The following is a 143,523-nucleotide window of genomic DNA, read 5'->3' on the forward strand; positions in this document are numbered from 1 at the left end:
AATAAAAAAAGCATTAAATATCCTGGTTCAAGTTTTGAATGAAGATGCCCGCCCATTCTTGTGTGAACTAAGTCTAGTCTTTAATATTTTGGAGAAAAATGCACCCTGTGGAAACAATAGTTTCTGGGCACCTTGATGCATTTCAAAATCATTTTCTGGAATCTTAATTTTGTGGCAGACGGGTCTTCTATCATTTTGGATTTCCAGGGCAAACATCCATTAATATCAGTGGCAGCAGAATTTAGCTCCAAAGCTGTGATTTAATAATAGGACACAACAGTGCCGGACTTTTCTTTTGTTTTTGTTTTGTTCTCCTGGGGTCCGAGCGTGTGTGCATCCCATCAGTTCTGTCCTCTCTGCTCCCAAGATGTCGCGCATGAATGACTTTATTTATTTTATTTTTTGTAAGAAAATATATTTTACTAGGCAGCTTTATGAGACCTGACAAAATGCCTCATAAATAACCCAGCAGGAAATATGGGGTAAATAAAATTTTTACAACTTTATGATAAACCTGAGAAGTCTTTGGTTCCTTTGCGAAAGAAATGAGCAGGGTATTGCATTAAGGAAAAGGACATGCTTGCTAAAGCCCACAGTTACAGACACGATGCCTTTTTAACCTGTAATTCAGTCAAACAGGTTTGGTGGCAGTGGAAAATGTAAAGGGTCCTGTTTTGACTTCTTGGGTCATGCTCCCCACTGATCTCTTTGTGCTGTAGATATTTTACGCAGCGAGACTGATGCATTGATGCTTCTCACATATCTGCCCCCAAAACATCCAGAAACTACTAGGTCCAGATGAATCTCCTCAGATGCACTAAGAACAAAACCAGTTCTTTACCCAAAACCTGACATGAACCCTTTTGCAGGTTCAAAAATTTTGATCCTTACAAAAAAAATCATTCATTTTGCCCAACTCTGCGCTCCCTGGTTTAGAAAAAATTGAAAGTGCCAAAATAACACGACAAAAGTTTTCCTTGGAGTATAGCTGGTCAATCAGGAAGTCCCAGAGTTCTCATGAGAAAGCCTGTTGTCTCCAGAGTTCTGTCCTAGTGCTGCAGACCCAAGAGGTTTAGATTAGCCTCCAGACTATTAGGTATTCAAATATTAATAAAAATTGCATAGCCCTGCTTCTGTACAGTGTTTGGCCAATAAGGTCTTGTAATGCAGATGAGGATTTCCCTTTTTCTCCCTTTTTCTCCATTTTTCTCCATTTGAGAGACCAGGACTAGACATAATAAACAGTGACCACATCAGGTGGAATCCTACTGCAAAGGAACCATCTCTGGTAGTAGGAAGTACGTAGGCACTGCTTCAGCTCATGGAGAATAGGTGGCAAATATTGTCTCTCAGCAGAGTGTCTACACCAACACTCCTGCATGACAAAGCACTAGAGAAAAATTGTGCAGGGAAGAAATCTGCACTTTTAGTGAAAGATTGTCAGGATAACTTAGGCCTGGGCTACACTGGGTGGGGTGGGGAGGGTTTGAACTAAGATACACAACTTCAGCTATGCTATTCGTGAAGCTGAAGTCGAAGTATCTTAGTTCGACTTACCTGGCCATCCTCTCTGTGATGAATCAACCGCCGCGGCTGCCTCGTCGACTCCGCTTACTCCTCTTGCTGAGGTGGAGTACAGGCGTCGATTCGGGGAGCGATTTATCGCGACGAGGTGCGCTAAATCGATCCCCGATACATCGAACACTACCCGCCGATCCGGCAGGTAGTATAGACGTACCCTTAGCCTTTTCTATCTCTGTAATTTCGGTGGTTCTCTGATCCACCAAATTATTTCTGTAGTTTTGTTGAAAACTGGTGAGAGAGAGAGAGAGAGGTGGGAAAAGGAGACTGCTGTTGAGTGGAAGGCTGTGTTTAGCAAGAGAATTGGAAAAATTAGTACTTGTTTGTTGTCATCAGGGTGTTCAGAGCTCCACGCACCTTAGGGTGGGGACTCTCATGCTCTTTATAGAGAGATTGGACTGTGGGTCACTTCTTCTCCCATTCACTCTTGCCTGGACCCCATCAGTTCTCCCATTCCTGATCAGGTGGCATCTCTGTGACAACTGCAGCAACTTCTTTAATGGAAAAGTAATATTAGGAAGTGTTTGTAGCTGTCGTTAATGTGATTTATTTAAGCCAGGTAGGAAGGATACACCATGGGTCTGGTCCAAAGTCCATCGAAGTCAGTGGGTCTACATGACTCACCAGTTCTCCGTAGACCACCAGCAATTTCTCTTCGGGCCATGGTTTGAGAACCTCTGACATAAAGTAATACATAATCCTGTACCAACGAGCTTGCAATCTAATGGCCTGATCCTGAAAGACCCTGAATGCTCTTAGCTCTCATTGAAGCAGGGTTCAGCAAGACATCACTGGGAGCATTGCCTGAATAAGGGTTTCAGGCTCTGGCCTGTGGTCCATAAAGCCTTTGGTATTAAAGGCACTGTATAAAAGGAAGATGCAGTAATTATCCTCTTTCAGAAGGAAACTCCTTGTTCACACAAAGCATTACACTGTGATAACAATGATCTGCAGTCCTGCAGGAGCAGGCTGGGTTGTGTTAGGCTTTCCACACGCAGTCCCTGAAAGTGACTGACAGCATATCAGGGGAAATTGGCATTTTGGTGGTAAATGCTGCTTTAATGAAAGCCCATATGTTGCTGAGTTATCTGTTCTGAATCCCATGGTATTATCCCTGTGACTCTCTCACTAGCCCCCTTGATGCAGAGGTTAAATAAAATACCATTTTCTTCTGATTTAGCTTTTGTCTTTGGCAATCTAAATGCCCTTCAGGGGCCCAGTGCATTCAACCTTCCAGGTCAGAGCAGGACATGGGAAACCTCTTCCCAGGCATTTCACTGTAGATAATGTCCCGGCTGATTCATGAGATTATTCAAAGCACTGCCTTCTGCTGCTGCTGCTTCTGTTGCTGATGGTTCTTGACTTGGGTGCTTTCTCCTTTTTCCCAACACCTCTTCTTCTTCTCAAATTTCCAAACAGACTCTTGTCTGAGCAGTTTGGAAATTATAAGGACAATGCTCAAAATGTGCAGAGAAGAAGAGAGGAGCACTGCATGCTGCAGCATGAGCCTGATCTGTGGGGTGGCACTCACAACGTGAGATGGGAAAGCAGGGGAACTCTTTTAATGCTACAGGTTGGGTTGAGCCAGGGAGATAGGAAATAAGGGGAGCTCCTGCAATGCTATAGCACAAGTTTGAGCCACAAGAGAGGGAAAGCAGAGGTGCTCCTGTAATACACCAGAGCCAGAAAACAGAGCATAACAAGAGACAGTAAAATAGATACATCCCCCTAGAAGTGATCTCCACTCATCACCATTAGCAATGTGTGCTGAACATAGATTCCCACTGACTAAGGGGACTGAAAATTCATCTTGTATTCTTATAGACCCTGTGACATCCTGCCTCACCCAACCTGGAGACTCCAAAGTCAATGTGACATCCCAACGCTCATCCTACTGGGAACATCAGCACTCCCTACTGGAGCAGGCTTAGGATGGACCAGGTACATCTCCTATTACCATCAGCACACAGTTATGCAACCTTTCCTTTCATTTGTGATTTCATGCCCTTTCGTGTCCAAAAAGAAGGTGAAAAAGTTAACTCAACAGAGTTGTGGGATCATATGTTGACGGTAGTGACCACATAACGTGTTTATTTGGACATATGATGTGAAACTCATATAATTTGATGGGGTGTATTAACCAGCTTACTTATTTTTAAGTTTTCTGATATACATAGGATCTGTGCTGAAATAAAAGCTGCTGTGTCCGCGTTCAGATATCCAGAGCTTGCACACACAGCCTCAGTACAATAAGTGCATGCATTCAGATGACTACATTTCCACATGCTCTTACCCATCTGCACATACAATCACAGTATTTGGATATACAGATACCTGTTTGTACATATAACTGTGATAATAGTATGCATATATGACCACACAAATCTATACGAGGTTTTACACATGCAAGTAACCCTCATCTGAGGTTTGCCATTTTATCTTGATAAAGTTATTAAAATCCAAGTTCTGACTGCAGATTGGATCTTGGTGAAAGATCATGCTATGTGGGAAGACAGGGTTTTTAATTATTTAATGGAAAGATGAAAATATTGGAGTACTAGTTCTGAGAATGGGATCTCTTAGAATGGTACAGTTAGCATGAGAAGTGCTGACTGGCTGCAACATCATTCCTCTGGATACTACCTTCCAGAAGAGGGTTTTGTGTGGGTGACCCACTCACATCCTGGTTGTTCATCCTAGCCATGGGGAGATGCAGGGAGGTCTTTGGACAGGGATGCTGGCACCAGCTGGTTCTGGTTTTGACTGCAAACACAATCCTTGACCTCTCCAGTGAAATTTAACTATTTTACAGTCTGAAGAAAATAAAACTTTCAAAGCCAAGCTGAAGAGGAGTATAAGGAGATATCTGAGAATTGCAGGGCGAAAGAGGAGGCGGCAGGAATGAAAGGAAAGCATCTCAAAGCTGAGAGGGAGGACAAAAGGCCAACACCCCAGCAGTGATCACAGCCCCTCATTGCCACATTAGCAACATTATTCCGTTTAGTAAACAGAGCCAGACGTGTTGGCACCTTCTCTCCTGAGACAATACAGCCTGTGCTTTGTTTTAGGTTGTGAGTCCCAAGCACACAGGGGGTGGCCTGAGGGTGTGTCTGTTCATACAAAAACGTAGTATAGAGAACACACCCACTGAATCCAGACAGGATGCTGATGTCTTTTTCTCCTGTGAAAGGTTGGGTTTAAAATAGCTTCCATGCCCTGACAACTATGTTTAATTTTTGCCTTTTTTTTCCTTTTTGCTAAAAGAATAATTGATGATATTGCTATAGCACTGTCAAGCAAATCGGCCTGTATCAAAACCCTTAATTTGGAGCCAAACTTTATCTCTGTAATGGGCAAAAACGAAAGCCCAGATCCAAATGCACTTGGCCTGAAGATTTATAATCCAAATTCAAACTTTCCTAAAGTTTGTGGAGTTTGAATCTTGGCCCACTATACAGCAAAATGCAGCCTGTGGGTGGTTCTGATTCACTCCCATCTCTGCTGTTAGCTGTGGACCTCAAAGTGTGTTATCAAGGTTTATTATTATTATCCTCATTTTACAAATGGGGACACTGAGGTGGAGAAGAAAATCAAGTTGGCCAAGTGACAGTGAGGCCTGGATCCACTTAAAAGTTAGATTTATATAGCTAAATTGATCAGAGGTGTGAAAAATACACACACCCTGAGCATGTAGCTATGCCAACCTAACCCCCAGTGTAGATGCAGGTATGCTGGCAGAAGAATGCTTCCATTGACATAGCTACCATGAGTCGCAGAGGTGGTGTTTCTACACTGACGGAAAAACCTGTTCCATTGGTGTAGGCTGTGTCACTGCAGGGTTATGCCAGAATATTTACAACGACCTAGCTATGCCAGTGTAGTGTCCATGGTGTAAACGTACCTTGAGTCAGTGACACAGATAAGAACCCAGATCCTCTGTCGCCCGTTGCTGTGCTTTAACCACTAGACAATTCTTCCAAGACCCATTCCAAGCAGGACACATGCAAGGTGTCTGATGGGAATTACTCACCCCAGAGGACCCTTCCCTTCACCTAACCCTTCTAGAGGTGAACGGACACTGCAATTTCTTCTAAAGCAACTTCCATTATTTTCCTTAATAACGTAACACTGGTCCAGAGTCCACTGAGGTCAATTAAAAGACTCCTATTGACTTCTATGGGCTATGGATGCAGCCCTACACAGGGAGATTTGCCCAGTGCTTGGGACATGTGTCCATAGCTTGGCTTGATACTGTCACTTCATGTTTAAGAACATAAGAACGGCCATAGTGGGTCAGACCAAAGGTCCATCTAGCCCAATATCCTGTCTTCCGACAGTGGCCAGTGCCAGGTGCCCCAGAGAGAATGAACAGAACAGGTAATGATCAAGTGAGCCATCCTCTGTCGCCCATTCCCAGCCTCAGGCAAACAGAGGCTAGGGACACCATTCCTGCCCATCCTGGCTAATAGCCATTGATGGACCTATCCTCCATGAACTTACCTAGTTGTTTTTTTAATTCTGTTATAGTCTTGGCCTTCAAGACAAGAAGTTCCTCTGGCAAGAAGTTCCACAGGTTGACTGTGCATTGTATGAAAAAATATTTTTGTTTGTTTTCAACCTGCTGCCTATTAATTTAATTTAGCAAAGCATAAGGCTAGGTAGCTTTGTGGATTGGTACTGGGGTACAAAGCCTTGCACCACTAGGTCAGTGGATTGAAAACAGTCTGGATTGGTGGTGACGAAAATCACAATAGTCTAACAACTATTTGTTGGCTTGTGTGAAATGCTTTGGGGGGTCTCAGACCAGTTTCTAATGGGAAGATGTCTATACTACAATTGGCCTTACTTGTTTCGTTATTTTCATCCCTTCCTCTGACCTATTAACAGGCCCACCTTCTACCTAGTGCTTCTGTTTCCCCTGATATATTTGTAAAAGCCTCTCATTTTCCTTAATCCCTTTGGCTATAATTAACTCATTCTGCATTTTTGCTGCCCTTATCTTTTCCCTGCAAGCTTTAACTGACTGAATATTCTTGTTTGGTTGCCTCCCCTGTTCTCCATTTCCACTGAAGGTTTTCTTTTTAATCCTTAGATCTCTTAGCAGCCCTTGTGCTTTCTTATTTCTTGCGTTCTTCTTCTTTTTTTCCCCTATCCTGCATAAATTATTGTGCCGTTTAGGATTGCCAGCCTCCTCCTACATTGGTGGATTTCAGTACTTCCTCTCATTGCACTTTACTCATGAGATTTTTAATTCCTCATCATTTACTTTCCCTTATTCTGCTGCATTGTGGTTTTTATTCTTTGCTATGCTGAATTCATGTAGTTCATGGTCTCTGGTTCCAAGCTTCTGTTTTATTCTCACATCCTCAATCGGTTCTTCTCTTTCACTAAAGTTCTTCGATTTTATATAAAATATCCAAGGTAAAAATTATGCTTTTTTTCATGAATCAGCTAGAAAAGAGGAGTGAATCTGAATCCAGTCATGTTGCAGGAAGGACAAATTTGAATCCCTAGCTCCAAACCTGCCACGAGTGCAAGAGACTGGACTAGAGGACCTCTCGAGATCCCTTCCAGTCCTACGATTCGACCATTCTGGTAGTTCCCAGGAATTCCTTGTCCATCCAGGAACTCCCACAAGCCCTTTTCTGTGCTCTTCAGCACAACCAAACTTTTCTGCACCTTTTGAAAAAAGGCCACTTGGTTTAATTTGCATTCAGGGCAAAGGTTCCATTCAGTTCTTCTTTTATCCCAGAGTGTTTTGTCCTTCACTTTAATAGCAGCATGGCCTAGTGGTTTGAGCTCTTGGGGTCAGGGACTCCTCAGTGCTAAGCCCTGGAGCTCTGCTAGTGACTGGGTGGGCAGGAGCCAGTCACTTGACCGCTCTGGAAAATGGCCGTGTTATACTTAGTCACTTATCTCACAGGAGGGTTGTGTGGTTTAACTACCTAATGTGCATGTTATGCTTTGAAAATGTAGGCTAGGCTCCTCTGAGCCACCCAGGGGACTTGGATACCCATTTCCCATTCCCTGGGCTATAATGCGATAAGAGCTATATCACAGTCACATTGGGCCCTGATGTGTAACTCCCAACAAAGGCACTGAGGGTGCACTGCACAGGGTACAGGGCAGGACTAAGCCAGCCCTTAGGATGGGGCTTGATGTTAATGAACACTGAAACGGCTGGAGGTGTAAACAAATGAGATTTTCCATCAGTGCCCACCAGGGCTCTCTCGCCTTTTCCTCCTTTTCGCCTTCTTCCCACCCCTGGAATCACCCCTAGCTCTTCCTTGGCTGCCTGAGTAGGCTCCAAGGAGAGCAGGGCAGCAGCATGGGCCCTGCAGGTACACAAGGTAATTTGGTGGGTGGAGATAGTGATAAATAGCCCATTCTTTTGTCCCCATTATTTTGGTAACAGATGCTAAAAAGACTCCATTAAAGGTGAATTGCAGGTGAATGTGTCAGCCTGTTGGCAGCCAGAACCCTCCCTTAATTTTCCTCAAACAAGCCTTCTCCTTGTCAGGGTTGTAGGGCTCAGGAGCCTCTTGGGTTGCCAATCCCTCCCTCCCACCCACAAAGGAGCAGGCCTACCCTGCACTTCATTCTGCTCTCCCGGGCCCCATGTGAAAGGAGAACAGGCTTGTTCTCTGGTTTGAAGAGCAGAGAAAGGGAACTGAGTTTGCCATCTATTTTTTCCCCTTAATGTAATTATTCCAGTCTGCGCTGAGCACTCAGCCCACTTATAAATATAAATGGAGGAAGAGAGAGTAGACAACTCCAGTCAGCCTTTGGAGCTGAGGCACTAGGCGTTCAGGGGCTGAGCTGCTTAGACAGCAAGACTCTGAGTGAAAGAAATTATATTTATGACTGAGTTGGTGCGTGGTGCTGCTTCCATCCCCTTCATTAAATTATATTCTCTCATGATCTCTTTCTCTCAGCCATCCACAATCACTTTGCTCCCATGTGATGATAATACTTAGCCCTTTTAATCTTCAAAGTATCTTACAAACATTAGCCAGTCCTCACTAGCCCCTTGGGAATCAGGCTGGTACCATTATTCCCATTTAACAGATGGAGAAACAGAGGCACGCAGAGGTTCATGACTTGCCCAGGTCCATGCTAGGGCCAGAATTAGAAAGAATTCATGAGCTCCCGGCTCCCTATTCTTCGTTCAAATCGCTAGCCCACGCTCTGAGCCTAAAACTCACTTTAGTTCCACCATTTACACAAAGAAGAGGGTGGGAGAAGAGATTAACCCTTTATGTGATCGGGCAGGAGTGAAGTTGCTCTGACACTGAGTTGTCTGAGGTTATGTCTACAGTACACTTAAAATCCTACAGTGGTACAGCAGCACTATGCTGCCAGCTGTAGCGCTTCAGTGTAGACACCACCTACACCAATTGGTGGGGTTCTCCCTTTGGTGTACGTAATCCACCTCCTCAAGAGGGGGGAAGTAGGTCAATGGAAGAATTCTTCTGTCGACTTAGTGCTGTCTACATGGAGACTTAGGTCAGCTTGACAATGCTGCTCAGGGGTGTGGCTCATTCACACCCCTAACTGATGTAGTTAAACTGAGCTCATTTTCTAGTGTAGACCAGGCCTCAGCTTGGCAGTTTTTCATGACTAGAAGGATTATTTTATTTGCCACCCCTTGCAATAATTGCCCCTTTCAACCTAGGGCCATTTTTGCCTCTTTATAGACCCCCACTTCAGACGTTGTTGTCTGGCTCCTGCACTGTGGTTCATCAGTGGCAGACTGGGGGAGGGAGGAAGGACGAGGGGAGTCGCTTTACAAAAGAACATGAAGATGCAGTCATCTGGGGCCTGAGCATGTTGGCGGCTTCACGGCTTCTTGCCGCCTGATCCACCTTTCCAGACACGCATGAGGAGACTTCTGAGACACTGCCCTGAGCTGGCCCTCAGCCCTTTAACATAACCTCAGACCCACATTCTCACATTTTCTCCCCACCCCAAACACCAGAAGCCCTGCCCCACTATCACACTTTCACAAAAGAGATTTCTTTCCTTAGCTGTGGGGGAGGAGGTGAGTTAGGGAGCATAACGCTGCAAATTCCTCAGCTAAATATCTTACCTCGCAGGAAGTTCCCTTTCGCCGCTTGTGTCCCAGCCTGCCAACCCTGCTCTCATTACCAGGGCTCCAAGCTGAAACGTGAACAGAAAGGACTAGGTCACCAGGAGCACCCACAACAGCACTTGGAACACCTTGAGAAGGGGTCACACCACTTTTCCATTCGTTCTACAGGCGCTGACTTTGGGTTTTGCTGGTGGGTGCTTTTGGGGCGGGAAGAGGCAGAGCAAGAGCGGGGCCTTGGGCCAAGAGGCGAAGCAGGGGTGAGAAGAGGCGCAGTGTGGGCAGGGCCATGGGAGGGCCTTGGGGTGGAGCACAGGCAGGGCCATGGTCCAGGTGCCGGTGGCCCCCCACTTCTTGGGAGCTTCCGGCAGCAGCGCTCCAAAGGCAGCAGGCCAGTGTGCCTCCAAAGGGTGCTGTGCTGCATCCAGCATTTCTTGTTCCTTTTGGGGACGCTTAGCCTCTCCAAGACTCTTATACCTGCTGCCCTTGCTGTGGTTTATAATCTGTTGGAATTAGAGCAGCCTCTGGGCTGCTCTAATTCTTGATGGCTGATAACTGCTCCCAAGGAGCCACTTCACTGCCAGGATCAGTGGAGCATATTGTGCTCTGGCTCTACCACTGCTGCCCTGAAACGATCCATCTCCTTGCCTCCAGCCATCTCTGGAATGCCTCCTATGCCAATGAGGGTGTGGGGGGACCAGCTTTACACTAGTCCTATGCTAGTGGAATCCTCAGATGCTGCCTTAAGGCAGGTTTACGTCCCCTTTGTGCAGCTGGAGCAGTGCAAAAGGGACTCCAGAGAAGCTGGCCCATAATTCTGTTGTGCGTTGCAGACTGTATTTGGTACTTAGAGGCCAATTCATATAGAATTAATGAATTGCGCAGTGTAGGTAGTGTGAGTATTATTCTTCCCACTGAAGAAATTAAAGAAGCAGTTAAAATAGAGTCAGTCTCTGAAAAGCGACCCTCCCAAACTAGTATTGTGGGGTTCCATGGTTATTTTCCATCAGTGACTCCAGATTATATGTGCTTAGTTTGCAAGTAATTTGATGGTGCTTCTAACCAGTTCTTACCACTCCTGCTAACTCAGCCTAGGATTTCAAAGTCGAGCTGGATTTCTTGACGATGTAGGTGCCAGAAGAGACTCCAGCTCAGTCTCCCATTTCTGTGCATGGGACTGCAGGGATAGGGAGGCAGCACAAAGCTACCTTAGTAAAGCAAGAAAAACATGACTGAATGAAAAATAGACTTTGTGCTAATCCAGGTGGGGGAGGGGCCTGTGTACTAGAGTTCAGGACCTCGTGGCTGGAGCCCAAAACCTTTGGAGAGGATGTTTGCTTTTACAGAACATTTCCCAAGGCGTCCAAGGACTCACTGAAACCCACAAAGCCTCCTCTGAAACCACGACTTCTGACAAAAGAGGAAGAAAGAGTCCACAGCAGAGCTCGGAGAATATTAAATCTTGCAAAATATATTTCTCTATATATAGTCAGTTTTCTTCAAGGGCTTGTTTGGAGTCGGGCCTAAGAGTGAAAGTGGCCTCAGCATGGGCAGTGTGGAAGCAGTGAGTTGAGACAGGAGTGGCCGCGGCTGGGCCACATGATGCTTAGGAGCAGAATGCAAAGAGGGGCTTGCAAAGAAAATGATTCAGAGGAAGGATAGTTTAGTGGTTTGACTATTGGCCTGCTAAACCCAGCGTTGTGAGTTCTAATCCTTGAGGGGGCCATTTAGGGATCTGGGGCAAAAATCTGTCTGGGGATTAGTCCTGCTTTGAGTGGACTAGATGACCTCCTCAGGTCCCTTCCAACCATAATATTCTGTGATTCTCACTAGGCCACATTCAGGTAAACATACTTAGGAGCAAGGGAGAGCAACACCACTGAGCCAAATTCAACAGTGATATGACCAGAGGTTTAAAACACAGGGACTACATTGGCCAGAAAATGGGTGCAAATGAGAGAGCAGCATGATTTGCATCCATTTTATATTCAAGGAGTGAACAAGGGAACTAAGAGGGTAGCAGGAAAAGGAACTAAATGGAGAGAGCAAAGTAAAGCATGCTTCCTGACCCATTTGCTTGTGCCAGCACCATCACCAGCCCTCCTGGGATGAAATTCAGCCCAGCACAACCAGGTACAACTGCTGTTGACTTCAGTAGGTGTGTTAGGGTGACCAGACAGCAAATGTGAAAAATCGGGACAGAGGTGGAGGGTAATAGGAGCCTATATAAGAAAAAGACCCAAAAATCGGGACTGTCCCTATAAAATCAGGACATCTGGTCACCCTAAGGTGTGTTCATTTATATGGGGGCTGGATCTGAGGCCTGACTCTGCGAGTTGCAGAGTGCCCAGCCTTTCCTTTGCTTAATTGGGAACTTGGAGTGCTCAGCACCTGAAAGGAGGCACACTAAGCATCACCCAGTCAGGCCCTTGGTCCCTAAAAAATGCCAGATCAGTGCACAACTGTACCACGTAACCACCTGTTATGAGATGGATTGTGTCTGGCCCTCCATAGACTTGCAAAGAGACAAGAGAGTGCAAGAAGTTTCTGCCCTAACAGTTCCTGTAGGAGTAAGTGCCTTGTTTGAAACAATCTGCTGGCCAGCAGGGTTGGAACAGACTTTAGTAACATGCATGTAGCACAGTGTGCAAGCTCAGCTACCTATTATGGCTGCTACAGTTACACAGCTTCAAGCTGAAATCCTTGGGACTTTACATTTTCAAAGCACTGCACTAACTTGAACTAAGTAATTGGTACAACTCCCTGGAGGGAGAGGGGGTGGATGAGTATTGATTGTTCCCATTTTACAGAGGGGAAAAGCAGAGACGCTAGGTGGCTTGTCCAAGAAGCAAGACACTGGCAGAGCTAAGCTCTAGATCACAGTACAATCCCCTTTAGAATTGCTTTCGAATCTCTGAGACAATTAAATGAGCTGTTGATCTCTGCCATCATCCCATTGCTAGTGAGCTAGGTGTCAACAACACAGAAAACCCCCAACCCCAGAGATGGCCTCAAACTCAGCAGAGACAGACAGCTGATTGGGCCATGGAGACTGAACTCTCCTCTAGTTCTTAGTGAAGATCCCTCAAACAATGGGTTGAGGCATGTTGGCAAGAGATAGTGTTTATGGGGACACTTGCCCTGCTGTTGCCCGTGCTAGACCTGCTCTGGGGATAAACAGAGGACACTGATCTTCAGGTTTGCTAGTTCCTCACCTTTCACCAACATAAAATTCACCTTGAAACCATTAAAATAAAACTGTTACGGAGGAGAGGGCAACTAGAAAAAGCAATACATAATGTAGAGATGGGGTCACATCTTTATGTCATGCATAACTAGCAGGACTCAGCTCGACTAGCATTCTCATTGCTGCAGGACCAGCGGCAGTTTCTGGCAATGCTATCAGCAGCCCTCACTCTTCAGGCTCCTTTGCCTTTCATTACGCCTCTGGAGAACAGGACCCTGGTTAAAACCCTGGATCTGCCACTGATAACCAGCTCAGGGCCGCCCGGGGGGGGGCAAGTGGGGCAATTTACCCCGGGCCCAGCAGGGGCCCCCACGAGTTTTTTGGGGCCCCTGGAGCGGGGTCCTTCACGCGCTCCGGGGGCCCTGGAAAACTCTCGGGGGGCCCGGGCCCCCGGAGCTTCTTCGCTCCTGGTCTTCGCTGGCGGGGGGGTCCTTCCTCTCTGGGATAGAAGGACCCCCCGCTGCCGAATTACCACTGAAGCGGGACCCGCCGCCGGAGTGCAGCCGGGTCTTCGGCGGTAATTCGGCGGCCGGGGGGGGACCTTCCGTTACGGGACCCGCCGCCGAAGTGCCCCAAAGACCCACGGTGGGGGCTGCACTTCGGCGGCGAGTCCCACTTCGGCGGTAATTCGGCGGAGGGGGTCCCAGCCGTGGGTCTTTGGGGCACTTTGGCGGCGGGTCCCGGAAGGGAAGGACCCCCCCACCGCCGACTTGCTGCCGAAGACCCCGGGCCCCCGGAATCCTCTGGGCGGCCCTGAACCAGCTCTACTATTCGCTACCCAGTGAATCGAGACAAACATACTACCCCACAGGCTTGGGATGCCCTTCTGATGTATTACCAGTGAGGGTATCTGTCATGAGATCAGTGCCTGCCCTTTTCCACATCCCAGTGGGACAACACCTGCCCACTAGAGAACAAAGGGGAAACCTGATGTGAGAGGAAAAAAACAGAATTCTCCCCAGAGAGGCAGGGAATCCCCTTCTGATTGGAGAGCCTCTTCCTCTGCCCAGCTAGTTTGCCAGCCAGCAGTAAATTTATTGACTGTTAGTTTAAAACCAAACAAAAAACCATGTCAGTGCAAATGACAAAATCACTCAGAAACACGTGTATTGGGTCTGATTCTGCTCTCCCATATCCCCATGCAAACTAGGAGGACTTCTGTTGAAATTGGCAAAGATACAGTGGTGAAAAAACAGCGTAAGCGAGAGGAGAATCTGCCTTTTATTTTTTACAGTTGTGTACTATTGTTTTAATAGTTGTGTACTACTATTATTATTATTTATTATTTATATTACCGTAGCATCTAAGAGGCCTAGTCAAGGACCAGAACCCCATGTGCTAGGTGCTGCACAAACACAGAATAAAAAGATGGTTTCTGTCTCAAAGGCCTTACAATCTCGGTATAAGACAAGAGACAACAGATGGATACAGACAAACAGGGGCGTTACAAGGAAACAATGAGACAACACTGGGCAGCATGATAAACTGTGATCTCGGCACACCAGCCACCCAACTATTGTCAAGTTTTTTTGTAGGCATCATGGCAGAGAGGAGTTTTAAGGAGGGATTTAGAACATGATGTAACTTCTGGCGAGTAATTCAAATATGAGTGCAAGAGGGCACCTGCAAAAACTTGCTAAAAAAAACCCATGTGCTACCCTCATCCCCCAATGCACACGGCCATTTCCTGCACATTTTTCTCAGGCATCAATGTTTGAAAATGTGGCATTCTGTGCAGAGATCCTGCATGCATTTTATCTTGGCATTTAGACACTCATCGCTCTGGGATTAGGGGACTTTATTCTGTGAATTAATATTTCCATTCCCTATATTTAACACTTTTCTTCTAAGGATTGGGAGGGTGGGGGCAGTCTTCACATTCCTGACTGAACTGTAAGGACTCCAAATCCCCCATATTATATCTGTCTTCCCTTGAGGCCTCATGATAAAGTTTCCTCCAGTCCAGCTGAGGATTCAAGATGGATACCCTCCAGAGTCCCTCTATACCACCTCTTGCTAATCCAGAGTAGTCACTTCTAGGAGATTTTCCTTTCTCTCCCCTGCCCACCAGCAGATGAGTGTTCTTGCCTGTGTAGAACCCTCAACCACAACCCAGGGACAAGTAACCAGGACTGACCACTCAAACCCAGCATTCCTGCATGGTATTGCTAAGCTTTAGGTCACATCATGCCTTCCTTTTCTCTCTCCCTTTTTCAATCTTGATTTTGTGTGGCCCAGGCCGCTGATGGTTCTCCAACGCAGTGGTGATTAGGACAGAGTGAAATCCCCATCTGAGTATGGGTATAGACTGCAGTGAGCAAGTAAAGGAGGTGTCCATCTCCCAGCTGCCACGCCTGGTGTGTGTTTCCATTAACCTTGTCGGCAGTGTGCATTGCAGGGCTATGTCTGAAGGAGGGATAACATGCACTCAGCTTTCTTCAGTCCTGGAGAAGAAAAGCAGATGGGGTGGAGGGGTGTCTGTGTCCCAATTTCTTTTGTGTTTTTGTGATGCTGAGGGAATTGCAAATCTAGAATCTGAGCAAACTTATACTCAATGGAGTCTAGCCGGTGTCCAGAAACTACATCTTTAGTTTCAGTTAGAGGTATTCTTCTTCATATTCCCCTCCTAAAAAACATTGCTGTGCAGTGTTCAAACAGCTGCCATGTTCCACCCCAGAGAGGGCTGTATTTCAATGGTGGGTAATGTGATCCCTATATGTATAGTCTGTAAATCACTTCTGAATCCTTCCTGAAAAGAAAAAGCTGCTACAAAAAAAAAAAACCAAACATTTTTTAAAAATTATATCTGCCTAGGAAATGAAATAGCCTCCTTTCTCACTGATTGGGCTTGAGTTCAAAACCCTTCCCACCCCTATAGCCTGGAAACATCCCAATGCAATCCCTGATACTGCTTTGCTTTATCACCTCCATAGGAAGCAATACACAGTCACTTCAATCCCAGTCACCTTTTTCTCCTCCTCCCCCTCTTCCTGGGTTCTCCTCCCCCCCGTCCACTGAAGCCCAACATCTGCCCATCTATTGTTCGTCACAGACATTAACCTCATCCCCTTTCTTGAAACAGTCTCAACTTAACCACAAGAGAAGCATAAAAGAGGCCCTTCCCCGAGCCACTCCCTCATCTGAAACCCCAAGTGTCCGTTTCAATAGATCACACACTTTGTCTGGTGTTGCTCCGGGCAGGCCTGAAAGGCACTGGGCCTTGGGTCTTGGCCTCCATCAGCTGAACTATTTCCTGTTGAAGGTTACTCACTTCCTGTTTTCTGTATTTAGACAATCTGAGTCTATAGGGAGGTTTTGATTTGTTGTAAACTTCAGCTGGTTTAAACGTTAAATTGGTGGGGGAGGGCGAGGCTGGAGACAAATTAGTGCTATTTAATACTGATGCTGTTTTCGCCCAGGGTTTTATAGTGACCACCAGCGCATGTGAAAGGAAGGTCAAGGGATGACAGCATGGGACATGGAGACAGGGCTGCTTCACAATGGGCTTGGGCTGAAATCTTTGACCGTGCGTGTATGGAGCAGTTGGGGGTGGGGTACGTGGGGCGGAGGGGGGGGGGAGGGTTGATACACTCCAATGACTAATCGCTCTGATGTGTCACTTTTGCCACAGACAGCTGTACAGAAAGGCTAACGGCAGTGCAACAGTTATGCAGGGAAGCATGGGAGGAGCCTGACTAGTCTAAGAATATTAATACTGTGCCCTTTTTTAGTGCCTGACAGATGAACACCTCACAGCATCCCATGGACTTTTATTTATTATTTGTTTTCACTTGCCCAGAAGTCTGCTTAGACACTCAGGCATATAAAAAGTCACACATATACCCTGTGAGGTAGGTCATTATTAGTATCCCTGTTTTACAAATGGGGAAACTGAAGCACAGAGGAATGCAGTAACTGCCCAAGCTCATACAGCAAGCCAGTGCTGGAGTTGGATAGAATCCAGGAGTTCTGACTCTGTCACCTGGACTAACCAGATAGCACTCTCTCTCCTAACATACATTAGTCATGAAAAGAGTTCTGCAATGAAAGCATTTATTCTGGCCCGAGGAAAACTGCACAAAGCTGCTCAGCTCAAGATGGACCCACTGCATGCTGGGACATGTAGTTTCCCTGGACTGCACTCTAGGATGTCTTCAGTCTGCTCTATTTTATTCAATTTCACTGTAGCCCTTTTGGCTACTAGCCACTGTGGCCCTTAAAATGTGGATGCATTTATCGTAGAACTATACAAGGTCATGAAAGGGAAAGAATAAATTAGGGTCAATAATATATTATGGAGGTAGTAAATGATTCAAAATGTTAGTGTGAAACCACGCTAGGGATGAGCCTTGAAACATTCCAGCAAAATAGGAATAGAGAACAAAATGCCAGAGTGACCTGGTGGATGAGATGGCTAAAGATAAAGATCTGATCGACAACCAGAACAGATAATCTAATCCCCATTCTTCAACTCTCTATACCCCAGGGAAAGAAATCTGCCATAGCAGAGTCTCAGCCTTCTCCTCCGCAACCAGTATGCAAAGCAGAGTCAAACTCCAAAGCAGCCTCGGGCGTCACTAAAGGAGCTGAAGAAGACTCACGGTGAGGAGCAGAAATGTTTAGAAGAAACAAGAGCCTCAGTTCATCCTGGGCATAAATGGGCCCAGCTCCTGTAGATTTAAATTGCCTTATGCCAGAGCTAACGGTTGTTCAAGAAGTACACTGCAGTGAAAAAAACCAAACCATGCAGAGAAAACATGTGCAGAATATATTAAGGTCACTGTCTTCTCATTTGTGTTGTTATACTGGGGTTAATTTCATACTCTTCTAATTTTTCTCTTTTGTTTAGAAGCCCTAGTGGTACCAATCTTTGGTGGAATACTGGTTCCCGCTGTGGATCAGCTGTTCTGCAGCATGCAGGAGGCGCTGGGGGAGAGGGGGATGGAGCAAGGTCAGGGTGCACTTTGGGGAGGGGCGGAACGAGGTCGGAAGAGGCAGGGTAGGGGTGGGAAGAGATGGGGTGGGGCCTTGAGGGAAGACGTGGAGTGGGGCTGGGGCCTGGGACGGAGCCAGAGGGGAGCACCCCCCAGCACATTAGAAAGTCGGTGCCTGTGCCACCCAGGTAGATAGTGCTATGTCGGGGGGGGGGGGGGGACAGCGTCTCCCGCCAACATAGCTACCGCCTCTCAGGAAGATGGATTAACTACGCTGATGGAAGAGCTCTCTCCCATCAACTTAGAGCATCTTCATTAAAACTCTACAGCAGCACAGCTGCACGATTGCAGTGTTTTAAGAGTAGACTTGCCCTCACTTTTACTGCACTAATTCACTGAAGTCTAGGGCAAAACTACATTTCATGTCAATAGGACCAAGATTTGGTCAGCTGATGTTGATTTACCAACATGCGACTTACACCATAATTTAGGACAAATCTCAGTTAGCTCTTTGTTTTGCACGTGCAATAATTGCATATACTGCCTGCACAGAAATGCAGGCAAAATTTAGGTGCACAAGTGCATAACTGAACTTCTGGAGGGGAAAAAGTAGGTTTTTTTCATTTCAGTACTTCCAGGATTATACTCATTTTTATTGCCCTTCCCTGAATTCCCTCTTATGTATTGATGTCTTTCTACCTCTTAGAAAGCAGGCCCACCGACTGCACCTAGAATACTGCATAGAGTTCTGGGAATCTCACTTACACCAAATTAAATCAGGAGTAACTCCAGTGATGTGAATGAAGTTACACCAGTGCAAAACTGGTGAGAATGAGATGAGAATCCAGCTCAAAGCTATTCAAAGCCAATGAAGTTCCTAAATAGGCACGAAACAGAAATCCTGATGCTGAGGTCAGAGCCATTAGATCCAACACAACCTTGTTTCCAGTAGATATCAATGTACTTAAAGAACAATCATTTAATGTCACTTAGGGCAGGTCTACGCTACAGGGGAAAATCGATATAAGATACGCAACTTCAGCTACATGAATAACGTAGCTGAAGTCGAAGTATCTTATATCGAATTACCTACCGTCCTCACGGCGCAGGATCGATGTCCGCGGCTCCCCATGTCGACTCCGCTACCGCCGTTCGGGTTGCTGGAGTTACGGAGTCGACAGGAGCGCGTTCGGGGATCGATATATCACGTCTAGATGAGACGCGATATATCGATCCCCGATAAATCGATTGCTACCCACCGATACGGCGGGTAGTGAAGACGTACCCTTAGAAATGTTTATTTGCAGGCACCAGATGGCTCAGGGAGTTGGTATAACAAAGCATTTAACTTCTAGGTCATGCATTCTAATCCAGTCCAGGCTGGTAATAGATTAACCTGATCACTTGATGGCTGTTTTGTATCCTGTGTGGTGGTTCTCAGCCCAGTTCCTAGTGAAAAGGATCTAGGGGTTACAGTGGACGAGAAGCTGGATATGAGTCGATAGTGTGCCCTTGTTGCCAAGAAGACTAATGGCATTTTGGGCTGTATAAGTAGGGGCATTGCCAGCAGATTGAGGGATGTGATCATTCCCCTCTATTCAACATTGGTGAGGCCTCATCTGGAATACTGTATCCAGTTTTGGGCCCCACACTACAAGAAGGGTGTGGAAAAATTAGAAAGAGTCCAGTGGAAGGCAACAAAAATGATTAGGGGGCTGGAGCACATGACTTATGAGGAGAGACTGAGGGAACTGGGATTGTTTAGTCTGCAGAAGAGAAGAATGAGGGGGGATTTGATAGCTGCTTTCAACTACCTAAAAGGGGGTTCCAAAGAGGATGGATCTAGACTGTTCTCAGTGGTGGCAGATGACAGAACAAGGAGTAATGGTCTCAAGTTGCAGTGGGGGCGGTTTAGGTTGGATATTAGGAAAAACTTTTTCACTAGGAGAGTGGTGAAGCACTGGAATGGGTTACCTAGGGAGGGGAGTGGAATCTCCTTCCTTAGAGGTTTTTAAGATCACGTTTGACAAAGCCTTGGCTGGGATGATTTAGTTGGGGATTGGGTCCTGCTTCGAGCAGGGGGTTAGACTAGATGACCTCCTGAGGTCCCTTCCAACCCTGATATTCTATGATTCTATTAATAGGAATTCACCACAAAATCAATGCACACGGGCTGGCACTGATTGGCCCCCTTTTTGACAATGCCAGCAGAGGTCTGAATGGACCCTGGAGACCAAATTCCTTTCCCACCCTCCAGGTCAAGGTCACAGTGTGGGGGAAGTTTGTCCTGTCACTGGCCATGTGGAACCTGCTCCGTGGGCAGAGAGGATTTCATTATTCAGGTCTGTCAGTCTGACACCTTTCACCAACATAAAATCCATTTTTAAAAATAAATAGAGAAATGTTTAATTGTGATTGATATATACATGCTGTACGGTAGGAACTTTCCATACAATCACAGATAAGATTGTCAGAATTAATATCTGTTTCCTAGTTATAGGCAATAAATGTTTGACAAGCCAGTAAATAATAAAATTCTCCTGTGGCCATGTACAGGTCACCATGATGCTTAAGAAGTTTGCATAATTTATACCATATTTGCCATTAAAGAATGAATATTAACCCTTTTGTGCTGCTATAGGAAAACAGTGAAGTCATTTGGGGAAAGGAAAGATTAAGTCAAAGAAACGCTATCATTAAAAAAGCAATCTTTAAAAATAGAAAATGTTTGAGGCAAAAGCGTGAGCAGAAATATCAGCAAGTAGGCTACCTTTTCCAGCTTCCATTCTATTTATTTTGCATTTTGACATCAAACACTCCCTGTAACCTAATCTCCTTGGCTTTTGATGTGGCCGTAGAGACATGACAATTAAGCACGGCTTAAAACAATAATCCCAACAATGGGAACCAAAGGCAAGTAATGTCAGGGCTCCCCATCAATGAGAAGCTGTCCCCCAGTGTTCGGTTGAAATGAAATTAGTTAAATCCAGATTTGTTGCCTTGATATCTGCTCTGTGCTTACACTTAGTATCTAACTTTACATATTTACTCAGTTTTCATTCCCTGCTATTTTGTTTTCTTCCACTGTGTAAAATATCTCAAGATATCAAGGTACAGAAAGACATTTTGATCTTTCACAGATTAGTGCCACTTTATGGAAACAGGATTATTTATTATTTGTGTCACAGTCACAATCAAAGGCCCCAGTCAGGAGACGGAGCCTCTTGTGCTATGCACTTTACAAAATAGGAAGCATGGTTCCTCTCCTGAAGAGTTTACAGTCTAGGCCTGGGTTCTGCAAGCTGATCTATGGGGGCACACACAGGGATTGGTTTGTGCAGAGTCAGTTACTGAACCAGACCCTAGTCTAAGGGCTGACCTACACTGAGGGAGGGGAGAGAGGGATTGATCTAAGTTATGCAACTTCAGCTACACGAATAACATAGCTGAAGTCAACGTACTTAGATCTACTTACCACGGTGTCTTCACTGCGGTGTGTCGATGGGAGATGCTCTCCCGTCTATTCCCCTTGCGCTTCTCGTTGAGGTGGAGTACTGGAGTCGATGCTAGAGCGATCAGCGGTTGATTTATTGTGTCTATACTAGCAGCAAAGAATCCTGACACAATAAATCGACCCCCTCTGGATCAATCGCTGCCCATCGATCTGGCCGGTAGTGTAGACAAGCCCTAAGAAACAATGAGGGTGTGTTACAAACAATAGAAGCTAATAGCTCAGTGCTTCTAAATCGTAAAGTGTTGTTTTAAATAATATGAGCTCTCCCCATTCTCCCCTCAGCCTAACTATCATCAGGTGGCTGAATTCTTGCAGACATCAGAGCAAGATGGGTGTGTTATGGTTTCAAAGGGCAAAGCTTCTAGATATAACCCAATTTTAGACCTGTTTTATGGTTGGCTTGTTTCTTTTTAAATAGAAGTTGCAAAGTAAACTTGAATTGTATCTGTGCCCATAAACCACTTTTTATTGGTGTTTGCATTAACCCTTGCTAAGCAAGTTAGAAAGGTGACTAGCGCACTTGAAATGAGGCAGGAAAGCCTTGTATCTGTTACTTGCACTTGTCTAATTTGCCTGAGTGTCTTTGTATCATCTGTCATCTTTTATTTACTAACACGGCCCCCCTGGGGAGCCAGAGGGGAGATTGCAGGGTAAAAGAAGCAGTGATGGGGAGTTATATGTATTTTCAAAAGGTTACTTTTCTTAAACTGTAAACAATTATACCCAAGCCTGTTTCCACTGAAATGAGGGCCAGAAACTCCCACAGCCTCAGCAGGAGCAGGGCCACATCTTTCATTTGGTTTTAACATTCTGCTTTACCTGGAGGGGTGCTGACCCCCTTGCCTCACCTATGGAAGTGAAGGGGGGGGGTTGCAGATGCTCAGCATGTCTTGCTGTAAGGCCCCAGATGAGGGCCTTAGATATGTCAGGATCAACCAACTGGATTAAAACAGCCCTCAAAATTGTACTCTTGTGACAGCTGGTTGGTGGCCTGGGTGAAATGTGTTGTCTCCTTAGTCCTAGTGCACAGGTGTCAGTCACACAAACCCAACCCTGCCTCCCAACACATCATCGCAGTTGACACTAACTGTGCCCCTGGTTAGCAGTCTCCATAGACTGAACAGTCCAGTGGCTGAACTCCCCTGCCATCCCTAGTGGGGTCCTGCAGCCCTGGGGCAGGGGTGAGCCACCACAGTAGAGCAGTATCTCGGGGAAGCATTCCCTCCTGTTGCCTGTTCTAGGGACACAGCTCTAGATACTGAAGTTCTCTATCAGACTTAGCAGGGCCGGCTCCAGACCCCAGCGCGCCAAGCAGGCGCGTGGGGCGGCATTTTGCCAGCAGGGCAGCATTTGGCTCCGGCGGACCTCCCGCAGTCATGACTGCGGTGGGTGCGCTGGTCCCACGGCTCGGACGGAACTCCCGCAGGCGTGCCTGCGGATGCTCCACCGGAACCGCGGGACGGTCCGCAGGCACTTCTGCCCCGGCCGCGGGACCGGGGAAGGGCGGCGCGAGCGGCGCGGCGCCCTGCTTGGGGCGGCGGAATTTCTAGAGCCGCCCCTGAGACTTAGGCCCTGCTTTTGCTCCCATTTAAGCCAATAGCAAAAGAAGAGAACAAAACCAAACCAAACCATTGGCTATCCTTGAAGCAAAATGCTGCCCTTGTTCAGCATCAATTTCACTTTTTAAAGGATTTATTATTTTGAACTTTAAAAATCAGTTTCTTGTTAGACACACCGGAGTTGTGCTAAACTGATTTAGAGTCTTTAGTCCATTGAACTCCTTATGATAACATACGATCCTGAGAATGCTCCTTGGTATGTGAACATTCAACAGGTTGTTTTTATTTCTCTAAACCCATTAGCTTTTAAAAAATATTGATAATCTAGCCTCATGAATTTTAAACTAACCATTCCACTGGTCAGAATCAGCCTTGTAATATTTTAGCCCCTTAACACACACACACACACATGCACACGACTTCATTGCATGAAACAGGGCACAACGGCTTTCACAAAAAAGGTATTTTATTATTCTTAGCAGTATTCACCTTGAAGGAATATGAGGAAAGCATAATACACTTTTTACAGACAATATATAAACATGTTGTACATAATTAACAATAACTTAGTTCACTAATCCAAAAATAAGCAAAATAAAAAATTAAGACTAAAAACAGAAAATACTGCAGAATTTTTATGCTGATACAAGTACAAAATAATTTAAATCTTGACTGCCGTTGTCTACGCTGCAGTGACTGACAATATATTGCACTTTGTCAACTGTATCAGTTACCCACTCCTCTTCCCCCCACCCATCACCTCCCAAATCCTGCAGAAATTTGAGCTGGGCACAAATAATGTACAACTGTACCATAGTAACAGGTAAAAAGACCAAATTTTGACTCAGTAAATTAAAAATTCTTACAGCATTTCTCAACCAATTTTTCCCCCCATTCATTTATTTCCACTTTTTTACAAAGTGCACCTTACACAGACCAGAAAAAGGAGGAAAGCAGGATTTCCATGGCTGCTTGGTCCTTACTTCATTATCAAATATCTGAATTACTTATTTAGGGAAAAAAATGTACATCCATTTTTATTTGGGTTTGTTTTTTAAGCAGAACTTTTGCAGTAAGATACAATTGGCTTGATCAAAAAAAAAAAGAGAAAGAAAAAGAAAGAAAAAGAAAAAGCTTGTCACAGAATTAAGCTTACGCAGTTTACATTATCAAACCCCTCTGCTCACTGGGGCATTTTCATCAGAAGTATAGCTAAATATGTACATCATATGTTATACTGGAGCTTGTGTTCATGAGAGTCATCAGGTCATAACAATCAATAGAATACACTTCACATTGGCAATAGCTTTGTTTTCAGTTGTTTACGTACAATATGGTTTAATAATGGGAGACTTTTTATTTTTAAATATAAAATGTGCTATGGGAAATAGTTGTCCCCCTTAGAACACCTTCCCTCAACTCATCAGCTGCTGCTGCCTCTGGGATTTGAAGGATATGTGAAGCTGAAACTGATTGTCTCTCTCTCTTTCTCTTGTCCAGTGATCTTAATCCACTTTCTGCCCTTCCTCACTCCCAAGTGTGAAATGTGCCGTAGCCTGGATGCCCACAGACAGCACACGCTCTGGCTTTGCATGGATGTGGTAGCCAAACTACGGTGAGTTTACCAAAGCAGCTAGTCTGTGTCTTAAGCAACAGCTGCCAACAAGGCAGAACAAAATGCTTAAACCTCCAAAGTGTTTGAATTGGATTTTTTTATGCCTTGCGCTGGTTTTTGCTGTTGCTGATAAGACTACTAGAAGTTAGATGGGACAGATGAATAAGACCTCCTCTAGCTACTCCCACCTGGCACAGGATTGTTCCCTACAGTGTATTTTTTAGTGATTTGTCCTATTTCGCCGTTTGTGGAATAACATTTTTTTTAAATAAAATCTTTCATGTTAAGGAAAAGAATGCAGGCATTACATCAAAACAATCCACATCTTGGGCCCATTACAATCCCATATTCCAGATACATTTCTGCTTTGTTTTCCCCTCTCTCTCATCCCTTCCCTAACAGATATTTTTGTATGTAACATTGATGAAGAGAATCAAGGGGTGGCTGGTTAGCACAATTTTTTTTTCCCTGTTATGAAGCTGTGTTTCTTCTAGCAGGGTTGACTCCCCACCCCTGCCCCACCCCCCAAAAAAGGCACAAAATCATGCAAGTCAGAAGGTTTGAGGCTCTTTGTAGAAAAAAAGAGCAAAATAAATAATGACTTTCTGTGTCTGATTTCCTTTTAAAAATTAAGTTTTTATAAAGTTGTCCTTGTTTCCCACCCCTTCTCCCCCAGACAAAGTCCACCATAGAAATCCAGTATGGGTGGCTACCAGCCAGCCTGCTCTGCCTTTGGAGGCTGCTATCTCTTTACAATATTCACAGTAATAACAGAGAGAGAAAGGAGAGCCAGTTCCAGCATCCGTCTTCTGCTGCTTCTGCCACCTTTGCTTTCTGCTGGGCCAGCAGGCATCAAACAAGTGAGTTCTTCGGTTTCCTTATACCTGAGGGGCAAAGTGCATAACAGGCACCATTAAGCATTTCTGCAGCAGACTCATCATTGCAGGGTTTTAGTCCAACCCTAAGAGTTCAACCACATTGGTGCAAGGTCCCCTTTTTCCTTCCCTATGTTCTCCTCTTGGCAGAATCTTTCCTTACTCGGTTTCATCTTAGAGCCCCGTGTTCTTAATCTCTGTGTGGGTCTCTTGGTACTCAGGTTCTATCCCATGGCAGTAACCATGCTGGATGGATGTGGATGTCCAAATGAGATGCTGGAAGATGGGTGAATGGGAGTAGGAGTTGGTAGGATGTGTCCAGAGTGGCTAAAAGGTGGCAAATGCCCCATTGGTGCCATGTGACTGGCGAGGGCAGCGGCACTGAATGGAGAGGATTTCTCCTGCATGCACTTGGACAGTTCCTCAAAACACTCAGAGCCTTTCTTGCTTTTCTTTGATTTGTTGGACATTTTCCTATTCCTGGTCTGAATTCCTTCCTTCTTCATGGTCAGTGGCCTGTTCACCTGCAAGGAATGAGAAAATCAGGCTCATGCAGACAAAATGACCTTATTGTGCAAAAAGGAAAATATTTGGACAGCCCCCGTGTGTTTTCCTGGATAGAGAACTTTTTCTGGCCAAACAAAATGGTGTTTCTCTCTGCAGATCTTGTTTATATTGATTTGTTTAACGAAGCCACACACAAAAACCCCAGACATGAAAAACAGTTTGACTGAATTTGGCAGCTGATGGCCATCCTTCCCTTATGCTTACCCTTCGCCCCCCATTCATTTCCTAATAGAAGAGATCAAACAAGGCAGCACACATTGACCCAAATTCACTTCTTAACGGGAGTGGTCTCTTCCTAGGAAAGCTTCAACCTCAGCTACTTACATTTTAAATAACATTCAAATGTGTCGAAAGTTTTGAGTAGGAATCGGGTTTTTTTTTTTAAAAAACAACCTTTACTATTAAAAACAAACAAAAAAAAACAACTTTACAATTCCGCACAGAGGAACCACCCCCCTGGGATTAACCTTTGCGCAGAATCCATTTCAAATGGCCTCTGCGTGGCTGGAGAGAGAAAGCGCATACAACATGCTTAGTTAAAACTAGTGTTGTAACGCTATTTTGCCTGATTTGCCCAAGCTTTAGAAGCCAAGCGAATACATTGTAATGTCAGTGAACTTAGCATCACTATGCCAACAAAGAATGGCTCTGAGTCCCCAGGGGAACCTGGGAGGGAGGGAAAAAAACCTGAAACCAATAAAAGGCCCGTGCACACTCTGCAGTTAAAGCATCAATCCCAGCTAAGCAAGCAGAGACACACAAGACAAGCCAATACTCACATTGTGCAATTTATAGTAAAGTCCACAGGCATTACAAACCGGGTCTCCGTTAGCATTACGTCGCCATAAGGTGGTGGTGGTTGTCTGGCAGTTGGCACAACAGGTCCCAGCTCTCCTAGCCGCTGACTAACCAAAAGATGGGGGAAATTATTTAGCATACTTGGAACATGCCCGTTTAAAAGGTCAGTTTAGGTCCAATATGTAGGATTTGTAACTAATCCCAAATCTGTTTACAAAGCAGAAAGGACAGAGGAATGTTGCTTTGATTTTTTTTTCAGGTTTTGCTTGTTTGTATTTAAATGGTCCCCCACCGTAACAGCCACCCAAATATTGGGACATTTGGCTACTGCATGAAAAACAGACAGTGAAGCTGAGTAGTCTATTTTCCTTGTGCAAGACAAAAGTAATGCAAAACCTACACAGCACTAATGAGCAGGGGGTGGGGGGGGATTTGTTTTTTAAAAGCTTTCTCTTGTAATGCTCCACATAAATTAAAGATCAATAGACTTGGATTTTTAAAATATGCTTATTACCAATTTGTTAAGCACCAGCAGTGTTTGCACTGCAATACAAGAAAGGAGGACTTTTAGAATATGATTTTTAAACTGATAGTGTCCCTTTAAAGGTGACCAGCGAGGAAAACCAGCTGCATTACTTAGATGGGTGCAGTATTTATCATAGCCATCAGTAAAATTTCAGTTTCCATTTATAAGTGAAAGAGAAAACAGAACCCGCTCCAACTTTTGTTAAATATTTAGCAAACTTAATCTCATGCCTTGCAGCAATGATTCTGCTGCCCCTGCTACTGCCTCTATCCCCATTCATTTTCTAGGTTGATAAGCCCCAAAAATATCCTCTCTTAAAATTTGATGCTTTTAATCACATTGCTCTGCTGAACCTTGGGGGGAGGGGGGCAGAGGGAACCTTTCAGCTCCCCAGAGGAGAACAGCAAGATAGGAAAAATGTAAATGCATGCAGAAGTCCGATTGATTTCAGTATAGGCACTTGAGCGAGAGACTCTACAATAACACATCCTGGGACAAGGGTGGCATTTCAGAAAATGTTAGGAATAGACAAAATGCACCCCGTATTTTGGGGAGGCATCCTTATTAGGGAGGTTCAAAAATGCTCTAGGAAATGTTTAGAATAAATTCCATTTTGTACAACCCAGCGAATTCTGAGAACAAAATAATTATGTTCACAAGTATTTATAAAACACCTACATTGTGCTAATTTCCTGAGGGCCCTGCTCCCTAAGGATTTTTACAGTTGCCTACAAAAATCCTAGGGACAAGTTGCTGCCCATCCCTTCCTGCACCCCAGCAAGGCTCCTCTCAAGGCATCGAGCTTCTGGGAGAATCTACAACATAACATCCTACAACCCTGGGTTTTCTCTGCGATCAGGGCTTTATGCAACTTATAATGCATTTTCCTCTGCTGGAGAGTTGGCTAAATATCAAACCATAGATTGGTCCTGCTCTGAAAGTTACGGCCCTGATCTTGCTCTCACTTATAGTACACGCTAGTGTAAATCAGAAGTAACTCCACTGAAGGGGGGCAGAGGAGTATTCAGTAAAGTGAGACTAAATCAGTCCTGGGAGATTTATTTATTTTGGTCCCCCTGCTAGCCTGCAAGAACAAAGCCAAAAGCCAGAGCTGAGGCAGCCCGTACTCCCTAGTGCATGCACATGTAAGCAAACCAAAACACAACTAACTTTAGGCCTTCAAGCCTTGACAAGGTCATTTTCACATGCAATAATATTAATAAATCCGTAAATGAAGACAGGCTTCTTCCAATCCCAACAAATGAGTGAACCATGGGGGGGGCAGGGAGATATATATATAACATTTAACACAAACACAACTGAAAAAATCTAGCTACCCAAACCTCCTTTCAGTGAGCTAAGTAGGGCAATTTCCCAGCACACTAGAAGGTGGAGAGCTATGTTTGCATATTTGAAATGGCTTATTGATACTAAACTATGCTGCTTAACTCTGTGGCCTGTCCCATTCAGCCTGGCAAGCACTTCAGATACTGTTACACTGTTGTCTTAACATTTTTCTTTATGTGTCAGTCACTTTAGAAGGAAAGCAAGTCATTAAGAAGCTTGCATAGTTGAAATTCTGGCTCACTACAGAAATCCTCTTTATCCCATCCCAGCATTATATCATTAAAACCAACTCTCCTTCCCTCCTCCCAGGCCAGTGAAATGTCCCCAAAATGGCCAAGAGATTTAGGGGACTATAAATCACATGGCTCCAAAAATATATATATATATTTATTATTCTTAGCAGTTTTACACATTTTGTGGAGTAGAGTGTATTAGAAATTTCAAAACAGCAAGCGTGACTGGCATGCCTTGCCTATAGAAACTCTCTAAAGCTTTTAGAATCAGGAAACAGATTCACAAAGTTTCCTTATCTTTAACGTACAGATATCCGGATAGGAAACTACCACCAGGAGCTTAGAAAGGACATTTTTTTTTAATCACTCAAATGAAAATATAAAGTATAGGTGACTCCATGGAAAAATAATAGGTTTAAAAAAAAACACATTAGGGGATTGTTTGAGGAGGGAACCAATATTAATATTGTCATGTAATAGAAGAGTGAAAATGACTTCATGGCCTTTATACAAATAATTATTAAGTAGAGAGCAGTGGGTTTGACTCATTGGATTTTTTTTTGTTTTGTTTTTTAAGTAAATGTAGGACTGCAATCAAGCGTGTAACCCTTTCAATACTGGTATACTTCTGAACTGCCTCAAGAGGCCAAATAAATGAGAAATCAAATGAAAGCTTTCAGAGTAGCAGCCGTGTTAGTCTGTATCCGCAAAAAGAACAGGAGTACTTGTGGCACCTTAAAGACTAACAAATTTTATCAAATGAAAGCTGTCATCTAAGGATCAACGTGTGTGTTCATAAGGAGAAAGACAGCTACTCATTGTGCCCCATATCTTCCAACAGGAACAGAGTGTAGGTATATAATCGAGATTGCTAGCCTATTCTATACCTTGGCATGTAACTGCAATGGGTGGAGTCCCTGCAATCTGTCCTTAGGCTATGCCGTGACCTCTGAGTGACATGAGTCTCATGTACAATACAACATCTAGCATCCATACGGGGTCTGAAGCACAGGAGATGACACACACCATGGGTGGGTCTGCGTGTGGTCCCTTTGCATAATTTATCCCCAAACCCAGCAGAGACAGACACCTACCAGTCTTCGTTTAGGTTTAATGAGTGGTCGATTTTGACCGTTCATTTTGTGGTAGAGCCCGCAGGCGTTACACAGGTAATGCCCAGTGCCGTCTCTTCTCCAGAGAGGGGTGGCAGTAGCTCCACAGTTCACACACTCTCTGCCTTCTAAATGGAAACACGAAGAAACCGGATTTCTTTCTTTAAAAACAAATTCACAAAAGCTTTTTGCATTGTCCTTTAGGCATTTTCCAGAAGTCAAAACAGTGCATTATTCAAGCATAATTAGACAGCATTGATTATTTACAGTACATGTGGCAAGGCTCTCCTTAGTGTCTCTAATACAAACTAGCACTCTGTGTTGTGATCAAAAAAATAGTTGCGCTCTCTGCAAGGTGAGAAAGAGGGACACCCTTGTTGTGTCAAATGGAACTAGTATCATTTCAGTAACAACAAGAGCTCCCTTACCATGTCATGTGCACCATTCCCCTGCCATATCTATTGCACCTCTATAGCTAGATCACATATATCCTGCCACACACACACACACACAGCAAAAATTTGGAAGGAAAAGGGTTATCTGGAACCGAATCTGGGCCAAAAGACACTTTGCTGCAAGTGCTGCAATATCCTAAAATAAAGCAGGGCAGCTTGGAAGTGGAGACAGCATAAAATGGTTCAATTATTATTTTTATTTTAATTTAGCAAAACTGGTTGAACTGCAGCACTTGAAAAAGTTGTATTTAAGCAGGCACTCTGGAACTTATAAACACAGCTTTTTTCTGTACTTTACTTGTTAACCGGCCAATTTTGATTTGGTGGGGAGGTTTATCTTACTCCTACTGTTTCCTCATTTGTTTTAGTAAGTTAATTTTTGGTGAGGGCAACACTAAAAAAAACCCAAAACCCAATTAAAGATATTAGCTCACCCACCTTGTGTCTCCAACTAGAAAACTACTTAGATATCTGCTGCCCCCCCCCTTTTTTTTGAGGGGGTGTGTTATGTGTGTTTGTTTGGCCTCTGAAATCTATTTGCTGAAAGTTCACTGCCTCTGATGGTTTGAGGGCTGGTCTGCTTAATATAGGAAATTCTCTTAATATAGTTTATGCAAATTGTACAGTATTTAACTGCAGAGGAAATTATTTTTGCTAGTAATTGGAGCAGGCCTTGTCGAGTTCAGCAGGGCTCCTGTCTCCTTCCATCTAGGGAGTGGGTGGCTTTTAAACAACACAGTCTGCAGTGGAAAACGAGGGGAGCTCTGCGTTCCTAGCTTTTTGTCCCTCCTAGGGAAGGAAGCCGCAGGAGTCATCGTGTCGTGAGTCTTAGTTTTCCTACAAAAACAGTGAGTGGTCACGAACTTTCCCTACTTCCATGCGCGGGGGCTCCCATCAAAACAACCCTCAAGATCACTCACTCCCCCCCGCCCCCCCATCTAATAAAACCCTCCACAAAAGGGACCAAAAAAAGGCCATTAAGGATCCATTTCTCTGCAGTGACTCTTGCGGCTGTTTCTAAAAGCGGAGGGGGGTGGGGAGCGGCAACTGTATTTTAATTTTCTTTTCACGGTTTAAAAAAAAAAAGAAAGAAAGGAAAAAACAGCAGCCGCATTTCAAACACTGGGGGGAAAAATCCCTTAAAAGAGCGATTTGAAATAGAGCTGATATTGTAAAATGTCTGATCTTTTTGTTGCAAAATTCCTAAGAGAGATCATGTTTCTTAATTCATGGCCGCTTTTAAAATAGAAAATAGAGGTGTGTGTACACACATATTTAAAATAGAGGTGTGTGTACACGCACATTTAGTTGTGTTAGAAGGTAGCTTTACAACGCTATCTCAAATATAGGCTTTTTTATTTTCTTCCACCGTTGGGAATACAAACGGGGAAGATGACTTAAGTGAATGGAACAACATCCAGTTTTCTTAATTTCTCTAGATATTCAGCTGGGGACACTTCAAAGTGAGATCAAACCCTGAGCCATCACTGAATTAGCTGCTTTCAGAAGACACTTTTCGGGAAAACTGGAGTGAAGAGAGGAATGCTCTGCGCTTCGTTGTGAGCAAACAGGGATGGATCTGAGGCAGAGAACAATCATGTCCGATCGCATTTTCTAGTTTTCACTGAGCTGGTTTAAGTTAGCGTTTAGTAGGTACCTTCGGTCCTCAGCACTGGTGTGTAAACTATTGAACTTTTGTTCCTTGTGTGATCGGAAAGAAATCAAGCCCCTCTTCAGTTTTAAGCAACTGGCTTGGTGAGTTTCAATTGTGAATGTGCGCTCAATGCTAAAAGCCCACGAGTGGCCTTTTCTCTGATTAATGAAGGTGCAATTTATTGCAGGGGAAACAGAATTAAATTCCCGGCATGGAGTCAGTGGGAGTTGCACTGAAGTAAAGAGTGCAGGATCTGGCCCAGAATTGCCAGCGATTAGAACCAGCCACTGTCTTTCTTTTTCTGTGTGAGAGATTTTGCCGTATAAACCCGTCTTTGCATAATTTAGATCTGCCAATTTTTTTTCTTTTAGGGATTACTGGGTCCCTTAGGCCCTGGCATGAGACTGCTGCAGAGCAGAGAGCCGGTGACTAGACCTTGCCCTACCTGCAGTTAATAACACAAAAGCTCGGTCCATTTCTCAGAGCTGCCCCAACAACAGCATGTTAAAAAAAAATCCAGGTGAATGAGGTTAAGATGTATCTCGATGACAACAAATTAAATCCACCCTCCCCTCCTCTTCGGAGTGCGTATAAAAAGCTGTGCTGGGGGTGGGGGATGTTTCCAAGCTAGAATCATGTAACACACATTCCAACCTTCCTCAAAAACACACATACACAAACCTGACCTACACTTCCCCCCCCCCATTGCACAGGCGCTGCAGAGATCAAGGCGTTGTAGGCTTACCTGAGCAGGATCGAGCTTTGCTCCGCTGCTTGGGGGTGAAGCTGGAGGCTGGGCCGCCTAGGAAACTGCCCGGGTGGAAGAGGCTGCTGCTATACTCGTGAGCAGCCGGCACATAGGAGGGGTAGGTGGGGATGGGGTGGTGGGTGGAGGGCTGGGCCCCCATGGAGGTTAAGCTGGTCCGCAGCGGGCTGGCACTCTCCAGCTTCATCCCGTCCGACAAAGACACTTGGTACTTGATGGTCTCCTTCTCCTCCTGCCTGGCCCCGGCCGAGGAGGAGGGCGAGGCTGCGCTGGTGGCGCTGGGGTCCGGGGACACCTCCTTGGGAGGGGTGGGTGGGAAGCCGAAGAGGTGGGAGCCGGAGTGCGAGGCCGGGGTGAGCGAGGAGACCGAGGCCGTGCTGGAGGTGCTGCTGCCCGGGTACACGGAGATGGCCCCGGGGGCTCCAGCGGCGGAAGGGTGCAGGGGCCCTTTGGTGAAGGGATTCACCGTCCAAGGGTTGTGGTGATGGGCTGCCGAGAGCGCCGCTTTGCCGCTGTCCAGCCAGGGGATCCCGGGGCTGTGGATCAGGTGAGGCCGGCACATTTGACTCCCAGTCAGACGGGCTGTGGGGAGAGGGGAGTTTTCACTATCACACCCACCAGCCCGGCGAGGGAGACGGGCCCTGCAGAGCGCTGGGGGACGCGGGCAGAACCGCTGCCGGCGCAGAGAGGGACCGGGGAAGTGTCCAGCTGCGTCTCGCCGTTCAGCTCTCAGGGGGACGCGCACAGAGCCAGACCCGTATTGCTGGGGAGATCCAGCGCCCGCACAAGGACACCCGCCATCCCCTGCCCGCCTCGCCTCTCCCTACCCAGGCGCCAGGAACACCCTGCAAGTCCCGAAAGTCTCCCAACCCACTCGCCCCTTTGATTTAGCTGCAAAGAAAACAGCAGCGACAGCATAATACTAGAGGGGGGCGTCAGGGGGTAGCAGCCCCCCCAAAAAAAGGAAAAGCCCGACTGGCTCTGCAGGCTTGGGGAGCACTTTCTCAGCTGCCACCAATACCCGGGTCCCCCCAAAATAAAATCTACCCGGGATCTGAATTAGTTTGTATTTCATATCCGGGAAGTGGCCGTGTCTCGGGACTAGGAAGTTTCTTTGGTCTGTATGCGCGCACCCACCCACCCACTCAGTCTATTTCCCCTTCCTCCCTCTCTCCCCACCCCTCATCGGTTATTTCTAGGGTTAAAGTCCACCCGGGCTTCCCTTTCGATCCCCTTTTCTCGGGTCTCCCTTTCCAGTGATACTGAAGCAGCCCCCAGACAACCCTGGGCTCTACTCACTGCCCGCCTGGCACAAGCCCACAGAGGACCCGGGGAGAAAGAAAACTGAGGGGGGCGGTGCAGATTTACCGTGAGCTTGGCTGTAGGACACCCTGGCCCTGGCATGGGCCGAGTTGGCATAGTAGGGGTTGCCCTGGGAGTCCAGGTGATTGAAGAAGACATCGACTTCATCCGGAGGTAGGAGCTGCGCCGGTTCCATGTAGTTATGAGCCAGTCCCGGGTGGTGCGTCTCCGGGTGCTGCCCGTTCAGCACGGCGTGGTGAGCCATCCAGCGAGGCTGGTCGGTGGCGACTTCCATGCCGGCGCTGAATCCCCAGCCCACCGGCCAACCGGCCCGGATCGGTGACGGGGAGGTTCTAAACCCACTGCAGGTAGCTCGTGTGTGTCTCGGGGGGTGGGGGAAGTCAGCGTGTCCCTCTCTTAGCAGGAAAGTTGTGGCGAGAGGCTCCCTGCGACACGCCCGGGACACCACCTGTAAGAGGAAAGGAGTGGTTAGTACTTCACATGGCTATTCAAGGGAGACGCGTCACCCTCCGCATTTTCCACCTGGTTTGAGCTAATTCCGCCATTCCCAACATGCAGATGAATGGGGGTGGGGGAAGTCCCTCTTTGTGCCCCCCTCCAAGTCTCACTTTGTGCTCCGTCGCCCCCACAAGTTCTTATCCTGGGTTCCCCTCTCTCCCCCCACAAAATAAACAGCATCTGTTTTCAAGAGCTTTTTAAAAAAAAAGTTTCCCCTTTTCTACAAACGTCAATAAGAGTTTTTCCAGCTGCCTTTAGGGGTGAGGGAGTAAAAACAGCAGGTCTAATGTCACCTACTTATACCAGCTCGAACTGACACAAGAGCAGAAGAGGAAAAGGAAAAGTGAAAGGAATGTTCCGAGAGAAAAAAGGCAGCAGCTCAGAAGCAATTTCCCTGAAGAATAAACCCGGCTCTTCTCTCCCCCCCACCCCCAACATACTTACACAAAGTCCCTCCAAGTGGAGTGAATCTAATTCCAAATGTTTGCAGAGTTTCTTTCTGGGGTTGTAAGTTTAGGGTCTGGGAGGGGGTGGTGATGGATGGTTGTTTGGAGGATGTGAATGCAGAAGAGAGTGAGTGAGAGAGGGAAGGCAGAGGAGGATTGGATGGAGGTTCTCACTCAGATGGCAAGCTCCACTTATTCTGGCCTTTTTTGTAACATCCCCAAAGCATCCTATGTCAGCCCTGGCGCCAGCTGGACTCAGTTCAGTAGACATGAACTAGGGGCGACGCGCAGGGCTAAGAACCTCCGCCCAGCCAATCAGCGTCCTAGCGCCCAGCCTCGCGCTGCCATTGGCCCCAGAAATCCACATTCCCCCTCATTTACTCCAAACATCTTAAAAGAGCGGAACCCGCCAAAGACAGAAAAGACCCCCCCGCTCAGCCCACCTCCCACTATCCCCCTTCCACTCTCCCCTCCCCGCAGCAGCATCCAGGTCCGCCTGTCTTGCAGAGCGGGTGTTTGTTTGCGGCTAATGTTAAAGACCCCCCCAACGCTCCAGAATAAGGTTATGAACAAAGTATTCCAATTCCAGCCAGTTTGGGGGATCAAAATACATGCAACCAAGGAGTGAAAGGCGGGGAGGGGAACCTAAGCAGGTCAGGAGGGTCTCCCACGATGGATGCAGCCTGTTAGAAGACGCACACAAACCCGGTTTTACTGAGTGGCTCATTGCCTCACAAATGTGTCTGTGAAAAAAAAATTAAGGCAAAATTATGTGTATCCGTTTATTTGATTGGCGTGTGAACTTCAATCGGGAGTACGCTGTAAAGACAGAATCGGATCGGCCAGGCTCTCCTTAGACAAAAATCTCCCACTAAAGTGAACGGGATTTCTGTGTGAGTAAGGACGGCGGAACCTGCTCCTAAATAGAAAAGGGATTTGATAAGAACACGCGTGTTTTCTTGCCTAAACATTTAAGCGTGATACGTTTGCCCCAGTGAACTCTGGCTGTTTGCTCGGAACGAATGCAGGTTATTTTAGCCAGGTGCGTTAACACGGGAACCACTTCTCATTTCACCAGGACTCTAGTTTTGCCGAAGCAGAACTTTAATTGTCAGAAAACCCCGGATTCGGGCCGTTAGCAGATGTCAGATTTGAACTGGATTGTTACCGTCATGTTAGTTCGAAATAACTGAATCAGCAAAATAAAATAAGATTAAACTGAAAATAAACCCGCACAAATCTGTTTGGAACCTACCTGGGGGGAGGGAGGGCGTGTAAACGAGAGGGCTTAGGACCCCAAACATCTGTTTGAGTATTTTTTTTTTATAGCTAATCGTTGGTTGTATATTTTCGGACCCGATCCTGCCAGTCTCCCAGCCACCCTGCCGACTACCTGCGCTTGTCTGTCGCGCAGAGCCCCAGTGGGCTTCCCTGGGACTCTTCCCTGAAATCTCTGAGTAACGCAGGCTCTGGGCTCGCTGACTTGCCTGTGAGTTTGGGCTGCGCGCCGAAAGCATGGTCAGGCCCAAAGCGCCACGATAGCGTTACAAGACTAGGAAACCCCCGAATAATGAGAAAAAACACTCCCCGTTTAAGTATGTGTATGTTTGTACTAGACAATAAACAGCCTGGAGCGCAGTGGGCCAGTCCTGGCCCTCGGAGCCCGGCTGTGCTATTTCATAAGGAACCTTTTAAAAACTCATTTTTATAAACCCTCTCTTTGTTTTGGGCTGGTTTTTGACCTATTTCTCTCCGTTTGAAGCAGTTGAGGCTTTCAACCCGCCTGTTATAGGGCGGATGAGAAGTGCAGTCCGAATCAACAGGCTTTTTATGCAGCGAGCTAATTAATTTATCACAGTTTGAAGGTCCCACTTTTAACAGTCCGTGTTCTGCGAAAAGCGACTCCAGGGGAGGGGGAAAGAAAGGAGAGGAGGCAACGAACAACAGGATGACAGGAAAATACAATTAGGACTAACATGGTGTGGGCCAGGTCCCTACCTACCCCTAAAAATGTTGATATTTAAAAAGAACTAATTGACTGGTAGCTTTTGGTTGGTTTTTTAAAAGCTCCTTTCATTTGATTGTAAATCCTCTTATCTCCTAGATGCAGAAAAATAATTGTTTAAATGAATCGGTTTCAATGGTGGAATCAAAGCAAGAAAACCGGCCTCTCTCTCCCATCCCCCTCAGGAATGAAGACTATGCTGGGGAAGAAAGGTGGGTTAGGGGGACCCTGTGGAGATGTTTTTGAGGTTGGCCCCCAAGTCTTGTCATGTTCCTTACTTTATGTGTAAGTTCCATACTTATTAGTCTTTCTACCAATTCATTTCCAGGTCACAATGGAAGAGGGGGAGCTGGTTGGTTTGGAGGGGAGGGGTGCGTGTGTGTGATCTGGTTGTATCCTTCTGGGTGGTGTACATCTCCCTGTAGGGCGAGATTTGGGTGCTTTGTGGGACAGGGGAGAGTTATGATCCGGTTATATCATGGGCTGGGGAGTCCCCTCCCATTGTACCAGGCCAGAGGGGTGTGTTGGGGGGAGAGGGGAGATGTTGTGAGCAGGGTGTAATGTGCTTGACAGGGATCCTCCCCACTGTAAATCAAGACTGATGTATGTGTGCTGGGGTGGGGAGTTGTGATCAGGTTGTATCGCCCTGGGAGTATACCCCCCCCCCCTCAGGATTGTATGTTTGATTACATCGAATTATATAATCCCACCGCAGAGAGGGGGGAGGGTGTCGTGTGTTGGGGGTGTTCAGACTATAGAATCACACACACAAGGTAAGGCAGGAGTGTGGTTTGGGGGTGCTCAGGTTATATAATCACCCACACAATAGGCAGTGGTGGTGTGTGATGGCGAACAGGTTATATAACCCCCCCACACCACACACACACACACACACACACACACCCCAGGCGGGCGGGTAGGTATAACCCCCCCCCCAACCAGAGCGCAGGGCAGGGCCGGGTGTGCAGGGGAAGGTCTCCCTGCCGAGGGGAGGGGGCCGGCTCGCAGGATTGACAGTCAGTAATTGGGTAATAGGAGGCTGCTTCTCCCGAGCCAGGCGGCCCCAGTCACTGAGACGCCGGGGCTCTGACGTCACCCGCCGCTGCCAAATTCGCCAGGAAATGAACTTTTTAATAATAATAATAATACAAGACAACCCCCCTCTCCCGGAATTGGGGCGGGTTCTCCCTGGGAACTAGGGGTCCCGGACACCCCCAATTCCCGCCCTGCCCCCCCCAGCTCCTGCCTCCATCCCTGCCACCCTCCCAGCCAGACAAAACAAGTCCAGATTGCCAAGGCAAGGGGGGGGACAGACACACAACAGCCTCCCCGCCCCCCGCCCTCTCGTTCTTGGCCTCTTCCTGCCCGCTGGCTGCAGGCTGGGCCGCGCTGCGGGGCAGGGGGCTGCGGGGACGGGCTGGGGGTGGTGCGGGGCTAGGATTTTCCCTGCTCCCCCCGCGGGCTTCTGCCAGGCTCCCCCCGGCCCCAGCTTGTGCGGGCGGAGACCTGGGGGGGGCGCGGCCCCGGGGATCGGTGGGCCGCGTGGGGGCGGCAGCGGGCTGGAGGGGAGCTCAGCACGCTCCAGTCCCGGGCTCGGCTCGGGGTCTTTAGGGCCGGGGGAGCCGGGCTGAGGATGTGCCCCAGCGGGAGAGGGGAAGCCCTGCGCTCCCCAGCCCCCCGGCGGGGTGGGAGGCCGGCGCTGGCGGGGGGGCGGGCAGCCGCAGAAAGGAGCCGCGATGCAGTTGCAGCCGGCTGGGCTGGGCTGGCCCGGCCGCGGGAGGGGTGGGGGGTTGGAGACAGGCGGTCTGGCTGCGCCGGCCGGGACAGGGCTTGCTCGGAGCTAGCCGGGGCAACACAGCGCAACCCTCTGCCCCGCGGGCTCAGCCAGCCCAGCTCGGCTGGGGGTGGGGCGGAGGGGGGGTGGTTGCTGATGCCTGTGCCCCGGCTCTGAGCCAGGGCCGGCCGGGAGCTCGCCCCAAGCCCGCATCCTGTGCGACAAGCCTGGCACAGAATCCTGAACCTAGCCCCGTCTTCCCCCCACCGCCGCCCCAGGTCCTCGGATTCTCCCCCCTGCCCGGCTTCCCCTGCCTACCCGCGGTTCCCAGGCTTGGGACCACCCCCCCGAACCCCTCTCGCCCAGCCCCCCTCCCCCCACTCACACACTTCCCGTTTGTTTTGAGCCAGTGAAAGCGATTAAAACAGGGGAGACGGGATGGTACAAGTAAGTCTGTCAGCGCCTCCCCTCCCCACACACTCTCCGGTGAAATCGGGGCGCTGGGGAGACCTACCCTGGCATAGATACAGACTGAGCTAGAAGCTGCCACCGCAGACCCCTATGCCGGAATTAGTACATTATAGAACCAAAGATAAACTCGGCAGCATTGGAAATTCCTGGATGTTTTATTCGGATTCTGGTGTAGCGTTTTAGCAAATATGATCTTCCAATATCAGGCTGTATAGACCGCAGGCTCTGTTCCAGGCCTGGGATGCGATGGAGGGAGAGAGGTGACCACCTTTTTTAAAAAAACCTCATTAAAAATGATCTGTATTTTTTTCACACACCCAAATCGATCTTTTAAATGAAAATAAGGAGATTTCAAGATCAGGAATTTTTACTCCCAAGTATCGAGTTACAAACAACAGACGGGAACAACAAATCCCACCGTGTTTGTTTACTAGAAATAAACGCTCTCCTGCCCCTGTTTGCAAAATTAACCTGGAGGGGGGCTGCTGGGAGAACGTTTTAATAGATCCGAACAAACGTTTCACGCTGAAAAAAAATCACAGATCCCCGCAGAACGTGATTGCAAAAGCTCCTGCGAAAGCGTTGGGGGAGAACCCAAGTTCGTTGCAGTGGCTTGGCTGTTAATGCGATCGTATTAATACCGGTGTTAATGCGCTCCTAATGCATTCTTATTAATTAATACCAACCTTTTTAATTATTTCACCGCTGCAATGAGCAAGGCGGCGTTGGGGGGCTGTTTGTTTTAGGCAGGTGATAAAATCGCAGTTAACGAGCTGATAATTCGTTCGTGTTTGTTTTAAAAGACAAATTGTAAAGATTAATCAGGCTGCTTGATTTATGGAGCGACAAAGACCCCAAAACTGCCCAGGAAACTCTGAAGCCCCCGTGTCAGATTACCCTGCAGCCGGCTCTTGCTTCCCTGCAGCCAGGGAGCTCGCTGCTTCCACTGCAGATCTTGCCTACAACATCCACATGATGGCAAGGAGCGGGATGGGGGGAAAACCCCACCCGTCCGCGAGGCATTGGGGAGATACTGGGGGGGGGGGATAAACGGTGCAGCTTCCGCCTCAAAAATGAAAATACAAAATCCAAACGAATTCCCTGTCTGTCCGTCCTCGCCGCCGCCTCTCTCTGGGACTGGATTGTGTCGCTAAAAGAAATTCTCACTGGCTTCCTTTGCCACCAGTGTTTTCGGGGTATTCCTGACACTATTACTGTCCTTCTGGGCAACTTCTTCCTAGCCTCTTATTTTCCTGAAAAGTCAGTGTCTCCCATCGGGCGGTTCTTATTATTAATGAGTGTCTCTGTGTATTCTTAATGATTATTATGTCTGCCTAGCAGCTTTAGGGCCACTGCTCCTATGCACTGCTTTCCCTGCCTTGGGATGACCACTAAATCGCTCCTTGCAGCTCTTCTCTTTAAACTCCTGACAATAAACAGCAAATAAAATAATTCTCCCTTTTTTTAAAAAAACCAAAACCCTTCCACATTCAGAGGCGGTTTAATTCTTTCAGTTTAAATCGCTAGACACACTCCTGTCTGTATTACAGATCCACATCCACTGATACTTACTAGAGCGCAGGGGTGTGTGTGTGTGTGTGTGTAGAAACGGTGCTTAATAGATCATTGTGAATTCTTCTCCAAACGTGTTTTGAGAACTCCAGGTTCAATGATCCCCGCGCCTCTGATTTACAAACTGCTTGTTCAGCGCGTGGCAGTTCAGCGCTTCGGTCTTGTTTGTTAGGGCGGGTTTGTTATTAAATGCCCCACTGCTGCAAACACCGTGGGGCAAAGCGGTGTGCTTGGGACCTTTATTTAATTAATGCACTCATCGGAACATAACCTAACCCGCACAAGGACCTTCGGCGCAGAAGCTTAACTAATTTTCTGGAGCTGAGATTCAGCCTGTTTCACACGGCTGGTTAAACAACTATTGTGTCAATTTTATTAAAGTCCTCTCTGGAGAGACTCTGCCTGAACGGGCGGTGAGCTGCAGGATTGCAGCCAGCCGGCTCCAGCCCCTGAAGCCACTCCGTGGGCCCTGCATTCCCCCACCGTTCCATCTCTCTTCCATAGCTTCTGCCAATAGATTGCTAGATGGATTGGCTGTTATATGCAAACACAAGGTACGCCAAATGCCTTACAAATCGCCCTCCTTTGCACACAGTCCGCAGGGCATGACAATTGAGAAAAGAAAGGGAAGAATTGTATCAGGATGAACTCCAAACATCAAACCCCGCATTTTATTTCCAAGTGTCTCTCTGTATATTTTCCAGGCAAGCCGATAAATCAGCTATCTGTGTTTTCTGAGATACAGAGAGATTCGATAGATAGTCATGCAGATCTATATGGATTTATCTAGTGAGAGGGAAAACTGGTAAAACAGAAAAGCGTATTATGAGTTATACAATTTTCTCCGCAGACTGGCTGTCTAGCTCTCTGTCTTTTTTTTTTTAAATCTCTTTTTATACAACAGTTTTACTAACCTTAATTTTTTGTTGTAATTTTTAAAGGGAGCTCTTCCAGATCTGGAAGCACAGCTGGTTATTTTAATTTGATTGACAAGTGATGTCATCTCGTTAAGGGGGGGAGGGAGCATGTTTTAGCAACAGTTAGTGGGGCCATTTGATGTAGCAAGACACCTGTGTCTGTGATCAGTGCGCGTGTATATTGGAAGGCAGAAAACCTGTGTGCCCAGACCTACACGCAGACTGTTTATTTACATGCCCTCGGTGTTTGCCCCTGTTTTATTTGACGAAATCTCAATTTTAGAGACTTTATGCCAGAGTCTAAAAACAACAAGCGGTGGGCAAAGGTTCAGTGGCGAAATAACCAAATCCCCATGCTCCGCTGTAACAGAATCTGAACGTTGAGCTCCTCCCTGGCCTGTCCAGGCGGATGGGGAGCGGTTCGGTCCCAGGGAACGTTCTGCCAGCCGGTTGTGACAGTTTTTCTTTTGGGCAGTTTTGGACTTTTCCTATCATGTTAATTAGGGGAGGAGGGAGCTGGCCGCCTCCTACCTCCTTTTACGTCTTTGATACAGATATTACAACGGGTAATAATTATTGCAATCTATAAACTCTCCACGGGAAAGGTTTCCCACCAGACCACGCCGCCGCAAAGTCAATACAAGAAATCTCTCTCCCCAACTCCACCCCAGCCATCAGAGCTGCAATCTCTTTGACCCGATCCTGCTTCAAAGTGCTAGGTACAGTGGCAGACAATAATCTGTCTCATAACACGGAATATGTTTTAGCATAAATTCCGATCCTCGCTTTGTCGCTCTATCATTCAGATGCATTGTTCGAATGGCAACCGCAGCTACTTTCCTCTTTGTTTAAACTTCACTCATCCTGACTGCAAACCCCAGGGGCAGCATAAGTTTTTCCTCTCTTTGTAACCCTATTCTTCTCGTCTTTTCCTATGTGCAACTAATTGGTGCAGCCATCAAAAACGGAGGAAAGAGGAAAGAGCGAGCGCGAGAGGGGCGCACTTAATTAACCCCTACAGGGTCCGAGATAAGAGGGGCTGCACACGGCACGAGCCATGTTGGAGGGCACGCAGGCTTCGGGGTCGCCTTTGCGTCTCCGTGCAGACCTTGGCGGAGCTGTGGGAGCGCGATGCAAGGTACTCACTGCTCAGAGGGCTGCTGGTGGTCTCCCGCGACGCCCGTCCCCTGCAGCAGCAGGAGCCAGATCCTCAGTGCCAGCAGCATGGGGTGCAGGGTGGGCTGTGCCTGTGGGTGGGTGGGTGTGGGTGGGGGATCGGGCAGAGGAAGCCGGCTGCGCTGGAGGGGGGGGTCAGGCCTGTGGATGTAACGCACAACCACCTCGCTGTTCGCCCGGGCTGTTGCAACCCCCCGTCTTCCAGCAATCTGGCTAAGTCAGGTACAGAAATAGAAACACGTATGACTGGCGTCAGAAAGGCACACACACACTCACACACACTCTTCCGGGTTAGCCCTCGAGCCAGCCACCCCGCAGCCTGCTGCGGCGGCGGCAGGTACAGAGCCCGCCAGAGCCTTTCTCCCAGCGGCTCGGGAAAGTGGGGGACCCTGCCCGCGCGCACACGCAGCCCGAGCGGACCCGGTCCCGTGTGATCGGCTCTGCACCCCGGGGAGGGGGACCGGAGAGTCTGCCAGGCAGGGCAAGGCACAGCCGCGGTTGTTGCTGTCATGATTATGTCCTCTGCTGTTAGCTAAAATACTAATCATTGTTCAGAGACTAGCCGCTACAGGGAGTCTTTGGTTAGAAATACGAGCAGTCACTTTCCAGCCCTTCTGGCCAGACTTTTCCCAATGTTCCCCTTTCTTTAGGTTTCTTCCTTGCTCGCTTTCCTGCTTTCCTCCTTGCTTGCTTGCTTAAAATACAACCTGCATGACTAGTACATTTTTAATGCTGGCTAATAAGGTTAGAAAATGACACAGTTGCCTCTTAACCGCAACCCCCCATTTAAGCTGCATAAGAACAGAACGATTTAGGGAATAAATCACCGGCCACGTACTCTTTTTAACTACCGTAAAAGCCTTGCCTAGACCTGCCCCCCACTTCCCCAGCCAGGTGATTCAGATCGGGTATTTTGCCCATTGCTCCAGGAGAGTTTTCGCTCTCCACTGGGTGACCCCTCGTGGCTCGTGTTTGCCCTCCTGACTTTTGGGGTTGTTTGGATCCTGTCCTCGCGACGCGCCTGACAACTTGTGAATAACGTTTTATTCCCCTGCAATTTGTTTGCAATTTGTCCTCCACGGTGAAGTTCCCCAGCTCTGGATCCCTTGTCTGGCTTCCCTGGTAAATAGATCGTCCAGCCCAGAGTCTGTTACCCCAGACCTGGTACTGCCGGGCAGCCGCAAACCCAGGCACCACCACACGGCTTTGGAAATCGGCAAACCTGCTTCTGCTCAAACGCAGCAACGGCAGCGATGAGGAGGATAGTACTACTACCGATTAATACGTGCAATTAATAAATGCTCCCCCTATTGTAATCGTCACGGTTGGTTTCGGAGTATGCCACAAAAAAAGGCGCTTTGGTAGACTGTCTAGGGGACTTTCATACCAAAGATTTCGTTGCAGGGCTCGATTTTCTTGACGCATATTTCGATGTCAATTCGCGTCTCAGATATTTGGGGCCCGATCCTGCAGTTCTTGCTCAGGCAACAACACTTCCATGGAGAAATCGCCTGAGTTAAGGCTGCAAGATCGGGCCCTGGAAGAGAAAGATCCGATGGCAGTTTCAGACACAGATATTTAGTTTTTGGTACAAAGCTGTCTGCGACAACTGATAATATATATATATACACACACACACACATATATATACATACACATACACAATAACTAATCATTGGAATGATACTATTTATGTAGGCAGCTGCTTTACTTGCCAGTTTCTTTGGACATGGCCAAATTTGAGTTAAAAACATTAATAAAGATGTTACTCTTGTTTCAGCTTCTCTCTCTGCAACCAAACAAGCCAACCCTGGCTCCAAATCCTGCACCCGAACTATTCTTATTGAAATCGCCTCAAAGCCATTCAGTCTCCAGTGTGGATTTTTCTCCCAGTCTCTGCACCCCACAGCAAAAGGAGAATAAAGGGGGTGGGATGGGGGTGGAAGAGCTGCCTTGGAAAAAAACAACGCAGGGGAGTCGGTTGAAGCCTATAGCTGGGTAATTTTAAAACATGCAAAGCTGTGTAAATCTGCTGCACGGGACTGGGACTGCAGAGGCTCCCTGGCTAGGCAGGTGCAAACGTAGCAGAACCCAGGGCCGGCGGAGATGCGGGGCTTTCCAGGGGAGAACAAACCCTCGCATCTTTTTAGTAACAAATCTGACAACAATGAGAGAGGGGGGATAGGACGGGGCCAGGCGCGCGAGGGGGGGGGAATTTAACATTGCAACATTGAAAAGAAATGAACGTTCCGAAGTGGAGCTGTTTTTTTTTTAAATATATATAAGCCATAAAGACACACACTTAATCCTGGGAGATTCACTGCTATTAATTCACGGTGGTTTGGTTTAGTTTGTTGATTGTCCCATCGCAATAATCCGTGTTCTTCCCTCTTTGCGAAAGGAATAGTTTGGCAGGATGATGTGGCGTTTAAAACGCGATCATTCTTTAGCTGTAATAGGGCCAGCCTATTAGAAGAGAAAGTATCTGAGAATTCTAAAGTGACTGCGAGTTTAAGAATGAAGAAACACTGTTCATTAGAAATCGGTTTCAGACCTAGATCCAGCTAATATATAAATATACCAGCAAAGCAGTTTGAACCTTTGATCGCTTCTTTCATACCTGAGTTGCAAGATATTTTGGGGACACCAGGTTTACATTATAAACTGAAAACTACCATCTCTTTCCCAATTTCCAACCCTCTTGGTTTATTTTAATCTCTGAGCATGCTAGTCGCTAGGGGTGAAATGTTTTTCAAAACATAAAAAAACACCCATTTCCAGTGTGAAAGAGAACAAGAGTATTTCATAGGAGCTTACTCTTCCGCGCTGTCTGTCTCTAGATTTTCTTTGAAGCATCGCTTCATTTGTCAGTAAATTTGATCTGTAAATTATTACATTTTGCTAAGGATGGATTTACCTGTTTGCATCTAGTTCAAATAAGAAACCAGCCTTGTTAAAGCAACCATGCAACGCGAACAATTTTTTCCCCACCGGATATGGAGTAGATCTGCACATTTTTAGAAATAACAAATTCTGTGATTTGTTCTGGAAGAGGAAAAACTACCCCAAGAAATGCCCTAAATCATCTGCAAAGACAAGACTGGTTTATTTAAAACACCGAGCAATAGTTCTTTATTTGACACGCCAAGCTGTTCTCTGTCACTGGGCATTAGCCACTCTTTAGATAGAAGGGTCCCTTATGGAGTGGCTAGGGAACAGCACCCAAAATATTCTGCATTTCCATCCAAGCAGCCAGTGACAATAGCACAGGGGCGGTTTAGGGGAGAATCTGTAATAAACAATACTTCATCTCCCCTTGCTAAAAACCCCAGGCTGTACGCAATCTCTCCCCTTCCAAGTGCATTGTCTCCATGGGAGCACCGCTGTTTACACTTTCTCCAGTTCAACACAGCCCCGGTGAGGAAGAGTTGCACTGGCCTCCCCACCGCCACAGCCAAAGCTCTCTGTTTCAATTGGGGTTCCCCCGCTCTGCCGAAATGAAAGGCTTTTAATCTACAGCCCGAGGAAGCAGAGCCCCATATTTCATCCCAGCCCCGTTCCCCGGGGCACTTTGTCACGAGTTGATTATTTTAAGACCCTTACCTTGTCCCTACAGTGACTTTTCTTCCCTTGCTTCCTGAGCGCCTTCCACTGGGTTCTTTGCTGGGGGGCTGATGGTCTTTTTCTCTCTTGCTGGGCTCATTTACAGCGGCGCAAGCACATCTGGATTCGCCTCTGCCTAGCTCGCCTTCATGTATTTGAATAAAGAGGAACGAAAGTCTCTAAATGGCTGGTGAATGCATAAGCAGGCCAGCAGAGGGGTTGCCAGGGGTAGGCTGTTTAAAACTGGCAGCAATTTTCGAGCTGGTCTCCCCCCCCCTTTCCCTCCCCTTCTCCCTCTCACTCTCCTGCATTCACGGATGGCACAGCGAGCCAGTGTGTATTTATGTACATAATAAGGCAGCTCGTCCCCTCAACTACATTTGCATCATTACAATATCTGTACAAGCACATCACATTGTCTGCTGCTTGCACCTTTTGTTGCCTTTGCTGTCACAGTCTACGCGACTTGACTTTCATATTTTTTAAATGAATTGATATTACACCAACAACACACACACACACACACACACACACACACACACACACACAAAGACACTACAGTCTCCGAAGACATATGGGATTCCGATTTAAGGTCTATTTAGCTGCAGTCTCTCTTTATTTCCTATTGCTTTCCAGAAAGGAGACCAGTTTGTATTCTTTCCCCTCTCCAGTGAGGGGAGTAAATCTTGCATTTAACATGCTGCCCTTTTATAACCGTTCTGATTTTTCTGTCCCTAATTTTAATCTGCTGGACGATGCACCTGCACGTAATATCAGCTCTGTGTGTGGGGAGGGGGCCGGGGGACGGAATGAAAACGCAGATACCTACCAGCCAGTCGTTGTGCGCAAAGAAAGAAAATGTTAAAATGCATCTATCCCAGCCCATTAGGCAAGTCAGCCAGAACTAATGTGTTTGAAAATGTTTGCAAGCAACTAGACTCAGCGCAAGGCTGGAAATCTTCACCTGTTCTTATTGGTTTATAGGGAGTTTCACCTTGTCCCCCCTTATTCCCCCACCCTCCATATTACAGCCAGCAAAATAACTTCTTTTTTTTTTACATAACACAGCAAGGGCTGTGTCTAAACTGTGTATCCCCTCTTCAGGCAAAGGGCAGAGTGTGAGAGAGAATTATTGCCCTTCGATTAGGAAAGGACGGGATACAACACCAAAACTTCAAATATTTTAAATTCCTTTTGGGGAGCAAGGGGAACCCCACTTTCCCAGTTCAAATGATCATACTAATGTAAAATAATCTGGCGGGGTGGGGGAAGAGAAATGCGTTTCATGAAGGAAGCAGAAAAGTTTCATAGGAGAAGAGTTATCATAACGGAGGTAAAAATATGTGAGCAACAAAAACAACAACTAAAAATCCCATTTTGCTGGCATTTTCTGTCTGTCTTTGTGATATGATTCAGGGGTGGAGGGGGGGTCCTTGATATGCTACAGAAAATTCTTATCAGCCCCCAGCAGCCTATTTCCAAAGTAACTGTTTTAATTACTCGCCTGTATCACCCTTCGTCCTAAGAGATGAGATACAGAACCAGATTTATGCAGGGTAAAAAAAAAAGGCTGTTATTTAAAAAAATGCTCATATTTTAAGGCAAAAGCAAGGCGCTATTGCAAATCCAGATATTCGAATAAAAACAAGTCCCCTAAACTGAAAGGTCCTGTGTAATTCAAAGGGTTAGTAGCCATGGGGTTCTCACGCACGCATTTTAATATAGATGGGGATTTGAACCCAGAGACGTTGTGCGTGTGTGTGCTGTGTTTTTGTTTTAATTTTGTAGAAAGGTCAGAGTTTCGGATAAATTTCTATTCTTTGACAACTGCATTGCTATTTGCCAGCTAGTCAGATGTCTGTAGCGAGTAACCCCCAAACTCCACAATGACTCAATAGTCTTTAAAAATGTATTTTGCTGAATGCTTATTATAGACTAATGCTATTTTATTCTGCCTGCACCATTTAGATTTCATACTAAAGATGTCATTTTAAAGTCTGAGGGTAAGGGAAAAAAACCCTCACAGTTTTCTTTCACTGTAACAACCATATTCTGCATATTGAAAAATATGATAGACAGTGAGTAGGTTTAACAAATAACCCAACCTTTTCAATATTGATTTAACAAAAAAGAGAGGGAGAGAATTTAAAAGCAGTAGTAGTAGCAGCAGAGAGAATATAGGCTCAGCAACTCCAGAGGTTCTCCTCCTTATTATTACTATCCAGGGGTAATTTTTCATCTCTGCTAGCTAATCTTTGTTCCTTGTGAAGATAATGAATAGCCCAATCCTTATCTCCTGGGCTCCTGGAGGCTGCTGGAGAATGGGGTTGAACAGGGTTGAAAATTGGTTCCAAAGTGCTGCTGAATAAATGGTGTTCCTTATCTCTCGCTTCCAGATTATCAGGACCCTTTCAAAACTCACACAACAAATACAGCCACCGCATCTAATGCATCATTTACCAGAGCAGATCTCCGCGTTTGATCGGCAGATAGGCAAAATCTATGTATTCCTTGCTTTGCTTAGCATGCATGCATGCTGGTGTGTGTGCCCTGCATGTGTGTGCCCAGCCAGCGATTGTGCAGAAATGTACACACGAGTGTGTGTGTGCGATGCATGGGCTATCCGGGAGGCTGGGTATTTTTAACAGCTCATATTTTGTTAGCACTCGCCATTTACTCACTGTTATATTCGTTGTGTAATAAAGTGCGCTCCTCTCTGACACTAGCGAGAAAAATGGCACCAGAGTATGGGGGTGGTGGTGGTAGAGACACACGTTGTAAGACTCCTTTAGATTTGGTTGGACCACTTAGGAGATGGCTAACTTGCCTGAAGAAATATATATCTAATGGCACACACAGACCTCCCCATACCCCCCAAGGGGTGATCACAGGGAGAGAGATCGTTACGTTTATATCTATACACAGGTGGGTGTGGGAGAGCTTGGTTTTCGGTAGGGAACCAAATGAAGACAAACCATTGTGATCTGGTCCCCCTTTTTGTGACTGGGTGGTACCCAGCCTCTGCGCAGGGGCTGCCTCCAGTCCGGACATGCTGGGGGTCCCCTGCCTGGGAGAAATAAGCAGCGTTGCTCGCTTGCCTTCAGACCAGCTCCGAAAGCGAAGTCTGGTTCGGGGCGGCTGTTGTGCCCTGGCCTGGGGTCGCTGGCGCCAGGCAGCTGGAGGGCTGTTGATTTAGGACTGTTCAGGCACCAACTTGCCCCTGCTAGGATCAGGCACTCATTGGTTCGCCCCTTTTCTTCCCCAAACCCTCCAGCCGCGGGAAGCCACCTCGCTTTCCGAGGCGCTGCCAGACAGGGCGCCCCGCGCTGGCCCGAGGCAGCGAAGGGGTTAACTCCCCGGGCGAGCCCAGCACACCGGCTCCGGGTTAGGGCGCTAAGTGGCTGAGGAGCAGGTTGCGGCCGCCCGGCCATTTATCGGCTAGTGCTGGGTCAATAATCCCCAGCCAGCCCCTCTGCTGCGCTCAGCGGCTGCCGCGCGGGGCTGGCTTGTCCCGTTCCCAAGCGATTAGCTCCCGCGTTTGTCGCCTTTAGACTGATTCGGATTCGTTCCGGAGCGCCCCGAGCCCTGGGTTCTGCGGGGGGACACGCGGGCTGCTGGGGCAGAGCCGGAGGCACCCGGCTGACCCCGGGGCAGGTAGGCGTGGGGAGCCCGGCTTCATTCCCTCCTCTCCCCGCGGCTGGCGCGGCCCGGGACACGTGTGAACGGGGGCAGGTTCCCGTCCGAGCAGGAGGCCAGCGGGCGCCGGGACTGATTGCGGGAGCGGATCGTGTCCCCGCTGCCCCCGGCCTGGTTCCAGTGTCCCGGGCAGTGTTCGCCCCGGACAGCCCGCTCCGGAGGGGAGCCCAGAGCAGGGCTGGATTGTCAGCACCGTTACCAGGAGCTGGGGTCTTGCCCCGGGCACAGCGCCTTGTGTGACCGCGCTTCCTCCCAGCCCGGGACACGGGCACCACCAGCCCGAGCTTTGGCAAGCATCTGCCTAAGGAAAGTGCCTCCTGCACAGTGAACTGACTCCCCAGAGAGGGGCCTGCCACGTGCCCACGGAAGGGCCGCCCGGCCCTGCCCCGCCCCGCCCCGCCCCGCCCCAGCACCCTGGCCCCAAAGCCCCTGCAGAGCGGGCAGAGTTTGCTCGGGTCTGCTCCCATTTCCAGGGGGATGCGGGGGAGAGGGAAACTATCCCCTTCACCGGGAGAGACATGTTCGCTTTGCTTTGCTGTTCTCAGCCATCGGTCCTTGCAGCTCCTTTTCCTTCTTTGCAGAGTATTACTTTGATTTGCTGCCTGGGTTTTTTAAAAGTGTAAAAGGGGAACATTTCTAGCCGATAAATATCTCTACAGCCCTTTTCCCCCTTGGGTTTTAACCCAGCCCAAAGACGTGGCCAAGGTGCAATATGATTCACCTTGGCAGCCTTGTGCGCACAACCTTCTAGTCACGCTTGGCTTCCCTGCCAGTACAAGACAAAGAGGAGGGGAGGTGCGCCCTATTTTCAGTTTGAAGAGGTGGGCTTCGTTCCTGTATCGCCTGGCTTTCCCTCAAGGGAGGAATGAAAACTTTGGTGGAAACTTGAGGGAAATAATCGCTCAGAAAAACCAGCCCAACACTTCTGCCCCTATTAAAGAGTTTTGCAAATGTCCAACTTGTACTAATTTTTTTTACAGCTACATTCACTGTTGTTCCCTGCAAAAAATGGACCCGTGTTAGTTTATTAATAACCTAAACATTAGGTATTAAAGACCTATGAGTGACACAGGATGACAAAAAGCTGTATTTTTCCAATATACACAAGCACACATTTAATAACCTTCTATTGCATCTCAGCTAGGCCTTCTCTCTGATGGTTCCCATGGCAACTGAGATAAAAAAGCAGCCATTTTCCATATCTCTATGAAAGTCTATTATATTGCAGGATTAGTTCATCTTCTGCTAAGGTCAAACACAAAGTCATACAACCTGAAATATTTAGAATCCATGTACATTCATTTTTTTTGATATGCCCTTTCATTTTCCACGAAAGAGTGGGCTCCTCTGAGGTTTTATTCCCCAGAAAATGCAAAGCAAAGCAATAAAAAAATCATGATTAGCCATTGATGAAAAGTTCTTTTTTTCTTCCTTTTTTAAAACTATTGTTACAGAGATAGTGTATTACCCATTTATCTCTATCAACAGCAATGATTTCTAGTGATATTGAACATCTAATTGGGCTCTGTGAGATTTGCAGGCGGAGGCCGCCACCTTCCGGCCAGCATTGGAGAAGCATTCGCGTTTCCTAAGCAAATGCTTTTGGTTTGTTTATGGTGCAGTAGGACCTCAGAAGTTGAGCATGGGAAGAAGAGCCCATTTCATGGCCAACTAGGCTAGAAAGCTGCACTTAACATTGTTCTGCTACAGCATCATGTTCCAGGGAGATATGAAGTGTTCCTGCTGTGTCAGAAAGCCAAGAGACCAGCTCCGTGGATTGGAAAGGTAAGGCCCATTTCCTGTGGCTAGGATTATTTAGCCGTCTCACTTTCAATATGACCCATGCTCGGGTTCAGTCAGGCTAGCCCGTGGCTGTAATATTATTATTTATTGCACTAGCTAGTGGATTCAATCAGTGTAAAATAAAGATTCTTCTTTATCTTGCATAAAAAGTAGATGTGTCCGGTCCCTTCTTTTTCGGTTGATCCACTTCATGATAAGTGTGGATTCAAGGAAAGGCCGTGAGCAACAGACCTGTCTAGCACTTCACTCGCTCTGTTGGGGAAAAGCAAAAGCTGGGCTTAATTATTAACTAAAGTAGGAAGAGATTAGATCAATCCTGTTAGGGGATAAATCCTCACCATACTGCTGCCTTTAACAGTCATAGCAATAGACACACACAGTTTCGCAGGAGATGAGACCTGAAGCACTAAGAACGGCCATATTGGGTCAGACCAAGGATCCAGCTCACCCAGTATGGTGCCAGCTATGTCAGAGGAAGAGAACGGAACAGGGCACTTTGAGTCCTCTATCCCCTGTTGTCCATTCCCAGCATCTAGCAGTCACAGGTTTAGGGACACCAAGAGCATTGGGTTTCATCCCTGACCATCTTGGCTAATAGCCATCGATGGACCTATCTGCCATGAACTTATCTGATTCTTTTTTTAACCCAGTTATACTTTTGGCCTTTACAACATCCCCCGGCAACGAGTTCCACAGACTGATGGCATTGTGAGAAGAAGTACTTCCTTGTGTTTGTTTTAAACCTGCTGCCTGTCAATGTCCTTGGGTGACCCCTGGTTCATGTGCTATGTGAAAGGGTAACTAACACTTCCTGATTCACTTTATCCACACCATTATTGATTTTATAGACCTCTATCAAATCTCCCCTCAGTCGTCTCTTTTCCAAGCTGAACAGTCCCTATTGTTTTAATATCTCCTCCTACGGAAGCTCTTCTATACTCTTAATCATTTTTGTTGCCCTTATCTGTACTTTTCCCAATTCTAATGGATCTTTTTTGAAATGGGGCAACCAGAACTGCATGCAGAACTCAAGGTGTGGGTGTACAATGGATTTATGGCGTGGCATTATGATGTTTTCTGTTTTATCACCTATCCCTTTCCTAATAGTTCCAAACATTGTTAGCTTTTTCAACAGCCTTCTCTATAGTGTTCTATATAACCTTAAGAACTATGGCACCACTTCATAAGTCCATCTGTATTCAGCAAAACCCTTTAACACATGCTTAACTTTAAGCGTGTGCTGAAATCCCATTGAAGTCAACCAGATTTAAATATACAGCTAGAGTTAATCATGGGTTTAAGTCCTGGGGTGTATTGAAGCCTGATTATGTCAGTGAACTCTCTCTATAACTTCCTATTGACTAGGACATATTTGTAGAGGGTCTCTGGTCACCAAACAGAGCAGACCCACGCACAGTAATGGCACAGATTAAATAAATGTTTCTTTTGGATTTCACAAGGGTGATCTCTCTACAGCTTCTCATAATATGCTAAAGAGCAACTTCACATTTCCAGTGCTTATGGCTCACTACGCGTTTACCTTCGTGACAATTGGTATCCACGTTCTATTAATTTATTTACGCGGTGGTTTTGTCATGAAGGCTGCAGGTTTCTGCTAACACATTTAAAAAAAAAAAGCCTTGTGTTCTATAAACACCACCATTTTCCAAGCTGACAGATTTGAATCGCTGCAACTAATCCACCCGGCCCAGCCTGGCATAAAGAAGTAAAACAAAGTCACTTGTTATCAAGCAGATGTGGGGGAGGGGTTTGGTGACACCTGGAAATGCCATAAAATAAAACCTGGGCAGGCTTTAGACACTTTGGTGGCAAATGTGTTATCTCTACAACACAAAGAACTACAGCTCTTCCCTCCTCCAAGGTCACTGCCGGGAACCTGGCAGAGAGGGAAGGAGTGTGTGTGCACACTCACATGTGCCCTCATGATGTACAAAAAGCCTGTTTGTTGTCTGGAACCATGAAATTTTGTGCACATGGAGGGGCTGTTCTTGAGATTATTCAGGAATATTTAAATATGGGAATATCTGTGGAGGAAAGCAGGGGCATGAAGGCAGCAGTAGCAGCAGCAGCTGGAGAACAGTCAGAGAGGAGAAGTAAGAATTGTTTTTCTATTTCTCCCCCAATTTCCCAGCCCCCTTGTTATGGGTGTCTGTACTCTTCAGGAGATAGCGGTGATAGTAGTGACACTGGGCGGCAGGCAGCCCTGGATGGGCCATGCAGAGCAGCAGCAGCAACAGAAGGTGGGAAGGACTAGGAAGTGGACAGCAGCGTATTGGAGGCCAAGCATCAGGCTTTCAGCACAGACTCAGAACACCAGCCTAGTAACATTACAGTATCTCCACTGTGCTGTGCCACTGCTTTTGTGCTCTGAGTGTGTCACTTACCTCTTGAAATGAAATTCTTAGATCTCGCTGGCCTGAAATGGAATAATAGTTGTGGTCTGTGTGGGCCTCCACAGGGCCAGCGTCTGGTCTCATTTACATCTGCATTAGTTTCTAGTACTTGTGGTTGCGGAGAAAGGCTGGAGATTCTGATCTGCGTGCACCCTGAAGGCTCCAAAAGAGAGAGGCGAACTAAGTGAACACCATAGTTAGTATTTTTTTTTGAAGTCTCATGGGATTTTGGGGATCGGCTGTGATTTTCTTTTGAACCCTTGGGTTCAAAGCTGTAGGAAGAAGCCTTAAAAGTACAGGAACAACCAGATCTACGAACAAAAGGGGAAACTACAAACAACACTGCAACTGCAGAGTGTGATACTGTCCTTGCCCAGGTTTTAGTAGCTTGGGAATGAATTTCTTTCTTTGTGACTCTCAGTTACATTTCATGCTCATGTGGTGAAGCACCGCAAAGCTTGTGACTAGAGCTGTGTAAGTCCAGAAGAATAGTGGTAATAAAAATAACTATGGAATACTTTCAGGATCAGAGCTTCTCTCTTGTTAAAGTTCCCCCCCGTCGTTAGAGACTGGGTGTTACAGCATATGTTCCTATTTATTTATTTAATTACTAGCACTGATATGGTGCCCGTCACCATAGTATCTGAGTGCTCTAGGAAGGCATAGGCTGGCAGAAAAACATTTCCCATGTATAGGGATCTAATACCCCTAAGCCTCCCCGCTCCATGACATGATTGGAAAGGATAGAGATGATGAGGATGCTGACAATGGGTGAATCAAAATGGAAACTGAGCTGACACCTAGGGGAAAGCCTGGACCAATAGGTAAATCTTACAGTATTTTCTCATTGTAATTCACCTTGGGCTTTGGCAAACTCCTCAAGTCAATAGCTGCTGGAGGCAAGGTCTGCTAATGGGAATGCCCTGAACCCAGCACCCTTGACATTTGGCTTAAGCATTCTGCCTGAAAGCAGGCTGTGTGCCAGGATGGAGACCAAGAGATGGTCCCTGATGTAATTGGGCCCAGCCTAGCTCTTTGAATGTCCCTGCCTAGGGGGTTTCTAGCAGCCAGTGCAGGATATGGAGCATGAGGATGCTATGCTCTTGCTGCCCCTGCCTGGCTGCAGCCACATTCTGCGTTAGCTGATGTTTCTCCACTGTGGGGAACTGCAGATCCTGAGTGTCTGTCGCACAGACTCCTGCTAATGCCTTTGCAAGCTAGCGTGGAGAGTTTTGGTGATTTGTTTTTGGTGGTGGTATATCACGGCCTGCAGGGCTGGCTCCAGTTTTTACTCCCCCCCCCCAAGCAGCAGAAAAAAAAAAAGGAAGAAGAAAAAGGAAAACCTGATTGAGCTCCCGCCGAAGTGCCGCCGAATAGGAAGAGTCCCACTGCTGAAGACTAAACCGGACTGCTGGAGCAGCTGCTGAAGTGCCGCCAGAGACCCGGACGTGCCGCCCCAATAACGGACGGAGTGCCACCCCTTTCTATTGGCCGCCCCAGGCACCTGCTTCCTTCGCTGGTGTCTGGAGTCGGCCCTGATGGCCTGGCACCAGCTTGGTACCAGACACTTGGGACTCAAGCTTTTACACTAATTACAGAGGATGCTTATATATTGGTTGGGGAAAGCTCCGGGATGTTTAGGGGCTGCTAGTGCACTGCTCTCACCCGGGAGCAATCACCCAAAAGACAGCACAGAATAGGTGGAACCATGATGGGAGGCAAACCCACAGCCAAGGGCTGCTCGCACAGGTGCCTCTCCAACAGAGCTCAGCTGAGTCACCAAGCAGGCAAGCAGCAAGGACCCAGCTGCACTGACTTACCCTTCCCACAATGCCTGCAGTGACTCAGCCTTCAGGCATGTGGCAGCAGCCTATCGCTGAGCCAAGCCTGGGTCAGATGACCCCCAAGCCCAGGTATTTCCCCAACCCCGCTAGAGCTGCAGATCAGTTTTTGCAACAGTATTATCTGGCCAGGAACCTTCTTTGCAGTGTACCAGACTCTCCAGGCTCCCAGCCTGTTCTTGATCCTGCTCCGGACCCAGCCTTGTCTGTGCCCTGTTACTGACCCAATCCAGCCTTGCCTCCACTTCTTGACCCTCGGACTCTGACTACCCAACTTTGAACTTTGGCCTGTATCTGCCCCAGCTACCATGCTGATTTGGCTTGTCCCTGGACTCTGACTGCCTGGCTTTGACCTCTGGCTTGCACCTGGGCTCCGGCTGTGGTACTGATTTTGGCTAGTCTATGGACTCTGATCTCAGTTCTGACCCCAGCCTGTCCCCAGATTCTAGTGCCGCCCTTGGGCCAGTCCCAACCTTAAGTCAAGCTTAGACCTCTGCTCTGACCATTAGGCCTGACTGCCACGAGGCAGCACTTAACAAATGGTTCCATCCCCCTTCCTGCCGCTCAGCTGAGCTGGCTGGCCATGCAAGTGGGAGAACTATACATCTGAAAGAGTGCAGCAAATTGCTCAGTACCCAACGTGACCTAAGCCTTCCAAGAGGCATTCTGCCTGCTGCTGGGCATGGGAGGGTGTGGCGCCATGCTGTGCTGGATGCAGCGCTGTGGCTAAATGCGACAGGTTAGTCCTCAGTTGTTTCTCTCAGTGGCATCTGGCACTTTACTGATAGTTCCCAGGAAGAGGCCCAGCTGGAGGATGGTAGTATAGGAGGAAAGGCGTCAACCTCACTATTACAAAGCCTCAGAAAACAAAGTCTCTGTAAGATAAATGCCACGGAAGCTGAGTCTCTGAGTTCTACTTCTCCGAGTGCTAGTTATTCATATTTAGTATATGTGAGATACTTAACTTCTTTCTGTAATTCGCCTTTGTGTCTGAAAACTCACCTAGACTTGCAGACAATGTAAGTCATATTAGTCCTTCCATGATTTCATAGAGCCCTGATTCTCTCACACAATGATGTCGTGCAGCCCTGAGACTTTCAGTTTATTACCTATTGCATCATACCGTCATGATACTCTTAATTAATCACACCATGATACCACACAGTCATGCTACTCTGAATGATCTCAAATTGAATCCAGTTCTGCCCTGAGTTACCCAGGTAAATCTAAAGTAAGTCCATTGACTTTAGTAGCATCATTCCAGATTTATATCAGTGTAACTGAGAGCAGAATATGATCCACTGAATGTAAATGGAAGTTCCCTATTTTACAGTAATAACAATATATATTTAACAAGAGAATTCCATCATGGGGTTCTGGTGAGCTGAGCTTCAGCCTCAGATTGATGATGTTACAGTAGTCCTACAATGGAAAGGTCTCCTATTACATGATCTACTATTTATCTACTGTTCTAATAGGAAAATGGGGAAATATAGTAATAATTTCACCATTCAGAATGGGAATAATAGCATGTCTGACATTTAAAGATGAATGAATGCTCTAAATAAGCTCGATTTCTTTGGCTGTGATCAAATATTGCATGAATTTAGCACCTGAGATGTCTTTTTCTGCCAGGAAGTGGGAAAATTATCCTGTCTTGTGGAGCGGGGGTGGGGGGAACTTAATTTAAAAGGCCTGTTTTTGCTATTTCTATGAACCTGGTAGGCAAACATTGAGTTGGGAATGGTAGCATTTGTAGCCCGCATGAGGAAGCTAAGGGGTGCAGTAGGATAATGCACTAGCCTCTCCATATTGGAGAACTTGGTTTGTGTGTAGATGATATCACATGTGAAACCTGTTTTGAGAGGTATGAATCTTACTCCTAGTGCATGTGTCCACATCACAAACTAGTTTGGCAGAATTGAGTATGTGCTTCCCATCTGCTCAGAAGAGCTTGAGCACTGGTATAAAAGGAGGGTTTGCTGGAGGGACATCAGCAGAGCTGTGTCACAGGCTTAGGACTGGAACAGCAGGGGAGGGGAGGACCTGCTGATCAGGCTTGTGATGTATTGGTGGAACTATGTAGGGCAGCTGGAACTGTGCATGTCTGCCCTAAGCAGCTGGTACAGTGCCCACCTTCCCAATGCCTGACCAGAGAGCTATCAGTCCTCCACTCCCACCCTCATTCACTGAGTTGTAATATAAATGTAAAAAGACCAAGACTGACCAATACATTGCCGAAAACCTATAAATCAGCCTAGGTTGTGTCTGCTTATTACCCCTTATTACCCCACCTCCCAGCAGGAGCAGGCTGGGCTTTGTCCTGAGGAATGTTGGGTTAGCAGAGTGCTGACAGCAATCAGTCACCCATTACATAGCTGCCAGAATGGGGTTTGTTAGCAACCACCAGGAGCTAATGATTTAAATGACTGCCTCAAAGTGAACAAGCAGTAACTATTGACTTTGCACAAGGTGCTCTCATTGTTTGGGGGGGGGGGGTTCCAGTTACTGCACTGGGCAGCTGCACGCAGAGATGGCTTTGGTTTGGTTACCATAGGGCTGGTAGGGAGCAGGTTCACAAAATGCATTGATAAAGTGGGCACAGAACTGTGACATCAAATAACTTTCTGAGCTATTGAGTCAAGAGCTTTGCGTGCCAAAAAGGTCTAAATCTCCTTTGTTGCACACACTAGATGTGGCCATTGCAAAGCTTAAGGCTGCGTCTACACTAACCATTTTGCCTAACATTTCCCACTGGTTCAGCTCCATGGATGATTGCAATGGTGGGAGCCATAGTGTAGACACAGATCTCTTGGTAGCTGGCATTTTAACACCATGTCAGCTAACCCTGCTCGGAAAAGGTCTAGATGACATGGTGGTGGATGCCAGCACTATCCACATGGGCACTCCCACCATTGCTACAACCAGAGGTAGCAAGGATAGGCAATTGTGTGGGAAATATTTAGTGTGGATGCTGCCTGAGACTCCAAAGTTCGAGTTAAACAGCTGGACCCTTTTCACAGGTGGTCCTACGTTGAACCTGAAAATATTTGCATCTACTGGCTCATAGGTCCTCTAGTGGTGTTGAATCCTACCTTTGGATGAAACTGTAAATTGTCCAGAGTGGGTGGAAGGTGGCAGAGAGATTGCTATCCTCTATAAACATGTTACATTAAATTATTGTTGAAAGAAAGCACAGAACAGAACCAAAGAATTGTTGTGAAGTGAGCTTGTCTGAATTGAAAGAGCTGGTGATTAGGGTGTTCCCAGGCTCCTGTGAGACTATGGAATTGTTATAGCAACAGACTAAAAATCCCTTAAAATTAGAGGAAGTGTCCCTGGATGGAAGCATCAGATCCTTGGTTTGATGGGACATGCTTGCTGCCTCCTTTGAGACATTGCCTTCCTGGGCGCACTTGGCAAATTGCTTGTGCATGGCCAGAAGCATCAACCAGCATTGTTCTGCTGGCTGTCACCATCCCATATACTGGGAGGCACAGGGACTTTATCTCCTGGACCTGAATGATGCTCTGACCAGAAGGGAGAGGAAGGGTATCAGACAACATCACTGTCTCCACGGCTGAGTCCTCAGCAACTCTTGAGATATGAATGTAAGGTTGCTTCCATTAGCCCATCCCCAGTGAGTCAACTTCCTCCTCATCCTATTTCCACCTACCTCTTTTTTTTCTCTCTCTCTCTCTCTCTGTTTGCCCTCTGTTCGACATCAATCCTAGCAACTGATCGACATGCCACTCTGACCAAATGGCAAGCGAACCCCAATGCCTGAGCAGTTGACTGGTAAGGCCCTGTCTTAATGGGTAAAAAGAGTGTATTTTCAGTCATGTTAGCTCATTTTGAATGAAAAACACACTCCTTTGCCCTGTCTAGACCAGGAAAAAGGTGCTTTCTTCAGCTGAATTAGCTGAAACTCCCATGTTAGTTGAAAATCCCACATAACACCAATATGGATGCAGTTTAATGACTTGATTTAGTAGAGCGAGTTATAGCCCAGGCTTGCCCAAGACGGAGACTGAGGCCTAGTCTAGCCGAGGAGTTAACTAATATATTTTAAAAGTCTAGGCATGCTGCCATGAACATCTTCTAAATTGGTTGCTTTAAAGCTTATAGGGAGGCTTAGGCTTTAACTTGAGCAGTTTAGCCACGTTACTATATATGCTCATGCCCCTATATATATATATATATATATATATATATATATATATATATATAATATACATGCCTTGTCCATACTAGCAATCCAGAATTCTTACAGACATTACAAGGACAAGGAGAAAACTGGTCAAACTTCTTTTTAAAAGGCCATCTTTTTTAACAATCCCATTTATTCCCTCTTCCTCTATTCCTATAGACTGGGGTAATCAATTATTTTTTGTCAAGATCAAATTTCTTGGTCAAGGTATGGTCAAGGCCCAGATGCCACAGAAAATAATACAAAAATACTAACAATAATAAGTAAATAAAAAGATTTCAGGGTCCGCTCGAAAGCATCTGGCAGTCTGCATCTGGTCCGCGTTCTGCCTATTGACTACCCCGATATAGATGTTTAAAGGGGAAAATAGAGGAAGAGGGAATAAGTGGGATTGTTAAAAAGAAGATGGTATTTTAAAAAATGTTTGACCAGTTTTTTTTCCTTTTCCTTTTAATGTGTGTAACAGTGAAAAGAATGTTTGCTTGCTAGTGTACAAGTGAAACCAAGACCCTCGCAACAAAGCCCTAAGCCCAAATAAAGTTGAGTGTTGTGGCAGCGAGAAAAAAGTAACAAATAAGGGAACTATCTAACCTCCCAACCCCGGATCTAAACCTCACAACAACTTACACGTGCACACGCAGGGCCGGCTCCAGGCACCAGCATTCCAAGCTGGTGCTTGGGGCGGCAATCTGCAAGGGGCGGCGGTCCCTGTTGTTTTCCCCCAAGCAATGCGCCGAATTCCTGCCACAGGCGGGGGGGAAAGCAGTCCGTGCGCCCTTAGGGCGGCAGGCGCGTTTCCACGGTGGCAGCAATTCAGCAGCAGCTTCTATGTTTAGCTGTCGGGGGCGGCTTCAGCTAAACATAGAAGCTGCCGCCGAATTGCCACCACCACGGAAACGCGCCTGCTGCCCTAAGGGCGCACAGACTGCCCTCGCCGGTGGCAGCGGCAATTCAGTGCGCTGCTTGGGGCAGAGAAAACTGTAGAGCCGGCCCTGTGCACACGGCCTCATTCATCTCTCTCTTGCAGTGGTGCTAATCAGGAGTTAACTTTGGTGAAGTCAATGCTCCTGATTCACCATTACCCTGCACGTTGGTGAGTCATTTACTTTGGTGCAACGTGACCTTTCCGATTTGCACTGACTGGGACAGCACGACAGAGAATCAGGCCTCGTGTTAACAGCTTCTGCCAAGAAGAAACCCAGATTCAGGTTAGTTGAGGTATTGCCATTCAAGATTGAAGTGCTGTGGCAGACCAGGACTGGAATAGCAGGGGCTGCTGGATGGAGGTGTATGGACAAAGCTCTGTGTATGGGAGCCCAGGGCTGGAATATCCGAGTAGAGGAGCTGCCTGCAGGTTACAAATGTGGTGCGTTGGCAAAGCTGAATGTATGAGAGCCCAGACCTGAAATAGCAGAAGGTGCTGCAAATTAGGACTGAGATGCACTGGCAAAGCTATATGTGTACAAAGCTTGCATAGCACCTGCCTGCACTATACAGCAGTGTAAAGTTTGCACACAACAAACCTGAAATACAAAAGAAAGAAACGTATTGGGTCACAGTCCTGCTAAAAGCATAATCACCTTGATGCTTAGCCAACTTCTAACATCTTCAAAAGACCCTGTGTCGTATTGAATGTATTTTAATTCCATGGGAAAATCCTAGGGACCTCGCAGCCTGTGTCGTGGGGTGATGCACCTGTAAATGCTGCCACTGCCACTAGAAGGGGTGCATGGGAGGAGGGGCAGCACAGCAGCAAGCGGGTGGCATTAGCTGACTTGCCTTCCCTTTGTGACTCTTTGTGTTTGCCTCATGCTGAGCAAAGTGAATCATCTCTTCAGATATCCTAGCAAAGCAAAAAGTCATTTACAGAAAAAGAGAGAGAGAGACACACACACAAGCATTGCCACACTGGATCAGACATGATGTCAATCTAGCCCAGTAGCCTATCTCGGACAGATGCTTCAGAGGAAGGTGTAAGAATCCCTCAGTTGTCAGGTGTGAGATCGTCTGTCCCCCATGTTAGGTGTCATCTTGATCTCTAAGAGGGATATGATCCCTTATATTTTTTACAGTGTCTAGGTGACTCCACAAGGGGCAGGGGAATGAAGAACTGGTCTTATTCTGACATTAACTCCTTATTCTCCCCAATCCGAGAGAGAAGAGAATCAGGCCCTGTGCTGAATTATGCCAAGCCGTGTATTTGAAAGATAACGCCAACCAGCCAAATGTTAATGTCTCTTGGGATATTATTTGTGTTTCCATATTTCAGTATATTTGGTCCTACTGTATAGTTTAATAGACACTTTTCAGGGACCTTCTAGCTTCTGCATTTTTCATTCACGTTCAGACCTATTTTAAATATGTGTGGATGCCTTGTTATGAAAAGAGCACCCCATTCACAGAAGCGATACACTGTTTCCGCATAGCTGATAAAGGTGGCTTTTCGTTATAACCCCAAACTGCCATTTCCAATGTGACAGGCACATAACTGGGAAAGTCAGCTCGGCTCAATAAATTCTATGAAGTCTGGCTGGCACTGATGCTCCCTGATAAGGCAGACTCAAGACAAGACAGGCCTGTCAAGTGAGCTGGGCTAGCCAGCTCGTTGCTCATGTCGTCCGGACGAAATCAGGTAAAATGGCCTGGTGCGTGGCAGAGGATGGGCAGGAATATGAGCTTCGGTAAAGTTCGTCCTTGACCTTTTACTCCTGACTCTCCGTGACCTGTCAGTTCTCCAGATTCCTAAATAAATACCCAGTTTTTCTTTAATTTAGCAATTTGGTGCAAATGTACAATTTCCAGCCATGCACATGACACACTCTCACAGAGACGAACATCCACCCAGAGATTCATGCTCATACACACACCTCGCACAGGCAAACACACTCGCACAGAGACCCACACAGTCCCAGATGAAAAGACCCTTATACACACCAGAGGTAAGTATTCCTGCAGCGAGAGGGAGAGAGAAAAATGTGTTCACAAACAGAGAGAGATCACCCCTTACACACCCTGAGGCAAACACCCTCCCAAACATGCTTTTACTTACTTATAGTATTCACAACACACAGAGCCACATTAATACAAATACAGCTACACACACACATCACAGCACAGATGCACATAGACACACACTCTATCTGTCCTCATACAACTTATACGCAGTCAGACAAAGACATGCGCACTCGTACACACAGGTACATATACCCCGCTGGCTAGGACAAGGTGTGTACAGGCTAGAAAATGCTGCTGTTTTAGCTTAATAGTCAAAGTTGATAAATCATTTTTTCACCAAATAAAAGTCCAAATCCTTTGTAAGAGCTTGTCATACCAGCCTGGACAGGGCCCATTATTAATGTTTTCCAGCCACTCCTCGTCCTGGAGTCAAACCTCCTCTTTAAAATCCTGTCATGTTAAATATTGACAAGTGTTGATTTTGGCCAGTGAGAAGCTGAGTGCTGGTTGTAGGTAGGAACTCTGTATGTTTAGTCTGGCTTGCACTTTATTTTTTCCTTTCATCAAATTAGTTCAGCTGTATTAAAAAAAGAAAAGAAAAACTATTTGACAATCTGAGACTCTGGGTTAAAATTGCAGCGTTGCTTTAAAACAACAAGAAATAGCTTACAAATGTAATACCATGTGTGTTGGGGCAAGAATGGGGCTTCACCAGCCACAATAGCAGGGGCACTGCATGTAAACACTGCCTTTGCGAATGAGAGCAAGAGACTCCACTTGTAATTTCAGAACCCTTATTGTTCATCTGTTTAATTTATTTCAGTTTGGGTAATTACATTCTGCCTCCCTAAAATTATTCCCCCTGCAGTGCTGATTGGATCCAGGATTCTTCTTTGCTTCTTGTCTTAAACTCTTGTGTAGCATTGCTGTGCACTGTTAAACACCTGATAGGTTCCACCCTAGAGTGGGCTGCATTTCAGCAGCAGGGGAACAGATCAACATAAAGTCTGTAAAGGGTGGAATGCTCAAAAGGAGTTCACCTCCTAACTTCTACTTAGGTACCTACCTTCCACTGATTTCAACAGAAGTTAGGTGCCAAACTCCTTTTGACCATTCCACCCAAGAGTGCTTTGGAATCTTGCAGAATGAAAGGTGATAGAGAAACGTTGTTATTTACTTTGATGTCCCTGTCTATGCATATTTTGCAAAGACCCTCATTCCCTCTTCCTGCCCCTACTCTATCCATCCATCCTATCATGTCATGTCAATCACTGTAGTACCTGACCCCCACAATGTCACAGACTAGATGGAGTCAGACTGTAGAGGGAATACTTCGTTCTAACTACCATTGTTTGACTCTATTACTATAGGCCCCAACTCAGCAAATTACTTAAGCACGTGCCCAATGAGACTACCCATATGCTTAACGTTTGGTGCCTTGCTGAAACAGGGCCATAGAGACTATGAAACCCCTTCCCCAGGGTTAGCAGCTGCAGGGGTGAATTTCATCTGGATAATTATTACCATTTACTAAATAAGTTTCTCAAAGAAGGGCCCCAGCTGCAAAATTGGGAGGTGAAGTTTGAACACCCCAGAACTGAGGGGTGTTTGGCTCAGGGTCCATCTTTAGTATTTAATAGTGAGCTGACGATCATATAAAATAGAGACTGCAGAGTCTCGCTTTACATGCGTTAATGCAATTATTGAATGCCAGGTATCAACTGACCATTAACAGCCTTTTTATAGAGGACTGACTTGCGCTATACAGTCATTAGACGGCACTAACAGTTTCATGAATCATGCGGTGAGATTTACACCGCACACAGCACATTCCCCGTGAAAGACTGACCATGTCAGTGAAGGCTGGTAGGTTACTGGCCACTGTTTCAGAGCCAAATGGAGCTGAGTTTATGAAACTTCAGGAAATTAATAACATGCTCATGTCATCATCTTGCCTTTTTAAAATTGGATCCCTCTGTGCTGTGATCGGGGGAGATGAGAGATTCCATCACAGAAACCAGAGTTGGAAATAATAATGGAAAACCCCAAAGAGTATACGACCTTGGAAGGAGAGTCAGGCCAGAATTCAGATGCTAGTCATGTAATCACAGGTACATGTTTATGCCCAGACAAAGACACCGGGGTCTGCCATGGCCCAAAGATAGGAGCAAGATACAGGGTTTTAAGTGTTTGATCAGAAACCTCAAATGAGGAAGAGAACAAAAATAGCCAGGGCAGGGCATATATTTCTGTAGCCCCATTTATTCCATAGTGCTTCATGGCTTGTACAATACAGAGGGGTCATTTCACCCACCTCTGAGAGGCAGCCACTCTTTGTGACAGCAACATGGTGCAACCATAAGGACAGGAAATGATGATGAATCCCATGTCCACTTGAAGTTACAAGGCAGAAGTTAGTTAGACAGGGAGGACAATAACCCAAAGTGGAGCGTGGCCAGGATGCTGGGGCTAAGACCTTTTCTCTTACAAAAAATGCCATGGAATCCAGAGCACCTTACATGGACCTTGGTTTTGTAACTCATCTTAACCCGATGACAGTCCTTGCTTCAGTACAATTCTCCTAATTCTGTGCTGCTGTGTTGGGCTAAGAATAGTGGTTCAGAGGAAGGAGTCCTGTATGGCTAGGAATCAGCATATTATAGGGCAGCAAACATCCTGCCATCTTGCATAATCCGCATAACGCATATATTCCCAGGTGTTGTCTGTATAGGGCCAGGCCTCTCTATATGTATATTTCTGGTATCAGGCAATCTTTGTGATCTGTCCGGCAATGTCTGCTGCTTCCTTGCTCCAGACTGCATGACGTTGCATGATATCAGCAATGCTGCTTTAGGACTCAAGGATCATCATGTTCATGGAACCTCTCTGAGGCTGAAATGCCATTCCTGTGTTGAACAGATAAGAAAGTGACAAAGTTAATGCAACAAATGTGTGGCCTCCTGGGATCTTCACTGTCCCAGCAGGCTGAGAATTCAGATCCTCCTGCTCCAAAAGGACAAACCTCCTGCTACTTGAACTAGAGGAGACTCTCCATTAGCTGCTAGTTGTATACGCCCAATGTGCACAGTTGAATGGTTCTAACCCTATCTTGCGGAGGGCAGTGGCACATATCCGCACTACACAGTTTGTTGACCTGATCCCCACCCTAGACACAGTGAACTAGCTGTGCCAGGCCTCTTCTGCCCATCTCTGTGGTGGAAAGTGGCTTCATTTCCCTCTCTGGTGTTCCCCGTGCCTCAGAAACATTCTTTCACTGAAGGTTTGCAGGGCCATCTCCTAGGAGATATAGACCCTCTGTCTAGACAAGATCTGGGCTGCCCACTGCCCCTCCTCCAGCTTCCACTGTCTTCAGTTACCTTCTGTATGCAGCCCGGTGACAGACTCCGTGATTCTGGGGTAGCAGGACCCAAGAGTTTCTCCACTGGGCTAGCCGCCCCTTTAAGTTTACAAGACATTCTGGAATGATATAGTCAAACCTTCACTTGACACCCTCCACCCCCACCCTTCTCTCCCTATCCCGTGGGCTCCTGGACTGGTCAGTGTTCTGTGAGATCATGATACTGGCACCCCAGTGCCAGCTCGTCAGCTGTCTGTCCAGAGCCAAGGCAGGTGTGTTTCTTCGCCTGTCAAACTACGACTGTTGTTGCAGATTGTGGGATGCCAGTTTCCTGATGAAGCTGTAATTAAATAGTCAGATTGTGCCCTCCGGGAGGGGTTGCTGAGTGAGATTTGGCACCCAGGCTTTTAATTTCTGCAAGCGTTGATTCCTTTTGGAAAGCTCTGGCCAGGCAGTGCACTGACATGCATGAGGAGTGAGTCCCTCACAGGAGATGGAGGGAGAGAGGGGGGATTTGAAATATTTTCTAACAGCTACTTTTGTAACTTTAGTAAAATCAAAGCAAAGCGTGTCAAAATTCCCATTAAGACACATTTAACTTCCCTTATTTCAAGACAAAGTGTCTTTGCCTGGAGGCAGGTTTTGAGTTTGCTGCTAAGGCCAGGAGAGACTATTGGATTACAGGGCAGAACAGAGCCTGAATCTGCTCTCTTTGGGGGTAAGGCCTTTTCTAATCAGGATCAGCTTAGTTCTGTCATCTGGATTATTAGTCTTGCCCCATCTACTGCCTGGGGAGGAAGAAGAGGAGGGAAAAGAGCAATTGTTGTGGGGCCGAGGGTGGCTAGCTAGACAGACCAACCTGTGGTGTGGTGATCATGCTGTGTGAACGATGGAATGCTATACACGCCATTGGGGGGTTTCCCCTGGCTTTCTGAAAATGCTATGTTTAGCCTTGACAATTTATACCTCATAGCATCTATTGTCCAAGGATCCCAAAGTGTTTTGCAAATGTTAATTAAGCCTCACAATGCAGCTCTGAGATAGGCAGGAGTTATTATCGGGGCTTTACAGACAGAGAAACTGAGGCACAGAGCACTTCCTGCACGACTCTCCCAAAGTCACACGAGGACGCCATGGCAGAGATTACCGGTAATAGAACCCAGTAGGCCTGGCTTCCAGGCCTGTGTGGTGACCACTAGATAGCGCTGCCTTCTTTAATAGGTACAGTGTCACAGCTGTGAAATATAGCCTCCTGGCAACACCATAAGGATGTCTATGTAAAATGAATTCTTCATTAACTAAGGTAGATAGCAAAGTCTCCCTTTCCTGCTGGCAAAAACCAGCACCTCCAAGTCCTGGCTTGCATGTCATCAAAGGGCTGTTTCAGTGTTACCACATCCAAGCTGTAAAATGGATTTTGCCTGTGTGAGGAAAAACTCCAGACCAATGTGTTCTCTATTGTTGTTCTATTTTCTTTTAAAATTGTCACCATGTTTGTGAATGCTCAGGCCCCCGTCCTGCAAACACTAATGCCCGCGCTAGACTTTACAAATATTCACTTTAAGACTGTATGCTCTTTGCAGGAGGCACTGTGTCGTCTTGTCTGCACTGGGAGGCAGGTAGCACACTTTGGACAACTGTAAAATAAATAATAATACTAGATTCCTGTGTTGTTATGGACTGAACAGTGTATTGGACACTGAGTTGATTGTGCTGTTGGTACGGTAGGAATTAGCACAGTCGTACTGAGGAAGGACGGCCTTGTGGCTAAAGGAACTTGCGTTCTAAACCTGACTCTCTGTGGCCTTTAGCAAGTTAGTTATGCCAACGTTGTCAAACATGTCTGCCTTAAGCTAGTGATCTATGTCCATATGTGGATGCCAAGAGAAATGGTCTCATTTTTCAGAGGTGTTGCACATGCACAGTCAGTCAGTTCAGGTGCTTTGATGTTTGAAACTGGGTTCCCAAAATCAAGGGGGGAGCACTTGTGAAAATTAAATTTTGGCCACGTTTGCAAAAGTAGCTTCTAATTTTGGGTGCCTCAGTTTCTAACATTAGCTTGAGATACTGAGCTACCTAACACTATGCACCGAAAAGCAGAGAAACCGGAAATTAGAGGCCACTTCTGAAAATGTGGCACTCAGTTGGTTAGTGATTAATATATAGAGACTGAGATTTAAATGAGAGAGATGAAGCCAAGAGTACAGACTGAGCTTCACAGAAGCAGGTGAAGATGATAATGTATTTGATTTGGTACAGGATAAGCCATTCCCTGAAAAACTATAGAAAAACCAGAAAAAGTTCTGTGTGTGATTAGTTAAGGAGGAATCAGTTTATAGTGAAGACTACAAAACAAGGAATTCTGGGAGTGATGAGGCCAGACAGAACTACAGAACAGGGCAGGTTGGGAACCTGACCTTAGTGTCTGGAAGCAGTTTGACTACTGAGTGAAAAGCTAAAGTTAGTCAGCTAAATATTTGGGGTGCTGTCCCGATAGGCCCAGGCTTTGCAGGTTTCCAGCTGTGCTGGTGAGTGATGGGCAGGGGTACCCTAGGGCCAGGCATTGAGGGACAGCTACAGAAACTACAACAGGAGACTAAAATAAAATTATTCCCTAACTGGCTGCTTGATTCTGCATGAACCCAGACCTGACAGTCTATGTGGAAAAAAAAAAAAGTTCTCAAATTCCACCGCTTAAAATCAATGTCTGCAAGGAAAATCGTTGCAACGGGATTGATCCTTTACCTCTATTACTGTGGTCTTGACTTTGCCAGTTGCAAAGCATAAACCAGACTGTGTCAAGTGAGCAGTGCAGGGATTGCAGGGTGGCTGCTGATGTGGCAGTTCATGGAAAGCAGATAATCCAGCAATCAGGTAGGTCTAGGAAGTCATTTGAGACTGTCAGAGGATACTGTGCTCCTTGGCAACTGTAGCAACAGCTGCTTTTGCTAGCTCCCTGGTTGCTAAAGTCTCCCCTCCACCTTATTGCTGACTGCCGAGTAAAAGAGCCTTCAAAGCACAGGATTTAAGGAACATATTAACATTCTGCTCCAAGGAAACCTCTCCCATAAGCTAATGTGGGGTTGCCCCCATTACCACACTGAGATTACTTCCCTGCTCGGTGCTGTTTGCATTATGCCCTTGTGAGGTTGGGTCGGCCCCTGGCTATATTTCAGGACTATTTTAATGCCCTGCAAGCAGTGACAGCCCCCCATTAAACAGGGTCCAGCAGTTACCCCAACGTGGTGGTTATGAATCTCTTCCAAAATAAGCAAGATGCCCAGGTACCTGGCAGCGAGACACGTGGGTAATACTCTTGATGTATGCTTGTCCAGTGACTGCCATGCAGCTCGGTATAATTCAGCGTGATTTGCAGTCTGCTCAGAAGAGGACTAAGGTTGGAATAGCAGGTACTGCAGAAGGTCAGGATTGAGAGTGGAGGCAAGGCCTGGAACAGGAGGGGAGCTGCAGAGCAGGCCCGAGGTGCACTGGCAGAGCTAGGGAAAAGGGATTATTTACATAATGCCCAGCAAGCACTTTAGAACACTAACATTCACCCCTAGTTTATTGTTTTTGAAGGATCCTTTAACATTCTTGGGTCACCAGGAGAAACACTGATGCTGCAGTGCCAGAGTGAGACGAAGCTGTGCTAGCTAGCACCTGTCATGGCGTTAAGCCATCCCATACCCACCAGAACAGGACTCGCTGGCGGTCTCTGACAAGATCAGCCTGTAACAGGTTTGAGCAGGATTGACAAAATCATCTACGGGCGGCATGTGAAAGGCGCCACAGAGCTGCATCATCAAACACCACAAATACAGACTTCCCGTGCGCTGAGTGCGGCCGACTCTGTGCATCAGGCTTCGGAGTCATATGCATAGCCATAGAGAAGAACTGGGACAATATCGTCATCAGCGATGGACTACCAACACCCACCAGATTCAGGTACTAGAGAACAGTTTTGGAAGTGTCAGAATTGCTTATCACCATTCTTTCCCATGTGGGGAAGCCGCCAGCGGAGTGCTAGGAAATCTCTCTATGGGAATAGTAAAATTTACACTGAAGGGGACTGAATAGCTTAGGGAGTTTAGAATATGATCACCCACAAGCCACTGGTTTCATTTCCACCCCAGGCCAGTAGTGTTTAAAAGTCATTTGCAACTGTTTAGTAGCCCTGCTGCATAAGCGGTGGTCATAATAGGCCAGTGGAGGCTAAGCTTCCCCTGGAGCTCCTGCCGACACTGGACGCCGGGGAGCTGGTTTTGACGGTTTGCACAGGCGGAGCTTCCGCCAGAGGAAGTTTTTATTATGCGTCATGCAGGTCCTGGGACAGATGAGGAGGTGGTATCGGCTACTCAGCTTCCTGGCCTCATCAGTAATCTCCCTGGACTCTGGAGAGATTACTGATGAACCCAGGAAGCTGAGTAGCACATACCACCTGCTCAGCTGCCCTGGAACTTTCATGGGGTATATAAAAAGCTCAGGTTCTTTGGAAAGAGCTTTTGCTTTTCCCATGGGGCAGCTCGGGGTCTTGGCTGGAGCAGCTCAGGCCGGCCCGGGGCTCCTCCAGACCCAGGAGGCTTGGGGCTCTGGCCATGGGGGCCTCGGGCAGAAGGTGCAGGGCCAGGACTAGCCTCCCCAAAGGGCAGGTCCACCCACGGCCAATGGCCTGGTGGGAAATGAGTCTGTCTCAGTGCGTTTCCTAGAGGGCAGGGCTCAACATCACGTTTTGACTGACTTACTCCCTTGTTGACAGTTTCAGCCGGGGGGCCCCAGACAAGATGAGCTGTGACGTCTGAGCTCCCTGTCTCCATTAGTGGTGGTTTTCATAGTACTAGTGTTTTTGCAAACCAGGGTGTTGGTCCTGCTTATGTGGTATATTATGTTGCATGTGCTCAGGGGCGGCTCTAGCAATTGCACCGCCCCAAGCACGGCAGCATGCCGCGGGGGGCGCTGTGCCGGTCGCCGGTCCCGCGGCTCCGGTGGACCTCCCGCAGGCGTGCCTGCGGAGGGTCCGCTGGTCCCGTGGCTCTGGTGGACCTTCCGCAGGCGTGCCTGTGGATGCTCCACCGAAGCCACAGGACCAGCGGACCCTCCACAGGCACGCCTGCGGGAGGTCCACCGGAGCCGCCTGCCGCCCTCCCGGCGACCGGCAGAGCGCCCCCCACGGCATGCCGCCCCAAGCATGCGCTTGGCATGCTGGGGCCTGGAGCTGCCCCTGCATGTGCTCTGTGGATAGGGGACTTTGGTTTCCAGGGCTGTTGCTGTAGCACTTTTAGTCACCACTACGTTCATTTTTAAAAAACATACCACTCACCACCAAAGCAGTGGTGAATAATTAGGTCCTGGCATTTGATTCGTGAGCTAAGTTCCCTCTAAGCTGCATGGCCACGCAGCAGGCTATCAAGGGCTGCACAGGCACGCAATGGGGAGAGACACCCAGCCCAGGCCCCAGAGTGCTGTGGCCAGGGAGAGGCCTGGGGGGAGTCCTCTTTCCCCGTCGCAGCCTGCACCCCAACCCCCTCATCCCTGGCCCCACCCCAGAGCCTGTACCCTCAGCCGGAGCCCTCACCCACCTGCACCCCAACCCTCTGTCCTGGACCTAAGCCCCCTCCTGCACCCCAAACCCCTCATCCCTGGCCCCACCCCAGAGTCTGTACCCGCAGCCGGAGCTCACCCCCCACACACTTCAGCCCTCTGCCCTAGACCTGAGCCCCCTCCCACACCCCAAACCCCTTATTCTTGGCCCCACCCCAGAACCTGTACCCCCAGCCAGAGCTCTCACCCCCCTGCACCCCAATCCTCTGCCCTGGAACTGAGCCCCCTCCTGCACCCCAAACCCCTCATCCCTGGCCCCACCCCAGAGCCTGTACCCCCAGCCGGAGCCCCCTCCCATACTCTGAACCCCTCGGCCCCACCCCCGCCACACATCACCTCCATATTGGTGCACATAACAAAATTCATTCCGCACACGGGTGTAAAAAATGAGAGGGAACATTGTTCCTGAGGTCATGCTATTTGGGGTTCCTGTAGGGAAATGCAACTGATGTGCATTATAACTTGCCTCTGCCTTTTGGATGGTGCTGCCCTGGAGCTTAGCACAGTGAATGCTTTCTGAGGACAGAATTTTCAACATGGCTCAGCACCCACAAGCAGGTCCAGATTTTCAAAAGTGCTCAGGGCTTTTTGAAAATCTAGCCCCAATTTTGAGTGCTGAGCACTTGAAAATCTGACCCTGAGCTCTTCTGAACTTGGCCCTCTGTTTCCCTTCTGTTCCAAGTATCTCCAGCTTCCTCCTGTTCTTGAAGAATGAGGTCAGCTCTGAGCCTTATAGATCCACCCTGGAAGCTGAGACTCCATTGGAGTGTCTTTGTCAATGGTTTTCCAAGGTCTTATGATCCATTTACTAATTGCTATAAATCTTGGAACGACATGATCTTGCTTTGGTCTCTGCATACTGATGAAAGGTAATAATTGGAGATATACCAATCTCCTAGAACTGGAAGGGACCTTGAAAGGTCATCAAGTCCAGCCCCCTGCCTTCACTAGCAGGACCAATTTTTTGCCCCAGATCCCTAAGTGGCCCCCTCAAGTATTGAACTCACAACCCTGGGTTTAGCAGGCCAATGCTCAAACCACTGAGAGAGACAAGATACTTAGAAACTTCAGCTGGTGCAGAATTCAGCTGCCTGTTTACTTAATGGTGTGTTTCACTTACACCTTTGTTCCAGAGACTGCATTGTTTTCCACTTCATTTCCAAGTGGGTGGGTTTGACCTATAGGGCTCTTAGTAGTTTGGGTTCTATGTATCTTAGAGGCTGCCCCTCTCCTTGTGTCCTGTCTTGGCAGTTGAGATCAGCTGGAATACTCAGTCCAATGATCTCTCAATTTGTATACCTGGTGCGGGGGGTAAGATGTTCTGGGGTTATCTTTCTCCCTATGTAACTTGATCGGACGGAGCTGTCTGCTGACTTTCAGGGCATTTTGCAAGGCCCAAGCTTATTCAGAGGGAGTGTGTTTATTGTGACCTGCAGAGTCTTATTTAGGGGTCCTGTTGGCATCATATCCACTTAGATTTGTGATTGTGCAGGTATTTGAAAACTGTTCTGGAGTCTAGAGCTTTAATAAGAGATGCTCGGTACAAACTGAAAGTCTCTGTGTTCCATTGGGTCACCATTATGGGTTTCTAAAATGAATCTACCATCTCTGAGTCGCTGCTTATTGGATGGCATGGAGATTAAATCAATTGACTTTGCTAGGACCATTTGTTTAAGAAAATGTTTTGTGACCTTCAAAGGTGTTAAGCAGATCCCACTTCATCTTGGGTTGTATTTTTTTGCCAACACACGTCACTAACCAGTTCAACCCATTTTATTTAGCCTTCCTTTCCTGTTTTTGCTCATTAAGAAGACAGATGGAGAAGGAGGTTGACTGGAACTCAGCACCTTGATGCACTGGCCTGGGTTTTCACTAATGTTATAACACCTGGCTGGGACATCAGTAGAGACAGAACCTGTACCCTCTAGCACAGACCCCAGCCACTTGAGCTAAAGGATTCGGTTCATTAGCCAGCTGAAGATCAGCCACAAAGGGATTTGGAAACATATTTGGTCAGTGTGTTGCAGAGTTAACGCTGCATCTCTGTTGGCCCCATCATATGATCCTCATGGGCTTGTTCTCTCACCGTAGCTCATGTCACCGGGTATGCTACTGTTGTATCCCAGGACCCTTGGGCTTGTAGGCAAAGTGGACCTTCCTCCAGCCATTCTGGTGGAGATGCAATAATCAAACCTGCTATGTTGCTTCACATCACATGTCTGCTGGTGCTTGCTCACATCATCCAAAGCCACTTGTCCAACAAGCTGCTATTCAAAGAGGTTTGTTCGGGTTTTTTTTTTTTTTTTTAATTCAGACTTCCTCAAGGCCTCCTCAGAAGGCTCTGGCATATCATCTACAAATGTGGCACAGCAGCCTTGGTTGCAAAATATATCCGGCATGGCAGTTGGTAGCAGTGTTGTGCAATCTCCATTAACTTACGGAAACCACTATGAGATACTATTAAAGAGACTCCAGTCCTCATCTATCACACCAGCCCCAGTCACGTGTCCAGCTGTCAGCCAAAAGGGCATGCACATACAGACAGTACAAGGTTTGTGGCCTCTGGAAATCTTTTCCCTTGAAGTATGTTCTCTTGCATGGGTGTGGGAGGCTCAGAATGAATGATTTAGCTCTTACGTGACACCATTGGCAGCACATAACTCCATGTTCTTCTTCATTTATGTTTTGCCATCAAGTGTTTCTCTTAAGTATCTTTCACTGCTACTATTGTCATATTGCTGTTCAAAATTGGTTTGGGGCATTTTTAAATGACCATATGAAATTTGTTTGGGAAGGCAAAGCAACTTTAATGGGCTGAAGTTACCATGATGGGGCAGACCTGGGGCTACAAGGGAATGGACCCAAATACACCTTGCCTTCTTGCATCCCCAGCATTTCATACCTAAACATTTTTTTTTTCACTGAAGAATCCAGCAGAAGTCTTCAGACTTGCTGGAGGGGTCTACAATGAATTGACCCAGCCCTATGGTTGCTGTCACGGGTAGAGGTAGATCAGGTCTGGTGTGTGCAGCCAGACTGTCCCAGCTTGGGATAATCAACTCTGTGGTGTCTGACACGAGGAAGCATGGTCAAGGAGGGAGCTGCATCAGCCCACATCCGAGACCATACTGTTCAGTTCTTCAGTCAGTAACCCCAGGTTTGCCAAGATTGTCTCATTCTTGCCTGCCAAGGATGCTGTGAAAGTTTGGAATGACCCCACGGTGGAGCTCAAACAAGGAACTGGGCCAAAGGAAGTGATTGGACTGCATGCGTTTATTGGGGCAAGAGGGATCCAGTCTGTTCCGATGTGCCTTGCGGGTCTGGTCCATCCGAATGGGGCAGCAGGGTCTAATGGGACCAAGGAATCAGCAAATGGAAGGATGATGAATATGGCTGGTTTGATTACTTGATGATTGCTCACAATGGCAAATGTGTAGCTAGACTAATGTCAGAATCCAGTGCATCCGAAATGCATCATCTCCTTAAGGTGAAATTTGGGCCAGTGTTCAGGCCTAAGACTAACGTTATGTAGCTCTGTTCAGTTTGTGTCTTACTAGTCACTTTTCCAAATAAGCTGAGTCTTGGCTATGAGGGGGCATTAGTGGAACACCCAGATGTCCCCTGGATTGGGAACAACACTGCTAAATAGCAGCCAGGGAGCCAGATGGGATACTGGACTGTTATTCGTGCAAGGAGATTTGGGTCTGTTCACAAAGTACCCCAGGAGCATAGTCCCCATTCCAAGGAGAGAGAAGTTAGCTGTGCACTTCTCTGGGTCTCGCTGAAGTCACTGGCATGAATGAGGAGCTGCTGCAGTGACCAGAGTGCAGCTCTGGGGAGCTGAGAACCCCCTTAGTGTCTGCCAGGGAGAGGAGTTTGCCTTCAAGGCCAGCCAGAACATAGGGATTTGTGGAGACTAGCTGGTTAGCCCATGCCAGGGGGTGCAGCGATAAGGGGCCTTTCTTTGGCTGAAGCCACGCACAGGCACTGGAAAGGGGAGAGACTGGGAAGCCCTATCATCCCTACTGACTCTCACCCAGTTAGCGCATTCCCCGCCAATCGGAATCTGATCTTGAAATCTGCAAAGCCATGTTGAAGACACCTACAATGTTAGGCAAGGACTTTATGTCAAAGGAAGCTACTAACCTGCAGCTGAAAATCCCAGAGCCCCACTTTGCATGTCAGGCTGTTTATCACTGTGGCTTTATTGCAGTTTATTATATGGCAACTCTTTCTCCAGCACACCCACTCCTCCGTAGTCACCTTTCCCTTATTTCAGTCTCTGCAGACATATTAAATCCTGTGAGGGCTGCACAGATGAAATTGCCACCGCTCCATTACTTCGCTGTCAGCATCCGTTACACTCATAAGAATCAGACATCAAATCAGAAAATAATAAAGGCGATATTATGAGCGGAGGGGAGAGGAGATTAAAAAATCTGTTTAAAGGGCATTTTGGTCCCTGCGTTATTTATTGCACATCCTGGGTTTGGGTTATTTTGGTTGTCACTGTACTTGTTGTTTTAATTTTCCTTTAAGCGTGAAGCCACAGGCTTGTAATTTACTGGAACTCTAAGGATGGAGAAAAGGGTGTTCTTTTTTTAGTGCTGGCTTCTCCCAAGGAACAGACAGTGTGATGTCTTCACAGTTAGTTTAACTGCGAATTAAATCCTTTGCTCACCCAGACTGCGCTCATCACTCACATTGGAGCAAATCCGACATCCTTACTTAAACAAAACTCCCATTGACCGTAATGGAGTTGCCCCTATGACATCAGGGGCTCAAACCTCCTCTCACTTGCTCCTGATTGACACCAGTTTAACTCTACCAGTGTGAATGGGGTTACACTGGTGTAAATCTATTGAGGGGAGGCAGGTGGTCAGGGTGGGGAGCAAATTCCTATCCTCAGTGGAGCAGGGAAGGAGTCATGCCTGTCTTCGCCATGTATTATACTTTTTACAGGTGCTGCTCATATATTTACCTATCTTCCTACCTGATTGTTGCCAAATATCAGGACACTAAGTGATATTAACTGTGCCTGCCAAGTGCATATACAAACAGGGAAAGCAAGGCTTCAGAAATCCACATCTCAAGTGTTACTGTTTATTTCTCTGCATGTTCTTTCCTCTCACTGTGAGTTAGTGAGGATTGGGTTCTGCCCTTGCTGACATGTGCAACCTCAGAAGTCAAAGAGGTTGCCTGGCCATTGGCAAGAGCCAAAGAGGACACCTGAGCTTAGCCATAGGCAGCTGCCTTCTGCTGCCTAGGCAATTCAGTGATATTGCATTCCATGAGAGGGAGGAGAATGGAGCCTGTTTCATTCTTGCATTTCATCTGGGGCTATTTTATGAGGCTGGAATTTGGCTATGCCTTGAGTGAGTTGCATTGATCCCTGTTTGTGAATCACCCACAAACAGTTTGTTGGGTCGCACTGGGACCTGAGCGTTATATCTACAAGTACATGGCTATAAACAGAACTCCAAGTCAAGCTTTTCCAGCCAGCGGGCAAGGGATGGCTGCTTTGTAATCACCCCAGCTTACTGTTAAAAACATCTCGGTCAGATTTTATCAGGGTTTGAACAGGAACAGCTTTGACGGATTGTCTCTGGGGAGATTAGAAGCATTGGTGGTTGCCTCACATGGCGCAAGATATTTCTGCCTGTCCAGCGGAGATGTCGTTTAAGTGAAATTGATTTGATTTCTCCCCTCTGTTCCAGTTAGGAATTGGAATACTTTATGTTTCTTGACTAAGTGGCTGATTCCAATGTAGCCATAGTGAGCAGTGACCAGAGGTCATGACTGTCCAGTGGCCATTGTGTCAGCGGTGGTTGAAGTTGGTGGAGTGGATTCAAGTTTCATGTGGCTACCTGTCCACACCAGAGTACCCACCATTCTAAATAGTTCCTCTGATGGTAGGCTCAGCAGAAGGGACAGTGATTGACTAGGCCCTGGATAGTGAGGTCTCTCCAGGTCAAGCTGAAGCATGTTGGCAGGATGGAGAGGAAGGGACTCGTGTGTGTGTGTGAGAGAGAGAGAGTGTCTTGTTGCCTGTGCTGCATTTCAAGCATGGATTAGAGATGTCACTCCACACAGAGAGCAGCATGAAAACCAGCCTAGAGAAAGGAAGAGTGGAAGGAAATAGAAAGGGGGTCGTGGCTGGCATTGCCCACAGAACAGAGGGTGTGCAGACAGGGAATCGAGATCAGTGACCAGGCCTGAGCTCTAAGCTCTCAGGAGTTTTGCAAGGCTCGAAAGGCAAGATGTTTACATTGGATGCAGTGTACAAGTGAGAGGCAGTGGATGGGAAGAGTGGTATGGTCTGGTTGACAGGCGAGGGAGATAGTTTTGGTGACTGTGTCTTGGCTGGGTTAGTAGCAGGGCGGCTCCAGGCACCAGTGCACCAAGCGCGTGCCTGGGGCGGCAAGCCGTGGGGGGGTGGCCTGCTGGTCGCCGTGAGGGCAGCAGTCAGGCTGCCTTCGGCAAAATGCCTGCGGGAGGTCCGCCGGTCCTGCGGCTTCGGTGGTGGGTACGCCGAAGGCACGGGACCGGCGGACCCTCCCGCAGGCATGCTGCCGAATCTGTGTTACCAGTGGACATCCCACAGGCACGCCACCGAAAACCGCCTGACTGCCATGCTTGGGGCAGCAAAATACATAGAGCCGCCCCTGGTTAGTAGGGACCAGGATGGGTACTGGGGAGGGTGGAGAAAGGAGGTTTCAGCTGTCATGCTGTGAGTTGATCAAGGCTTGGATAGGAGCCTCGACAAGAGAAAGGAAGGTGTGACATTATCTGATTAAAATCTGACCATGTAGATCATTGTTGCAACCACTGTTATATAATTGCAACAAATCTTGTACAAAGGTTGTCAAGTAAGGTGTCTATGGAAAGGTTATGATTTGCTGAATATGATTATGCTATGTGTGTGCATGACTGTTGGCTCTATACCTGTATTTCAAAATGTTTGCACCTGGGTAGCACCCACAAGGACTATTCAAACTGAGTGGCCCATCAAAAGAACATTTAACTCACAATGGACTTTCCTGTGAACATGCTGTCTGAGGTATAGGTAATGGCTTCTGTGGTGACTAAGCGGAATCATGCATGGACATGTGACTGGCCCATGTGACTCCAAACACCATCTTGTCATCTGTGATTTTCCACTAGCTGTGCTGAGGGCTTTGTTTGAAACAATGGGTTGCCCTCCACATGGCAGAAGCTATTAAAAGGCCCTGGAAACACCTCCATTTTTCCTCTTTCCTGCTCCATCCTCTCTCCTGCTCAAACCTCTGGACTATGGATTTATACTAATGGGAGCATTCTAACCAAGGGACTGAGGACCTTCCAATGATTTGGAAGCAACCAGAGACTTGACTTAAGCCAGCACTTTATTCCATCACTGCTACAAACCTGCACCAAGAACTTTGCAATAATTGTATATATTTTAGTCCTTTAACCAATTTTAACTCTCACTTTTTCTTTTTTATAAATAAACCTTTAGATTTTAGATACTAAAGGATTGGCAACAGCGTGATTATTGGTTAAGGTCTGAGTGATATATTGACCTGGGTGGGTGGCTGGTCCTTTGGGATCAGAAGAACCCTTTGTTTGATTAAACTGGTTTTAAGGAACAATTCATCTGTAAGTCTAGTGTTTTGGTGGTGATACAAGACTGGAATACCTAAGGAAACTGCTTTTCTGACTTCTTGTTAGCCCGTGTGGTGAAACAGAAATTCACTTTTGTTGCTGGTTTGGTATATCCTATGGGGGATTAACCACCAGTTTTGGGGTGTATCTGCAAATGATTTCCTCTGCTGACTGCTCAATAGCAGCATTTGGCCTCTTTGTTCCTCTCCCATGTAGTCCCACATGCCATGTATAAACTGTAGGCAACTGCCTCTGAATCATCTCCATTGATCTGTGATCAGTTTCCCTTTGTCGTCTTTGAGATGTGATGATCTGTGCTCTGCTGCCTGTGTGTGTTAGTATGTGAGAGAGATTTGTTCTTTCCCTACAATACGAGAGTGAAACAAGAGCCTCCCCCGCCCCCACCCAGGCTATGGAAGCCAGCTGCCAAATGGAAACCTTGGCTGCAATGATGGATGCTTTTGGGAGCAACTGGAGTTTCCAGTAAACTCCAGGCCCTGGCTCCAGAAAGGAGCATGGGTGTGCGTGGGGGAGGCAGGAACTGAGGCAGGAAGTGTGCATCGGTACTTCAGGAAGCGAGCTGCAGAGAAGTCAAAGCCAGCGAGGCTGCAGCAGCATTCCTAAGCCGTGGAAACCCAAGTCACTCTTCCTGCGGCATGCCTGGAATACCTCTGGCTTTGCAGAGTCTTTCTGCTGAGCTGGCAGCTCTGAGGAGCGACTCACTGTGCAGAACGGAGGGGAAAGGGCTGTACATTCAGGAAGAGAAATCCGGCTCCCTTTCAAGCGTGAAGATCCACACTGGGGGCAAGAACCCTCATTGCTCCGCAGAGGGTAGTAGAGCTGTTGCTCAGCTGAAGGGGAGATGAGAGGAGACAGAAACTGAGCTGTTCATCTTGTGAGTGCATCAGGTGAATTGGTGGTCACCTGAGAAGTGTAGTATCTGTTCTTATCAGTTTAATATCTGATATGTCCTTTATTTGAGGACTGTATATTAAATTGATTTTTGAAACAGGGGGCTGGAATAGGAGCTTGCTCTGTCCACCCCATGCATTGACCTGGTATTGCAGTGCCTCCAGAAAAAGAAAGCCCTGCATTGTATGTACAGTCCTAGAGCTTTAAAACGCCATCTGACTTCCAGTAAGGAAGTGTGTGTGTGTGTGTGTGTGTGTGTGTGTGTGTGTGTGTGTGTGTGTGTGTGTGTGTGTGTGTGTGTGTGTGTGTGTGTGTGTGAGAGAGAGAGAGTGAGGGGGGTGGGAATTTATGGGAACTAAGTTTGATTCAGTGGCGTTCCCTCCTCAGCACAGGTGGGATGGTAAAGCTACACTAGGGAAACTGAGACACGCAAAAGGGCAGTGAAGTGACTTTCCCAAGGTCTCACAGAAAGTCAGCGTCAGAGCCCGGAATAGACTCCAGAATTCCTAAGCCCTGGTTCTTTTGTGCTCTAACCATTGGACTAATTCCTCTCCTGTAGAGCACATCCCTTCCCATCCATAGCTTGATTGCTAGGCGTGAACAGGAAGCTCATTATACAGAGGCAAACAGAGATGCAGCCAAAACCCTATTGCTAAATGAAATGGCAGATGGCTAGTGTGTATTGAAGGTAGGATGGTGACTGTATGCTGACCTCCATGAAGTAATAAGTAGCACAGCTATAGCAGTGATTCATACATGTAGAGACAAAAGAGCCCAGTGAGCTCATCTTGTCCACTCCCCTGCCACCTTACCGGATTCTCCCCAGCAGAACATTCCTCAGTGCTTTGTCAAGCCAGCTTTTGAATAACTCCTGATATGGGGCTTCAGACTAGTGCTGGCTGAAACTTGTGGTTTCTGGTTTATGATCAGTTTTGGAATCTGGTTTTGTTCTGGATCAAAGTGAAACCAAAATTTCTTACAAGCTGGAAATTTGGAAATAAACTTGCAGGACCAGCAGCTGCTGAGTAAAACTGACATTCTGTTGCAGAGATGAAACGAAGAAGAATGTCAATTTTACTCAGCAGCTGCCAGGGCTCCTGGGATCTGCAGCTCCAGGGCAGCCCTGCCATGTACACTGCCTCAGAGCTGGAGACCCCAGAAGCTTGGGGTCCCGGGTCCCAGGGCAGTCCACATGACAGAGAAACTATGTTTCTTCAAAAAAAAAAAAAAAAGAACAGGAGTACTTGTGGCACCTTAGAGACTAACAAATTTATTTGAGCATAAGCTTTCGTGGGCTACAGCTCACTTCATCAGATGCATGCAGTGGAAAATACAGTAGGAAGATATATATATACACAGAGAACATGAAACAATGGGTGTTACCATACACACTATAAGGAGAGTGATCAGTTAAGGTGAGCTATTATCAGCAGGAGAGAAAAAGAACTGTTTGTAGTGGTAATGAAAATGGCCCATTTCCAGCAATTGACAAGGAGATGTAAGGAACTGGGGGTGGGGGGGGGAGAAATAAGCATGGGGAAATAGTTTTACTTTGTGTAATGTTTCTTCAGAGCATTTCCTACAGGCTCTACTTCAGAGACTTCCCCTGGGAGACTGTTCCAGAGTCTACTCCAGTGTAAAGTTTGGCATCATCTGCTGTCCTGCTGAAATCTCCCTTTGAGTTTTTCATCCCACAATTTCGCTCCTCTGCCCATGGTCCTTCCCCTCTCCATTACTTGAAACGTTTGAAGATCCCCACCAAATCACCTCTCAGTCATTTCTCCTCCAAGCTGTACTGCTTTGCACCTTCCCTGGTAGGCCAGTGCCTCCAAAGCCTTCACCATCTGTTTCTCTCCTCCAATTTGTCAATGTCTTTCTTCTATTGTGCCCAAAACCACATGCAGTATTTTGTAGGTGGCCAAGCTGGCAACGTATAAGGATGGATGTCAGGTCCCTGATATATATGTAGCTCCCTGTACACAGTATCTTCTCACTTCTGCCCACATCCATAATATAGACCACCTCTGAAAATATAGCCTGTTTCCAGCCCCCCAGTCCTGTTCCACTCTGGCTATTTTTTGCTGCTCCCTCCACCCCAACTGCATTTTAAGCCCCTGTCTACTTTACTGCCCTCTATTGCACCCTGATATATTACACAGACATGGGGGTGGGATAATATATTTTATTGGACCAACTTCTGTTGGCGAGAGAGACAAGCTTTCCAGCCACTCAGAGCTCTTCTGCAGGGCTGGGAATGGAACTCACAACAAAATGCAAGGTGCAGCAGATGGTTTAGCGTAAGTACCGGTAGTTCGCATATATTGTAAGGGACCATTGAAGGTAGAGTGACCTGTTAACACCTCTGCAGGCCTAGGAACAAAAGAGGGGGTTAGTGGGTTACAGAAAGTTGTAATAAGCCATAAAGCCAGTGTCTCTGTCCAGTCCATGATTTTGGGTGTCTAGCAGTCCGATATATCATGGCATTAGTGCTTCCCAAACCCTTTCCTCCCACTAGATATCTGTGCTTTGGATCATTTCCCCATCACCTGAAGTCTCTTGCATTTCTCCAGGTTCAGTCTCATTTGGCTACTTTCTGTCATCTCTCTCTCCCCTTTTCCCGGACTTGTAGAACTTGCCGTTGCTTCCTGTCCTTTGTCAGTTTAGTCAATGCGCCATTCATTTCCTCTTCCAGATCATGAATGAAGATATTTAAACCAACCCGGACCCTGCATTGCCCCGTGAGGGACCCCATTGGACTCTCCATCCCAGCCTCATTTATAATAATCACTCTCTCCTTATGGTCCCTCAGCCAGCATTCATTCTGCTGTAAGGTGTCATTGTCAAGTTTATTTGATCTAATTTTTCTAATTCCAATCTAATCCAATGGCTGTACCCAGCCACTCAACTAACTTTGTAATTAGACTGAAAATTGCTCTCCAGTTTGTCTGGCACGATCTGCTCTTCACAGGCCCTGTGCTGTTGGTTACTCATGTGGCTGCTATATTCCAGGGGCTCACACTTGTTTTGCTCTGCTTTCTGTGCTGAATGCCCTAAATCGCCAGATCTGGCAGTGCCAGCCTTGTGGGAGAGAGGAAAGCTGAAGGTGGCCGATGAGGGTGGGGTTTGGCTTGGAGAGTCAGCGTCCCGACATTTGTGCTTTTTCCTAAGTAAACCTTTAGTAAGTAGTCACAAGGGATGGGTCAGCCCCCTATTAAATAGTCATTGTTTGGGATCTGTGCTAATGCTTTCCCAGGCAAGTAGCAGTCTGTCCGATACTCGCACCTCCTCCATGCACCTAGGAACCCAGTCATTGATTTGTATTTATTAAAGTCCGTAACATTTTCCCCATCCAGGACAATGGATTCTGAAAAAGGGGGAGGAAATCTATGACTAGACTAAATGTCTGTTGAGTCTGACTGTCCGTCATGCAGTAAGTAGGGATAGCCCCATACCGACATCTCTGATCCAAACTCCCTTGAACCCTCAGGTCGTCAAACTCCACCTCCAGGTTATCTGAGTTAGGACCCTCTCACCTCATCACTAATGTAAGCTGCCTCTCTCAGAGAGGGACTTTCACTATCCACCCTTTCAGTGGAGCCTTCTCAGTGTGCACGTCCCTGCTCCTGCATGTGCCCGCAGGTAACTTGTTTCAGGCAGGATAATACCTATAATCTAGGGAGTGGGGTGATGGTTTTTGTGGCAGGTATCACCTGCCATTGCACATAGTCATCCAAGTTCTTTTCCTTACTGTGTGAGCAAGTTTTGATTCTTGGGAAGACAAGACACGCTAGGTTTTTGTTAATTTGGGGTTACACAAGGTTTTGTGTAGAGGCAGTTTGTGGACAAGGGAGCTGTGTGAGCAGCAGGGGGTTTGCTGTCTGCCTGGGGCTTTGATTAGAGTCTAGTCCAGGGGTCCCCAACGCGGTGCCCGTGGGCGCCATGGTGCCTGCGGGGGCCATGGCGCCTGCAGGGGCATCTAAATGCACCCGTGTCCTGGCCGGCGGTGGAACATCCGCCGAAATGCCGCCAAATTTCTGCTCGATGATGTCGCCGCCGAAATGCCGCAGAAATTCGGCGGCATTTCGGCAGGTGCTCCACCGCCGCCACGGTCCTTCGTCTGGTGCCCGCCAGACGAAAAGGTTGGGGACCACTGGTCTAGTCTTTGATGGCGTTGTCGCCTGGGAACTGGGCGTTGGTTTTGGCTGAGATCCTTAGAAGAAGGCATTGCCCTGCAGGCTGTTTGACCATCTCAGTTCAGCACTGCTTTCCAGTAAAGTAAGTTATGCTTAGAGTACACCCAGAGCCCACATCACTGATTTCTCTTCAACTGGAAAGCTGGTCCCTGAGGCCCCCGACTGCTGCTGCACAGCACAAGCGCAAGACTGGAATCAGAATGGGACACTGTGCTCAGAAGAAGGTGTAACGTTATTCGTTGTTGTGGTTACCGTATGCAACTGGCTCTGATTCCAGGACTGGGAAAGGTACTCGGAGCTTTCATGTCTGTTTATCTATGCGCACGTATCATCAGGCGTAAACAGAACGATAATTAGTTACACAGGCAACTATGAGAAAACAGAAAAGCTGAGCCTGCTGGGTTTCCAGGAAAGGAAATCCCAGCTCTCCAGCAGTCCATGTGCTCCAAATAATCACAGGGATCATGGAGCAGGAAGTGATTGTTAGGAATGAGCAAGGAAATGGGGCCACTGGCTCTTTTTGGACTGGAAGGTGGGAGTAGAAATGCTAAATGGTGCTTTGAGATCTCAGACAGGAAGTGCTACTGATGTGCGAAAGGGAGAGGAGAGAGAAGCTACAAATATTGCATTGAAGTTCGAGGGGTCAAGGGGGAAAATGCCATATGTGGTCTGCTAATTACATGAGAATGGATTGTCTGCAGATCCACATGCTGCGGTAATTAGGGAGGGATACTGCCATTGCAAAGTCTTCACAATAAATGTCAACAGGCAGCCGGAATTCCTCTGGTTCTTTGTCTTTGTGGTTGATCCTGCTAAACCCATCAGGTGAGGATATGGGGATCACAGGAGCACTGAGGAATAACAATTGCCACCAACCCTCTGATGCTGCAAAGATTGCAGGAAGCTGAGTAAGGCACGTAATTCCTCACTTATTTTCCAGGGAGGAAGATCTGGGCCTAGGAATCAGCTGTGGATCATGAGTGAATGACTCCCTTTCCAGCACTGTGTCGTAATATCAGTTTGTGTTTCCAAAAGCTAGGTGCCCCTGGGGCATTCCCCAACTGTGTAGAGACTCGGCTGTAAATTAGCATTGACCTCCAGTTGCTCCCCACCCACCCACAGCAGTAACTCCTGTTGTGCTGCGACAGATCGTGACTCATCTGACATGCTGTGACACACAAAACAGGCTGGTGCCTTTGTACTGCGGCTGCCTTCGGGGGCAGGGAAGGAGCCATCCTGGAACAGCTCACAGAGAATCTCTCATGCTTCACAGAGATCCTACATCTCCCGCCCCTTTCGGCTGGCCGTTTGGAGGCAAAAGGGGCTTCTTGGGAAATGAAAGCATAGAGGAGTTTGTGTGTCCTGCAGAGCGGGAAGTGGGGGAGCAAGGAGAGGGGTGGGAAAAGGGGGAAATGGGAATGGAGAGACAGAGAGAGGGTGGAGAGGGCATCAAATGAGGGTAACGGGGTGGGAGAGGAAGTTGGGGGGAGGAGACAGGGTGAGTCTAAAACCTTAAAGAGCAATTAGTCAAAGCTGAATTGTTTTTCTAAACTCTTAATGAAAACAAAGAGTGGGGCATGGCCCAGATGGTGCCAGGGGATCAAATAAACGTCGCACTCAGGAAGCAGGTGCTACTGGGAATGTTTCCTGCCAGCCCCGCTGCTGCTCACAGCCACTTTTATTATTTGTTATTTTTCAGGACTGCAGCTGGGGTTTCCCTCCAGCTGTGTGGAAACATGTTTAAGGCTGGCCATGGCAGGAGAGGGAGGGCCCGTGTGGGCCGATCAACAAGGCCGTGGTGTTTGGGCTTCTTGGGGAACGTGCAAAGGATCATCTGGTTTCACTGGAGGGGTTGGATTGTCACTGGCCATCCACCAAAGGGTCCCGTCCACCAGCGTCTCCAGCCACCCAGCCTCCTCCCCAAAGCTGCCGACAATCACATCTATTATTGGCCCTTCCAGAAGTCAGATAGATGGACCCAGCCCTGCCCACCTCTGCCATTGCTATTACATTTTGTATTTCCATTTTGCGCATCTAGGATTGTATTCAGGGGTAAATTTCCATTTTCTCTAGGGGCAGGAGAAAAATTATCCCCGTGCAGTACAGTATTGCCAATTTCAAGCATTCAGAAATCAGTCAGGCCTCCAGAATTATGCGATTGGCTTAAAAATAATGAGATCTAAAAAATAATAATTGGGTGGTTATTTTTTGTTGCATTCTAATTTCTGAGCCGTAGAGTTTGTTTTTTTCAAGCTTTACTCTGCAATCAGGAGGGCTAGAAACCTACTTTAAAAGAAAGAAAGAAAGAAAGAAAGAAAGCTAAGCATCTCATGTAATCACAGGACTCCAGGGGCTGGGGCTTTAAGAAAAACACCAAATATCACAAGACTTGAGATAAAGTTGGGAGAGTTGGCGACACTGACGGAGGTGCTTGTTTTGTCTGAATGACTGGAGAGGGAGAGCATGAAAGGATAATTCCATGCTGGAGAAAGGTGCTGCATTGACAGCCTTGGAGAGTGAAATGCTCTCCCAACAGGACACACACAGCATGGGCAGTAGCAGTGCAAACATCTCCCTCCCTTCCCTCCCCCTTCCCACCAATCTGTCTCCTCCAGCCCTACAGGCTCCCCAACTCTGGCATTGGAGGGGACTTCAGTCTACATGACCCATTCAATCCGGGGTCTCTCTGCTGAGCTGATCAGCCGGGGAGCCAATTGTGAGGAGACTTGGACACTTGCCCACTTGGAATTGGACTTGAGATCCACCCAACTCATTTCACAGAAGCCAGTGCCACTGCACAGCCATCAGATGGGAATGGCTGTCAATCACTACCACGGGCTGGATTTGAACTGGTGATTCACCAGTCTATGTCCATGCCAAAATATCCACTGTACAATGTATCCTCCCCCTGATGCTGGGCATGGGTCATAAATACAGTGCAGCCTCAATGAAAGGACCATGTCTCTAGCAGCAAAGCTATGCAACGCAACCTCCAAGACAATATAGTACCTTCTTCTGGAGTGGACTGCTCTGTGCTTGTTTCCACGCTAAGTAGCTTTTTTCCTATACTGCATACTTGATCCTGGCCTACACTTTCTACCTATCCCTACTAGAGTAGGCAGCTTCTTCTCAAGGAGCTCAGCCTAGGAGTACCTCCATGGGGAACACACATGTGACAAGGCTCTTCAACTAGCAGAGAAAGGTATAACATGGTCCGATGGCTGGAAACTGAAGCTAGACAAATTGAGACTGGAAATCAGGTGTAAATGTTTAGCAGTGAGGGTAATTAACCTTTGTAACAATTTGCCAAGGGTTGTGGTGGATTCTCCAGCACTGGCAATTTTAAAATGACGATTGGCTGTTTTTCTACAAGATCTGCTCTGCGAATTGTTTTGGGGAAGTTCCCTGGCCTGTACTATATGGAAGGTCTGATGAGATGATCACAGTGGTCCCTTCTGGCCTTGGAATCTGAGTCTATGAATCTGCAGCATGAGCAGGACTGGAATAGCCGGGAGGGCTGTAAATCAGAGCTGGAGCGCATTGGCAGAGCTATGCTGGGAGTCTAGCACTGAAATAGTGGGGGATACTGTGGGTCAGGATTGAGGGGCATTGACAAGAGCTATTGTGGGGAGATCAGGACAAAAATAGCAGGGGGTGCTTTCTCTACTTCCACAAGGTCAAGTCTACTGTGCATTAGCAGAGCTGTATGGGGAGAGGCCAGCACTGGAAGAGCAGGGGGTGATGCAGGTCATGCATAAGGTGCATTGGCAGAGCTATGTGTGGGAACCTTGCATAGAAGCTGTGAGTACTATGCTCATCTCTAGCCAGGACTGTCAGCCCCTCGCTTTCACATGCACTCTAAATATCCTTTTTGTTGACACATAGCTGCTGCCTGTGATGAGATGTTAAGTGTGTTTCATGGGCAGTGGAAAGCTTTCTTCATGTGCTGGGCCTGCCCTGTTTTGTTGTTTTTCAGTCAGGCCTTGGAAAAAGAGACTGTACTTTCTGGATTCCCTCTCAGGCCCTCAGGAGAGGAACATTGCTGAAATTCAGACTTTCCATGAGCAGCATTTGGGTGTGTGCTGCTGTCAGCTCATGAGGCTAGCAATGGAATATCCAGCTAAATATACCACCAGGAAACAAGGTGAGTGGAGAAGCCCATGCAATCACCACAGGAGGGCATTCCCACTGCATGTTAGGGTTCAGGTTACTGTGTTGGGGGGTTCCAGGACACCCACCCCAGTTGTTCCACCCACTTCATTCTCCTCCCACTAATGCCCGTGCTAATCTTCCCTTGGACTAAAGACAGCACCTTTCAGGGCCACTCCAAGTACCAAGCAGTGCCGTGAGCTGCTTCCTCCCTCTCTGCCCAGCCCTCCTGAGTTTCTCTTCTTCCCTGGGGCCAGATCCCTCATGAATAGGCATGTTGTTGCTCTACGAGAGTAGCAGCATGGTCCTGTAGCACAGTGGTTCTCAACCGGGGGTCTGCCAAAACAAACCGGGTTTCAGCCCCAGGCAACAGGGTGGGGCTTGGGCTCAGGCTTGGGCCGTGGGGCTTGGGAAGGGAGTGTCACCTCCGCTCCCTGACTCGCCTCAGCCGGCCACCCAGCCTATGGGTCAGCACCAGCAACAAGTTTCACACATGACTAAGTAAAACAAAAATAATATGCCGTTTTTTTTATTTTTTACCTATATTTGCCTTTTCTATTATATGTGTGTGTTTAATGGTATAACTATCCCTTTAATCCCGCTTTTAATCTACTGGAGATGCAGAAAAAGAGTAGTCGTGTCACAGGTGGGCCATGGAGTTTTTCTAGCATGTTGGGGGGCGGGAGGACTCAGAGGGAAGAAGGTTGAGAAGCGCCGCTGTAGCAGATGCTGAGAGGGAAATAATTACCAGAATGAGCAGCGGAGGAGGAGGAATGCTTGGTTCACTTAGCTAGTTCGTATGGGGACCTGGGGGAGGGCAGGGCAGTGAGGGGCACCTTCCACTCGGATATGTTCACATTTAGCACTTTACCTTTTCAACTCACTCATCTCTCAACCCCTCGCTGAGGTGGGTAAGTATCCCCCTTTTCATGTGACAGTGGGGGAAACTGAACCAAGGCCCAGATAAAGCTGTGGTGTCAGAAACTTCAGCTTCCACTGCCCTGCTTACTCCAGGGATGATTGTGGCCTGCAGGAAGGGTAAGTGACTCGCTGGAGCCCACGCAGGGAGTCAGCACCAGAGTCAGGGGTTAATGCTCAGGATTTCCTTACTCCCAGTGCTTTGAGCCTGAGGTCAGGCTGCCTCTCTCCTGGGAAAGGCAATGAGCTGTTTCCCAGGATCCCTGATCAAACATGGAGTTGTAAACATCAGAGCAAGATGTTTCTCGGCCTCTGCCCAGCCACTCCAAGGAGGGATTATTACCCACCAGACAGTTGGTGTGAAGTGACCTTGAGGCACTTAGTTGTTGCCTGGCTCCAGAACAATGGGAAGGAGCTGGGCAAAAGGAAATCGCCTGGCCAGAGGGAGGAGGCAGGAAACCCCTACATGCCCAGAGGTCAGAAGGAGAATCATGACAGATCTTAACCATTAACACAAATTGGGGGTGGGGAAGGAATCCCTCATCTTCATTTTATCTCTATGGGAATTAGCTCTGGCAAAATGATTGGTCAGAGCATTTAGTTGGTGAAATCTCTGGCTGAACTCTGCCATGGTCTCATTGGTGGAAGAGCTGCTGTGCTGAAATGGTTTGGGAGCGTTCAGGATGGAACCCCTGGCCATTTGCCTACAGTGATTCCCAGTGTTTTATCACCCATGTTGGAATCCAGCAGTCAGAACCACAGACTCCACTGCCAGCAGAAGAGTTCCCAGGACTTACACTTGAATTCCTGATGCTATTTGTTTCAGAGTGGTAGCCTTGTTAGTCTTTATCAGCAAAAACAATGAGGAGTCCTTGTGGCACCTTAGAGACTAACAAATTTATTTGGGCATAAGCTTTCATGGGCTAGAACCCACTTCATCAGATGCATGGAGTGAAAAATACAGTAAGCAGAATATATATTATAGCACATGAAAAGATGGGTGTTGCCTTACCAAGTGGGGGAGGGGGGTCAGTGCTAACGAGCCAGTTCAGTTAAGATGGAAGTGGCCTATTCTCAACCCTTGACAAGAAGGGGTGAATATCAAAGGAGGGAAAATTACTTTTGTAGTGCTAACGAGGCCAAAGCAATCAAGGTGGCCCATTTCCAACAAGGTGAGTATCAGCAGAGGGAAAATTACCTTTTGTAGTGACCTATCCAGTGATGAGCTGGAGCCAGTTGGTGCGAACCGGTTGTTAAATTTAGAAGCCGGTTTAGAACTGGTTGTTAAATTTAGAAGCCGGTTTAGAACCGGTTGTTAAAGGGGTGGGCAAACTCTGGCCCGCAGGCCACGTCCAGCCCGCGGGACCGTCCTGTCCGGCCCGCCTGAGCTCCTGGCTGGGGAGGCTGCCCTGCCCCCTCCCCTGCCTTCCTCCCTCTTGCAGAGCCCGGCACCAGCGCTCTGGACTGCTCCTGGGCAGCTCTGCAGCTCCTGCCACTTTGAGCGGCAAGGTAAGGGGGCGGGGCTGTGAGCTCCAGTGGGCCGCACGGCATCGATACACGCTGCCCTGAGCAGCGTGGTAAGGGGGCCGGACCGGGCCGGGGCTGGGAGGAGGGGTTGGATAAGGGTCAGGAAGCGGTTGGAGGGGGTGGAGGTTCTGTGGGGTTGGTCAGGGGCCAGGGGTTGGGTAGGCATGGGAGTTCCTGGGGGGGTCTGTTGGGGTGGTGGTGGATGGGGTTGGGGTAGTCAGGGGACAGGGAGCGGGCAAGTTGGGTAGGGGTGGGGCCCTGAGGGGCAGTTAGGGTGGGGGGGGTCTCGGACTTGTACTCACCGGGCGGCGCTTAATAACTGGTTCCCTACCGGGTCGGTGGCGGCACTTCAGCAGCGGGTTGTTCACTCGCTCTGGGTCTTCGGTGGCACTGAAGGACCCGCCGCCCAAGTGCCACCAAAAACCCGGAGCAAGTGAAGGACCTGCCGCCGAAAACTCGGTAGGGAACCAGTTATTAACATTCTGGCAGCTCATCACTGGACCTATTCACTCCCAGTCTTTATTTAGGAATAATTTAATGGTGTCCAATTTGAAAATTAATTCCAGTTCTGCAGTTTCTCGTTGGAGTCTGTTTCTGAAGTTTTCTTGTTGAAGAATTGCCACTTTTAAGTCTGTTATTGAATGTCCAGGGAGACTGAAGTGTTCTACTGGTTTTTGAATGTTACAATTCTTGATGTCTGATTTGTGTCCATTTATTCTTTTGCGTAGAGACTGTCTGGTTTGGCCAATGTACATGGCAGAGGGGCATTGCTGGCACATGATGGCATATATCACATTGGTAGATGTGCAGGAGAACAAGCCCCTGATGGTGTGGCTGATGTGTTTAGGTCCTATGATGCTGTCCCTTGAATAGATATGCAGACAGAGTTGGCAACAGGGTTTGGTTCCTGGGTTGGTGTTTTTGTTGTGTAGTTGCTGGTGGTGCTATTTGATCAATTTCAAGGGCTGGCCAGAGTGTAGCCCTGAAAATGCACCAGGGAGCTGATCAAAGGGGCATCTCAGTCTTGACATCTTAAGTTACTGCTGGCAAAACAGATGAGTCCACGACACAATTGGGAGATCTGGTAATAGAGAAATAGCCTTGAAAAGACCCTTTTTTTTTTTAATGAATGTTGATGGATAATTAATTTTCATGTTTTTTTGCCTTGTTTTTATCTACTTTATTTCCTGCATTTTCAGGATAATAAACAACAAGCTCGCCTGTTAATTTTGATTCGGAATGCAATGACTGCAGCAGTTGAACTTTATAACAAATTCAGTATAACGTGACAATGTTTTACCACATTAATCTCTTGTGTGTTGATAGACAGAAATGATGGCAAAAGAGAGAGCCCCAGCTGGCTGAGTGCAACATCTCCCCTACGTTTAGTTTCCCTTGGCTGTAAATTCTGATGATTAATAATTGGATTTAGTTTGGTTTGGTTTTTAGGTGAAGGAAGAAATAGCATCCTTCAAAGTCGATGGATAATGGTGCCCAAGTAAGCACCAAAGGCTGGTTAGCCCTGGCTACACGTATCCATGGAGCAAACCATGAAAACTGCCAAAAATGCTGACTCCCTGCAGGAGCACTGGGTTATTCTATAGACAAGGCTGACCCACTGTAGATATGTATCACAACTGGAAGGAAGTTCTCGCCAGCAAAGTGTTTTGCAGGGCTCAAATCTCAAAAAGCTTCCTAGTTTTCTCTCCTATGTGCGATGGTACTGGTGGCTCAGAGACTCAGGAATGTTACTTGGTGCTTAAAGTAAGTTTGTTTCTTCATGTACCGAACACACAGTCCCTTGGGCACTTTCTGAGGGCGGAGAATCATTAGAGATGGTTGAACCCGTCCCTTCATGTTAAGCTAAGAAAGAAGGGAGCATGGTATGGTGGTTAGAGCATGGAACCAGGTCATATAGGTTCTCGTCCTGTCTCTGACTAGCTGTGTGACCATGAGTGAATCTCTTCAGCACTCTGAGCCTCCCTTCAACCATGTGGAAAAGGCTGCTGTGAAGCTTAATTAACTGCTTGCCAAGCATACTGATTACATTTCTATAGCTTTCATCAGAGGATGCTAAGTGTTATTAAGAAACCTCCCAAATCTCCATCCAGAACTGGAACTGGGCCTCTTTTGAAGTTTGGCAACAGTCTGTTAATGTTTTGTTTTAATTCTTTTTCCCTTTTGATTCCAGCTTGAAGTGGAAGGGCCGAAGCATTGTAAAGAAAGTCAGTACTTGTACATTCTAGCCCGACGAAGAGCAAGAAGCATAAATCTCCTGAGAAGACTGCAAGGGTGAGATTTCCACTCCACTTCTGGAGAAGCAAGATGTTTGGCTCAAGTTCAGGTAAGCATTATTATTATTATTTAATATTTATACTGCAGTAGTGCCCAGAGGACCAGATCAGGTTTGGGAAGCCCATTGTGCTGGGTGCTCTAGAGGCACAATGAAATATGGTCCCTGCCCCAAATTATTTACACTACAGTCTCAGATAACAAGGATATAAGAAGTATGAGGAGAGAGGGATACAATAGAATGTGTGCAACGTTCATAGGCACATATATGCATTTTTCTGATGTTATAAATAGATGAAGTAAATCTCAGGTATCTCCATCTGCCTCTCTGCTTAGCCAGCCGTATAAATTGGCTGGGAACAGTCTTTGTGAAGGGATTTTAAGGAGAGGGCAATGGCCATAGGCACTGCAATTTTAAAGTATAGAGAAGGTAGATCAGGAGCTTGTGGTCTCCCTGTCTCCTAACGCAAGAACATGGAAAAGTGGCACATTCAAAACTGATCAAAGGAAATAGGTTTTCACACAGCACATAATGAGACTGTGGAACTCATTGCCACTGCATGTCATTGAGGCCAAGAATTTACCAAGGTGATCAAGGAATTGGAAAACTATGTGGATAACAAGAATATTTGGAATTAATAGTCAACACTAAAAAAATATTTGGAAGGGATATAAAACCTAAAGTTTCAGGGTTTAAGCCAACCTCAAGCTATTAGAGATAAGGATGTGGCCTTCCTAGAGGCCAGACTATCTCATACCTGCTTCCTCTGGTGTTTCTTGCATCTTCCCTGGAAGCATTTGGTTCTGGCCACTGTTGCAGAGAGGATACTGGACTACATAGACCATGGGTCTGGTCTGGCAGTCCCATTATAAAGGGCCCCTCCAAATCTTGTGAGAGTGGCCAATTACCGGGTGCTTCAACTCTGGTCACCCAAGGGTGGCTAGATACTAACTCAAGCATCTTACTGAGGGGAGGGGTTGGATTCTGTGTCTTGTGAGGCTTTGCCTGCATGCAGCTCTGAGGCCAGGAAACCATTGTTCATAAGGGGGCCTGCCTGGGGATTCCAGGCTCTCAGCACTTCATAGGACTGGACCATTCTGCTGTGCTAGGGTATTTGGTCCAGATATTTAGAGGAATGATGAATGATTTAGGGCAGCAGCAGCTTTGTACTCCACACAGCTTCCTCGTGAGAAAGGGAGGGGCTTGGCACATAGTGGAAAGTAACTCCGGAGATTGGAGCCATTAAAGTGAGCAGAACACCAGGTCTCTAACCGCCCACTCCACCCTCTCGCTGTCCCTCCTCTAACCTCCCTCGGAGCTTTTTCTCATCTGTGGAAAAAAACAGCTCCCCAGGTAGAGAAGGAAGTTGGCAGCGACAATGCACTGAGGATGTCATAGTGAAATCAGCAAGGCTATTTATAGGCAGCTAATTGATTAGAGCGGCCACAGCGAAAGGAAATGACTTTCAGGATGGACAGAAAACCGAGGGGCCCAGCCAGCTTTGGAGAGACCTTTAGGATACAACAAAACACCCTGAACAATCAAAACCCGTCTCATCGCTTTGAAGAGCAGAGAGCTATGGAAAGAGAAATGGTGTGAGCAAAGGGGTGCTAATGAATATTAATGATGGTGGGGCCTGACTTCAGAACACAAGCGGGTGTTCGAAAGCATGTACGTTTGGTGAGTAGGGACTGCAGCAGGGGGCGCTAGTCAGGTATTTATGATAGCAACATCTTGTAAGGGCCATTAAACCTCTTGCTTCAGGGTTTAAGCCAATCCCTAGCTACTAGGAACTGGGATGAGAGCTGACGTGGGGGGCAGATTATCCCACATCTACCCCCAGTAGGGTTCTTACACATTCCTCTGAAGCACCTGGTACTGGCCACTGTAGGAGTCAGGACATGGGACTAGAAGGGCAGTTGGGTCTTATTCAGTGGGGCGAGTCCTGTGTGCCTATCCACAGGTTAAGGGCCTCACTGGCCTCTTGAGCGATCAAATGCCCATGTTGTGTGCTCAACGGCAGTAAGAGCGGGTACACATTAGGCAGGCTGATGCATGCCTTTTCCTGTGATAATCAAGCCATTTGTTGTGCCTTATCAAGGGGAAGGACTCAGATACTGACAAGGGAGAGGCCACTTGTTTTGCTTAAGACTTACAAGATTTTGTTTACTTTTTGTGTGACTTTAGCACTGGGGGAAGGTACTAGTTGACAGTGCTATCCACAGAACAGGGACAGCATGAGCCGAGCAAACTTCCCTGCCTTGAAAGACCAGTTTCCCAGAAACCCAATAGATACAGGGGGGTAGATGCACAAGGGAGCAGAAGAATGGTTGCACAAGCAACCTTAAATTTGGCATTTCCTAGCTTTCAAGTGCTTCATATTGGCTCCTAAATCTTGTAACTGGTATGTAATTTAAGCAGCGTGTATTAAATACAACACTGTATTTAAACTTAAAAAAAAAAAAAAGATGAGAGAGGGATTCAGGCTCTAGTGTCCCTTCCTTTAGCAGCTCTGCATTTACCTTCTATGACACTGTTGAGCCCACCCAGACCAGTAAAGGGTCCTGTCACCGCCTGCCCTGTAACTCTGGGAGATCTTTGTGCTGTGCAGCTATGGTTCAATTCCCTGACACCAGTAGCATACCCCTGAGCACAAGGGCTCCCCCTGGCTTCCAGCAGCCTACTTACTCTTTGCAGAAGCCCCTCCAGTCTCGAGCCTCCCCAACTCTGTCCTTCCCAAGTACCAGCCACTTAACCCTTCCTGTCTGGTTTGCCACCCCTGAAGGCCTGGACCCAGCGCCTCAGATACCAGCTGAGTTCGGCGCACACACGCCACACAGTTTGCACACCAGAGGCCGGCTGGGGAGAAAAATAAACAAAAAGTTTATTGAATAGAAAAAAACACCGATTCAAAGATGAAATAGTGAGAGCAAACATATACCAGCTACACAGAACCCTCAGGCTTTACGTGTCCATATTAGATAAAATCCCTCTCCTAACCAGCGTTCATGGACAGCCTCTTGTCTTGAGTCTATCCCTCAAGTTCTGGATAAAAAGTCTTAGTCCCAAGCCTGTTTCTAAAAAGCTTTTTCCTTTCTCCCCCCCCCCCCCTCTTTGTCCACAGTGACTCAAGGTTTATTCAGAAAGGGAAAATTCCCTCTTGACTTGATAGCTGGGATGTTGTAGTGTATTCCCGCGAACTCTAATGGTCTATCATTGTCTTTTCCTGGGTTGGACAATGGATGATTCATCACCACAGTCTGTATACATATCGCATCATGACCATCAAGTTCAGAACATTACAAACTTTCATATAAATGCCCTTACTCAATACATACTGTATTATAGTACTATAAAAATGTAATCAGTTTGGTTCAACTGCTCTTTTTGGGGATTTAAACCTTCTGTTGTCCCCTTTGGGTGTCAGGACCCAGATTATCACATCCTTCTCTTAAGATGGGCAAGGCTTCTGTCTTCAAGGAGCCCAGAGAGAGAAAATGAAAACAAGGGGACCAATATATAGACCAGGAGTAGGCAACCTATGGCACTGGTGCTGAAGTCGGCACGCGAGCTGATTTTCAGTGGCACTCATACTGCCCGGGGCCTGGCCACCAGTCCAGGGGGCTCTGCATTTTAACTTAATTTTAAATGAAGCTTCTTAAACATTTTAAAAGCCTTATTTACTTTACATACAACAATAGTTTAGTTATATATTATAGACTTATAGAAAGAGACCTTCTAAAAACGTTAAAATGTATGACTGGCACGCGAAACCTTAAATTAGAGTGAATAAATGAAGACTCGGCACAGCACTTCTGAAAGGCTGCCGACCCCTGATATAGACACTGAACTTTCCTTTGACAAGGGCTAGATTAAATATTATTGAAAAGGGAAACTTGACTTCCCTTGTGCACATTGTATCTGAATAGCTGGCAAATTCACCTGCCATGACTGGGACCAGAACAGGTCTCCTGTTGACCAGGGAAGCTAAATGTTTGGCTGGAAGTTTTGGAGGCAGTGATCTCTTCTGGGAGCACAAGACTGAGAGACAGCCCCCCTGGGTTCTTTTCCTGGCTCTGTTAATGACTTTCTGTGTGACCTTCAGCACACGTGTCTTTCTGTCTCTGCTCCAGTTTGTCCTTCTGTGAAAAGAGGATAATGGTACTTACCCACTGTACAGAAGGGGCTGTGAGGACTGATTAATTAAAGCTTGCAAGATGCTTTGAGATTCTGGGATGGAAGGTGCTTACATAGCCATATAAATGCTAAATTACATTAAATAGAAATAACCTGCAGCTTGGAAACATCTGGGCAGAGAAGAACCATGAATCAGTCACCTGAACCACAAAACCTCATGTCCCATCATCAGGGCCTGCTCCAGCTTTTTTGCCACCCCAAGCGGCGAAGGGAAAAAAAAAGATAAAGCCGCGATCAGCAGCACTTTGGTGGCAGCTCTACCGTGCCGCTTCATTCTTCGGTGGCAATTCAGCGGCCGATCCTTCCCTTTGAGAGGGACCGAGGGATCCGCCGCCGAATTGCTGCCGAAGACCCAGATGTGCTGCCCCTTTCCATTGGCCACCCCAAGCACCTGCTTCCTGCCCTGGTGCCTGGAGCTGGCCCTGCCCATCATGGATATTACTCTTCAGCTATTGCCAGTAACTAGATCCATATCCATCCTACATTTAAATTCACTGATGTTATTGACCTCCATAAGCCAATGGATCCTTTGAGTCATTGTGGCCTTTCTGCTTGTTCTCATCTGAAGAGTAAAATTGATCAATGAACATTTCTCAGGCAGGGGAAATCCCCTTTTCCTGAAGGACCTCAAAGAGAGGGGTAAATAAATCCCAAAGTAGTGTTGGCTCCAAGAGAGACAGGTCCTGCTTATGCCCTGGCCTGACCAGGCAAGAAGGGTTGAGTCGGTGCGGGCAGCAGTAATCGACTGTCTCAGAGTTTGCTCGTTTGGAAACGGTGCTCTTTTCAACGGTTCTGTTATCAGATGGAGCATTTCCTTCATCAGTGTTAATATCCATGTAGTGAAACAATGAAAGGGCTTCCTATCAGTTCCAAATAGGACATGAAAAGCTCTCAGCGTTAAGAGTAGAGGATGCTGGAATAGGGCAATGGGAAACGCCTGAGTCACTGAAATGCCTCTTTGATTCCAGTAGCCTGATACATTCAAAAGAAAAAAAAAAGAGAGAGAGAGTGTGCAGCTAGTTAATGATCTGAGGGACACAGGAGAGGAAAGGCTGATGCCTGCAAAACAGACTCTGCAAAGAGAGAAAGGCAGAAAGGGATCCGCAGGCTGGAGCCTTGAAAAGCAAAGAGAACAACTGGGAATCAACAAAAATAAATTGCAATCCAATGCATCTTGTTTTTATAGGGTTAAGTGGTGCTACTGGGTGAGGAACATTCCAGGCACAGGCCACATTACACCAACTCTGCACCAAATTCAGCCCTGTGGGAAAAAGATGCAACCTCCATTGAGATCAATTGGAACGGAGCCTGCCTACATCAGGGCTGAATTTAACCCATTGACTTCTGTGGAGTTGCAGTGAAGTGGCAGAAAACTAAGTTTAGTTAGCAAATGGAATGTTAGTTGTTTGCTGCCACAAATCTGTTACCCACATTAACTAATTAATCTGCACAGTTCCCCTGTGAGGCAGTTACAATGGTCCAATATTAAAGTGTCAGGCTGGCCAGCAGTGGAGTGAGGTACAGTGCCCTACAGTCCAGCAGAAAGCAACACAGTAGAGTACAATGTGCTGCTATACAATAAAGTGCAATACAATCCTGCAATGCAATGCAATTCAGTACAGTACAATGCAATATCAGATAATGCCATGCAGTGCTGGGGATTGAGTACAATACAATCCAGTACCATGATTCGATATTGTAAAATGCAGTAGTTCCATGCTATATCACACAATTAGCCAAATCCTGCTTCCATTTAAGTCTGGGAGCTTTGCTATTGATTTCCACATTAGCAGAATTGGGCTTAATATTGCATCATGATTATTTATAGAGGGGCTAACACTGCTGGTTACTTTACAGAGCATAGAAAAGGCATGAGCCGTGCCCCAAAGTTCCTGCTTTACCATAAAGAAGCCATGGTGCCTTTTACGGACACCTGCATCGTTGACAACTACATAGTGAGCAGGGATGTCAGTAAGTGAAGTGTTCCCAGGATCCCTACTTTAGGCATTGTCTGTGGCACAAAGACTTCCATATGGTTGGGAAAGTCCTATATGGAACCATCAAGATGAATGGGACACAGTCATTCCTGGGTAGTTCCCCCAAGTCATTTGAGTTACCCGGAGGATGAATTTGACCCAGTTGCTTCAGGTTTCCAAATATGGGCCTGTCACTTCTCTACATTTTCCTTTGCCTACATTTTGTTGCACCACATGTGACCCAGCCTGGTGCAGGCATTGGCCATAGACGTTGCCACATCAGAGCAGAACACTGGTCCCTCTAGTCTGGTACCGCTCATCCAGCCCAGCCCCTGCAGGTTCAGAAGAGAAACCTCCCATAATGCACTTCTGGAGTGCCATGCATAAGAGGAACATGGTGGTCTCTCTAGGTCAGTCTAGTGGCACTTTGGCAGGGGGACAGTCTGCGTGGGGAAGCTTGCCTGCTGTTGGGCCTGCTTCTAGATAAATAGGGGCCTTCAGAGCTGTCGGTCCAGCCCCTTCTATCAGTGTTTGTTTTAAAATAAAACTTTGAAATAATAATGATTTAAAAGCCCAGAGAGCTCAGCAAATCTCCCTCTCTGAGTTGCTAGGGAAAAAAATGTTCTTTATAAAGCATCCAAGGTCACAAGGCCACAGAGTGGAGGGCTGACCCCTTTTATTGTCTATTGTCTTGGCTGGTGGCAGGAAGCACTTTCTGGGCATTGAATCCAATAGCTCTGGAGTATTACTTAATGCCAGGAGTGAGCGAATCACCACCGTTAGCCGGCACCTGCTGTCCTAGCACACAATGAACTGGAGTCTCAAAGCCGTGAGAAATCCCCTTCTTGGATCAGGGTTGAGGCACTAGAGGTGTCTCAGCTGCTGGCTGCCCCCACAGTGCTCTGAAGAGACTCCTGCCACAGGATTTATAGGTCTCCGTCTTGACTCCTGGAACTTGTGTACTAGCTGCAGTTCCCGAGGCTGATGTACAAATCCTCCAGCTATTGTCCATGTTCCAGGACACAGGCCGGGAAGGGATTTTTTTTCCCCCTAGTTGTAAATTGCCTGGAAGAAAAATACAGCAAAACTCTCCACAAATATATTGTACGTAGCCTATTTTATCTCCTATATACACATTCATCATTGTGCCCTTTCCTTCCCCCGACTGAAATCAGACACCAGTACTCCCCCTTCATTGGAATAGTAATGGGCTCGTTCACTTTTCCTCCCGGTGAATCCACTTGGTGATTAGGGGGTTCTCATTTCACTTAGGAGAGACTAAAAAAAGCGTGTCGAGGAGAAGCCAGAATTTTCCATTTGCACTGATGAGAGCATATGACACCCACTCTGCGGAGCTGTAAATGACCTCAAAAGGAGTAAGGTAATAGAGAATCCGAGCTTCAGTGAGAAGTGATTTGCCCAGGGTCCCATAGGAAGTGAATGTCAGAGCTAGGATTGAACCGAGTGAGTTCCCTGAACTTAGACCTATATTCACACCACCATAGCATACCTGCTCCTGAGGGAAAGTGACACTGGCTTTCTCTTTGTGCTGGCAGGGGAGCATCCCTCTTAACCTTTAGACAGCAGAGTGGGTCAGTGGCTATGGTATTGGTTCCGGATAGGTAGGTTTCATTCCCGGCTCTGCTACTGAGCTGCTAGTCAGCAGTACAGTCGGTTGCTTTTTTGTTTCCCCTCCCATGCTTTGTCTGTCTTTGAAACTCTTTGTGGCAGGGACTGTCTCCTACTATGTGTCTGTACAGCCCTAGCATCGGTGTTTCTGTGATACATGTAATGAGCAATGATAATATCAACCAGAACAACTTCATAGGAGAGAATCGCCTACAGATGAGACGGTTGTGATGGGCACTTTAATTGTACAGGGAGGAGACCGTTCCATCATGTGCTAACACTGTATTTGTGCTCCTTCTCCTCTACTTTCTCTCTTCTTTTTCTTCTTCTTCTCTTCCTTTTTTCCCTTCATTGTATAATTTAGCTTGGCTGATATTTTTGCTGGCTACCCTGACTCTTGGGCCCTGTTTGGACATCAGGCTGATTTGTGGTTTTATTTTATGGCATCCCATGTGCAATTTCCAAGAACAAAACAAAACCAAACCAACCACCCCATCCACTAGTAAAGATAATTGCTATTATCCTTGAATTCATTTTTTAAAAATCATGTTAATCAATCTGCTCTTGAGATGACTAAACAATCCTTGTTAAATCAGCCTCAGGCAGGACTGGGAGCATGTTCGCTTCAGATACACTTTAAAGTACGATTTCTCTTCATCTGGCTTTCTTGCAACTATAGACCTTAGGCCTTGTCAGGTTCCTAGCTAGACTGTCCCTTGAGCCAACATAGGAACATTCCCTCTGGTATATTCTCCAGCCCCCACCTGTTTCTGTAATTGCCAGGAATGGCTGAATACTTTGGGACTCACGGCCAACAAGCTTTAGTTGAACCTTTCCAGCTGAGATGATCCCAGCTTAGCTCTTGACCTAGCGGAGAGCTTTCTTTAGGCTCCCCCAGTGGATCTGCTCTCAGCAGGCTCCAGTGAGACCCCCTGGTTGAGTCTGAGCCATGGTAATATTCACACAGTCTATTTGTGCCATGTGCCGTGGTGGCATGAAGCCCAAAATGTCTGATTCGCTCCCATTCTAGTGAAGACCTCTTATTGGCTGGCCACTGGTGTCTGTCTGGCCGATGTGGCATTTATAAGGTGCCTATCATTGCAGTATGTAAGTGCCATGTCAATCAAATCTCAAAGGAGGTGGCTATCTAAGGAAGCTTCGCTATCCCCTGAGCCCTCTCCCTCCTACGCTGCTTGGGTGCTGCTGGCAAGCCCAGACCAGCGTGAGACAGAAAACGCTGGCAGAGGAGGCATCAGGAGAGCTTGTCAGATGAGATCAACACCTTCAAATAATTCCTTGGGGGCAGAGGTGAAGACAAATGCCAAGGAGCACCGATAACAAGGCTGTTCTCAAAATGCCACTGGGCACTTGGCTGGCATCTTCAGTGCTTTTGTGGTCCTTGTGCCAGCTGCTGAGGGATGCAGGCCGATAGAAGCAGATGGCTAGAGGAATAGCCAGGGTTCTGACAGGGGAGAGGGTTCATTGAAAGCATCCCAGCCTTTTCCCCAAGCTCACTGATGCTGGCAGGGATCAGGCAGAGCAGTGGGTGGATCTGTCTGATACCAGTTCCCTGCCTGGCAGAAGGATTCCTGTGCTCTCAGGAGGAGGCACAGATATAGAGGCATCTTAGAGCACACGAGCCTGTTTCTCCACTCTGTTACATTGGCTTTACCCTGCCACAGTTCCACGGACCTAAGCGCACGCTGCCGGGTTTGTGGATTGAGCCAGGGCCCGAGGCCATTCTCACCAAGTGTGCAAGGGAGACCCTCATGTCCCACACATTATCATTGGCCTTCACGTGATGCAGTTGCTGCTGGAGGGAGGGGAGTGTGACAGCAAGGGAGGGAAAGAGGAGGAAACAGCAGCACCGGGACTGGTTTTGATTTTGTTTGACAGCCCTGGAGACTGGCATCCTGGCTGTTCCCTAAGGACAGTTACCACGCGGCCCTCATTCTGCAGACTTCCCAGCTGACCCAGTGCTGGCTTGGGGGCACCCCCTGCAGGGCCGAGGGGGAATTGAACTTTGCTGGCCCCATTCAGTCCTAAATTTCACAGCTGAGGCTGCCAATGAGGTGGCCGGAGGTGGGCGGGAAGGGGGGAGGATTAGTGCCAATTGCAAGGGGAGCTGCAGTGATGAGATTCACCTGCCAGGGCCACTGAACAGCCAGCAGAAGGGCATTGATGAGTCATTACCATCCAGACGGGATTTTGAATTGCTGATCTAGGAGTGAAGGGCAGGGTCGCCTGTCCTCCTGGTTCTTCGTGCTGAAAACCCCACGGCCCTTTCTCGTTTGTGCTCCTGGCCCCTCATGCTGCTGTGGGGCCTGGAAAATCAGAAGAGCAACCTTCAGCCTAGCCCAGCTGTTCTCCTGCAGCTGCCTCCCGGCATTCATATCCCACAAGCAGGTTTGTGCAAAGCAAGAGTTTTCTCTGAGGGTGGAGAGTTGGTGCGAAGTTAAAGCAGAGCACGCCAGGCTCCTGTTTGTGCTATCAGCAGGATCCCCCTGGCTGCGGCCAGCTTGGCTGTGTTATCGGCCGAGCCCTAGATCCAGGTATGTCTCTAATTCCCCGGAGTGACAGGGATGCCCTTTGTGGAAGGCGAGATTAGAGCAGGCGTGCGGCTGCACAGCCTCAGCCCAGGTGACAGGAGAAGCGAGCCCTGCGCTCTGTTGAAAAACAAGACGGAGGAAAGAGAGAAAAAAAGTGACAGCACTGGAGGGAGTCCAGAGGGGGGAGGAAAGAGATTCTACACAAAGGGCCAGCCTGTCTTCACACCTGCTCGGACATACGGGGAGCATGGAGGCCCAGGGGGGAGGAGGGCCATTGACAGATAGAAGCAGGGGGAAATAATTCTCACTGAAAGAAGCATGTCAGGGGAAGATAGCTCGGTGAGACACTTCAAATAAAGGGAAGCAGCCGTGGTGACAGGATACATTCTTTGCCTCAAACACACTGTAGGCCATGAGTGCCAGAGGCATCGGGCAGGAAGAAAGGCTACTTGAATCGCATCAAAGACAACCACCACCAAAGCACAATTGAAGCCTGCAATCGTAGCCGGCCTGAAAGCAGGTTTTGCACAGGCTGCTTTGTTCTCTGATCGTCCCCGTCGCTTTAGTATCTCCCACCATCGGCCAGGCACGGCACAGCTTCTTGTCTCTGAGGGAACCAAGTTGCAGATGACACAGGTTTGGGGGGGTTCTCTGCTCAGCCCCTCCTCAGCCTGACACACACAGGCCTAGCTAGCAGTTCGGCATTTGTCCACACATGTATTGGCCAACCCATTGCCCTTAACCTGCAGCATTGCCACCATTCCCTAAGGGTGTCGCTGGGAGTCACTCAGAAGAGGTCAGCGGAGATGCCCTCACATACCCCTCAGCATCTGCACTAGCACAATCAGCTGTCAGTTTTATACAAAGATCTAGGAGGGGCTTGATGTAAAGCTCAGTAAAGAACTGCCTCTTCCCACCTACCCAAAAACTAATAACCTCTGCCATGTGCCAGGGCTCTCGAGGATATAGAGGAATGGTGAGTCTGAGGACCACCATGTCTCACTATGATACCCCTGGCTATTTTTGTTACTTATCCAAGACAGTTGTGTTCGAACAAGGCTCTGATGCTGTCATAAAACCCTCAGGTCCTCTCTCTCCATCCCTTCTCCCTGGCCTGCCAATGTTCCTGCTTTAAACCTAGCATCCCAGACGGTCCACGTCCATCTGTCCTGGCTCTGGTGGGGCTTTGAAGCTAGGGAGTTGGAGTTCTCATGCAGAACACGCATGGGCACCATTATCTTTTCTCCTCCAGCCAGCTCTACAGCCATGCTGAGGGGACTAGTGGTGTCTCTCAGGTACTGGGCAGGATTTGTGCCTGATTTGGGGGTCTTGTGGGATTTGGGGGTCTTGTGGGATTTCTTATTTCTTGGTATTGAATTTTGTAGCTTTCTTTAAGCCCTCAGCTTGACTCCCTCAAAATGTTTTAAAGAGCATCCATACCTGAAGCCAGAAGAGCCACCTGTCAAGGGAATGAAGACTGCTCCAGGTTGCAGTGGATGTGGGAAACCAGCAGCATCTACATGGAGAATTAGGGAAACATCTGCCCAACATGGGATCCCTAGGGAATCTTTCCATCATCTCCTGAGTGATCCCACAGAGTCTTCCCCCACCTTGTTCGTGGTGAATGTTGCTTTTGGGACCTCATTTGCAGGCAGCATTGTGCTGTGGCCCAGGTTATCCTTCAGGTGAGCACCACTCCTGTTCTCAACGTTCAGCTCGTCTTGCATCTGGTGTTGTGTTATTTCATTGGTAAGGTCATAGGGGAGAGCAGGCAGTATGTGAGCCTCACTGTCTCATTAGCAACAGACTCCCACTTGAACCTCACATCAGCAGAGCTGGCTGCCCATCTGAATTTTATGGCTTGGCCTCTCATCCAACATGACACCATTTCTCCTGAATGCTGACTTTTGGTGGTTAGTTGCAAGGAGAGTTTAGTCTTGGAAGCCAACAGGAGCTGCTCAGTCTTCAGTGCTTTTGAAAAATCAGGCCACTTATGTAGGCACCTTAAGATGGACGTAGGAAGCTAACTTTAAATGCCCATTTTGGAACATCTTGGCCATGCTATCTTTTTTTTTTTTTCCCCAGAGAACAAGCCGCCTATCAGCTAGGAGGTGGTGTCACGTGGGATAGAGCGTTCCTTACCATAGGGGAGAGTGATAAACCTTACAGGGAATATATAAAACGTAGACGGCAAAACCAAGTTTACTATTTAAATTGCCCCCTTAAAATGGTGCAACCTCTGCACAGACACACACGTGTAAAAATGCCCTGCTGCCAATATAAATATATCGGGAACCTTTTCTGACCAGGCAAACACTCAGCTTGTTCTTGGTTCTAACACTGGTTACTTTATATGACTATTGAGTGATTGGTCATTCTGTGTTTGTACAGGACCTCGCACAATTGGGGTCCATTGACTGGGGTCCATGGCTGAGGTGCTACAATAATACAAATAATTAATAATAATAGTGCACCTTCTGCATGGGGCTAACGGCCAGCCAGCTATTTGCTGCCTTGCTGTCTGCATATGAGCCTGGTGAACTAGGTGAAAGAATAATAGCTGTAATAAATTAGCCAATTGTGCCCCCTTGTGGTATAGAGTAGTGCATGCACTAGTGAACTGAACAACTCTGTCCATATTCAAATCCTTCTTAAAGACCCACTTCCGATAGTGCATCTATTCATTTGTATATAAATGATGGATTGTTGTTCCATTTCCCCTAATATCTGTCTGTCTGTCTGTCTTTAGACTGTGAGGTTCTTGGGGCAGGGACTGCCCCTTCAGTGTGTGCAAAGCCTCTACTACATTTATCTTGGATGCTGCTATAAATGTTTAATAATAATAATAATGAATAATAAATTAATAACTAATAATGCTCTGGCATCTCTCCCAAAGAATCCTTGTCCTTGGATCCAATGCTACAGTGGCTGCTGTGTGTTCTGCAGTCGGGCATTTGGATGTTGACTTTAATGTATGCCCCATCAAACAGAAAGGCCTGGTGAGGTCCAGCTCTTCACTGCCACATGGGGAGGGTTATGCATACCTATTGCCAATGCCAAGTGTTCAAAAATCACAAGTCAGGTCCCAAAGTAGCATGAGATTGCCTTAAAAATCATGATTTTTTTTTCCAAAATAATATTGACGTCTTTACATTTGTTTTCTGTTTTTTTAACCTGTAGGGGGTCACATTTTCAGGCTTTTCTCAGCAACCATGAGAGCTAGAAACTTGCGATTTTTTTTTTAACATGAAAGCTGAAATGTTCATGTATTCGCATGACTCCAGGAGCTGGGGCTTTAAGATACACACCAAACATCACGAGACTAGCAATAAAATTGTGAGAGTGGTTTAGTTGGGGATTGGTCCTGCATTGAGCAGGGGGTTGGACTAGATGACCTCCTGAGGTCCCTTCCAACTCTGATATTCTATGATTCTATGTCTTTCACTGCTCCCCACATGTTCCTGAATCCATAGCAGTTGTCTATACCATGACCACTGATGCTTGGTTACTCAGGCCCAGTGCGAGCGAGAGAGCAACCTGCTATATTTTTTTGAGGGGAGGGTGTCTCTTTCACCTCAGTCAGTCCTAAGGAACCCTCCTTTTCCTTATCTTCCTACCCCCAAAAGTCCCACATCACAACCACCTGATTGGATGGCAGTCTTTTTCCAGGCCATTTATGCTGCTCCTTAATTGCCCGGAGGGTTATCTGTTGAGCAACAAAGAAGCACTTCCCTGGGGCTGCGCGTGCTGTTTCCGCAGCATTCCCAGCCGTCATTGGCCTGAGAAGGAAGAGGCTGATGAAGCATAGGCCCTGTAGGCCTTTCTGTAGGGCCCCGGCTCCTGGAATCAGGGGATTACAGCAGAATCTCAGGGGGTTGGTTGGTTGTTTTTGTTAAAGTTTGTAGCCCTCATAGCTGCAAAGAAATGTGTGGCAATGTGAATGAAGTGTAACCAGTGCTGCGGAGAGCCTTAAACAATATCTGAGAGGGGTGAACTACCCTGTTCATATCGATAGGGTGTTACTCTGAGACCTACTGCTCTGGGGGCCTCGCCAGTCCCAGTATAGTGGGGGACACTGGGTGGGGCAGGAGGAGAGAAGGGCAGTGAGCCTGGCCCATCCACGTGGATACACTCCCTCTGCTGGGGTAAGTACTGCTCCCCCTAGGCTGGCCAGACAGCAAGTGTGCAAAATCAAGACGGGGGTGGGGGGTAGGAGCCTATATAAGAAAAAGCCCCAAATATCGGGACTGTCCCTATAAAATTGGGACATCTGGTCACCCTAGCTCCCCTTGGTGTTACTTGGGGGGAGAGACAAGGGTCTTTCTGTATTGGGGGGACCTCAGGCAATCTCCATTTCGAGAGGGGAATGGACCCACAGGACAGGCAGGACCATGAAGTGGCAGTGGACCCACAAGAGCTCCGTGTTGTAGTATGCACATGGCCTCAGATTGCCTTAATCTGGTAGGTGGTAGGCTTTCTTTCCCCCTCTGCTGCCCTCACAGCACTTTCATCCCTGCTAGCCTGTCAAGCTTCTTCCCCTGGGAGCTGGCGTTCACTCCGCATAGTCCTCCTAGGGCCCAGAAACCCAGGGGGAGTGCTGGCCACTAGGCCACAGAGGTAGGGTTACCAACTTTCTAGTCCCACAAAACCAAACACCCTAGCCCCGCCCCTTCCCCAAGGGCCCACCCCCCACTCACTACATTCCCCCTCCTTCGGTGGCTTGTTCTCCCCTACCATCACTCACTTTCACTGGGCTGGGGCAGGGGTTTGGGGTGTGCAACGGGGTGAGGGCTCTAACTGGGGGTGTGGGTTCCGGGGTGGGGTCCAGGAGGGGGCTCCAGGCTGGGGCATGAGGCCGAGGGATTCAGAGTGGGGGAGGGGGCTGTGGGTTGAGGCAGGGGGTTGGGGCGTGAGAGGGGGGTGAGGGCTTTGGGCTGGGGATGTAGGCTCGGGGGTGGGGCCATGGATGAGGGGTTTGGGGTGCAGGAGGGGGCTCCAGGCTGCGGGGTGTGGCCGAGGGATTCGGAGTGCGGCAGGGGGTTGTGGGTTGAAGCAGGGGTTTGGGGTACAGGAGGGGGTGAGGGCTCTGGAGTGGGGCCGGAGATGAGGGGCTCAGGGTGTGGGAGGGGGCTCTGGACAGGGGCAGGGGGTTGGGGTCCAGGGGGGTTAGGGGCTCTGGGATGGGGCCAGGGATGAGGGGTTTGGGGTGCAGGAGGGGGCTCAGGGCTGGGGTTGGGGGGCAGGGGAGTGAGGACTCTGGTTGGGGGTGCAGGCTCCGGGGTGGGGATGGTGATGAGGGGTTTGGGGTGCAGGAGAGGGCTCCGGGTTTGGGGGGGCTCAGGGCTGGGGCAGGGGTTGGGACGCGGGGTTGGGGCACGGGCTCCCGGTCAGCAGCGCAGCCGGGGGTGTGGGGGCTAAGGCAGGCTAGCTGCCTGTCCTGATACCACGCTGAGCACGCTCCGGAAACAACCAGCAGGTCCAGATCCTAGGCGGGGGACCAGGAGGCTCCACGTGCCACTCTCACCCGCAGGCATCCTGGCCAATGGGAGTGCGGAGTCGATGCTCGAGGCAGTGCACGGAGCCCCATGGCCCCACCACCTAGGAGCCAGACCTGCTGGCTGCTTCCGGAGTGCAGCACGGAGCCAGCCAGGACAGGTAGAGACTAGCCTGCCTTAGTGTCGCCGACTGGACCTTTAACGGCCTGGTAGGTGGTCCCTTTTCGACCGGATGTTCTGGTCGAAAACTAGACACCAGGTCACCCTACACAGAGGGTATGTCTACACTGCATTAAAAACCTGCGGCTGGCCCATGCCAGCTAACTCGGGCTAAGGGTCTCAGGCTAAGGGGCTGTTTAATTGTGGTGCAGATGCTCGGGCTCAGGCTCAAGCCTGGGCTCCAGGACCCTGCGAGGTGGGATGGGGTGTAATGTGGGACTGTGCAGAGGGGCCAGGAAAACAAGGGGATTTTATCACCTTTGTGCAGCCTTCTAGGTGTCTGCATAGGGTAGATGAAGGCCTGGGAACTCAGTGATGCTCAGTGCCCATAACCACACCCCATATGTCCCTGTGCAGGCTGCCAGCGTGTCCTAACTGAAGACCTTTCTGAAACAAAGCTTGTCTCTTTCCTCTCCCTGCTCGGAAGGGCTGGGTCCTGGCCAAGTTTCCTGTTTGTGTTACAGCCTATCCAGCAGGCTTTTTCTTTTGGGGTGGGGGAAGGGGGAGAGCAGCAGTCTACCTGGAGCTGAAGGGTCAGTAACTCCTTCCCCAGGCTCAGGGTAGCATTATCGAAGCCCCCAATCCTCACTCCCTCGCTGCATGGTAACACCTGCATTTTAAGGCCTGGGCACATTTGCTGCTGTGATGCTCTCTGCACTGGAGGTGCCAGGTGGAGTCAAACTCTGATCTTTCGGATCCACCTGCTTCTCTCCTCTGGACCCTGACTTCCACTCCCCTCTCTGCTCCAGGGCGGCCTTGCTCTCGGATCCACTGAGGCTTTGGCTTGGATGAAGCAATAGAGAAGAGAATGGAAGGAAAATGAATGGGGAACAGGTGCCGTCCTGCATGGGGCTCTCTTGGGGGGCAGCATCCTCCTTCTGCGATGGCACTGAGGTGCACAAGCAGATGTCACCCCAGGACAATGTCTCCCTTCCACTTACATGCAAGGACATCCCTTCACGCAGTCTTTCATACTGAGTCAAGTGGCTGCCAGCAGTGTGGAAAGTATTTCCAATCTTGGTGCTGAACAAGAGACACTCTTCTTATATGGGCCCGGACAGCATGAGGAAGAGCTGAGAATCTCACCACAAAGCCCAACCTTGGCAGATTTTCAGCCTGAATAGATCAGGAGAAGAGTCTGAACATTTGGCTCCAAGCTGCTAAGCTTCAGACCCCATGGGTCTGTGTTGCCCATGGGAGCCACTAGCACCTCTTTAACAGTGAGCTGTGACTGTTTCTTGTGGGGTGGACTGGCTGCTTGGTCCATTGGATTGGTAATGGAATAAGGTACTTGTCATCTCCAACCCAGGGATCTGGTGCTGCAGGCAAAAGCAGGCCCAGCTGATAGTGACCAAAAGTCATTCCCAACTGATGGCCATTTGGTGGCATCATCATCTCTGGGCATAACAGCAACTATTCAGCCTTCGTAGCGAATCAGGGATCACTCCGGCCAGCATTAATGGCCCCTCAGTGCAGGGCTGGATTACCCAACAGGCAGACTAAGCACGTGGTTAGGACACCAGCAAAGCAGGGGGCACCAAAAAAATGAGATTTTTTTTTGAAAAAATTTGATATTTCCAAAAAAGCATCGAAGTAGTCATCATGGGAAAAATCAGAACTTTGTTAGACGTCCTTAAACTCCACTACACACTCTTCCCCTGTTTTTCTGTTCTCTTTTTATCACTTATCCCCACCTAAACCCGGGGGGCGTCCTACTAACATAGATCGAAATAATGTGAGGAAATCAGATCCTGTCATGTATTGCAATAAATTTGTTTTATTATTGATATATTCTTCTGAGTTATATGTACTTGATTCGTTTTTTTCTCTCATACACACACACACACATATATATATATAAAAATAGTGTATGTTGTGTAATTTTTTTTGTTTTTTTTTTAAGTTCAAATAACTGAGATAAGGGGCAGGATGAAACCTAACCAAGTGGAGCACAGAAATGTAAACTGGTGGGAGAAAAGAAACAAAAAGAAAAGAAAGAAGAAGCTTTTAGAACAGAACAAATATGCCATATTCATACCATGTGCTGCACACTCTCTCAATCTTGTTAGCTGCAGTGCTGTTGATTATTGTCCGGTGGCAGTAAGGTTTTTCTCAACAGTCCAGTTACTTTATACATTTTTCTCTGCATCAACACACCGATGGACAGTTCTTAAAACATATTTGGGCAATGATCGTGTGTTGAAATCTCTTTCTAATACTCGCTGGGAGGCACATGCAGTGGCAACAAGTGCAATTCTGGAGTCCTGCTCAAAGATTGTGGATGCATTAGAAAGTATAGCTGAAGAGCAATCACAAAGGGCAGAAACTATATGAGAGGCAGAAAACATTGCAAACAAGCTGCAAGAACTAGAGCTTGTATTCATGTTGACCATGTGGAATGAAATTTTACACTTTTACCACACAAGTCAAGCTCTCCAAGAAAAATAATTGGATTTGAAAACATGTGCAGACCTCTGTCAATCATTAGCAGACCACTTACACACTTTGAGGAATGATTTTGAAAGATTTGAAGACATATCAAAAGATATCTTGCCTGATACTAACTGCAAAGAAACCCAGTCCCGCAAGCAAATCAGGAATAAATAAGCAAATGATGGCAGTGCAACAGAACAGCACTGAATCCTAGAGACAAATTTTGTGTATCTACTTACTATGCTATAACTGATACACTTGAAGCTCATATGAAGAGAAGAGGTGAAGTATACAAAGAAGTATCAAGTAGATTTTCTTTTCTAAACGATACGGACTTATCTGAGGAACAATATTCACAAGGTTCCCAAAAGCTAGTTGACTCATACCCTGTTGACTTGAACATGAATCTCTGTGGAGAAGTACGCCAGTTCCACTGTTATATGCGCGCAAAGTTTAATGAAACAGGAAAAATGAAATTCAGTCACATTGATCTTCATGACACAATATTGAAAGTGGATTACAATGTGTGTTTCCAAATGTAGAGATCGCACTACGTATTTTTCTAACATTGATGATTACTGACTGCTCCGTAGAACGCTCTTTTTCTCAGCTGAAAAGAATAAAAAACCGTCAGAGAACAACAATGTGTCAGGACAGACTTGATTCACTTTCCCTATCGTGTATGGAAGCGGACATGCTTTGTCAAGTCAGCTTCGATGAACTTATCCAGAATTTTGCAATCAGAAAATCTAGAAAGAAGCTATTTTAATTTCAACATACATATAAGTTTTGTGTCATTTTGAGAAATAAAATTGTATTTTACGGTATAGTATTGTTTTTATTTTGAATTACATATGGGGCGGGGGCACCATAATCTTTTCAGTGCTTAGGGCCTCTAAAGGTCTTAATCCGGCTCTGCCTCAGTGGGAGCCTGAGCAGAAAAGCCAAGGGCTGCATGAGCCATGGAGACTGAACTCCCCTCTCGCCCCAGGGAAGGGCTGAGGCATGTTGCCATGGCGTAAGTCTGTCCTGCCCCTGTCCATGCTGTACCTGCTGTGGGTGTTCACGGTGCAGCCCCACAAGGATCCCAGATGGCACAAGTCCTGCTTTCATGTTGGGAGCGTCGTCCCCTGGCCTCTCCCCACTCTGAAGAGGTACCGGAAGAGGGAGGCTCTCTGACAACTCTGAAAGAGGGTAGCAAGGCGCCAGGTTCACATGGCGCTCAAACCGCCGCTGCTCTGCTGCCTCGTGGCTGGGCTCGAGTCCAGCTGGCGTGATTTCTGCCTGCAGGCGGGGCTGTAAATTAGGCTGCTGGGCTGGGTGCTGCCTTCACTCATGAGGACAATAGAGGAAGCACTGAGGTCTTTCCACTCGAGATATAAATCTCCTATTCGAGAGCGGAAAGGGAGACCCAGATTAGAAACTATACGCAGGCGGGCGTCGGACTGCACTGGAGAGAGATGCAGACCGTGAGAGCAAACCAGAGAGGGGTGGGAAAGACAGGGGCCACGTTCATTCACCCCGGTGTGGACAGTAGGATCGGCACAGGGATGGAAGATCAGTGCTTGTGCCTCCCTGATTCTGGGACTGCTGGGTCAGCTGGGCTCTTGGTTCCTCATGCAGCCATGGAATAGCCAGGGTGCAGGGTCATGCTCCTTCCATCCCTGGCTTCTGGACAGGGAAGGCAAATGCTGGATACAGGGTATTGCCTGGGCTGGGGGATGTTTATGGCCCCTCTCTATTGGTGCAGCCTGTGCAAAGGGACAGCAATGCAGGGTGAATTCCTCCAAGAGAGAGAGAGAAGACATGCCAAATTCTGTGGCCGGGTGCTTTTCTATGGTGCTTAGTGCTAAAATAATGGCATGCAGACCTCAGGCATGCACTGATCGCAGCAAGTGGCTGGGAGGAAATCTCTCTGCATGTATGGGATTGCATTTGGGACTCAGTGAAAGATCCCCCACCACAGAAGTGCACCCAGAACCTGGCAGCGATGCCTAGGGAGTGACATGCTCCCTCTCCAAACGGCAGGGAAGTACAGCTCTGTAATGTCCTGGGGATGTCCCCTCCACTTTCCTGACCAGGATGCTAGAACCACCACCCAGAGAATCAGCCCAGGTTTTACACCAAGCCCCGGTGGGCTGAGCTGGGACTTTGGAGGTTTATTCAGTGCCCATAGATGGCTGTGCCATCCAGACATAATCAGTGGAGCTCAGTTCTAAACCCTTCAGAGTCTGGCTCTAAGGAGTTCCCAGCACCTGGGTGGCACAGCAGGATCCGGACTCTGACATTCGGGTCTCTCTCTCTGCTGGCCTCAAGCCTTCCTGTGGGCCTTTCCTCTCACACTCAGTTTGCTGCTGCTGCAGAGGTGGAGGCCAGACACTAGCCCAGGCACTGGTGGACTCGTCCAGGGAGCAGGGTGGAAAGGGAGTCCCCTGGCGCGCAGTGGCGGGGTCCGGAGGGCTGTGCATCACCCTGGGCCTGGAGGAGTCCTTTGTACGCACAGGGAGGGTGGTGACAGACCGCTCCAGACACTGGCTGAGGTTGTCAGGACCTGACAGTGAGGATGACGGCTCCCTCCCTTCCCCCATGGATGAGCTGAGACAGGGACGATATCAAAGCAGGGGCCACTCCTCCCAAACCAGGGGGATTAGGTGATTAAGGGCTTTTATTGTTGTTTTTCCAGGCTCCAGCAAAAGATACTTGGCAGGATTAGGCTGATGAAGACCCCCTCCCCCAATCACAGAGAGATAACAGTACCTCAAAGAGAAGAAGCTGACCAGACAACAGACAGATCGTGTCCCGAGCAGAACCATCTCTCAGCGACCTCTGCTGTCCCCTCCACCTCCTGATACCACTTCGCACAGTGGGACCCCTGGATCCCTCTCGGCAGGTATTATTGCTTGGCAACTCAGCCTGCAACCCATCAATTGCAGCCGGGCCACAAGGCAAGTCGAAATCTGTGCTTAGTTTTATAAGCTGGTCTGTCCGGGTGACTCCGTGTCAGGGCCTGGGTGCAGCCAGTAGCCGTGTCTGCTGTTAAAAGAAGAGCAGTTATGTAAACATGGCCTTTCCTTACTCAACCCGTGGCACTGGCCCTGTGCGTTGCACTGAGGAAGGGAGGAAGGATGGGCTTGTGGTTAAGGCGGAGAGCTGGGTTCAATTCCTGGCTCTGCCATAGGTTTCCTGTGTGACCTTGGGCCAGTCACATATTCCATAGGTGCCTCTGATCCCCATGGGTAAAGTGGGGATGATATTCCCTTCCTCCCAGCCCTTGTCTATTTGGACTGTAACCCGGAGTATCTCTTACTATGTGTCTGAGCAGTGCCCAACGCAATGGAGCCCTGATCCTCACTGGGGTCTCTGGGCACTGCCGTAAGACATGTAATAATCAGCTGACTTTACTGCTTGCTGCAAACAAGCTCCTATGCCCATTAGCCCTGCTGGACCAGCTGCAGCTGCAGGAAAGTTAGCTGGGGCCCATTCAGCTTCCCTGAGCAAATGGCCTGCTTGGTTCCAGCTGCAGAGTCTTTCCTAGCAGCCATGGTGTCGGAGGCAGGAAGGACCTAGCAGGAGTTGTGGATCCTGAGGGAGGTTGGAGGGTTGTTTGCAGCATCAACAGAAAAACTGAGCCCATTAGGTCTGGTAAGATCATTTGAGCAGATACTGCACTTATTTATCTCCCCCACACACACACCTCACTGCTTCTGGCCCAGTGGAAGAGAGTGGCAGGAAGTTCACAATCCCCCTTTCACAGAAGTGCCTTACAGAGCGTAACTGTGCTGTAACAGAATGGAAATCCCTGCCGGCGGGCATGCAGGGGATATGCAGGAACAAACCTAGGGTGTGAGCAGCTAGAGGAGAGGCACCCAAGACCCTCTGCCATGATTTCACGGCAGTGTCCTTCCATGATTCAAATTCGGCAACTTGGTCCCCTCCTTCCTCCTGCCCTCTACTGCACTAGGACAGACCAAGGAGCCAGTGCCACTATGCTCATGAAGCACTTGGCTCTTCGTTATGGGCCACAGAGGACATTTTACAACAGCTTTGGCCATCCTGGGACAGCGGTACAGCATGCGTTACTTCAGTGCTGTCTCATGGCGAGGATGCACAGGGCAGCAGACCCCCTCTGGGACCATGCCCAGGCCACATGGCAGTGTGTTCCACCTTACTGTGCTGTGGGGTTTGCTCTGCAGACATTTCCTCTCTCACGTTGTATCTTATGAATCTGCTGCTCGCCCTACAGTACTGCAGTCATTGTGCAGGAATCACCTGGCTTATCATGTGATCACCAGATTTCCAAAAGGATTCGATGGAATACATATGGGTAACCAGCCACTGGATGGCGCTCTCATCCCACACAAAATGCCACCCAAATGGCATTTATCTGGCCTGTAGAAGAAGCAGTGCCCCTAAATACAAAGGGTAGGTTGTGCCAGCATGGTGATACAGCCAGCTGTAACAAGGCTACAGTACAGTATAGGGCGAGACTATACCCAACGCAGTGAAAGAGACAACAATTCTATGGCTACTGTACCAGGTATGGTGAGGATATGAACACACAGTCAGTCAGGGCACCAGAGGGGGAACCATTTCACAAGCTGGACAAATTCACTTCCCTGTTTACAAAGCCACCTGTTAGAAAGCAGTACACAGCTAATAGCACGTGCCCCCTAACTGGCAGGCTGCAGCCGAGGGCTTATCTATATGCACAAGTTGCACTGGTTTAACTTCAATCAGTTTAGTGAAACTTGTGCAACTTCTGTTCGTGGACTCTCTCATATCAGTTTAAAACTAGTTATACTGGTTTAGTTTGCACCTGCACATTTACCGAAGCACCAAACTGCTCTACATCCGCTTTAAACCACTAGAAGAGTGTCCACACACAAAGCTGCACCAGTTTCACTAAACTGGTGCAAAATAATACCTGTAGTTAAATGAGCACAGATTTGGACTGTCTTTTACCAAGTTACATACATCCCAGCATCAAGCTGAGATCCAAAGTGCTGCAACTCACTCTGAGAACTGGGGAGATTCAATACACCACACACTCTCTGGCAGTTCAGCCCCAGGGGCTGCTGGCCTGGAAAGGCCTGGCTAGGATTGTGTCAGAGTCCCCGGGCTGGGCCAGTTTGACAAGGCAGGGGAACTTGTTTGTTTGAATCCACTCGGTAGTTACTGCCTCTTAGCATCCGTTGAGTGCCAGTGCCCAGACCCCAGCCCTCCCCACACTGTAGTGATGCGTTTGTGAAACACACGGTGCTTGCGGTTGACCAGAGCTCTGAAATAAGTGAGGCCGGAATTCATGCACTGTTCTGTATCCTGATGTGGTAAGGAGCTCAGGCCTGCCTGAGGGAGGGCGGGGGGGATAACGGAGGCTGCTGATGCCAGCAGAGGCTGTGAGGCCACTGCCAAGAGCCTGTGCAGGGGCCCTCCGAGGCTCCAGCCGGCTCAACCTGGCACTAACGGAACTGTGATAAAAATGAATCTGTCCAGGACACCGGACGGGGGGAGATTAATGTCTGAATTGTCAACAAGCAAGCGAACAAATGTCACAGGAGGAAACAAAGGGCTGACGAGAATCAAACAGATCTTAGGGGTGAGATGCTGCTTCCCCCACCGCGTGCTGAGCTGTACGGTCCTGCTGCTCCTTTGCCACTGCAGCATTGCCCAGCCATGAGAGGAGTGGGAAGGGAGCCCACACTCTCCCCTAGTGTAGCCTTGTTGTGCACATTTCAACCTGCCTCCTGACGTTTAGCTGGCAGATCATAAAGGCACCTCCAGGATCCCCAGGGTAGGGGAGTGGCCTGGCTCGTCCATAATTCTGTCCAAGTGCTAATGTTAGAAACATTGATTACCTGGCATGGTGCTGTGATCACCCTGTGGGGGAATCCCTGCTGACACTTTGCAATCCAAATACAAAGTAGCCAGGTGTTCCCCTGGTCAGTCACCCCGCTGCATCCCATTCCAGAGATGGCTGCATTTCAGTGGTGGGTGGAATGTTTTCCTCTTGAAAGCAGTGGAAGTTCCAGCCATATACCTGAGGGTCCTAGTTTGTAATAAAGCACTTTACACTTTCAGGATGAAAGGTGCTATAGAAATGGGGAGTTATTACTATCAGTCCCTCCTGCATCTTCCCCATCAGCAGACACCTGGATAGATGTGTGTTTATCACTTTGTCCAGTTGGCTTCCAGAAACGTTATTTTAAAAGCATCCACTAAAATTTCCCCTGTTTCTTTGTCCGTTGCCTCGAGGGTTCTGGAATGGACCCCACAGCAACTGCTCAGTCTTCAGTTCTCATTTCTTGACTGCATAGTTTTCCTCCAGAGTTTTCTCCTTCCTTCAGTGAACTTCAGTCCAGTTGCAGCAGCAGCTCTGTCTCTCACCTTCCCTCCTTATCCTTGTCTACATTTGGGAGTAGGCCTGGTTCAGTAGTTAGCGGCCAGCAAGTGAAGTAGCTGACCATTTTCCTGATGCTGACCCCTACATGTAGACAAAAGCAAATAGAGGTTTGCACCACCAGAGCTAACTGGGAGTTAGGGTTGAACCTTGATTAACTCAATCACTGCAAGCCCCAGCTTGCCCCTGTCTACTGAGTCTCAGAGGCCAGGTCAGTTGACTTGGGCTGCAAAGCTAAAGGTAGCAATGTAGACATTGGGGTTTGCACTGGAACCTGGGTTCCCCAACCCACAGAGGGTCTCATTCCCCAGGCTTCATCTATGCTGCTATTTTTAGCCCCACTGCCTGAACCTGCGAGCCTGAGTCAATCGACCCAGGCGCTGAGACTCAGTGCCGTGGGTGTTCTTTGCAGTGTAGATGTACACTTAGGGGTTAGCACTGAAGCTAACCAGCCAGCACCTACATCGATTGCTGTATCAGGGATATTCCCAAGCAGAGACAAGGCCTTTATAAACAATAAGGCAAGCAGTTTAGTTAGCTTACTCTGGGGCCAGTGTGTGCAGTCCTTGCAGTTCCTAAATTCTCCTTTGCCATCTGTGTGACTCCAGTGCGTGTGTGGTAACCTGCCAGATCTTCTCTATGTCAATCTCCTTCCCCATTCTCCACCTTAGTCAGGGATCTTTCCCACTCTTTCTGTTTCTCCCTTCAGTATATAGGACTCCTTTGCACCCCCTTATCTCTCCCACATTGGTATGGTCTTATTCATGGCATCTCGGTTTAAGGATGCTAGGCCTTGAGCACCTGCTTATTGAACTGTCTGCTTCCACTGTGTCACATCTATTCATATCACCCTGGGCTCCTGCCCCTTTATTATGCATCTGGGGCATTTCCAATTTCCCCGCCCTTTACTGGCCTCACTTTAGGCCTAGATTACAGTGGCTCCTTCACATCTCTTCCCCTTCCAACCATCTGTGCCCTCTCTGAGTCGCTCCCAACCACATCAAGAACTGCTCCCTGTCTACTCCCTCCTGAAGGGAGGGGATTCAAGGATCTCTCTCCCCACACACACACTTACTGGGGGATGAAGTCAGCCTGTATCTTGCCCACAACACCATGGTTTAGTTTATCCCATCAGGTTGCTGAAGAGCCGTCCCAGCTTCTGCACAGGGTTTAGTAATCTCACAATCCTGTTCACTTTTCAGGATCATCTCTCCGTAAGATGGTGGCATCCCAGCCCCTGTTTCTAACATAGCACACACTGGGTCTGCTCCCAGTTAAAGCCCTGCCTTGTTAACTGAAACTACAGAACCTAAACCCCAGTCTAAGTTTCCTCCTCCACTCTGCTGATGGTAGGTTCCTCCTTGCAGCGCTCTGTTTGCCCCTGCACCTTGTGCACCTGTGGCCTAGCAGAGCGAGCACTGGACTGGGACCCAGCAAACATAGGTTTAACTGGCGCTGCTGGGTGACCTTGAGCAAGTCATGTCTCGGGTCAGTGCCTCAGTTTCCTTACCTGTAAAATGGGGATAATGCTGTTGACTGCCTTTGTAAGGGCTGTGAGATGTATGGATAAAAAGTGTGCTATATAACAGCTAGGAATTATTGTTACTTCTCTCTGGCTACACTCAACCCTTTTTATACTTTTTTACACCTCTCTCTCTGTGCTTCTGCCTCATGTCTCTTCTGTCTAGTTCCATGCAGGCGAGACAGATTGTGGCTGTAGTGCTGACCAGACTAAGGGTGAGCAAAGGCAGCAACCATACCATGAAATGATAATAATGAATAATAATATTGGGGAGACACGGTAACCAGGCTTCTTTGGCTCCGGCCAGGGTCAGTTCTGACTCAGGCACGTCCCTGGGCCAGCTCAGTCACCCCTAGTGTGTCTAGTGCTTCTGTGAATCGGGAACAACTCAGTCACGAGCCTTCCTTTACCCGGTAAACTCGGGGGGGGGGGGGTGGAGATGACTTGGCTCATCAGCTCCAGTCTGTTCTTAACGCCAAAGACTGCCTTGGGGGGGCATCTAGTGGTTGCTGTGTCTCACTGCGCTTATCAGGGTGCAAATGAAGGTGAAATTGCAGAGCTGGAGCAAGATGTCATCACTGTGGTTAGGGTGAAGGGGGAATGAGTCCATCCATTGTTCAGAGGGCAGGGGAAGGTGGGCCCCTCAATTGGAATGAGTCTTTCAGTTTGGGGGAGTTCAAAGAACCAGCTTGCTTCCCTCCCTAAAACCCTACGGCTAGCCGTGGTCTCCTGTACCTGCATGCTGTTATTATTGATTTGTATTCCAGGAGCCCCTAGAGCTGAGATCAGGGGCCCATAGTGCAGGATACTACACACACACACACACACACACACACACACACACACACACACACACACACACACACACACACACACACACACACACACACACACACACACTCTCTCTCTGAGAGACAGCCCCTTCCTCAAAGCGCTAACAACCTAAATAGACAAGACAAAAGAAATATTATTAACCCGCTTTTACACTTGGGAAACCGAGGCACAGAGAGATTAAATGACCTGCCCAAAGTCACATAGGAAGTCAGTGGCAGAGCAGGGCGCTGACCAGAGAGCTCCTGAGTCCCAGTTGTGTGCTTTGTCCACAAGACCACCCTCCTCTCTCCTGGTAAAGGTGAGGGGACTGCCATAGGCTCCTTTTAATTTTGGTGCCATCCTTGAGCTCCTGGCAAGTTCCTGGCATTGACTCCAGTTGGGTGCCCCACTCTCCCCTAGTGGGGCACCCAACCCTTGGAATCACAGCTGTCTCTCTAGAAGAAAAGGCTTCCGATGCCATTCAGATAATAAAGCTAGTGATTGGTGTCTGACCAGCCTGCTTAGAAGTAACCCTCCCTATCTATTGATAGACAGCCCAAGGCACTATGGCTGGTCACTTTTATTCCCGTACTGTGCACTGTAGGTGCTGATTTGCAGTGTCTGTTGAAAAGTCTCATGAACTCTATTCTGGCTATGCCAATGTACTGTGAGATTCTGTACAGGCAGCATCCATAGATGTGGCAGGGAAAAGGGGTGAAGGAGATTATTGCACATACCAACTGGCACCTAGACACTATGGCCAGTTGGTGGAGTAGCCTGTCTGCTTGTAATATTTCATGCGAGACTCAAACCAGGGCCCTCGTGAGATCTTCGAACTACAGACACCGGAGATGGAAAAGACTTGAGGCCCCCTTGAGTTCTTCTCCCGTGGCCAGTGCAGGAATGTTCCCTACCGAATGCTTTAAAGGGCTGTTGTATGTTTAGGAATCACCAAGTACCTGTTATTCCATAACAGAACGCTTATATTAAACAAGAAAAACAGCTGCTCCCATGAGCACTGGCTTACCCCATGTGCATACAGGATGCTGTAAACATTGCTTAAGGGGGGGTTGTACTAGTATCCATCACCTTAATGTCTGAGTGCAATATAACAATGGTGCAATACACATAGCTAACAAGTGACCTGTGCAGCCTAGGTTTCAGAGACCTAATTACTCGGTTTCAAAGCACTAAATACTGAATCTGCAGTTAGGTTTATATGCAAGTATGTATGCACAGGGAGTCTAGCATATTCTAAGGGCAGAATTGTTAAGAGTCACACAAGTAGGTGTTTTGATGCAGGGAAGTTGTGTGTCAGTATCTATAGAAACCCATGAGGGCCTGGCATGTGTTATGGAGTGACAGTGTGTCCTAGTAGATAACACTCTGGACTGAGACTGAGGTGACTGGGTTCTAGTTCTAGTTTTGCCACTGACCTGCTGGGTAACTATGGTCAAGTCATGTCACCACTCTGTGCCTCAGTTTCCCCATCTGTATAATGGAGATAACGATGCCTCTTTTGTAAAGCACTGCGAGATCTACTGATGAAAAGTACAATGATATATTAATTGTTATAATTCTACATATATAATTAGAGCTGTTTGGAAAATTTTTGACTTTTTTTTTAATGAAACTCATCTGTGAAAATGGTCAAAAAATATTTGCTTGCTTTCCACTCAGTCCTTATAGCTGGTCAAATAATCTTGTGTAAAAAATATTCTAATCATTCTATATTGGAGAATGGTGAGATAATCAGTGTTGGGCATTTAAGCCTGAGGAGATACACAAATGTAAGGAGTGTGGTTTCTATATACAAACCAGGCTCTGGGGTGCTGAGTGTTGTAGTTCAGACTCTTAGGCATTCGCTTGTTTTCTTCTCAGGAGCTGTGAGGAGAGCTGGGCGAACACTGGGGGAAATGGCGGGTAAATATTTTCAGGAATTCTGAATCACTTTTCAGTTCAGCTGCCTTCATTCCCCTCTTTGTTTGCTAGTCGCAGATCCATCCCAATCAGTGTTTGTTCAAACAAATGCTGGGGAATGGCTGTTCTGTCCATGAACACCTGGTTTCACATGCAAACCAGGGTATTCCTTACTTGTGAAGGAACTGCTTGCCACCTGTTTGTAAAGTTAGAGTTGTCCAATCAGGGAGCAGAAACAGGACTGGTCACAGCTCATAGTGAATAATCAAAGACAGTCAAAAAGCAACGTGCTGAACCCATAGGTTGAAATCCCTTTATTCTTACATGGTGCATCTGTTTGTCTATTTGTTGAGCAAATAGGAATAAAAAATCGAAGTCCATTTGCAAATAATTTGCAAACAGAAAGCAGAGCTAAATTCATTGGCTAAATGGTTTGTTACTAATAATTTCCCATCCCCTGATCTGAGCTGAAATTTGTTCCATATCCATGAAGCCTTATCTTCAAGGTATCTAAAAGATGGACTGAAGCTCTACATTGAAGATCATGGTCCATAACGTCTCTCCTCTGGCACAATGGAACTTTCCACAATAAGAGCGAAGTTCATCTGTACAGGAGACAGAGCTTTCTTGGGGGCCAGTCCAAGACTGTGTAATGAAGTCCCCCAGGAACTCAGGATCAGCACTAGCCCCACCCCCTGCTCAAATTCAAGGCATATTCCTTTGACTTTGCCTTCTCTAAACTAGCCACAGCCTGAGAATAGGTCTTTCTTTCTATGGTGATGCATTTAGTCTGTTGGGGACAAGGCAGGTATGTCCTGAAATACAGTAAGGTGGTTTTTTATTACACTGCACGCTGAAGGTTTTTGTAAGCCACTGTGTACATATCAGAGGGGATCTACTCTGATATGTTCACAGTGTGTGCACATTTTGTTAGTGCTAACACATGTGTAGCACTTTCCACTGGGCTTCTCCCTGTGGTGGAGGAGAGGTGGTGATGGTGATGGTGATGATATGGGCCACGAGGAGGGGATGCAGTGAAAATTCTGTGTTCTATGCTGCAATTTACCTGTTTAAGCATCCATCCGGTCAGTGATTAGTCCTTTGGGTCTGCTCATCTGTGTCCCTTCAGCTCCTTTTAAAATGAACCTAGATTTTCCAGTCTAGTTCTAAATGTCTCAAGCAATGGAGTTTCCCCCATTGTGGAGCCTCTTCCACAGGATGATAGGCTTTGTCAGGATGCGTCCCTGGTGCTCAGCCTCAATTTCCCCTTCCTTAGCTTCATCCACTGACACCCTTCTAAATAATTCCCCTCCTTCCTTGGTCTGCACTCTCCTGTTATGCTTGCACTGTTATCACACCCTCTACCTCAAGCTATATAGAGTTAGCTCTTTCCATCTTTTCTCATAAATCATGTCCTCCAACCTTCCAATTTCTCAGTCCCTCTCTGGTCTGATGCTGCACTGAACACAGTACGCCAGAGCAAGGATCTCCATTCCCTGCTCCAGAGACAGCAGCTCTACCAGATAAGGGGCATGGGAGTCTCTCCACTAGTCAAGCCATGAGCTTCACTCAGCTGAGTGTTGATCTCACTTAGGGTGCAGAGGCCAGCAGTTGAGGGACAGAGGATTGATCAAATCGGACACAGTGGAATTTGGAAAAGAGGATTTTGGTGTTCAACAAATGGAATAAGGGGTCACACATGAACTCCCCAGCCTTAGACTCTGCAGTGTACCAAGTTCTGTTTAGCAAACACCATCATTCTCAACTGCCCTGCAGGGTTAGAACCCCAGTTGGGCAGGTGCATGCTGGGAAATGTAGTCCTGCAAAAAATCCACTCTAGGGACGTGGTTAAAGGTGAGGAAGGTGTAATGATCCTAATTTCCCACTGCCCTTGTAAGAGAAAGAAGAGAGCTTCCTTGCTCAGGGCAACAGCTCTCCAGCTAGAGGGTATGAATCCCCAAGAGGGGCTGGCTCTGCCTTCTGCAAAGAAGTTTACCCTCCTGAACTCTCACTGATTCCCGTCATTCCGTGGGCTAAACCAATTCATTATTACAGGGATCTCAGTCACTCCCTAGACAGTGAACCAGACCGGAGTCCTCCCGGCCCCTCATGCTGCAGGGCATCAGCAGCTGATTGCTGGCTTGGGAGGTGAATGGAAGGGGTGTCATTTCCCCTTGTGGAATAGGGAATGTACATTTAGAGGCTTGATGTGTGTGAGAGGATGGGGGAGAAGGGTCATATCTTTCTCTGAAGCATCTGGCATCAGCCCTTCTCAGAGATACAATATGATCACTCACCTCTTCCAGTACAGTGACTCCACTGCTCCATTCTCTGTATGGAAACACAGCCACAGGCTGATCCTGAACCCAACAACCTGCCACTGAATTTCCTCCTGATCCCAGTCGATTACCTCCGCCACCCCAACTGCTAAATTCTTCCACTCCTAGGGAAATGTTCCCCTCAGCCCTGTGCTGTGTCTGAGGTGGTGACAGCTCTGTCCCCATGTGTCCATCAGGTCACTGTTGCAGGGGGACTGAGCTCAAGACTTTCCCCATGAAATGACATTCTCTAATCCAGGAGGAGTGGAGGTGGATCAGGAAGACAGGGGTCATTATACAGATTCAGGTCCCACATGAGGACCTGGCTCCTGCCCAACATTAACGCTACAGGGCACCACTGTGGGGTGCTGCATGGTTAAAGGTGATGCTCTCTAGGTGAGACATTAACAAGGGATGTCTTCAGCCAGCCACTCCAGGGAATAGGGAGCAGGCAGGGAATAGACCAGATGTCGTGGCCAGCAACCCGTCTCTGAGTGAAGTGGCTGTGATGGCCCAGGCTGGGTGAGAGCTAATACAGAGTGCAGAATGACTCCTGTAATGGCCACCTTGGTCACTGCTCTTCTGCCACCCTCGTCATTGCTTTGGACAGCTCTGGGGTTCGCTGCAGTTGAAATGTGTTACAGGAGAGCAAATGCTATTCATGGGTTATTCTTTTGTCTGTTGTTTTTTCATCCTCCCACTGCTGCATGGATGACGCAGCCCCGGCCCTCCAGGGGCTGTAGTGGGATGCAATGGGAGCAGTGCAGCACCATCTGACAGAGCTCTGCTGCATGGGCGATTCAGTGCCCTCATTCAGTGCTCTGACGCCAGGGCAATACAGACACCTGCAGGGCACCGCTGCACGCAAGGTGCAGCTACCTCCCATTGACTAGAGCTTTGCTGTATTGGTCAATGAGCTGGGGACAAGTGGGGCCAGATGGTCTCTTAGGGAAATGGCATTTTCTAATGAGATCTGTTTCCTCAAAGGTCCTCTGAAGGTGTCCATTCTCCATGGGCTCTAATAGCTCAGCAGCTGGCCTGGCCTGCGATTCTAGGCAAGGCCTGGAACAGCACAACACATGGCTGACAGTTCACCCAAACTCAAAGGCCTCTTTGTATAGGCCAATTCCTGTACACTCAGGGGAAGGGACATTTAGTTTTCAAAGCGTCGCAAGTGCCTTTGAGTGACCGCAATGTTTCCCGCTGCTGGGGGCCTAATACAAAATGGCATCCATGCCGTGAAGAATGTCACTGGCTGAAAGCCCCAGAGCCATATGGGCTACTGATGCCCCAGGCAGGGGGACTGTGTGCCTGCCTCTCTCTACAATGACAGTGGCTGGAGCCCAGGGAACTCTCAGAGCCTCCAGGAAGTTTCCTGTCTGACGTCCTAGCAGAAGCATTGGGTCCCCAACCGCTGCCAGTCCTAGGCTTCCGGCAAGGGCTCCAGCCTGGAGCCCCCCTCCGCTATCAGCTCACCAGATGCTTTTTCAGGATACTGTGGTAAAACTGTGCAGGGCACAAGCTGCAATTTGGGGTTTTCTCTGGTGTCAGCCTTGAAGACAAATTGGATGGGAAAAAAATGATGCCCCTGTCAATGCCTATTAGTCACTCTTGTTTTCCTCCTGTGTGTGCAGAGAAGAAGCAATGGGTCCCCCAAGCGGCTGAAAGTGGGTGGACAGTGGGGGGTTGAATGTCTGGAGGAGCTTGGCCAACGGTTGCCCTGGCCTGAAAGGGGTAAGATGTTCCCAACCTGTTGTAGTCATTAGCTTCTTGGAGTCAGATCAATTGTGTTGCCCCCTAGTGGTAAAACAGGCTGTACTGTGCTGTCTGACTCCCATCTCAGATGCGTTTCAAGCATTTGGGAGAAAGAGGAGGTGTGAACCCACCCTTTAGCACAGTAGGCCATGGTATGCATCACAGAGTGACTCTAGGGTTTACCAGGAGGTACACACCACATCCCCCTGACCTCAGGTGAGAAAGTACCTCTGATCCAGTCCCTGGGGCACCACCGTAACAGAATATAGACGAGTAGGGCCCAGGCAGGAATTCAATGTTCATTCTATGTGAATGGCCACTTGCTGCAAAGAGCACTAGTGTTACTGGGAAGGCAATGTTAGCCAGTAATACTGCATGTTTCTGTAGCACTTTCGCTTGGGAAGCATCTTACAAACACAGGCTATGGCCACACTATGAGCTCGGGATGAGATTCCCAGTTTGCATAGACATACTCACGCTAGCACAGGCAGTGAGGAGAGGAGGCCTGGGCTAGCTACCCTGAGTACAAACCCACCTGGACCCCATGGGTATGTAGTTGGGGTATCTAGCCTGTGCCACCACTGCTTCTGCTACTGCAGTTACACTACTGTTTTTAGTGTGCTAGCTCTCATTGGGTGTGTCTATGAGAGTTGGGAATTACCCCCCACCTCCACACGTAAACATAGCCTAAAATATGTGGGTCATGTGACCTCACCCACAATGCAACCTTTCTGGGGTGGAACGAGCAGTGTGGGAAAAAGCAAGGAAGAACCCAGTATCCATTTGAAACTGGAGGGGCAAGTTAGGGTGGTGGAACAGGATTGCCTTGCTAGGAATGTCTGGTTGCTCTGGAATGGTGCAGTCTCAGAACCACCATCCCACCTCAGCCAACAAGTTAGACTGAACAACCTGAGGTTGCAAAGCCGTTAGAGTTCATTCCCATTCCTCACACCTGGCCCAGACCTAGAAGTGTCTATTGTCTTGCCCATATGCTGAATCCCATTCACATCAGTGGGCTCTCTGTGCCTACTCCTGTGGATGGGGCTAGAGCCCTGCAAGTGCCTAGTCCTCTATCCATTGAGCAGCCAGAGGGATCTGCTAACAAGTAGAGGTCTTCACACTGTGTCAGTGCATGCTGTGTTAGCCTGAAGCCCAAGGAACACAAATGATTTCTTGGGGTTCTCCGCAAGCTCACAGCCCACTGGCTGGCTGTTTCTCCTCTGGGTGGAATCGGACTGGGAGGCAATCCATGGCCCAATTCTTCCTCTCCCCCACAACTTCAGCAGCTAGGGCCTGACACACAGGGGTGGCTCTAGGATTTCCGCCACCCCAAGCAGGGCGGCATGCCGCGGGGGGCGCTCTGCCGGTCGCCGGTCCTGCGGCGCCGGTGGACCTCTCGCAGACGTGCCTGCGGAGGGTCCACTGGTCCCACGGCTCCGGTGGACCTCCTGCAGGCATGCCTGCGGATGCTCCACCGGAGCCGCAGGACCAGCGGACCTTCTGCAGGCACATCTGCGGGAGGTCCACCGGCGCCGCGGGACCAGCGGACCTTCCGCAGGCATGCCTGTGGGAGGTCCGCCAGAGCCGCCTGCCGCCCTCCCGCGGGACGCCGCCCCAAGCGTTCGCTTGGCACGCTGGGGTCTGGAGCCGGCCCTGCCTACACATCACAAGGCTGGCCCTTAGGTCATGGAAGCAGCAGAACAGCAGTATGGGTAGAAAAGCTCCTTCTATCGGGATCAGCGAGGAAGGGAGTGGGGTGGGGAGCAGAGAGAGCTAGGCCCCCCCCCGACTCCAGCACCCATCAAACAGTGTCCAAAATACAAACAGCACTAAGTCTGAATGGCAGGAGAATCTGTCAGAGCCGAGGGCCCCTGCCTAGAGGTTGAGTTTAGGGACAGAGCTTTTGCTCTGTGTTGGGGCATTCTGCAGACTGGGAGCTAGTTTGTATTTGCTATTTAACTCCTTGTTAGTCGGGCTGGGGGCTCTCTCAGGGGAGTTCATGGTTACCTTTGAAAGAGGAGAGGAACTGACTTGGTGAGGAAGAGACCTAAATGTGCTGTAAATGCAATGGGGCAAAAGTAACTCAACAATGCCTCAAGCCTTCATTGGAATCACCTGGCTGAACTGGGGAAGGTCTCTGGGTTACCTCTGGATCATCTGCATGTACCGCAGTGCGCTGCATGCAGCATTTACATGAGGGATGAGCATACCCAGCCTGCAGCCTGCCCCAGGGGTCTGGTGCCTGCACTCTGTCTTGTGCCCCTGGACAAGGGCATCTCCTTCAGCAGATGTGTCTCTTACATCCAATTGGTTGGAGAAAGGTCAGAGTGAGTGACAGGATGAGGTGGCACTGGCAGGACTTTCTAAAATACTGAAACCTCCCCCACTCTTTCCCTTCCCAGCCATTCCGCCTTGTACTGAGACCCTGTCAGATCTGATAAGCTGAGCTGGGTAGGTCTGGAGGGAACCCCTTCTGCAGGTGCTGCAGTAAGTGATCCTGATGTTTCAGGAGGTGGAGGTCTGAGTCACTAGCAGGGCACTGTGGGGGAGGGGTTTGCCATATTTCAGAGTTGTTATACTAAGGCCCTAACCATTTGTGGTCATTAAACATCCCGTGGAACATTTCCTAAGAATGGCTCTACAAGTGTGAAATATTATGTGACAAAAGTTTGACTGTCTCACCAGGTCTGTAAAGGGAGTCATGGGGAATATTGGTCCCCTATCTTCTAACAGCTAGCAATGTCATGCCAGGTACCAGCTTCGCTTCTAAAAGCCATCGGCTCTGTGAAGTTGGAAAATGGAGCTGTTCTCCATGTCGCTGCTATGGCTGCATTTACTTGCTTTGTGTTAAGAATGGCACTAATTAATGCTACTGAAATTTCTCTCTCTGTATCCACATTACATACAAGAATCCCCTTAGTCCTGGGGAGGGAACCCAAAGAATTATCCACCACCCAATGCATTTACAAATCAGTCATTTTTTGGCCACTAGATAGTGCCATAGAACTGTTCTTTACAATTCACGACTGGAAAGGGAACTCAGTGGGAGGAGCTGGCGAGTCTCAAACCACAAAGCCACTAGGGCCCTGCATAGCCATCATGAGCATCTTACATGAGAGGGAGGGAGAAAGTTATGCTGGTAGCAGGGCTGGCCAGATCTGGAATGCTGCCGATGATCTCGGGACAGACAGTCTTTCTAACACCTGCTCCTAAATATTCTGTACCAGAGGTGGCTGCATTATAGGGATTAGGGAAGTGATCCTCGTACCTATATAGATATTACCAAGGGGAAAAAAGGGGCATTAGAAGAACATTATTAAAGTTGCAGAATTTGGGTGCCTAATTTGTGACTGGATTTGTGAGAGAACTTAGCATTAGATAGCCCTTTATATGTTCAAAGTTCAGCTCAGCACTTCTGCAGATCTGAACACAGGCTATCAAGTCAGGCACTCTGAAAATGAGGCACACCAAAATTAGTGGCCACCTATGAAAAGTTTGATTTAAGTGACTTGCCCAGTATCACATAGGAACTCTGTGGCAGAGGAAAGGATAGACTCCAGTTCTCCAGGATGTGCCTTAGCCACAAGACACTTCCATCTCTTCCTGCTATACCCTACCTCATTCACTGCGCACCTTCCAACTTTTGCAAAAAATAAGGAAGGGGTCCTACAGACAACAGCCTCCTTCAGATCACGGTCCATCCTGTGGACTGAATGAGGCAGCGGTCCTGTGGGAAAGATAGTAGGTGATCATGCAATTCAAGACTGTCTCAGACTGTATCCTCCCCCAGGAGTGAGGAAAGTGTCATAATCACCACATCACAGATGGGGAGACAGGCACAGAGAGAGGAAGGAACTTGCCCAAGTCACCCAGTGACTGAGCTGGGAATCAAACGCAGTCTCCTGCTCTAGCTGCTAACCTGTGCTTCCTCCCAAAGCTAGGAACAGAACCTGAGCCTCCAGACCCCCAGCCCATGCTCCCAGTGGAGTCTCAGATGAAAGGCACCAGAGAAGTGTTAGAACCTCCCAGACTATACCCAGAAGCGTTAACATGACAAATTCGCCTGCTCTCTGGTGAGGTGCATGTGGAGTGAGGGATCTGCCCAGAGAGAAAAGCTTCCCAGGTTTATGCTCCTCCTGGCTCAGGCTTAGTGAGGAGGAGGAGGCCATGAAAAGCTGCTGGGGGTGGCCTGGCAGCAGCGTGCCCGGCTGCTCTGACTCAGGATGGGCCTCACCTTCCCTCACTTGCTGATAAGAGGCCGCTTCCAGAGTAAAGGCTGTTGCAGCTCTTACAGTAAGTCACTGTTAAAACAAAATGTGAGAGAGCCACTCAGGGGAGTCCCTCCAATGAATGAACTGGTGCTTGGGCCCATCTCTTGAGGGGATGAGGGGAGCCTGAGCAAACACAAAAGCTGCCCCAAGACATGTTCAGCAAAACTAGAGCTTTGTCATCTTGGTGGGAGGCCAAGCCTCTGACTTGTTCATCCCTTTGTCTGCCCGTATGCACAGCAGTGTGGTGGGGGCTCCCCCACCCCCAGTTCTGGTGACCATGTTTGAGCTGCTATTTCCTTGACTGAGTGATATCTCCAGGGCCACGTTGGGTTGGGTGCTGCTCAGATACGTAACGGAAAGAGAGTTCCTGCCCCCAAAGAGTTTGCAGTCTTTTGATCTCAGACTGGTTTCAGAGCTGGATGAGGATGGCTCCTGGTGTCAGCCTCCCAGCCCTGAGCCTGTCGGACACCAGCCATTGCTGGAGATGCTCTTGGCCCAAGGATGATGGGGACATAAAATCATAGCAATGTAGGGTGGGAAGGGACCTCAAGAGGTCACCTAGTCCATTCCCCTGCACTGTGGCAGGACCTAGGCATGGAGGTGACCACATTCAGCTTGGGGCCAGCAGCTGAGTTCAGTGGGAGGAAGGAGGTTGCTTTGGGCATGTAGGATAAAGGGCAAGTTTGGGTATGTGCGCAGAAGCCACAGACATCACAGTGGTAGGCATGGGAATGGCAGCTGCGCTTTGCAAGGTGTGGGAGCAGCGGCTGGCATGGGGGGGATCCCTGCTACGCACTAGGCAGAAGCAGCGGCTGGCACAGAAGCAGCAGCCCGTTCACTGCACAGGACAGAAGCAGCCGCTGACGGGAATGGCGGCTGTGCTCCACGTGGGATGGAGTGGGAGTGGTGGCTGCACGGCTGGTGGGATGGAAGCCTTGCTCCTGGTGTGCTGAGCCTGGGGCCAGAGTTCACTGAGAGATCACTGCTGCTCACACTCAGGCAGGGGCTCTTGCATTTGGGTGCTTTCCTTTTTTCTTTACCTTTGAGGCAAATTACAGCCCTTTCAAGTCAAGCCCTTGTGGTAGCAAAGTCTGCACTAGAGAAACACTAATCATGGCCTCCCACTGGGGCTTGGCTCTAATTGCCTGTGAGATGCTAATCTGCTGGAGGGTCTCCAGTGCTCTTTTATCTAAAGGGCTTGGCTACACTTACAAATTTGCAGCATCCCTCCCCGTTTCCTTCTGCCACTCTGCAATTCCCCTGGTGGATGCCTCCCAACTCCTCTCAGCCTCTTCATGCAATTTCTTTGAACCAGCCTGTAAGTGGAATTCCCAGCCTACAACAGCTTGTGTGCAGAGAAGCAGAGACAGAGGGAGCCCTGTTGCAGCTCCCACCCCCGTCTTGCAGGTTGTGTGTTTCTGGAGGCAGAAGCAGCAGGATGGAAATCTCTTTCCCCTCCAGCAAGTGCATACAGCTGGGCTTCCTCCTGCTACTGTTGCTAGAGCCAGGCAGACTGAGCTCAGACAGCCCCAGTGCAACCAAAGGAAAGAAGACCCGTCACGCTTGCAATCTCTGGTGGCCATACTTCCTCCTTCCCAAGAAGTGATGGACTGGGGAGCTGTAGGCTCTACTACCTTGTGCTTGATGAGCTGCCAGCCCCGCAAGAAGTACAGGATGTGCCAGGGGAGCAGCAGATGGAGTTCATACAGGTCCTGAAGCAAACCAAGCTCGTCCAGGGCTAGGAACCTGATGGACCGGCTTAACTTGGTGGAAGCCAGCGTGATGTCCATGGCCTCAAGACTGCAGAGGCTGCAGGAAGAGAGCAGGCTCAACCTGAGCCGCCTGGAGGAGAGACTCGATTCCTGGATGCTCCTGCTACTGGGCATTCTGTCTGGCTGCAAGCTGTCCTGCGGCGACTCTGTCCTGAAGATGTCTATCCAAGGTGAGTGCATTCGGGCTCTCCACTTCCCCATTAGCTAGCTTCTCTTGTGCAAATAACAACCAGTGGTATGACTAAGCTTCTGTTCCATTCAGCCAGTGCTGGGAGAGCAAAGATACAGGCACTTTTGGGTCTGATTCTACAAAACCTCATTGGTTTGGTTTGGATTTTGCAAAACCCAATCGGGGTGATTCAAATCCAAGTCCCATTTCTCCAGACCCACCGAGGATCAGGAAAATGGAAGGGCTGGATAATTGATTCCTTCTTCGATCTATCTCTCCCCAAAGCATCTCCAATGACTTCTCACTGCAGCTGAACAGGGCATGAGGCCTCCTTCCCAGCCCTCCACTCACAAATAGTTTGGTTGGTGATGAGCAGTCCTTGTGGTATCCCAGCACATTGCTCAGCTGCCCAGGGTGCCCTCACAAACGGGATTTGTAGAGGCCACAAAAGGGAAGAAAGAATGTGGCTATGGCTTGAGGAGGCAGGAATATTGACATCAAACCCAAACGTGTCAGCAGCCTATAACATTTTGGCCCTACGTGCATGAAGCCCAACTATAGGAGGGTGGCTGGATTTCAGACAGTTGAATTGTAGCAAGAGCCGCATTGAGGGTTTTTAATGCAACAAAGAGTTTTGCAGCAAATATACAGAAATAATCCACCCACAGAGATTCTCCCTCCATGTTTGGACACAGCTTCTTCTAGAGACTATGAATGCCATCCTGAGTGTTGGACAGAGAGGGTCACTCAAGAGCAACATAGAGTTTTATCTACTGTCTTATGTCAGGGCCCAGTGGTCTGGTCTCATTGTGAAAATCTCCCAAATCTGGCCACCGGTCTCTTTCACACATACAGGCACTAACCCGGCGCTACACCTCAAATCAATGCTCAATACAAGGCGGAATGGCTGAAGAAGAAGCTATTGGGACTTCAGACTCCTTCTTCAGCATCCACAGGCAGTCTGAGCAGGAGGCACTGGGCCAGGCAGACCTATTGACCATCTCCTATTATCTGTGATCACTTTTGGCCTGTCTTTCTTTCTCCATCTTTATTTTTCCCTTCACTCCCCCTTCCCTATCTATCTATCTATTTTTTTTTGCATGACATTTAGCACTCCTTTCGCCTTTGATGTCCTGACATCCCATCAGTTCATGTCCCTGGAAGAATTCCAGGTGGTCAGAGGCCTTCATGAAGACAAATGTCTGAGAAGTTCACTACTGACATTTATAGCGACCAGGTTTTCTGATTATGTAAAAGGAACAGTTCTCTCTCTCTCTCTCTCTCTCTCTCTCTCTAAGCCCCTAGCACAATCTCCCCACTGTTCTGCATTTCCTCAGCTCTGTCCTCCACGCACTGCCCTTCTCAGCAGACTTCCTCGCTTTTTATTAACCCAGAGCAAAGAAGAGACAGAGAGAGAGGGAGAGGATAAAGGCGAGATGGTACTATGAGCAATGAGCTAGCTGCCCAGGAGGAACTAGACTTTTACTTCAGGAATTGTTCTGAGCAAATGCTGGTAAACCCAGAAGAAAGCATTTAGAAGTAGCTAGAAGCCTTTAGAAGTACCATAGTCTCTTGTCAGCCAGGTATCTGGAAATGCGTGGCACCTACTGCCAGTGCTGGTCACAAATACATTTTCAAGAAGCTCAAATGTGTCAGAGAGGAGTTTGGAGGGGTTCCAGGAAGGATTCTGGGGTTGGACAGGGTCACTTGTGAGGAAAGATAAAATGAGCTGAATATGACTGGTTTGGCTAAGTGACAACCAGGGCAGGGGGTGGAACGTAACTGGCAGCTGGTATTTGAAGGAGTTAAACCCAAGGACGAAGAGGAATTGTTTAGGATAGGCCACAAAGTTATACCTGGCAGGAAATGGGATGCAACTCAGCAAAGGAAAATTTAGGTTGAATATGGGGGAAATGACCTCCTGACAAAATCTACTAGGTTGTGGAATGGTCTTTCAAGGGAAGTGGTGGAAGCTCCTTCCCTGGAGATATTTAAAACTAGACTGCTTGTGGGCCTGAAAAATGTACCACAGAGGATTCTGCATTGGCCCCTGGGACCTACTAGGGCTTTTCCACCATGAGTCATTTCTCAGATTCTTTGTGGAGGCAGATGTGTGTGTCTCTCTCTCTAGACACAGATTTGCAGCCATTCTCTATGTATATTACACAGATACCTCTTCATCCCTCCAGTAAATGATGACGCTAAATCATCAGACTGGTTTGGTGCCAGGGGATAGCTTTTCCTGCGACATATGCTTAAAATGCACAAATCAAAAATATAAACCACTAAAAGATGTGAGGTTCTTCATACAACGAATGCTGTCCATTTCCTTCCGCTCCAGCTGGAATACAGCATGCTGGGATGTGTGTCATCTCTGCAGGCTGCACCTTTTCACTAAAGATAAGTAGCTGCCATTTGCCCATGTTAAGCTAGTTAAGTGTGGCCAGCCCTTGGGTATAGTTTGGTTACCTCTGGGGGGTATGGAAAATGAACTTCTCACTAGGTACTTATACCATGGCAGATGATTTCCACTAACAGCTGGTTTAAATGGCAAGCCTCATCCTTGGACAGCAGGTTTTTTACAAAAGCGGGATAAGGCTGTAAGTTGGGAGGCAGTTGGAGGCTATCAGAGATCAGTGGGAGCTGGATGGTATGGAGATCTGGGGATAAAATATGGAGTTTTTCAGCTCTAGGTCATAGGCATGGATAGGTTCCAGTTCAGGCCCAGAGTGATAATGACATGAGGCAACTCGCTGGTGTAGTGTTTAACCGTTGACGTTAACCACGAATCCTCAGCTTCTAGGGAGAACTAAGACGTACAGGAAGGCTGGGCTTATGACAACCTAGGCCTCTGTGTCCTGCTTGAAGGAGCTCACAACACACGTGTAGCCAGATTTTTAGAAGTGCTCATCACCCCATCCCCATTGAGCACAATGGAGGTTTCCCCCAACCACCACCTCTCACTTCATCTTCCCCCTTGCAAATAATGGGAGCAGATTGATGCTGAGCACTTCTGAAGATCTGGTCACTTCATTAGGTGCCTAAATGAGAGCAGAGTTCTTGAAAATCTGGCCCTTAATGCTTCATGTGAAGCGAGTTGGTGCGGGGGTGTCACAGTCCAGTAATGGGTAGGAGTCCTTACCCCCTAAACCACCATCCCAATTGGCATTCATTGGCAGCCCCAGGGGAGGCCAACGGGGGCATTGATCATGGTCAGAGAGTGAACTCTAGTTCCAGATTGCAGAGGCCCATCCACCTCAGGATACCCGGTTGGAAAGAGTACAGCTGCTGCTGCTTCCCCTGTGTAATTCTGCAGTAGCCCCCAGCAACTGCCAACCCAGGCTCCTACACTAGCACGCCATTTGCTTTAATGGGGAAAAACAGTGTTGCAAACCAACTTTGCCGGTGGTTGGTCAAAGCCCAACCAGACGCTGAGCTGCACTTGGACACATTCCCTCCCCAGTGCAGCTCAGCCAGAGCTTGGGTCCCCATTTGCTGATGTTGAGGGATCTCTCCCTCCTCAGCCCTCGCTCAGTGGCACTTGGTTTCAGCAAGCAGACACTGCAAGACGCTGGAGACAAAGGAACAGCCACAGTTGGCACTGAAAGGGATGAGGCAGGTGGGAGTCCAAGGTAAGGAGATGATGTGCAAAGTAAGCCCCACAGGGACTCTGGGAACTACACTGCCTACCTAAACTACCCCCCATAATACCAGTTAGCTATGACATCCTTTGCTTCGTGCCCTAAACCACTGTGCCGTGTTCCTGTGTGCTGTTAATCAGCCGCCTCATTACACTTCAGAGGTGGCTGCATTCCTGTGTGTGTACAGTCCTTTGGGATAAAGTGTATCATATTAATTAGCATTACTGAAACCTTTCTTTCCTGGGCAAGGTGGAGAGATACAGCCAGAGATGTTGCTATGTAAACCTTTCCTTTTATCCCCCAGGAGATAGTTCAGCTCCCCATTGCTAAACCGATGGGCCCAGCAGTTCATGGAGACTTTAGTCTGGGCAAAGAAGCCAATCTCCCTCCCTGGATACTCCATGCACCCAGTCCAGTCAGGGTGGGAGGTGAATCAAGGGGTGTAGTGACACCAGTGCAAATACTAGTTCAGGCCATAAATTAAACTGAGTTTGGAGAAGCTTGTCCTAGTCCCCATTTGTCCACAATACAAAACCCATGTGGCCCAACTCTTAGTGTCTCTGAAGGCGCAGGCCATGCGCTGGAAGAGCTGGGGATACTGTGGACTGGAATCAAGGTGCATTGGCAGAGCTGTGGGAGGTCCCAGGATCGGAACAGCGAAGAGAGCTGCAGTCCAGGAGTGAGGTGCGTCAGCAGCGCTGTGCTTGCTCCCAGGACTGGAATAGCTCAGTCACTAAAGTGGCCAGGAGGGAATTTAGGAGCTTTCACAAGCCAGAAGAGAGGGGAGGGGAGAAAGAACCGAGGGGTGTCAACAGTGGGGTTTTACAGTAATGTCAATGAGTCCAATTGCTGCTGCTTTTGCAGATTTAGGAAGAGAACGCAAGGCTGAGGAGCCACCAACACCTCTGGGTAAATATAGGGCTGGCCACTTTGTCTCTCTGCCTTGTGTTGAGTGGAGTAGGTGACCCCCCTCACAGCACATGTCAGATCTGGGAGCATTTAAACCCAGAAACTACCCTCTATGGCTTCAGTCTGAATTGAGGAGAGCTGCGGCCAGGTCTGGTGATTTGAGCACAGAACTGAAACCAGGAACTTGTGGGTTCCACTCTCAGCTTTGACACTGCCTCCCTTTGCAACCTTAGGCAAGTCACTTCCCCTCTCCGTGCCAGTTTACCGTTTATAAAGTGGGGTGATAATATTTCTGTGTGTCTCAGGGTGTGTGAGGGTAAATTAGTTAATATTTGCAGAGCCCTGTGGACCTCATCACCGTTTGCTGCAGAACTCACTAAGGGGGAGGGGCTGTAGGGAGGAAATCTCCATAAGGTTCCTCTTGTGGAGTTACTCCCACATCATCCAGTCATGTGTGTCTGCCCTCAGCGCCTGCAGAGTGGCTCCAGCTGTGCCTCCATGCTGGCCCTGGGGGCTCTGTCCCCTTCTGCTCCCTGGCACCATGACTGAACAGAGACATGATAAAGCCATGTTTCCAGACCTCCCTCACCCCTGGCTCCTCACAGGATCCCTGTAAAAACACAGAAGGGCTCTGCCAAAAATGTAACGCATCAGACACTTTAGCAGTTTAGCCTTTTCACTGCCAGGCTTTGTGAGTTATTGGTCTCTATGTCAGCTGCTCCTACTGGAATCCTCTAAGAAGTCAGAGCAGACGTTCCCTTGGGATTGTGCTGAGATCCACAAGCAAAGGATCTGGGACAGTGGGATCTACACCATCCAACCCATCCCACTCCAGCATCCTTTCGAGGTAAGAGCGCCAGCTGCTGGGCTGGGTTGGGTCTCACTGGATTATTGCAATAGTGCCACGCACCCAGGCTGTGTCAGGTGCCCAAAAGCACCAGGCTCACAGGGCACAGGATGGATCCTATGCACAGGGATGCTCCATACTCACAGCCCTCCCCGCCTCTTCTTGTGGGAGCATTTGGTCCTTTGCCCTGAGCTGGAATCCTGCACCCTCTGCTCTATCTTTGTGGCATCTCACACTTTGTGTTGAATCGTATTTCATTAAATGAGGCCTGTGCCAGGACACCTGGCAGCTTTGCCCTCCAAAGCTCCGAACTTCCCAGACAGGGAGCAGCACTGAGGCAGCAGCGAGGTCTGTTCCTGAGGGAGGGAGTTTGGGGATACAGCCTGCTCTGTGGAAAGAGTGAACCCAGCTTAGGAGCAGCACTCACGGAAGTGAGCTGCCTCCTGCCAGAGCTTAGCCTGAAGGGGATCTCACTGTGTCCTGGGGCCTCTGTGGAGGGGTAGAGATCCCAGAGGAAGTGCCTCCCTGTCTGCCTATGATAGGCTCCTGCGGCTGCTGGAAACCTGCCATCCCCTCCCACTGCAGGCGTACTGTGACATGGTGACCCATGGAGATGGCTGAACTGTGTTCCAGTGCCGGCAGGATGGCTCCCTGGACTTTAACCGCACCTGGCAAGAGTACAGGCTGGGATTTGGTAGCCTGCAGGGTGAGCCCTGGCTGGGTAACAAGCAACTGTGCAGCCTGACCCGGCTGGCTCAGCATGCCCTGTGCATGGAGCTGGAGGAGTGGTATGGCATCCAGTGCCACGCCACCTACCACACGTTCAGGGGGGCCAGCGAGGCCAACAAGTACAGCTGATGGCCTGGGAATGCCAAGACAAGGCCGGCAACACCCTGAGCTACAGTCACAGCCACAACTACAAGTGTTTCATCACCTGAGACAGCAACAGTGACAACTACCCCCCCCCCCCCCAGGCAACTGCAGCACATACTATTGGGCCAGCTGGTCGTTCAACTCCTGTCTAGCAGCCAACCTCAATGGGGGACGGTACAGTGGGGTGAACAGCGGCATCAACTGGGGCACATAGTATATTCTGACCAATAAGAGGACCAATCAGAAGTATTCGTTCAAGAAGGCAAAGATGAAAACGAGGCCAGTCAGCTTTTAAATGGCATCTATAGCTGGGGCATGCGAACTCCTAGGGGGAAAGGAATTGCTGGGTTGGGAAATTAGGAGAATGGGATCAAACTGGTCAAAGGGAAATGTCAGAGCTATCAGGGAAAGTTCCTACCGCTGAGACCTGCTGGACTCCATGGTCAAGGGAAATGGTGGAAACCCTGTTGCTTAAATTATTTCAAGGAGGAGATACCTTAGAGAATACAGTTCTGGGAACTTTCCCACACTAAGACCAGGGCTTTTCCAGCTCTGAGAGACAGTGATGTACACAACCCTTCTGCAAGCCCAACTTCCTTGGTGCCTTCCCAGTCCTTACTACCCTTCCCCCAGGCCAGGGCCGCCTTCTTATACAATTTCCCCTTTACCCCCAGCATTCCTTTCTGTGGCTGGCCCTTTAAATTTGGCAGTGATAGACAGCTGCAACCCTAAAGGAGCCCTTTTACAACTGGAGGCTGTTTGCTGCATCCCTGTCTTCCAGCTGGTGAGGATCCTGAACTCTGGGTAGGTTTGTTTTCCTCTCCTCATTTCTTACAAATAGATTTGGTAGGAGCCAAGAGCTGTATGGGTCTCTGATGTATTGTGACGTCTTTATAGTCATGGACTATTGTCAATGGAGCCCAGCCACTGCTTTTCCTTGGGGCTTAGCAGAGAGGGCATTGAGCCTTGAGGATCATTCAAGACCCCTTCCTCTTGCTTGTCATAGCCTCCCTGAACTTTGAGAGTCACAGGCCTACTGTGTCCAGCTCTGTCTACCTTGAGCCTAGATATAAAGAAAGCCAAAGGGTCACTGCTCTGGGTGAGACCCACTCTGTGAGGCTATGGATCGGTATGTGTCTATAGTCTATGTTATACCTGAACTTAAAACCTATTTTATAGCAATAGCAGTACTTGCATTAGCAATGAGTCAGTCTGATTCCTCCCCAGAGCTGGGGCCAGGAGCACCAGATGGAGCTGTAAAGGTTCCTTTCTGCTCTGTGTGGGCTCAGAGGGCCCAAGAGCACTTTTCTTAAGAGTTGGGATTTCTCTGACCTGCCTAGCCAATGATTTCCCCTCTCCCCAGTAATGTGCTGTGCTCCGCTCTGCAAGTGGCTGTATTTTGGGTGGGTGATGTGGCTTAGTTTATAAAGTGCACTGGGATTTGCTTACATCCTGACTGGGGAGTGATTTGGGGGTGGTAGAAAGGGAAAGAGGGTCCTGCTGTAGTTGCTTTAATCACTAGTCTGTGGAAATGAGTCAGCTCCCCCCAGGGGACTGTTAGCGCCACCACCCTGCAATCAGCTTGATACTCTGCAGCAGCAGCCATGCCTGGCTGCCTGCAGTTCTGCTCCTATTTATAGCTGCCTGTTTGCAGCCAAGCCCTCCACTAATGAGCAGAATCTGAGGGCTGCTCAGCAGCCTCTGAACAGTAAGCCCTTGGGCTGGAGTGGGAAAGACACAGCATGCACTGTCCCTTCTGCACAGCTTTGAGCTTTTGGACACTGAGAGCTCCACTGTACAAAAACAGATCCCTCCTGAGAAGGATCTAAGATAGCTTGAGGGAAAAGCCCAGTGCAAAGTCAGGGGGCCATGGAGTCCCTTTAGGGGTAGCCAGTTGGGCTAGTCAGTGTAGAGGCAGCACAAAGTTGATCTGCCAGAAGCCCAAGAGACAGGGCAACATCTCCAGGGAGCAGCATTACAAACCCTGTGCCTGAGGGGGGCAGCTTTCTCCATCTCAGGACCTGCCTGCATTGTATTACAGGGGAGAGTTCAGACCCTGCATACTGGCATTGGATGCCCCTCCAATCCAGTCCCTTTCACTCTGCTACCCAGTGCCACTCAAAATCTGGCACAGAATATGCCCTATCACCCTGCTTTCCTTCAAACCCTGGTTGCCTGGGGGTGTTGGATACAGAATTCTATACTAGTAATTTTTTTTTTTACTGTCTAACTGTCCAGTGTGGAATTTTTCAACAGAGGCTCCTAATAATAGCATCTAAACTTGACTCATTGAGGTCAGGAGCTTATATGGGAGTAGAGGAGGAGGGCTGCTCATTCTCCCACTCAGGGACTAGCAGGTATAGGAAGGAAGTCAGTCCATGTGAGATGAGATAATGTGAACTCAAGGTTTTTGTACTGGCCTGGAAGCCAGGCATCTCCTGGGTTACAAACCCAGCTCCCCAACCCTGTGTCTGTCCCCTCTCTACAAGAGGAGGAGGAGAACTACCTGCCTTCCAGAGTCTGTGAGGAATTTTTGTAAAGATCAAGGTATTATTGTGTCATTTTTTTGCACAGAAGCAATAAGGGACCATCACACTCTATTTATGGGGTCGCCAGCTTGTATTATGATGGAAAAAGGCACTTGATTGAGTCTGAAATATTGTTTTCCTTCCCCTGGGGGATTCTGCATTCTCAAGTCCTGGCTGGAACATAAGGGCTCTCCTATTTCTCAGACAGAGCCCAGCTAACAGGGTGGGTAAGGGCAGGGGCTTCTCATGGGCACCTTTCTTTTTGAAATCAAGCTCCATGTTAGCTGGCCTGAGTCCCTCTGCTAGGGGCCAGAAATACCCCCCCCCCACACACACACACACTCTGTGTTGCAGATGGGCAGCATGGCAGGAGGTCCAACTCAGAGCAGGCTGCTGTATTTCACACTCTTGCCTGGAGGTTGAACTGACTGGGATGGGAGGTGGCACTGCAGATCCTTCTGACAGATGGGCCTGGAATGTGGCCTAAGCTAGCAGCCTGTCCACCCCTCCCCTACTCCAGGAGTCTGGCTGTGAGGAGGGGCTGAGCTGTAAGTCTCTCTATTTCCCCCCTCCCTTTACCTGTCTGGGAGAGGCAGTGATCTGCACACCACTCTGCTTGCCATGCAGCCTGAAGAGCGCTCCCATCATTGGCACTGGGTGAGTGGAGCCCTGATCAAAATCAAGGAATCTGAGAATAGGGGCTGTTGTGTTGGGTTCCAGGACTGGAATAGCTGGTGGGGGGCTGTAGGTCAGGACTGAGATGCACTGGTAGAGCCGTGTGGGAAGGTGAGGACAGGAATAGCAGCTGGCGGGGCAGGGGTGCTGCTGGTCAGGCCTGAGGTGTGTTAATGTGTCTGGAGTCCCAGGGCTGGAATAGCAGATGGTTTGGCCCATCAGTGTTTACATGCCCTGATGGTGAGTGCCACAGAAAACCCTGAGGGAGGGTGCTCATAAACCAGCCTGCCTGCTAGAGGAAAAGAGAGAACTGTGGAAAAAGCTAGGGCCAGGCTCTCCGGGGGTTATAAACAATAGAGCAGGGGTCGGCAACCTTTCAGAAGTGCTGTGCCGAGTCTTCATTTATTCACTCTGATTTAAGGTTTCGCGTGCCGGTCATACATTTTA

General features: G+C 48.1%; 1 protein-coding gene, 1 long non-coding RNA gene and 1 other non-coding gene across 7 annotated transcripts; 2 read left to right on the forward strand and 1 right to left on the reverse strand.

Moving 5' to 3' along the window:
* Positions 1-23,372: 23,372 nt before the first annotated feature.
* On the reverse strand, positions 23,373-47,503 carry GATA2 (GATA binding protein 2). 4 transcript variants are annotated; one of them, XM_045024021.1, is made up of 7 exons: positions 47,487-47,503; positions 46,658-46,802; positions 34,241-34,643; positions 32,852-33,454; positions 29,980-30,158; positions 26,761-26,886; positions 23,373-25,938 (listed from the first exon to the last, which is right to left on the reverse strand). In XM_045024021.1, the coding sequence occupies exons 3-7, from the start codon at positions 34,467-34,469 to the stop codon at positions 25,639-25,641; spliced, it is 1,437 nt and encodes a 478-aa protein (XP_044879956.1). In that variant the 5' UTR covers positions 34,470-34,643; positions 46,658-46,802; positions 47,487-47,503; the 3' UTR covers positions 23,373-25,638. The 4 variants fall into 4 exon arrangements, with proteins under 4 accessions (XP_044879956.1, XP_044879957.1, XP_044879955.1 ...); XM_045024022.1 differs by lacking the exons at positions 46,658-46,802; positions 47,487-47,503 and adding an exon at positions 43,025-43,324; XM_045024020.1 differs by lacking the exons at positions 46,658-46,802; positions 47,487-47,503 and adding an exon at positions 35,138-35,531.
* Positions 47,504-51,866: 4,363 nt separating this feature from the next.
* On the forward strand, positions 51,867-115,615 carry LOC123374259. 2 transcript variants are annotated; one of them, XR_006581042.1, is made up of 4 exons: positions 51,867-52,138; positions 94,067-94,219; positions 105,949-106,204; positions 115,350-115,615. It is a non-coding gene; the product is annotated as an uncharacterized LOC123374259 (long non-coding RNA). The 2 variants fall into 2 exon arrangements; XR_006581043.1 differs by lacking the exon at positions 51,867-52,138 and adding an exon at positions 70,522-70,879.
* Positions 81,075-81,270, forward strand: LOC123375221. Its single transcript, XR_006581345.1, has one exon. It is a non-coding gene; the product is annotated as a U2 spliceosomal RNA (small nuclear RNA).
* Positions 115,616-143,523: the final 27,908 nt, after the last annotated feature.

Source organism: Mauremys mutica, chromosome 7 (genome assembly GCF_020497125.1).
Source record: "Mauremys mutica isolate MM-2020 ecotype Southern chromosome 7, ASM2049712v1, whole genome shotgun sequence".
Taxonomy (NCBI): domain Eukaryota; kingdom Metazoa; phylum Chordata; order Testudines; family Geoemydidae; genus Mauremys; species Mauremys mutica.

Excerpts from the sequence above, each read along its gene's own strand:
- GATA2 (XM_045024021.1), bottom strand. The coding sequence starts at position 34,469 with ATGGAAGTCGCCACCGACCAGCCTCGCTGGATGGCTCACCACGCCGTG. Across the intron at positions 33,455-34,240 it reads GTCCTACAGCCAAGCTCACG|CCCGTCTGACTGGGAGTCAA; the intron begins GTAAATCTGCAC and ends CTCTCCCCACAG. Across the intron at positions 26,887-29,979 it reads TTAAACCTAAACGAAGACTG|TCAGCGGCTAGGAGAGCTGG; the intron begins GTAGGTGTCTGT and ends TCTTTTGGTTAG.